We start from the raw sequence: 144,179 nt of genomic DNA on the forward strand, positions 1-144,179 counted from the left end.
TATTTTGTATGCGATTTCACTGAACAACAAGTGATACTGCATTTATTAATCTATTTCATACACATACACATCCTGTGATTTTTACTATTTTTATAACAAAATTGTCACTAAAAATGTTGAAAAATGCAAACAAATATAAATGCATCCACCCACAAGAAAAACGAACACGTCCGAAAGCACTGCGTGTACTACGCGGAGTGCGCGCCCGTGCAATTATACAATATTTATGCAGGGCTAGTAATTTAGCAATTCTCCGATTGGTTCTCGCTATCAAAGAGTGTATAAAATATTTTGAATGTTTGCCGGCAAATAAAATGCAATTTCAGCGCCTAGACCGCTAAATAGGTCGGATACATTAATTTTATACCACAAATACTTACAGGATCAGTTTCTCCCATCATTTGTCTGGCGGTCTTGACTACACCAAGTCCTTCCCATACCTACATGTAGAACAACACACAACAAAATAAAGCAATAGTAATCGGATACTTGCACAGGCTTTCACAAGTTGGGGTAACCCAAGGTTACAATTCCCCCAACCAATATACATGTAAGTAGGTAGAAAATGACATATATATTGAACCAGTTAATCTTAACCAACTTTCTCAACTTGTAAAACAAACAATTTTCAGCCGAGTTTTGCAACATCACACCTTGTAAGAGCGAGCTCAAGCCAGTGACGTACAAAAACTTGTTGGAAAACTTTGTATAAAGGTCCATAAAATATAAATACTTCATGCAATAAACTTCCACATTTTTTTAGCCCACGCTTCAGAGACTTTTTTTGTACGTACATGTACAAGCTCAATTTCTTACTGTAAAACCTTTTCTTGCTGGGCACCTCTCAGGTACATGTTTTCAGACCCATCTTCAGTTCTAATGCCCGACCCCTTGTATACAGAGTGTCATATCAGGCAAATTTGGCGTGAATTAGAGAATTGATTCTCGCAAAGACTCTCAGGTTTGCGGGAATAAAAATTGATTCTCCTAAAGTCATTATATTCCACTCACAGTCACAGCAAGTTATTTGTAACGCAAAGTTCAACGAAAAGTTTGCACCCCTAATTACTTTCCAATAACAATAAAATGACCATAAGACTAATGAAAGTCGATCTTATGTTCATTGTAACATTTGTTTTTAAACCATAATGAGTCAACTATAGGCCAATGGAACTCGATTATTAGTTTCCGATTGGATGTTTGAAAAAAGGACGAGGTTGCTATTTCATTATTCATTATTCGGTCTCTTTTCATTATCCATTATGTCAACAAAATCAATGATTTTATGAACAGCTTTCTCCAAATTTAGGTTCCTCACCAGTACCAAAGTATATATTGTTGATGAAAGACCATCTCAAAATCAGTATTAATGCTTAAATCATCTTTACAGACATTTTGCAACAGATTGAGAAAAGATTTGAATTTGTTTTCATAAAAAATGAAAAGAAATTTGCAATTTTGTAATCACTAGAAACATGATGAGGTAATCCTTAAATTTCCATTATTTACTACATCCTCTACCCCTACAACTAAGAAAAACTGCTGATTATGATCAGCAGGGGATGTCAGACATTTTGAGAGTTTCAATTTTGATTATTTCCATTTCAATTTTCAGATAATTGACTTTTTTATGAAAATAATGAAAGTTTTGGTCAAATTCAAAAAGTATGCGGGCGGTCAATAGGAAACTAACAATCGAATTCCATTAGCCATATTATTATTCATTATTTTCCAGCATTATTTACAAAATAGCTGCCATTTCATCAACACTTGCCGCACTATAATATTCTCTCCAAAATTCTGTTTATACCAACCCTAATCAACGTAAAAGAGAGTCCTGCCCAAATTTTTCACCATCCAGTTGTTTAGGCCTAAACCAGCTCTCTCAGTTAGTAAAAGGTCATAAATAGTTAAATGACTGACTACATCATTGGTCCCAAAGCAACCCTCCTTGGAGTTATGGCAAATTACACGTATAGCCCAACTTGATGCCATGACAGAATCTTGTTTTAGTTCCATTTTATTTTGGAATACATGATTTATCATTGGCATGTACTCTTGTGTGTCCACCGGAATTTAATTTTGTACAAAATAAAAAAATAATGAATTGTTTTGGAATTTTGGCATCACAAACGATGCCGAAAAATCCAAGCGCAGGTGGGTTATGATAAACATAACATTGACTTTTATTAGCCTAAAACCTCCCTCCTATTAGTGAATGGACATTCTAAATTAAAATATACGCACAAGCAGTCACACCATGGTTACTCACAGGGATGTCCACTTTTGACAAAAAGCCTGATGCCCTTACTAATCTCTCACTTTCTTCTGGAGTCTTTATCTTTAATACATGTAGGAAACTTCAAGCAAAACAGATGGGAAAGTACACTGATAGATCTGCTTACCATGGCCAAGACTGGGCCTGAAGACATGAATGCACATAACCCAGGATAAAATGGTTTGTCAGCTAGCTCAGCATAGTGCTCCTTTAGCAGATCTTCTGTCGCCTGAAAAAACAAGGAGATGGAGGTTAAATAAGAATTCATGCTTATCAGTGCTCATATTTGCTGGTTGTTATTCACGGCAAAATCAAATTACCAAACTCACAATTTTATATCTTGAGAATCAATTTGTTATGTGACAAAACCTGGTCCCAGCCCACCATTTGTTCCAGCAAAAACTGAACAGTATAAAAAAACATTGATAAAGCTTCTGTTCATAAATACATGCTAATACCGCCCTACAAAACAATGTTGATGCCTGTCTGCTGAAATATTTTCATAGTTTGAACTTTGAATTGGCCCGAGCTTTTGATGCAAGCAGAATCTTTAAATCAGCGTAGAGAAAGGAGGCACAAAGACGGATTTTTTTGTGTATATATTTTCCTACATTGTAACTGCTCATGCCCAGCAGCAAAATAAGTTCAAAATCAAAACTTTTAAACCCATGCAGACAGGGAACGCAACATGATGATGATTCATGTAATTTTCGGTTACTTTTAGCCTAGATTAATAATAGCAAAACCTTTGAACTTGACCTTATGAACTTTGAAGTGGTTCTAACTTGATCTAATTCATTAAAAAAATTATCAAAAACATCGCCGTAAAATTTACTGGAAAGGAAATGAACTTCTAAAATGGCGGACAGTGCGCATGTTCGCAATGTTATTTTTGGCTGACGAATATGCAAACTCAATTAATAATGATCACATACCCAGAGGCTAGAGAAACTCAGCTATTTTATTATTTTTTTCAGAATTCCTTTTACAAATTAAGGTTAAGCGTATTATTGCGTATTTAATACTGGCACTGCTAGCCGTCGTAAAAAAAGCAAGGTCCTATGCACACACGCTTGACGTCCCGCACATACGTGATATGTGATGGTTAACACATCTGATATGGATACTTGCAACAGATAATAAGGCCGAATAAAAAATAAAACATGTTTCTCGTCCCCTCCCGCTTCCTTTTTAGAGGCTGCTTCAAATTTCTTCAAAAATCTTGGAAGTTGAGATGTTTTCTATAGCCTTGCTATATATGCAAGAAACACTTCTGTATGGTTCTGACACTGTGATCCCTAGAGGGGGCATACCTACCAGAACAATAAAATAAAGAGGGCCTCCTCCTTTTTCAGGCATTATTCTATGGGTGTTTATATTTACTGACACTAGCGAGTCCAGCAAAAACGAGATTTTCCCATTTGTATCTGATCGCATGTAAAAATTCTGGAGGGGCGAAATACTATGCACTATATTCTAACAAAACACCATGTGACATCAATGATCATTAATTTTAAAAATGAATGTTCATATAATTTAAGACGTCAAGAAATGACCTTTAACCTCATACCAAATCCATGCCGATTTACCATTCCAGTGAAGGTAGGGAAAGGGTGAAAGTTGGACCAAAAAACAAAGGAAATTTCAATGATTTTCACATTAAAAATGACATCTAAGGGATTAATGAAACCCATATGAAACTGGTACCGTATTCAGGGGGTACTACACCCCTGCCCAATTTTGTGCCTATTTTTGCATTTGTAACAAGTAAAATATGTACCGTATATTATAGGGGCAAGGACTAACAACTACTGCACTGGGAATTTTATTTTAGCACAGACAACAGTTGTGGAGTTACAGTCAAAAATGAGGGAAACCAATATTTGATCAATTTAAAAAAATAAAATAAAAAAGCCCTCTTCTTCCTTTTTTTTAAAAACCCGGACGAGAAACATGTTTTTATTTTTACTCGGCCTATGATGAATGATCATTGCCATACGCACATGACCCGTGGCGTGCGACTGTGCGTACGACATATCGACAGTGTGTTGCGAGTAGGACATGGATCATTATTTGATCGAAAAATCTATCTTTTATGCACGACGACACGAGAGTTATGTGTGCATAAGATAGAACTTACGGCTATTTGAAAACGCGTCTGCATAGCGTTGATACTTTTTATAACGTAAGTAAAAAACATTCTTCCAATGTCACTTTTGGCTACAATTTTCCTGGACTAACATAATGTATCTTCGGATTCAAGGTTGCTTACTTTTAGAGAAAAAATACATCTTTGAAGTACATTCTGGAGATGTTTTAGGTCACAGCAGTGCGATGCTCCGAGCAATGATCATGCCCGATTTACTGTCACCGATGTACACGCTAGAGACGACCTTTTTCAATTGGGTACATCCGGGTCATAATCAGTCACAGTCACTGATCAGTGGTCACAGTACATGCGCAGTGTAGACGGCTGGTGGAATAAGCACGTGCGGAGTTCAGGATTGGCAAAGCAGCGACTTAGTAGCCCAAAAGGATGACTTTTGAAGATTTTCCACACTACAGTTTCCTGTCCAATAGACACCAATTGATGGTTAAGAAAGTAATTGAGCAACTTTTCAAATCTGGCGTAGGCAATTTATGGTATTTTGCTATCCCATAGATACCAATGTATGAATTTTAAAAACAATCGATCGACTTTTAATTTATTTGACTCGCGATTTGGGCTAACATTTTTGGCAACACTGCTGGAGGTCAGTGGGTGCATATACAGCAGAAACACGGCGTTGATCGAAGCCGTTCGGAGAACGAATATTGACGTTTTTAAATAAGTACATGTATGAAAATTTAAGAAAATATTATAGTACAGTGTGTCGGTAATATGTCACGAACTATTTCATGATATTTTGGAGACAACAACTAACTTGAGGAAGAAGTTTTTATTCATAATCATATGCATGAAATTGTACTCTGTATGGCAACTGCGTACATGTATCACACGTACATGTAAACAAGTACGTTACATACGATAACATCCTTGCAAGTTCTAACTTTCGTATCACAAGCTATCGGTTGTTCATACGAAAGTTAGAACATTTCGAACAAATCATTATGTACAGTATGTATGTATGTGATAAGCTTACCTGCTGAAACTTGCATGCCACAAGTTTAAATCCTTTCTGCTCAAATCGTTTCATAATATCACCTATGAGTCCTCGTTGTACACCATCAGGTTTCACCATCAGGAAAGTACGCTCGGTGATATTCAGTTTCTTCGCCATGACTTTAGATACTGCAGCAAACAGTGAAAGTATTGAGCACAAAACCATGTGGGCGACACGCCAGAATCGTGGAAAGGAAAGAGAGAAAGAAATGACCTTGAGTTAAATACGTCACCAATAAATTATGCAAATTTTTACAGTATGATATTTAATTGACATATTTACGAAATGATAACATTTATTCAGACGTGGAAAATATTTCTGAGTCAGTACAAGAATTTACCAAAATACTACAATATATATGTCTGTGCTGGTTTGTGAATTCTGTAACTTTTCATGATTTTGCCAGCCAACTCATGGCCAACTACACGTAAGCCACGTGGGGGCCTCTGACACATGGCTTCATGGCGTACACTCTTCAAGCGTTACTTACATCATCAGCGATAATGAAAAGTATGTAGAAGAGACGATCAGTGTTTTTAATATAGAAAAGATTTTACACGGCTAGTTTCTTGCAATGGTTAGCTAGTGTGGCCCGGATGCAGCGCGGCGAGACCCGTGGGTGACCGTGAGACCCACTAGACATATCGGACTTGCCCACCCTGGGAAAATTCGAGGGGGGAATATTGCACGGGAACCACGTCAGTATTTTTGGTGACTGGAGCAGTAGCGTAGCCAGCGGGGGGCAGGAGGGGGGGCAGAGTGCCCCCCTAACAAAGAATGAAAGAAAAAAGTGCCCCTCTGACAAAATAAAAGGGAAAATCAGGAGGGCAAAGGAAAAGAAAAGGGGCAAGGAGCCCTTTTCTACCGAAATTCAGCCCGAAAATACACAATTTTTCCGCGCTACGCGCGCATATTGCAAAGATTAAGCCCTTTCCATCCTGATAATGGGCAAAAATAGTGTAAAATACTAATTTTTTGCGCGCTACGCGCGCACATCGTCCCAATAAAGCCTTTTGTCTCTATGTATTGTATGATTCGTCTGTCCCCCAAAAATTTTATTTGCCCCCCCCCCCCCGACCAATAAATCTGGCTACGCCCCTGGACTGGAGTAACTTGTCACTTATGAAATCTTCATAATTATGAATACTTTGAACTTCAAGTTATGCAGGCGTAGTACACGGGGTGGTGAATAGGGGGGCTGATTCAAAGGGGGTCCTTAAAAGATTTGACCCTCCTGATGGGAGCAGGCCTGAAAAAATTGACCACAAATTAACCCGGAAAAATTGAGTTCATTTGCTTTTCTATGGGGTTGACCCATAATTTTCATCAAGAAAGGGGTCAGGGGCCCTGAAAATTTGAGATCTGTAAAAGGCCCCGAAAAATGTTCGCTATGAAATATTTTTGCATCAGCCCCCCCCCCCTAACAAGTGTTTGTGAACGGTCCCTAGTGCCGACTAAGTTTTTTGGAAAGTCAACGGGACTGGGACTGAGCATTGAAAGGGGGTCAACTTATGTTTTGGGCACGATATAAATCATGGCCTAAAAAAGGTGCGTAGGAAAACGTTAGGAACACATTTATATAGGCCTAAGCAAAATATTTTCCTGCTCGCTGCGCTCACATTATATAACAATTTAAGGTTTTAAATTTGGGTGCATGTGTAAAGGGGGAGGGGCAAAGATTTTTTGGCATGTCAAAAGGGGGGAGCAAAGGTTTTTGGCACTGCATGCCCAAAGGGGCGGGGGGAGCCATTTTTGGCAGACCAGTTTGAGAATCGTCATCCCCCGGGATAGTACACATAATTATTGCACCACCCATATCTTCGTAAGATGAATAGTTTATCAACTATAAATGAGTATAGAGTCAATGCTAGAGATAGATTAAAGTTTATCAATGCTGCTATCTTCTCACGATAAATATTTTATCTATGCTGTTATCTTCGTAAGATGAGTAGTTTATCAATGTTGCTATCTTCGTTACAATTTATCAATACTGCTATCTTCATAAGATTATATAGTTTATCAATGCTATTTTATTTTTATTATATGATGAGTATAAAATCAGAGTATATAAGTTATCAATGCACGCTGTTAATCTTCATATGAATAGTTTATCAGTGCTCTTATTTTCATATAAGATAAGTAGTATATCAATAATTATTATAGGCCTAACTGTTATCTTCATAAGACGAGTAATAGTTTATCAATGCGGTTATCTTCATAAGATGAGTAGTTTATCAATGCTGTTCTTCACTACATACATACGAGTAGTTTATTATGAGTACGGTTTATCAATTATCAATGCTGTTATCTTCATAAGATGAGCAGTTTATCAATGATAATATCTTCATAAGATGAGTAGTTTATTAATGTTATTATCTTTGTTAGACGATATACGGTATACGAGTATATCAATGCTGTTCATTTTCATAAAATGAGTAATTTATCAATGCTGTTAATGTTATGACCTTATCTTCATTAAATGGGTGCAGTATAATTAATCTCAATACTATTAATATCTTCATAAGATGAGTAGTTTATCAATAATGTTATCTTCATAAGATGAGTAGTTTATCAATGCTGCTATCTTCATAAGATGAGTAGTTTATCAATGCTGCTATCTTCATAAGATGAGTAGTTTATCAATGCTATTATCTTCATAAGATGAGTAGTTTATCAATGCTGTTTTCTTCATAAGATGAGTAGTTTATCAATGCTATTATCTTCATAAGATGTTGAGTTTATCAATGCTGTTATCTTCATAAGATGAGTAGTTTATCAATGCTATTATCTTCATAAGATGAGTAGTTTATCAATGCTGCTGCTATCTTCATAAGACGAGTAGTTTATCAATACTGTTATCTTCATAAGATGAGTAGTTTATCAATGGTGTTATCTTCATAAGATGAGTAGTTTATCAATGCTGCTATCTTCATAAGATGAGTAGTTTATCAATACTGTACTGTTATCTTCACAAGTTAGTCGTTTCCCTCTTGGATGTTGAGACCTTGTGGCTGGATGGTACGAAGGCGCTTCATCCAGAATTTCTCCCTGCTGGCACGGACGGTGTCAGGGCGGTTACCTAAAGACTCAATGCCCTGTAGGATCATGTCGGAGATGGAGTGGTTGGGGAGGTTAAAGTGATTACCAACAGGGGTGTCAAGCTTCTTGGTTTTGACAGTGGACCTGTGTCCATAAAACCGCTTTTTAAGTGCAGTCTTAGTTTCTCCCACATACTGTATACCACAAACTCTGCAAGAAATGAGATATAAGATGAGTAGTTTATCAATGCTGTTATCTTCATAAGATGAGTAGTTTATCAATGCTGTTATCTTCATAAGATGAGTAGTTTATCAATGCTGCTATCTTCATAAGATGAGTAGTTTATCAATGCTGTTATCTTCATAAGATGAGTAGTTTATCAATGCTGCTATCTTCATAAGATGAGTAGTTTATCAATGCTGCTATCTTCATAAGATGAGTAGTTTATCAATGCTGTTATCTTCATAAGATGAGTTTAATACTGCTATCTTCATAATGAGTAGTTTAACAAAACTATTATCTTCATAAGATGAGTAGTTTATCAATGCTGTTATCTTCATAAAAGATGAGTAGTTTATCAATGCTGTTATCTTCATAAGATGAGTAGTTTATCAATACTGTTATCTTCATAAGATGAGTAGTTTATCAATGGTGTTATCTTCATAAGATGAGTAGTTTATCAATGCTGCTATCTTCATAAGATGAGTAGTTTATCAATACTGTTATCTTCATAAGATGAGTAGTTTATCAATGATGTTATCTTCATAAGATGAGTAGTTTATCAATGATGTTATCTTCATAAGATGAGTAGTTCATCAATGCTGTTATCTTCATAAGATGAGTAGTTTATCAGTGCTGTTATCTTCATAAGATGAGTAGTTTATCAATGGTGTTATCTTCATAAGATGAGTAGTTTATCAATGCTGCTATCTTCATAAGATGAGTAGTTTATCAATACTGTTATCTTCATAAGATGAGTAATTTATCAATGATGTTATCTTCATAAGATGAGTAGTTCATCAATGCTGTTATCTTCATAAGATGAGTAATTTACTGTCAATGCTGTTATCTTCATAAGATGAGTAGTTTATCAATGGTGTTATCTTCATAAGATGAGTAGTTTATCAATGCTGTTATCTTCATAAGATGAGTTTAATACTGCTATCTTCATAATGAGTAGCACGGACGGTGTCGGGGCGGTTACCTAAAGACTCAATGCCCTGTAGGATCATGTCGGAGATGGAGTGGTTGGGGAGGTTAAAGTGATTACCAACAGGGGTGTCAAGCTTCTTGGTTTTGACAGTGGACCTGTGTCCATAAAACCGCTTTTTAAGTGCAGTCTTAGTTTCTCCCACATACTGTATACCACAAACTCTGCAAGAAATGAGATATAAGATGAGTAGTTTATCAATGCTGTTATCTTCATAAGATGAGTAGTTTATCAATGCTGTTATCTTCATAAGATGAGTAGTTTATCAATGCTGCTATCTTCATAAGATGAGTAGTTTATCAATGCTGTTATCTTCATAAGATGAGTAGTTTATCAATGCTGCTATCTTCATAAGATGAGTAGTTTATCAATGCTGCTATCTTCATAAGATGAGTAGTTTATCAATGCTGTTATCTTCATAAGATGAGTTTAATACTGCTATCTTCATAATGAGTAGTTTAACAAAACTATTATCTTCATAAGATGAGTAGTTTATCAATGCTGTTATCTTCATAAAAGATGAGTAGTTTATCAATGCTGTTATCTTCATAAGATGAGTAGTTTATCAATACTGTTATCTTCATAAGATGAGTAGTTTATCAATGGTGTTATCTTCATAAGATGAGTAGTTTATCAATGCTGCTATCTTCATAAGATGAGTAGTTTATCAATACTGTTATCTTCATAAGATGAGTAGTTTATCAATGATGTTATCTTCATAAGATGAGTAGTTTATCAATGATGTTATCTTCATAAGATGAGTAGTTCATCAATGCTGTTATCTTCATAAGATGAGTAGTTTATCAGTGCTGTTATCTTCATAAGATGAGTAGTTTATCAATGGTGTTATCTTCATAAGATGAGTAGTTTATCAATGCTGCTATCTTCATAAGATGAGTAGTTTATCAATACTGTTATCTTCATAAGATGAGTAATTTATCAATGATGTTATCTTCATAAGATGAGTAGTTCATCAATGCTGTTATCTTCATAAGATGAGTAATTTACTGTCAATGCTGTTATCTTCATAAGATGAGTAGTTTATCAATGGTGTTATCTTCATAAGATGAGTAGTTTATCAATGCTGTTATCTTCATAAGATGAGTTTAATACTGCTATCTTCATAATGAGTAGTTTAACAAAACTATTATCTTCATAAGATGAGTAGTTTATCAATGCTGTTATCTTCATAAGATGAGTAGTTTATCAATGCTGTTATCTTCATAAGATGTGTAGTTTATCAATGCTGTTATCTTCATAAGATGAGTAGTTTATCAATGCTGTTATCTTCATAAGATGAGTAGTTTATCAATGCTGCTATCTTCATAAGATGAGTAGTTTATCAATGCTGTTATCTTCATAAGATGAGTAGTTTATCAATGATGTTATCTTCATAAGATGAGTAGTTCATCAATGCTGTTATCTTCATAAGATGAGTAATTTATCAATGCTGTTATCTTCATAAGATGAGTAGTTTATCAATGGTGTTATCTTCATAAGATGAGTAGTTTATCAATGCTGTTATCTTCATAAGATGAGTTTAATACTGCTATCTTCATAATGATGAGTAGTTTAACAAAACTATTATCTTCATAAGATGAGTAGTTTATCAATGCTGTTATCTTCATAAGATGAGTAGTTTATCAATGCTGTTATCTTCATAAGATGTGTAGTTTATCAATGCTGTTATCTTCATAAGATGAGTAGTTTATCAATACTGTTATCTTCATAAGATGAGTAGTTTATCAATGGTGTTATCTTCATAAGATGAGCATAGTTTATCAATGCTGCTATCTTCATAAGATGAGTAGTTTATCAATGCTGTTATCTTCATAAGATGAGTAGTTTATCAATACCGTTATCTTCATAAGATGAGTAGTTTATCAATGATGTTATCTTCATAGTGAGTAGTTCATCAATGCTGTTATCTTCATAAGATGAATAGTTTATCAATGCTGTTATCTTCATATGATGAGTAGTTTATCAATGCTATTATCTTCATAAGATGAGTAGTTTATCAATGGTGTTATCTTCATAAGATGAGTAGTTTATCAATGATGTTATCTTCATAGTGAGTAGTTCATCAATGCTGTTATCTTCATAAGATGAATAGTTTATCAATGCTGTTATCTTCATAAGATGAGTAGTTTATCAATACTGTTATCTTCATAAGATGAGTAGTTTATCAATGGTGTTATCTTCATAAGATGAGCATAGTTTATCAATGCTGCTATCTTCATAAGACGAGTTCAATACTGCTATCTTCATAAGATGAGTAGTTTATCAATGCTGCTATCTTCATAAAGATGAGTAACTTACCAATGCTGTTATCTTCAGAAGATAAATAGCATTATGATAAGTAGTAGGCCCCTATATCAATGTTATTATAGATCTAGATGAGCACGATGAGTAGCTTATCAATGCTGCTATGCTACATATTAGTATAGTTTAACAGGATTTTATACACTGAGGCATCGGATGGTAATGCATGATGATCCGTAAGAGGAATTTTGTATGAAAAATGAAACTCTTAAGATCAAACCGTTTTACCCACTAGGTCCCTACTTCAAATGTATAACTGACTCACCTGACATGACACTGTATGACCTGAAATTGAATATAAAGCTAGGCCCTATAATCATGATAATAGTGGCGGCACCGGGATCAGGCTTTCTGGTTCTGGCCGTGTAGGGTATGGAAGTGGGGGAACGAGGACCAAGTGTTTAAGGGGTTGGGGATACTAAGCTATACTATGTGCATGCTATAGGCCTATATCACCCCTGACTCCTGAGCTGATTGTAAATACCCTACTGCGGCTATGTACTACGGCTTAAACCGGCATGACCGGGTTTATTTATACTATAGAAGCCAAACTTGAAACTTGAACTTTGTATAGTGGCATGGCACTAACCTGAGAATCCTCGACCATAATGGCCTTTGACATTATTGATGCACAGACGTCGTAAGAGTATGCAGGAACTTGCAATCACTCCCCTACCGAATACCATTCCGCCGAGGGCACGTCAACTGGCACTGACTGTGAGTTCCTATTTACAATAATGCACTGTACTGTGTAAGCTTCTATCGGGGCTTCTATACAAACTGCATTAATATCGCTGGCTCATCGTCGCGTTTATTTTCATTTCCTCATAGGTTCTTCAATATTATTATTTTCATGTATAATTGCTATGACGGTTCACGTAACACACGTATAATTTCAGCGTCTGCACATGTTCAATGCCCTTCCACCGTGACGTTGGTTCAGAGGCATAGTAACATTCATACAACAGTGAGCATGGCTACGTGTAGCACAAGCTATTCATGTTATTTGTACCGGCATAGTGTTGACATTCCCCGTTGACGTTTACGCAAGATTGAGTTATCGTCAACACGTAGTGCTCTTTGAACACAATATAGTCTGGGAGCAATGTCTTCCGAGGCTCATAAATTCCGGGTAGAAATTATGATGATTATATCATCGCCCTTTTCAAACGGGCACGCGCCCCGGGTATTAAAAAAAAAAGAAGAGAAGAACAATTGGAGAAACTACCGGTATAGCCTGAGAAACGCCCGGAGTTGAAATGTGTGGCATGTGATTTTAACGACATTAATCTCATATTTGATTATTTCATCTTTGAAAAAGGCAAAAAATTAGGCGCACTTCGCGTCAAATTTAGGCCTACACGTTTCATGATCCTCGGGTTATTTAATATTATTGCTGAAGTTCTAAGCGTGACGCGCCTGCTGATCCCATGTTATCGTAGTCGGCTTAAAGTGGACAAAAACCTTTCCTGACAGTTATTATATATTATTTTGTAAATTAAATCTAATACTGGAACTAAAATTTGCCACTCATTTTGCTACGTTGCGTCCGAAAACTTCGGAAGTCCAAAAAGCCGGGCCAAACTGAGTAGCAAAGTGAGTTGCTAATTTTAGTTCTAGTATTAGATTTAATTTACAAAATAATATTTTGAACTACTGAATGAATAATCTACACCAAGATACTTATATTATTTTAGCATTTTGAGTAGGCCTATGACTATAAACAAAATTGAATTTTATGGTATCGTGCATGCAGTTGGCTGGCTTATAGCTCACAGAGCACTGTTTGTTGACGATAACTCGATTAAACATACAAGGTTAATGCCGATGTCAAAGAAAATAGAGGGGTCGACCTGGTGGTGCCGTTGACCGGTATCGTGTGTCCAACTCCTCTTACGAAGAAAGTTTCATAAATATGTTAATAAATATCACTACGTCATACATCATGTAGCCTATCAGCGCTATTGTTCCGTGAACAAATGTCAATGTTTCTGACTTGCCTGAAGGAAATTGAAAAAAAATTCTTTGGACTGCGCTCTTCACCCGACCCGGGCACTTCAAAGGGTCAGTCCTTCATTATAAAGGAACATGTGAGTTAGTCCTTTATTATGAAGGAACATTAGGCAATCATATGCAAATATGTTAGTTGTTAGGGTTTAATCTAGGGTTAGGGGTCAGATATTATATTTGCATTATCTTCCTTCATAATGAAGGATACCCTACAAAGTTCTGATAATTTTAGTTAGGGTCAATGGTCAAACAGGGGTCTAACGACACATATTCCAATCCTATTGTTGTACAATTATTTGTCTGGTCATATTAAAGCCATAATGTACGATCTTATATTATGAAATTGGTTAATTTTTGTCAAACCTTATTTTTTGGCATAGCCTATTTTGTAACACATGTCCCAACTTGCACCTATTGGAATTGTAGGTCAACAGAGCAAAGTTCGACATAATGTCATAGATTCAAAAATTATGACATTATGTCCTCCTATAGAACTCAGAACTGCGTGTTGAACGGCCAAAATAACGGTGACATCCCGCTATCTCTAAGGTCCGCTATCTCTAAGGTTCGCTATCTCTAAGGTTCGCTATCACTAACGTGTAAAGTCTATGGAGATCAGAATCCCGCTATCTCTAATAGAGAAAAGGGTTCGCTATACCTAAAAAAAAGGTCCGCTACTTCTAAGGTTCGATATCACTAATTTAGAATAAGGTTCGCTAGTTCTAAGGTTCGATATCACTAATTATAAATAAGGTTCGCTATCACTAATTTAAAATAAGGTTCGCTATCACTAATTTTGAATAAGGTCCGCTATCACTAATTTATTGAAGGTTCGCTATCTCTAAGGTTCGTTATCACTAATTCAATAAAGGTCCGCTATACCTAAGGTTCGCTATCACTAATTTTGTTTCAGGTTCGCTATCCCTAATTAATTAAGGTTCGCTATCTCTAAGGTTCGTTATCACTAATTTCGATTAAGGTTCGCTATACCTAAGGTTCGTTATCACTAATCTTAAATAAGGTCCACTATCTCTAATTTTAAATAAGATCCGCTATCTCTAATTTCAAATAAGGTCCGCTATCTCTAATTTTAAATAAGGACCGCTATAGCGAACCTCATTTGAAATTAGAGATAGCGAACCTTATTTAAAATTAGAGATAGCGAACCTTATTTAAAATTAGAGATAGCGAACCTTATTTGAAATTAGTGATAGCGAACCTTAGAGATAGCGAACCTTAGAGATAGCGAACCTTATAGATAGCGGACCTTATTTAAAATTAGAGATAGCGAACCTTAGGGATACCGGGATTGTTAAAATTAGAGATAGCGGACCTTATTTTAAATTAGTGATAGCGAACCTTAGAGATAGCGAACCTTCAATAAATTAGTGATAGCGGACCTTATTTAAAATTAGAGATAGCGAACCTTATTTAAAATTAGTGATATCGAACCTTAGAAATACCGAACCTTTTTCAAAATTAGTGATATCGAACCTTAGGTATAGCGAACCTTTTTCGTAATTAGTGATAACGAACCTTAGAGATAGCGAACCTTAGAGATAGCGAACCTTAGAGATAGCGAACCGTAACCAAAATACCTAGCATGGTTTCTTTCACTTTACCGTGTTATTTCAGCTCAAAATGGACAGAAACTCTTCCCGATAATTATTACTAGCATTATTTCAGCATTTTGAGTAGGCCTATATAATAAAAAATTTAAAATTTGAAGGAAATCGTAGGCCTACACTAAGGCTTTAAGGAATCTAAAATGTATATAGTTTAACATGTATTAAGGGGCTGTGCAATAATTTTGAGCCCTGGGGAAGGGTTAAAATGGGGGGGGTGGGGGAGGCAAGAACATTTTGGCGAGCCGAACTGAGGGGGGAGCAATTTTTGGCAAGCCGAGTGGGGGAAAGCGATTTTTGGCGCACATTCATGGGGTGCCTTTTAAATATAACGCTCTTTTGTGTAAAAATGCGCAGAAATAAATTTGGCTTCCAACGCATTTTACCGTTCACAATAGCCCGTTTTTGAATAATGGCCATTATTTAAGGTATTTAGGGGGGGGGGTAATTTTTTGGTGAGAAGTTCATAATAGGCTATAGACTATAATGTATCGATATTATAGCCTCAGCCCAGAAGGCGTTGCAACAAGCATATGGGACATAAAACAATAAAACATGCCCAAATATAACCAGGGGCTATTTTAGAAGAAAAAAGTAGCAAACGTAAAATCTAAAAGATCAGCTAGCGCTGACAAGCTTGAGGAGGGGAAGGGGTTGCTGGCAGAGGGGTTGTCTCCCATAGAGTTCTGTTCTGTACTTTTACAAATCACGCGTTAAAATCACGCGTTTTACTGACTTATTTTGACGTTAAAGGAGGATTTCGTGATCCTTGCATCCTCTTTTTATGACATTTTTAGTAGATATCCACGAAAAAGCTTATTTCCAAAATTTCAGTTGATTCCGATTTTGCGTTTGCGAGTTATGCATGATTATGTGTATTACACTGCTCCGTAGACAATTTCGTTCTGGTGCACCAGAACGAAATTCAAATTTGGCGATATTTTTGCTAAACGAATTAATCTGCAAGAAATATTTAGTACATAAACATTATGTAGCCAGAGGTATCCAGTGGTGTAAAAATCTCAACTTTTTGTGGGAAAAGTGGGGGGATGAGGCTATGGATCACGAAATGCCCCTTTAAGGGCTGAGAGCTGAGAGCACATCACCCAGACATACCAAATTGCATTCTGAATACGAGGAATAGCCTAACTGATATCAAATAAATTAATTTTTGAAACTAGCGATATAATACACATTTTATGACAAATTATTAAAAAATGAAATTTTTGACATTGAACAGTCCTCGAAGTTAAGTTTATCAATCTAATGATATGCACATAAAGTTGAAAATTGATACATGTCTGGTTCATTAATGTATTTCACTAATTCATTTAATTATCTTGTCATTATATTCAATTACCTACAGCTCCATGAAAGTACACACTGTCATTAAGTTTATGGTATTGATGGTATTGATATACAAAAACGAACACAAATCTGCAAAAATGCATAAAATGCACACAGGTGCCTACAATTGCACGAAATTAATATCTGTAAAATGTAATAATAATAATAAAAAAATCCTTTTGATTTACTTAGAAGGGCAGGTTTCATTTAAAATGTCATTCCATTTAATTGAATTATCATTTTTGATAACTCATAAGAGTACACAGGACCTCTTTATTAAATGTTGAATGAAATGCACACATGCTCCTACCATGCAGCTCTTAACCTGTCGCACAGTAGTGTAATTTAGTTCTCAAAATGGTAGGAGACCACGATTTGCGATCGTTCCGACATAATCATAATCTATGGAATACCAAAGGTTGTGGTTAATACCAAAGGTTGTGGTTAATGCCATCCAGGTGCTCTACAAGGATTCCAATAGTGCCATTATGGTAGATGGAAGTATCTCAGAGCCTTTCCAAGTAACAACTGGAGTGCTTCAGGGTGATGTGTTGGCACCATTCCTGTTCATTATCCTGGTAGACTACCTCCTGAAGAAATCAACTTCTGGAATTGATGCTGGAATTGTTACCTACCCACGTCGCGTCGGTCAAGCAGGTATCCTGCTAGGATGCTGAATAACCTGGATTTTGCTGATGATATTGCCCTGTTGGAATCTTCTATAGCCCGGGCCCAGTCACAACTTACTAGGACTGCAACAGCAGCAGCAGATCTAGGCCTTGTCATCAGCGCACCTAAGACAGAATGACTGCAAACTGTAACACTCAGCCAGCACTTGAAGTCTATGGTAGTACCATCAACCATGTCACAGACTTCAAGTACTTGGGTTCCAAGATGGGCTCTAGTGTTGGAGATCTAAAAAGAAGAAAAGCACTAGCCTGGGCCGCTTTCTGGAAACTGGACCTGGGCCGCTTTCTGGAAACTGGAACGCCTTTGGGGAAACCCATCCCTGCCAATCGGAACAAAAATCAAGTTGTTTGAGACAACTTGTGTCACTATCCTCCTGTACGGGTGCGACGCACCCACACTCCGCACACACGCCGCACACACTCCGTGTCTGAGCCTTCATCAATGAAGTTGACACTATTTCGGAAGAAGAAGAAGGGGGAGTCCTGGGTAATCACCAAGGACATGGAAAACAAGATCAATGCCTTTCCAACATCTTGCTACAGAGTCATGTTAAACATCAAGCGTGTGGATCGGATCCCAAATGAAACCATCTACAATCTGACCAACACCACTCCACTGGTTGCCAGAGTCAAGATTCATCAACTCAAATTTCTCGGCCATACACTGCGTCTTGAAGATGACGAGCCTGTGAAAGAATATGCCCTTTATACGGTATTCTACCACATCTGCACATGGGAAGAGGAAACCGGGACGGCCGCGGACACTGCACTTAGTTACAGTATGTACAGCACCTCCTGGGAGATACTGAAGGGATGCTGCAGCCAAATAAAATTGTTTCGCTTGCCCAAGATCGCAACAGTTGGAGAAAGCTTGTAGTCGCCTGCTCCGCAGCCGACTGATGATGATGAATCATAATCTAAAAAATTATGATAATATGTCGGACCAACAGAAAATCATCTCGTTTGACTACAAATAGGGCGAATTTGCCAGTTTGCTCATAGATTTAAAGGGGCATTTCGTGATCCACAGCCTCATCCCCCCACTTTTCTCAAAAAAAGTTGAGATTTTTATATCACTGGAAACCTCTGGCTACATAATGTGTATGTACAAAATATTTCTTGCAGATTAATTCGTTTTGCAAAGATATCATGAAATTTGAATTTCGTTCTGGTGCACCAGAACGAAATTACAACGCATTGTCTATGGAGCAGTGTAATACACATAATCATGCATAACTCGCAAACGCAAAATCGGAATCAACTGAAATTTTGGGAATAGGCTTTTTTCGTGGATATGTACTGAAAAATGTCATAAAAAGAGGATGCTAGGATCACGAAATACTCCTTTAAGTTCGAACATGTGTAAGTATTACAAATATGCCAAAAATCGGTTTTGAAAAAAATAATGGTATATTCTGAAAAAAGATCGTCATCGCAAAGGTGCATAAGTTGTCGGCAAATTGATGTGGGACAGGACTTCTTTTGCTATACTTGCAATTACTTATGTTTTTCTCGGTTACTTTATGCCTTTTTGTTTTACTATGTTTCTTACTTTATTGTTTCTTGCTTTCGTTTTATTGACAACATAAGTCATTTCTCTTTTTAGAATAAAAGGTAGCCTTGAAAAGGGCTGTTTAGTTTGTCTTTGGTTCTTTTGAAGTGAGTTTACTGTGCTGCTCTGCCCTCTACCTGGTTGCCTCCTTGACAAATACAGGTTTCAGCCCTAGTCCTCATTACAACAAGTCATACATAGAATAGGCCTATTTTCTCAATTTGAAAATAAAAAAAATCACCGTATAGATCCCTGTACTAGTCCTCATTGCATCAATTGCGTTGCGTACCAACCTTGTGCGCCGGATACTTGCGAATATAGCAGTAATACGTTTGCAAAAATCTTTGGATTTTGCCACAAATGAAGAAATCAAGTGGTGTGAGGTCTGGTGATCTTGCAGGCCACTCCACAGCATGACCCATTGCCCAACCACTGTTTGCTATCCGTGGACAGAGTGAAAAACGGGTAGGCCTACTTGTCTTTAAAAGCGGCTATCTTCAAAGGTTGTGAGTCGATTGAAATAAATTTGGTTTATTAAAGCTAACAAACGATTAAAGGTTTCTTTACATAAATATCGAAAAAGAGGGCGCAATATGAGGGGCCTCTTTTTTTTGGGACACCCTGTATAAATGTACTACAGAGATTTTCTTCCCGGCCTGATATTTTCTTTTTAAAAAAAACGTGCGGTCCGGATTTCCGGAAAACTGGCGTCCCTGATGTAGGCCTAACAGGGGCGTAGCCAGCGTTCTTGGTCAGGGGGGGCAAAATAAAATTTTGGGGGCACAGACGAAAAAAATTGCAGTTGCATCATACAATACATAGAGACTGTATGTCTTCGAGCTTCCCGAAAAGGGCCTTACTGGGATGATGTGCGCGCGTAGCGCGAAAAAAATGGTGTTTTACACTATTTTCGCCCATTATCCGGCTAAAAAGGGCTTTATTGTGACAATGTGCGCGCGTAGCGCGGATAAATTTTGTATTTTACACTATTTTGGCCCTGAATTTTGCTAGAAAAGGGGCTCCTTGCCCTTTTTCTTTTCCTTTGCCCTCCTGATTTTCTCTTTCATTTTTTGTCAGAGGGGCACTTTTTCTTTCATTTTTTGTCAGGGGGGGCACTCTGCCCCCCTGCCCCCTTCGCTAACTACGCTACTGAGGCCTAACAAAGCCGACAACGAGCTCTTGATATACTGTTTTCCTTTGGTTGTTGGTTATTGTTATGTTTGGCTTGCACAGCTTTGCACACGGTGTTGCTATAATATAATATAATATAATATAATATAATAATTTGTTTTAGTCCCTCTTTTAAAAAACGCTCTGTAGAGTTATTAACTTTTTAATAAAGTTTTATTTTGAGAATTCTTCTGTCCAAATTGAGACTTGGCATGTTGAATTTACAAATTAAAATTGAGGTGATAGTTCAAGGTACTAAGGTGTACCTCGTGAGAAAAGACTGATATGTTGTAGTGTTTGCAATTCGGTTTATACTTGAAGATGAGTTTCATGCAGAGAAGATGTAATCTTCTCTGGTTTCATTTTGTACTGGTATGTAACCTTTTTGTTACTTAGCGACAATGCTTCACAATACTTTCATCAATACCCAGCATTTTTATATTTTACACAATAATGCAAGCTACAAATAAGCATATTTTAAAAATAATCTGGGAAAATATATGTTACTCGCCTGCAAGAAAAGGGATAAATGTTTGAGGGAGTTGTAATATTCAAACTATTTCTGAAATTCCTGTTATTATAAACTTTTGGGTCTAGTGTGTGATACTTACAATACTGGACACTTCACCCCCACACATTTACACTCCCTGGACACTTCACCCCCGAGCATTTTCACTCCCTGGTGAATATAATACCATTATATCAACATCACATTCACATACTAGGGTTATTATTTGGAATACTGGACACTTCATTCCCGCACATTTACACCCCCTGGTCACTACACCCCGTGCATTTTCACCCCCTGGACACTTCACCTCCACACATTTTCACCCCCTGGATACTTCACCCATGCACATGAATGTGAAAGTAAATTAAGAACGCATACAAATATAATAATTGTTTAGGATCTAGAACTTAGAAGCAGGCCCGTAGCCAGGATATATTATGGGGGGTGCTGATTTTGAAAAAGTGGACTTCTTTTTTTCTCAAAATTTGGACCTTTTTGGACTGGGGGCAGATTTGGAAATTTTGGACCAAAAAGGCATAAAAACCCATTTTTTTGCTCGCTATGCTCGCAAATGAGACTTTTTGGGCCTTTGGCATTTTTTTGGGAGAAGGGTGCGTCGCACCCCCCTGCCTACGGGCCTAGAAGGAAATAATGTAGGCGCAAATTATCTTGGGAGGCTCAGACTAATGCCAATGTATTGTATTATGGTTAACATTATGCACTCTTACAATTTTCAATCAAACAAAATATGCAAGAAAAATTCCAACAAGAATTATTTTCCACATTTTGGCATTGTCAAATTTATTTAGTAAACAAACCATGCAAATGTACTGTTGCATCACCAACTGTATTTGGTATTACCAACTCTCAGCTATAAGTATTTATATTTGTAAGGTGCCCCTCAAAAAGTAATTTACCTTGTATACCCTGCATATTATAAGCCTTGTCTGGCAATTACCATTGTTAGGTTTGTACATACAAATTTGGTAAAGAGCCAGGGCAAGTAAATTATTAAGTCCGGTGGGTACAAATGTAAGAGGATGTGGTCATGCCAGGCGGAAATTTTACAATTATTTATGTGATTTTGTGCTACTGTAACCGGTCGTTAGCAGCAAGTCCATTTAGCCTGTTTGATTTTTTGAAGGGCAAAATGTAAGTTGTGATTAAAATCATTTTTTTTTACCAATTTTAGAGAATAAAATCTTGTTGTTTTGTAAGAAGAGGAATTGAAAGTGATGGTTATGAATTCAGTTAAAAATTTTGCACCAGTCATATGTCAGGCATTGTGAAAAATCTAAACATTTTGCTTTGGACCTCAAAATATTCCTCGGTTCCAAAGGCAAAATATTCCTTGGTTCCAAAGGCAAAATATTCCTTGGTTCCAAAGGCAAAACATTCCTTGGTTCCAAAGGCAAAAAGAGTATTCACAATGCCCTCCAAATAACTGATGTGCAGTTAAACCTCTAATTATGACAATCCTTTGTAGATTTAACAAATTAATTCCAGTTTTGTTTTGTTCAAGGTATGCAGCTTTCACCAAAACCACTGAGTTTACAGCATTGATGAAGGTAGCTTAACAGTGTCCTGATAAAAAGTCTGAATACTATTATCAACAACTTAATATCAAGTGTCAATGACAATGACGCTCCACATAATTTAAAATATGAAAAATAATACATCCCATCAAACACTAAATATAATTATTTAAAACACATTTTTCAAAAGTTATAAAATATCGTAATAATGTATTACAAGCACAATTGACATATGTCTTGGAACTGTTCCCCCTCTAGTACTGTTTTACAGAGTTGAGCTAGTAAGGCACATCAGTACATTATAACTTTTATGGGACTTTACATACAATACACGTATGGGTCGTCTTAGGAAAATAAAAATACTATTTGGTAAAATTAGATTTTACAAGATTAAATGTTTCTAAGACTACAATCTGTTATTACCTAATACATTAGCACCTTTTGAACAAATATGACAAAGTACGAGGGGGTATCCAAAAGTTTTTGATATCACCCAGAAGTGAAAGAGCTATATTGATGAAATTTTGTCAGTGTAATCACTGGTCCTTATGTACATTATGGTCCAAAAATGGTCTCATAAGTATGTTTACTTTCTTTACAGGTGGCGCTAGATGGGCAGTAGGCGCATAACCTGCAAGATAGTGAAAATTGAGGAACGTAGCGTGATTAAGGTTCCTGCATTTGAAGGGTTAGGCCAACAATGCTGAGAAAATCTATGATGAAATGAAAGCTATCTACAGTGATGATTGCCCATGGCACTGTTGCTTTTTGAAAAAGGAATTTCCAAACTGGCCACATGTCCCTCACAAATGAACCAAGAAGTGGACGTCCATCCCTTACAGATGATGCGGCCACAGTGAAGAAACTCAAGAAAGTGGAGGATCTTATCATGAAAAGGTTATGCGCCTACTTCCCATCTAGTGCCACCTGTGAAGAAAGTAAACATACTTATGAGACCATTTTTGGACCATAATGTACATAAGGACCAGTGATTACACTGACAAAATTTCATCGGTATAGCTCTTTCACTTCTGGGTGATATCAAAAACTTTTGGATACCCCCTCATACATATTTTAAAAAATCTAATTACATATACATGATCTTACATGATTATATTGGACTATTTTAGTTGAAACCCATACACCCCTATGGAAGACATGACTATAACCTTCCCCACAGTGAGTATGAATATCCAATAGGATTACCTACGGGTGACTCCATTTCAAATCTATACCCATCTGCAGAAAATGTAGGTCATATTTTCCATAGGGGGTGTATAGATTTCAACTGGACTAGCCCAATGGATTCTAGAATCTAATATGTAAGGTTATTAGAAATTTCAATAATTATTATTACTGATGAAGTACAAACATTACTTCTGAATTTCCCACCATGTGATACATACAAACAATAACACACACACACCCCTCTGTACATAACTGCAAACGGGGACCTCTTCTGCATGATTTAATCCTATCTACCAGAGGACACACACCCTATTTTATTGACACACCAAGGTCCTACCCCACACACACCACTACTTCCTATCCAACCCTGAACCCCTAATCATGGACCATTTTAAAATGCATTTTAATGTTATTTGCATTGTCCTGGTTACCGGGCCTGGTTATATCCAGCAACTGAGGACGTCCACAGTTGCAGGTGTGTCCTCGTTTACGATGTATCCATGAGTGTGTCCTTGTTTGCAGGTAATTACAAACACACAGGCACCCCCACCCCACACTCCCTTTAATCATGTACCCTATTTAAAATAGTTAAAGGAGGATTTCGTGATCCTAGCATCCTCTTTTTATGGCATTTTTCAGTAGATATCCACGAAAAAAGCTTATTCCCAAAATTTCAGTTGATTCCGATTTTGCGTTTGCGAGATATGCATGATTATATGTATTACACTGCTCCATAGGCTACTGTTGTAATTTCGTTCTGGTATACCAGTACGAAATTCAAATTTGACGATATTTTGCTAAACGAATTAATCTGCAAGAAATTTTTGGTACATAAACATTATGTAGCCAGAGGCTTTCAATGGTATAAAAGTCTCAACTTTTTTTGAGAAATGTGGGGGGATGAGGCTGTGGATCACGAAATGCTCTTTTAAAGTATTAGACTTATTTATTAGCATTTTTCAAAAGCTGAATAAAAATTGTAAATCAGCGTATATTTCATTTAAAAATGCTTAGGCAACAGAACACTTGGAAGTCCCATGACATCAAAAAAATACTTTTATCAGCACCATATGACATTAGAAAAGAAAGAATGAAAAACAGGATTGTCAGCCCGGGAGAGGCACTTAACACAGATGACTATATACAAGGTAAAGACCCTGTTTTAGGACCGTACAAAAGGCTCTAAATGACCCCTTAATTGCTCATTCACATAATCACATTTCTGTTTTTTCCAAGCGATTTTTAACCATAAAGGCAAGAAAGACCCTTGATTTTGACTGTTCACAATTCAGAAAGGCCCCCTTTTACGCCATCAGCTCCTAAAGACACACCAACTCAAAATGCGGGGGAACATACCATCCAAAAATTGATGATGTGCCCCCACTATGACAGATTGTTTCTGCTCCTCTAAGTATTTTGAGTAGTGTATTTCTGTGGATCTCAAAATATAAAAACAAATGTCCCCTGTCTGTTGTGTGTCATCATGCCCTACAAATTTGATAATATTGAAAAAAGTCCTTGGAAGCAACAAATATGATAATGCTGAATAAAGTCCTTGGAAGGTTACTGACATTTTGCCATAGAGATAACAGGTATGGGGACCCACCATTTCTGACCTGTAACCTGCTTATCTTTTGAGAAACCATGTTTTTGGCCCTTGAGCTCCTTGTTAAGTCAGTATGTTGTTATGTCTAAATCCTCAGAAGCAGTGTCTGAAATAAAAAAAAATATGGAGGTTGTCCCAAGGACAACTAAAGCATGAATTCTGCTTGTCCTCAAAACATTTTAGTTGTCCCCTAAATATATGTCATGTTTTTTAAGTGCAAAGGATCCAAATCTAGTGGATGTCCAGGGGATAAGTACCGTATGGCTCAATATGGTTGTCCCCAGTGATTTTTGGACAAGAGGACAAGAGGATAAGTGCTTATTTCGAACACTGTTCAGAAGTAATGCCAGGCAAAGACACATAATGGTCCACTGTTGCAGAGATGTCCACAGTGTCATGTGTGTGTCCTCCTTTGCCTGCAAACACCTAGGCACCCTCCCCCCCCACACATACACACATTATGCATATAAGGCTAATGCTGAGGCACAATTTCACTTTTACTTTGTTAGTCAAATTTCCACAGGTTGCATTGACAAATCAGTATATACTAACGTATAAGGATATTGGGTCATTCCAGTTACAATCTATATACACTCTATGGAAGACATGCCAGTGATTTTGGTACCAGGAGAAACTCATATTTTTCACAGAGGAATCAGGGAAATGTACTTCCCTGGTGAAATTTAAGTCTGAAATATGTTTTGTTCTTTGGTGGTATACCATTCCAGAAGTCATGTACTGTTCTATAGATGGGTCAATGTGCATGGTGTACATTAAGTTACTTCTAGAATCCACACCACTGGAGCAAGTTAACTTAAAATCTCCAATAAGAATGTTTGGGTCAAGAGTGTCAATGTTGAGGTAAAAAACATTATGTGTTACAATCGGGCAACCCACCATCAAGATCAAGTCGGGCAACCCACCATCAAGATCAAGTCGGGCAACCCACCATCAAGATCAAGTCGGGCAACCCACCATCAAGATCAAGTCGGGCAACCCACCATCAAGATCAAGTCGGGCAACCCACCATCAAGATCAAGTCGGGCAACCCACCATCAAGATCAAGTCGGGCAACCCACCATCAAGATCAAGTCGGGCAACCCACCATCAAGATCAAGTCAAGTCAAGATAAGAAAACAATAATTTTGTGTTTAGATTCCGTTGTCCTGGTTACCGGGCCTGGTTATATCCAGCAACCGAGGGCATCCACGGTTGCAGGTGTGTCCTCGTTTGTGAAGTATCCATGTGTGTGTTTCAACTTTACTCATTAATAGTAGGGATGACCAATGAACCATCAACTTGATTAGAACACTCCCATAGACATGCAGGGAGCTCAACTGTGCACTGCTTGCACATACATTTCTAAATTGATTTCATTCTTTTATTTTTCAATATTTTTCTGTAAAATTTGGGGAAGTTACTGCCAATTATATTTTGTAACTATCTTGCAAATTACAGCAACATAACTTATTTTGTTTTTCTGTAAGTGCGAGTCAAAATTGGTCCATCGCCACAGTGCGCTTAATTGCCAGTGGCTGAGTTTAGCACTGCTCAAGAATGGCACAAAATATTCAAATCAGTAAGATCAGGTGAAAAACGTGGCCTACTGAGCTGTAATTTGGCAGAGTTGCCAGTAATACCTCTATCATACCCTCTGTAAAAAGGTTAAAAAATTGAACAAGTAGATCTCGAGTTACAAATTAAATCACCAGCTTCCCTTTGGAATTTTTATATTCCTTTCAAATCATGTTAAGAAGACACCTTTCTGAACATAAATGTGAAGTTTCGTGCTCATTCGATGTATTGTTCACCTGATCTTAACCCTAAACGTTTTCTTATATTTAGGCCTATAACATCTACAACTTGCTGCTGGCTATACCTTGTTTAGGACTTTCAAAAGAAGTACCTGAATGTGCAACCATAACTGTTTCAAAATAGCCCGATAGTCATGCAGGTAACTCCGAGGTCAAGCATTGAATTGGTTTGAACAAAGATACTCATAATGTATTGACTGCTACTTTGGTTTGAATGAGGAATACTACAGGAATACACATGAGCATGATGAGGATAATCTCTATTGTTGTGAATGAGTCAATGACCTTCAAAACTTAAGATTTTGTTTACATACACCTACTAATTGGTCATATTAAACCCAATAACATTGAAATTCTTGGTTGTGAAAAAAAAGTTCACCTACTTAGTGCAATTTTGATTTTGTGCCATATCGGCTATCTTGGATGATTTTTGGCAAATGTCCTCTAAATGCATGATTTCAATGCCTTGGTTTGAAAAAATAAGTTATGCAAGTGACTAGTTAAGTGCCATTTCATAAGAAACCCCTTTGATACTTTCACAATATGCTTGTTTCATGTTTGCAAATATGTTAAAATAAAGAAATATATAAAGGTAAATATATGCTTATGCCAATTTTGCTCCCCAACTGCTATTTTTGGACCTTGTCATTTTATTTCGTTCCAATGACCGGTCAGAATGGGAAACTTTGATAATTCATAATTCGAAAAGTTTTTGACCGATTTTGACCATTTAACCACCAAAATACTTCTGTTGATTAGTTCTACTCAGAAAACAATCTTTTGTAGCAACAGGGTCAACATGAAATTTTGATGGTTATCCCTATTAATAGCACCAATTAAAGCCATATAATATATAATTTTGGTCATATTTTTATTTGGTTATTCTTTGCCAAATATTATGAAATATCATCAATTGTCAGGAATGTTTTCTGGTCATTAATAATGAGGTAAAATAAAAGAAACCCCACTTACTATATATCTTGGCTGCTGCTTAACTGTAGTGTTCTATGGGTTCTTTTTAAGACATCAAAATTCAAAATTGCTGTTTCCTACACAGATTGTACATTAAATACCCAATGAATTTGACTGAATCCAATTAGGTGTAAGTTAGGACATGTGCAACCATTACACAAATACCTAAAAATCAAGTTTGAATAAAAAAATGAACCAAATTCCTTTGAAAAGATCATACATTATACATATTTAAGTGAGATGCTTGACACTATCAAGAAAGGCACTTTCAGAACTCAGATATGTAGTAATGAATGCAGGGAACTCTCTTGTAATCACCACTATCTCAAAGATTTTTGATGCCTTCTCCAAACGTCTTCTCTCCTCATCAGATGTGAGATTGGAGGAATGTTGCTTTTGGAATTCTTTGACAAGCTCTTTCACCATGGTACAGGTTACAGTGTTTCCGTTGTCTTCAAGCTTGGCCCCATGCCTTATCCACTGCCAAACCTGAAATGAAAATCAATCAGAATATTTTACTTGCTTGCATGATATGCAATTCAGAAATGGGTCCTTGTCAGTATAAAAAAATAAACACAGGGATTTATAATGTGTGACTTATATTAGGGATGACCAATGAACCATCAACTTGATTAGAACACTCCCATAGACATGCAGGGAGCTCAACTGTGCACTGCTTGCACATACATTTCTAAATTGATCTCATTCTTTTATTTTTCAATATTTTTCTGTAAAATTTGGGGAAGTTACTGCCAATTATATTTTGTAACTATCTTGCAAATTACAGCAACATAACTTATTTTGTTTTTCTGTAAGTGCGAGTCAAAATTGGTCAATCGCCACAGTGCGCTTAATTGCCAGTGGCTGAGTTTAGCACTGCTCAAGAATGGCACAAAATATTCAAATCAGTAAGATCAGGTGAAAAACGTGGCCTACTGAGCTGTAATTTGGCAGAGTTGCCAGTAATACCTCTATCATACCCTCTGTAAAAGGTTAAAAAATTGAACAAGTAGATCTCGAGTTACAAATTAAATCACCAGCTTCCCTTTGGAATTTTTATATTCCTTTCAAATCATGTTAAGAAGACACCTTTCTGAACATAAATGTGAAGTTTCGTGCTCATTCGATGTATTGTTCACCTGATCTTAACCCTAAACGTTTTCTTATATTTAGGCCTATAATATCTACAACTTGCTGCTGGCTATACCTTGTTTAGGACTTTCAAAAGAAGTACCTGAATGTGCAACCATAACTGTTTCAAAATAGCCCGCGATAGTCATGCAGGTAACTCCGAGGTCAAGCATTGAATTGGTTTGAACAAAGATACTCATAATGTATTGAGTGCTACTTTGGTTTGAATGAGGAATACTACAGGAATACACATGAGCATGATGAGGATAATCTCTATTGTTGTGAATGAGTCAATGACCTTCAAAACTTAAGAGTTTGTTTACATACACCTACTAATTGGTCATATTAAACCCAATAACATTGGTTGTGAAAAAAAAGTTCACCTACTTAGTGCAATTTTGATTTTGTGCCATATCGGCTATCTTGGATAATTTTTGGCAAATGTCCTCTAAATGCATGATTTCAATGCCTTGGTTTGAAAAAATAAGTTATGCCAGTGACTAGTTAAGTGCCATTTCATAAGAAACCCTTTGATACTTTCACAATATGCTTGTTTCATGTTTGCAAATATGTTAAAATAAAGAAATATATAAAGGTAAATATATGCTTATGCCAATTTTGCTCCCAACTGCTATTTTTGGACCTTGTCATTTTATTTCGTTCCAATGACCGGTCAGAATGGGAAACTTTGATAATTCATAATTCGAAAAGTTTTTGACCGATTTTGACCATTTAACCACCAAAATACTTCTGTTGATTAGTTCTACTCAGAAAACAATCTTTTGTAGCAATAGGGTCAACATGAAATTTTGATGGTTATCCCTACTTATATCCACCAAGTAGATCTCAAGGCGCTTTTGTGAGGTGCAATTTAATATACATGTAGCAATAACATTAAAACATCAATTAGCACCTGTAAAAATCAGAGATAACCTTGTCACTGAATAATTTGATAACCAGGTTTGGTTCACCCCAGAAGAACTGCTCTAATGGGGCTTCCTCTTAAGAGGTGAGCTGGATAATATGGGACAGGAATATGGGAAGTCCAATTTTAGAATACAGGAGGAAAAGCGGAGTACCCGGGGAAACCTGTGAGGGCGGCGGAAAATCAAACCCAGGCTTCAGTGGTGAGAGACGATTGCTATCACTACACCAACTCGTCCTCCCAATAATATACACCAACATGCCCTCCATATGAAAAATATTCACCACCTGAAGCTTAAAGATGGGCGACCTGATCGATAGCCTCATCCCCCCCACTTTACAACTTACAGGATTCAGTTCAAAGAGTTCAAATATATAATTATAGTCTTAGAAGTTCAATTGATTTTCTCAATAGCTTTAATTATAATTTAGTATATATCTATATAATCAAAGGTTTTAACAGGACTCTGACAGTGAAACGCGAACCTGCCAAATTTGCACGCTACGGGATGCTATACAGAAGTTGCCGCGAATCACAAATTTGGTACCAGCATGGGCGCCACCATCTTGGGAAAAGGGGGTGCTGGCGACCATCGACTGGACGGTCGCCAGCACCCTCTTTACGCGCCCAGCACCATGACTACGCATTACAGTACCAGACATGCCAACTTTGAAATCCAGATTTCCGTACTCAGAAGAACAAAAATCCGTATTTTGCACCCTAAAACCGTATTTTTTAAATATGTACCTTTTGCATACCTGCCAACTCCAGAAACTCCAAAAGTAGAACACATAATTGAGAGGGAGCACTTGTGCGACCGAGCACATAACGGCCCGAGTCCAGGGCCCACTTTACAAATTTGCAATCAAATTTGGCAATACCAAAGAACCATTCCATCAAAGTAATAAATCAATACAGAAAGATGCTTCCTTTACGAGTTATCACTCATTGAAAGTGCTACTTTGCTATACTTTACATGGAATGCGGCCATCTTAAAGTCGTCATATTTCCTTAATTACATAACTGATCAAGCTGAATTACGGATATATGATGCACAGTTGAAAATTAATTTTTAAAAGATTTGGTGACCTCAGTCGACCTTTGACCTTGTATGTGACCTTTGACCTTACAAAATTGGATAAAGTATGTAGACCAAACAAATTGGGTTTTGTTACTTCTAATGTTGTTAGAAGCATGCTTTGTTAAAACTTTCAAGTTCAGAAAATCATTGATCATCATCATCTGAATCTGAATAAACAAAGTGGGAAAGCATCTTGTAGGCCTATACATATTTCTTTAATGTGCATGCATGGTGCGAAAGTCGGAAGTAAAAGGAGGTCCGAAACCTTCTTGTAGGTTTATTCTTTTCCACCAATAGAGCTAAATAGTTAACTAAATACCTTCAGAAGACATAGCATTAGGTGGTTAATAAAAAATATTAATGTGCAAGAAAAATCTGCAAGTCAGAAGAAAATTATTTCGGAAACCATCTTGTATATTAAATATTTCTTTAATGTGCATGCATGGTGCGAAAGTCGGAAGTCAAAGGAGGTTGGAAACCTTCTTTTATGCCTATTCTTTTGCACCAATAGAGCTAAATAGTTAACTAAATACCTTCAGAAGACATAGCATTAGGTGGTTAATAAAAAACATTAATGTGCATGAAAAATCTGCAAGTGGGAAGAAAATTATTTTTCGGAAAGCATCTTGTAGGCCTATTAAATATTTCTTTAATGTGCATGCATGGTGCGAAAGTCGGAAGTAAAAGGAGGTCGGAAACCTTCTTTTATGCTTATTCTTTTGCACCAAAAGAGCTAAATAGTTAACTAAATACCTTCAGAAGACCTAGCATTAGGTGGATAATAAAAAACATTAATGTGCATGAAAAATCTGCAAGTCGGAAGAAAATTATTTCGGAAAGCATCTTGTTGGCCTATTAAATAATAATTTTTTAATGTGCATGCATCACCGAAAGTCGAGAGAAAAACGATGTAGGCAACCACTTTAACAGACCAAGAAAGTGGTCAAATGATACCAGTAATTCAGTCGGTAGTCTAATCTTGCAGCTGTTTATCTTTTTAAGACACAACATTTTATTATTTTGGTCAAAATTCTGGAATACCGTATTATTTTGGGGGTGACCGTACTACCGTATTTATCACGTTTTACCGTACAAAATACGGTGAAACCGTACTAGTTGGCATGTCTGCAGTACACGTTCCCGACTGTCAATCATCGGGGGTCAATCACCTCGAGCTTGACAACGATATCTGAATAGGCTTTTGCCAAGTCTTACGTGTAGGGTGTGTAAATTTAGGATAATTCTCATGATTGAAAGAGTATTTTGTATTCTTGGCCGGGATCGCAAGATTGTTGGTCGATTTGATGTATTTAAAAAATAAAGGGCTAAAAATATCATTAAATTAGCTGTTCAACTTTTGTAAAAAATACTTAAAAGCTGGGCTTGAAAAAGTCTAAGTGTGGATGCAGTAAGAGACGATTTTATGAGAAATTTTCTTGCTTGAACGCGGAGCATGGACGCGATACAGCGGGTAGAAACCGTGGTAGTGTTCCAGGAGACGCAATGGCAGGGTAATGGCGGCTTACATACCTATGATAATTATTTCACTAGCAGTCATATCCAAATATACCTTATCCATGGCTTTAATTCTACCCATCCCATGAGCACACTCCCCTCGGGCTCATTCTCCGTCCAAAATGATGGGCATACAGGTGGCTAGCTAAGACACTACAGGGTACATAGGTGTTCCTAGAAATCTTTAATCCCAGGATGCTAGAAGAGCCCACCTGTATAGTCCAGTTGGCTTCCTCTAAAGATTGTTAGGCTTATAATAGGCGGAAATTATTTGTTTTTGTTACTGCGTGCTACAAAAATGTCCTAAAGTACACTCGTATAAAATCACATAAGCTTGTGCCAGTCATGCATTACGCAAAGTGCAACTAGCATAAGTGCTGCGCCAAACTGCATGCATGCCATTCTATATCAATACACAATGTTATGAGTCTCATCATTTTTTCGCCTATTATAAGCCAAACAAACTTTAGAGCCTAACATACAGCCTGGTTTACATGGTTCAATAGAGCAAGGTGAAACCACCTGTTCTGTCAGGGTATTGGTGGTTGGGTTCGGAAGCCATCCCTAACAGTTTAAAGGGACATTACCTGTGACCTTGAAATCTCAGCTGTTGCAGAATCTTCAACAGCTCCTTTGAAAGGAAAATGTCCCTTACCTGAAAGCAAACATTGAGAAATTACTAGTTACTGATATGGCCACATCAAATCAAAAATTTGTTTCACCTTGCCATGTTTTTGAAAAAGTGAGGAGGGAGGGAGGTGTTTTTTGGTGGCAAAATTGACATTGATACATCGTTTTCAAGTAAAATTGACATTGCTAGCAGTTTTTAGCATCTTAGTCAAGGTAAAAAGTGAGGCAATTTTCTTATTTTAAGAATATGAGGGTTAGACCCCTTTACTACAAAAACATCTGAAAGTGATTCATGCCGAGTAATAAATTTGTTTATCAGCATTAACAAATGTATGATCACATTGGATAATCGCTTCATGTGCATGTCTTATCCAGATTAAAGTATAATAGTTTTGAAACCCAGCTGTGTATATATCACCTGATATAACATGATAGATTCCATTATTCTAAATAGACCAACGAGGCCCAGTTGTTTCGTATGAATATAATGGTATCTACCATGTTATATCAAGCAATAGATACATGGCTGGGTTTCAAAACAATACTATTATTCTTATTCCTATAAACAGATCAACCCAAAATTATGTTTGGATGTAATTTAAATCAATTTTTGAGATCATTTCTACCAAAATACAGCGCCAGCGCATGATCACTGCTGCGTAACAAGTGTATTCTTGCCACATATTTATTGCGAGATATAACACATCTAAAATACAAGGATAAACCAATTAGATTGCCATGATTATTATAGCCGTTTAAGAATTAATGCTGCTAGAGATCTCATATATGTGACGTGTCATGTCAAAAGGAGACACTTTTGGGCAGGTTATCAATTTGGAGGTTTTTACATATCTTAAATATAGAGGTAGTTTGCCCCACAACGCCGTTTTCCCCATTGAAATCGGTCATTCCTAGGTGAAGATAATGAGTTGTTAATTTATGGTATTATAAAACTGGAAATTGAGATATCGGCCTTTAAAAATATTATTGACAATGTTGAGAGTAGGAATTACAATGAAAAATGTCTCAAAAAATACAAGATGCCAGTTATATTCCGGTCTGACACTATCAGACAATATTTTAAACATTAATAACATCACAAATTCGCAACAAACCCAAATTGTGAAAAAATCACCCCCGGCCAGATTTTTGGTTATTTCTCCTTTTATGATCCTGCCCAAAAGTGTCTCCTTTTGACATGACACGTCACATATGTCCTGACAGTGGTTGATGTCAGGTGTGCCGTCCACATTCGGTGTAAAACACATGTAGGTGTGTGTGTGGAGTGGAGGTATGTGCAAACCCATGTGACATTAGTGTTTTATATTTCTGTCTATGCATGAGTCTTCTGTGTCTATTATACTTGCCTCTCAGCCAAGCTTCAATGAATAGAACACCAACAGCAATGTTGTGTTTCAGTCCTTCCAAAGTTACTCCACCCTAGAAACACCCAAAGGTAAAAGAAAGAGTAACAATATTGCCAGCACATGATTGAACAGATTCATCAGGATCGGTATAGTAAACTGGTTAACAAAATTCTTTGTATCCGATCCAGAATGTTCACTTACTTGTGTACGTTTCAACAACAGCTGTTGTCTTTATCAACACTTGATGGGTAGTGACTGCTATTGGAAACTGACGCTAGAAGTAGTTCCAGCGTTGATCTTGGAGTTGCCAGTCTGTTCTCCAGAAAGGGATTTTCTTGATCCCTGAGTTAGGAACTCATCAAAAATGTGAGAATATGTGAGAAATAAGAAAGAGGAGGGGCACCACCATGAACAGAGATGAAGGACAGTACCAACTCTCTCACATTTTTGATGAGTTCCTGACTCAGGGATCAAGAAAATCCCTTGAAGGAAAACAGACTGGCAACTCCAAGATCAACGGTGGAACTACTTCTAGCATCGGTTGCCAATAGCAGTCACTACCCATCAAGCTGTTGTTGAAACGTACACAAGTAAGTGAACATTCTGGATCAGATACAAAGAACTTTGTTAACAAATTGCCAGAACATGTTCAAAATTTATTACATCAGACAAACTCTGATAGTGGCCAGTGGCAGCATTTTCCTGGGGCCCAACGGGGAGCCAATTGAAGAGGATAAAGTTTTTACTCAGGGGGGTTGGGGGACAACAATATGAAAACATGTCAAATAGTTGTGAATGGGGAGGCATTTGGGGAAAATAGTAAAATGTGCTGCCAGACATTCTACTTTCAAAGTGGGATGAAAATTGTGATACTTCATTCTTTAAAATCATTATTCTGTTCTGTGGCTTAGGAGGATTTTTAATATGGGGGGGGGGGGTCTGACCAAACTCAATTTTTACCCATTATTTACCCATTTACCCAGTATGCCCTCTCAAAGTCAGAATCTTTTGGGAAAAAAGGGTAAAAAGCACCCATTTTTACGGTGTTTGATAACATTTTTAGCAGCAAAGCCAGCTGAGTACCTGTGTCCTATAGTTTGTTTGTTAGTAACAAATGCTTGGCAAAATGCTGTACAAATTTTGAGATGTGTAGTGTGTGACATGTATGCAGTGAGGACATTTTACGTCACAGGTGAATTGAAGATTTGCTGCTAAGGAATGCAGATGGGTTGGATTATTGTGTTTGATTTGTGCAGGCTTTACCCGTGCAATGGCTGTGTACAAATCGGTTTGCTTACATATTTACATGATGGATGTGATCGCATTGCTTGCATCAGTAAGTCTGTATGTGTCCTATAGTAAAATTTGACTCGAGTACAAAAAGCTGATAGAACGTAAACACAGGAATAAATTGCATGGAAGAGAGAAAGAAAAGGAGAAAAAACAGAGAGATATAAACAAGAACAAATGATGGAGGAAGAAAGAAAGAGAGAGATAGGGAGCATGAACAAATTGACTCTGGTCACATCAGACATATTCCACAAAGAAAATGAAAGCGATCGTCCAGAAACCAGCTGTGATGGAGATCAAGTCAACAGTACAAAGAAGTGACAGCAGGATGGTCCAAATTTGGGGTGCTGTTTTAGTTGTCGTTCAACTATAGTTTGATCAGCTTATAATCAGCGGGCCTTATAACCTCGCGGATAAATATCAATATATTTTATTTAAAAAATTGTCTTGTGACATCTTGCAAGAAGTATCACGAATGATCAATTCAGGCCCTATACTTTGTCTACTTTATTTGACAAACACAATATAGACCAGACTGGTCATCCGATATCACTCTTAACGTGGGTCTACTTTTCAGCGTAGTGGTAAAAGCCTAACAATTCCCGCCTATTACAAGCTGATCAAACTATAGTGATTAAAATGCCACAGAATGAATACTTACAGATGGTACAAGAAGAAGATCCTTGGCAGTCACACTGACCTCTGACCTTTTAACGCTGTACTGATTATCCGAAGGTGCATGTTTCTGCCAGAGCTGAAATCGAAGAGTTGCACAACACTTATATTAACATACCATACAGTTCTTTAATTAGTAGCAAAAATGGATGCAATTTAATCAAATAAAATGATTTGTTTGCTAATCATATGGGATTCTATATTTCCACAAAAAAGGCCCAAAAAAAGGTTTGTCTCCCGACCTTTTGGCTAAAAAGCTATGTGCTATGCTTTAAAAAATAAATTCCAATATTTACTCTGCATGACATGAAAATTAGTTAAATGATGATTTGTTCTCTGCTACATGTATATCAATAAGAAATCGAGCAGTAAAATTTTGTACACATGAGGAATTCCCAGTGACGGTGTTCTATACAAGGCAGAGATCTATATTGTCCCGCTATTTCGTTCACAGAGCCGTTACTTGCATGATGTTTCAACAGATTGGTATCCAGAGCGAACGATGTGATACAGTTCTTGAAGTATTAATTTTTGACATTTTGTGTGAAATGATTGTAAATTGTTTTGTGCCCAAAATGTAATTTTTCTTGGAAACTATGATGATTTTATCAATAAAAAAAAAACCACTGGCACGTTGGGCTACATTTCACTTATCCAGCTATGCGCACAGGGTCTTGAGACAAACTAGTCCCAAACAGAAATGTTTGGTAGACTCATAACCGGTGCGATCTTACCTTTCCGATGTTGATTAAGATACTTCTTGCATCGATCCCGAGATGCGGAAAAACCAATAGTCATTTTGTCCCACATAAATGAATAAATAACAAAACCCCGATCCCCGGTGGACTCACCCAAAAGGTGACGTCACACCATATGATCGTCCCTTATCCGACTTGGGATCCCCTACTCGGACCAAACTTGTAGGGGTGGCTGGGTCGGGATAATCAACATCGGAAAGGTAAGATCGCACCGGTTATGAGTCTACCAAACATTTCTGTTTGGGACTAGACTCAGTACACCGGTCGATCTTACCGTTCCGATGTTGATTAAGATACTTCTTGCATCAACATCTGAAAGATCGATCTAGCAAGTAACCGACGGATGGAGGTACAAGATTGGTCAGCATCTGATCAGGGATCGGGAGCGGATAACGCTGGTTTTCGCGAGGTCAGAAAATATTTTCCCCAACGGTCGGGAAACAAAAAAGACCACGCGATCACAGACATAAACCTCCTTACTTAATAAGTTTGGTGGTTAAGAATAGCGACACTGGTTCTTACCATGCTGAGTATTCTGTATAGTCTGAAAACCTGGTACCCGTACACCACCGTATTATGATCGCCCGAACAATGTCCCGGTAAACCTCCCGCCCCGTCTCTGATTACTAACGTAACGGAAGTATCGTAGAGAAGGGCGAAGGTGGCTTCCGGGACACCGCCTGCTAGATCTCCTCAAGGGACAACCGAACGGTATACCCAAGATGATGAGATAGCTCGTGTCGAGTGGGTCGTGGGACGCGAAACCTTCGCGATCCCCGGACCCCACCAACACCTGGACCAGCCATTGCGACAGCGGCTGGACCGAAAACTCTGTAAGGGTGATGAATGCGGTCGTGAGTCCTCGCAAGGCTTGTGTTCGGAAGAAATAGTGCTGCAGCGCCTTATCGGACACCCCAGCCTATCTTTGGCTTCAGCCGAACCTTGCCCAACCCTGGGGATTGGAGAGGGACGAATGTCGGTATGCACCGCGCCCGTTCGTAGTCACGAGAACAGAGCGCCGAACAGTGTCGCTCCAGTGTTTGTGAACACGGAAGCTAACCTCGAGACCGTGTGCAACTCAGCACCGCCGTCCCGAAGCCAACGCCAAACCGGAAAGCCATCTTGAGAGGTACGTATTTAAGCGTCGCTTTTGACGGAAGGTCAAAAGGGTGACCCTTAAAGTAATCTAAGACTGTGTTGGGATCCCTTAGGAGGATCACTTTCCTTTTGGTAGACACTCGCTGAACATACCGTCGAGGCGTAGACTAATAAGGTAACCATCGGCTATGATAGTCGACCCGTCTCGACACCTCGGTGAATGGAGAGGACAGCTGACTTATAGCTGGCCCCAGTGGCCCGCTGAAGTCTTGCTTGGAACTTTTCTGTCAGAAACTCCGGAACTAGCAGCACAGAGGCTCTAGCGGGAGAGCTATTTGTCTCATTGCACCAAGCGTAGTATGGAGCCAGATTCTGGCTATACGCACGGAGGGTAGACTTCCGTCTAGCCCGGCGATGAGAAAAACAGCTTCTGATGAAAAGTATCCTCCGCTGCGTGTTCCTGGTAAGGGCCATGCAGCTAACTGCAGGTGCTCTAGTGATAGACTGGTACCTCCGCTCCGGGCATCCGGAGTAGATCTGGTACTGGGGGAGTGCCAGCGGCCTTGCCGCTAGCAGAATGACAATGCAGTCTTCCCACCCGATCTTGGCCACCACCCTCATGAGTAGTGAGATCGGAGGGACTGCATAAGCTGTCGCCCCTCCCCAGTCTATGGACAGGGCGTCCACGGTGAATGCTGGGGGGTCCGCGACCCTTGAGCAGTACACCGGCAGTGGTGCGATGAGATGCGAACAGATCTTTCGAGGGGTGGTACATCCCTTGAAGATCGTCTGAGCGACTTCTGCGGAGCAAGGGACCATTCTGCTGGTCCCGACACCCTTCCTCGTGACAGATTGTGCGCGAGGATGCTGGTGACGCCCGCGATGTGTATCGCTCTCATCGTAATCTGCCTGAACTTGCACCACCCTATCAGGTGTCGTGCATGCAGGCTCAATCGTGGTGGCCCGGAGTCCCCTTGTCTGTTGGGGTAGGCTACCACGGTTGTGTTATCCGTCAGGACAACGGTATGTGATTCCACGATCACCTCCTCGTAAGCGAGGGAGGTTGATGTGAAACTCTGTCTCTATGGCCCCCATAGGCCAGAGACGGAGTCTCCGTGGATGTGGACCCCCCAGCCCCGTTTTGACGCTATGGTCGTCACTACGTGACATACCGGGGGTGCAGGAAACCTGACACCCTGGGTCAAATTGGGCTGATGGGTCCACCACCAGAGTTCCTCTCGCGCGATCTCCGACAACGGAACCGCGAGGGATATTGAGATGACGACTGGGCCTGCAAGCAGGCTAGAAGGTGTAGTTGGGTAAGCCCTAACGTAGAAACGGCAGTACAGTACGAGGTCTACCATACTGGCCATTAGGCCTACCACCTTCATCCATGCCACAGCGGGTTTTGCCCGAGACTCGCCAAGAGTCAGGCACACCGCACCATGTTCGTCACCCGCTCGGGTGAGAGCACCGCCGAACCCCTCCGTGAGGGTGATCTGGGCCCCTACAAATAGTGGTGTCTGCGTCGGGACCACGCTGGACTTTTTGAGCTGATCAAAAATCCAGGGTCCCGCACCCTACGGACTATCAACCCCATGAGACCCGTAGTCTTCAGTGGAGTGCGTCCGTATATGAGCCAAACGTCCAGGTAGCAACTGATGTTGACACCCCTGTGCTTCAGGTACGCTGCCACCGCTCTGACCAAGAGTGTTAAACACCCTGGGAGAGATGGACAGGCCGGACGGCCGGTATCAAAACTGGTAATTTTGATCCTGTACCTAGAAGCGCAGATGCCTCCGATCTTGAGAGGCGATTGGCATATGCAGATAGGCGTCCGAGAGATCTAGCGATGCTGTTCCCATGCCCCTGATGGGGCAGGCTAGCACCGAGGCGAGAGTCCCCATTCTGAACCTCTTGGGCCTGAAGAACGTGTTCAACAGCCTGCGGTTCCGGATGGGGCTCCCGTCGCCGGTCTTCCTTGGAGCCAATGGCTCCAGATCACCCGTAGAACGGGGGTAGACCGGGACAATCGCCCGCTTCGTGAGAAGCTGTGTGATCCCTGTCAGTACTGCCCGACGCTGGGGGCCGTCTGACGGCACTACTGTGGACCTCTGAAATGTGCAGACGAATGTGGGGAGACTGGGTTGCCAGTCTGTAACCCCCACTCACCACTGACCATACCCAGGCGCTCAAAGAGATGGTTTCCCACCTCTGGGTGAAAGCCATAAGCGGTCGTCCACTGGGAGATCCCCCTGTGGAAAAACCGCTGAGCCCCCCAGGAATGCTCTGCCTAGCTTCCCTTGGAAGAGCGCTTGCTCTTCTTCGGGCTTGCCAGCTGTTCCTGTGCTACCCTTGCGCCTCCCAGAAATGGTCGCTGCAGAGGTAGTGGGCTCGGGTACTGTTGGTGGTGCACGCCCTGCTGAAGTCGGCGCTCCTACCCATGGTAAGGGCAGTTTCCGACCTCTTCAGAGTGCTCCGTTGGTAGCTTCTTTGCACGGTCCTCCACCGTGGCGCAGAAGCATCCAAAGAGAAAAAGGACCCTGCCTTTCCATCGCGTTGAGCGATTGGAGTGGCAGGCCCCTCCCCGGCGCTGAGTGGACACCCTATGGGCTAGGCCCATGGAGCTCTCGTTGAGGCTAGCTGTTAGCACCGCTAATAGGCTCACCTCGCTGAAGAGCTCAGATGTTGTCTGAGCGTGATACGCTTGACGACATCTGGGTCCCTCTCGGATCCCCTCAGGTAGGTCCCGTGGTCCTCCCGCGTTACACGCAGAGGAAGCGTGCAAGCACGCGGCGTCATAGCTCTACTGAGCTCGACAGCCCCACGATATCTACCCGTGAGGTTTGCCGGGAATGAGAGTGCAGGCGTCCCTGTGAGGAAGCAGCAGCTGAGCATCCTACTGAAAGGATCCCTGGTCCTCCTCCATGGACTCCCCTTAGGGGGTGTCCGGAGGAAGATCAGTGCTGTTGCTCCCCTCGCGGGGCAGCGGGGAAGGAGATTGTAGTGATGTCACTACCGGACTCAGCTTCCGACTCCTTTCCTCGCCCACAGTATCCGTATCATGCTCCGATGATGACGGTAACTGAGGACGGGCATCTGAAAGCGGTAAGAAGGCATAACCACTGTGTGGCTCGCCGACTACCTGCCAGCAGAAGAGGGAGTACTCCGCAAGACCCTGAGGTATCCGCCATGGCACCACTGGGTCCGCATGCTCTCGCAGCCGTCGTCCTAGCGCTAGCAGCACGGTGCCTACCTTTATCAAGATCTGGGTTAGCCCCATGCCGGCTGGCCTGGTCAACAGCTGATGTTGGTACTGCGTGGCCATCGCTAGGCGACACTTGCCACGGTGCTAGACCGTGGAAGAAACACCCTGCGGCGGGTACCACGGGCATACCCAGCCGGCAGCTGACCCTGAAAGGATCCGCCACCAGGGTAACCCCATGGTACTGCAGTACCAGCACGCCTCCCCTTGTTGCCACAGAGACTGTGGCGACTAAGGCGGTGTGCTGCGGTACCGGTGCGGTATCAGCGCGGGTACCCGTGAGGGTTCCCAACTGTGGACCGCTGTCCCCTCGCCACACTGCGTTCCCTGTTTGGGGATCAAGCTGTGTGCTGGCGTGGTACCGGCGCTGTACTAGCATGGGTACACGTGAGGGGTCCCGCCTGTGTACCGCTGTATGCGTGGTTCCAGCGTAGGTGCCCGTGAGGGCTCCCGGCTGTGTACCACTGTACCCATGCCTCACTGCGTTCCCCGCAAGGGGATCAAGCCGTGTGTATGGGTACCCCGCTATACCGGCTGTCCCTTGGCTAGAGGGAGCTTGCCTAGTACCACGGGTAGCTGAGCGCAGCATACCCCGATCAATCACCTCGCCACCTGAATAGGCAGCGCCAATCAATGGAGCTATGCCCTGTTGATTTGACAGTGATCGATCAAGAGAGGGTAAGTGACCCATTGACGGTAATGGATCACCCACGCTCCGCTGGCTCTCGAGGACATAAGTGGGTTGTTGATCAGCTAGGCTGTTCAAGCTACTTACTGTACCCTCTAGAGCTTCGCCCAAGGTCGCTGTGTGTGGCGGACCACTCACGGCAGCTATGGGCGGGTGCATAGCGGCTACCACTGAAGTCAAGCCGTAGGCTCGCCTTTGTAGCTGCCACCGAATGCACCTGGGTCGCTGTCCCGTGAGAGACTGCGAGCCCAACCCCTGAATAATCGCCAGCCAGTCCCTGTGGACAGCCAGCAGCTATTCTAGGGCCCAGGGTATCACTCGGCGGTCCCGCCATGGAACGCTGCCGTGTGACAACCCCAGTTGGTTCTGCTAAGACTACACCCACAGCGTTAGCAGCGGTATCGTCTCTGCTGAACCCATGCATGCTAGGGTTCAACCCAGGCAAGCCCGGGTACCCTTGCATGCTGCCCGTCGCTGGCTACTACTGTGGCTGTTTGAGCCCGTGAGATATGCCTGCAACAGACGGGTGTCCTCCTGCTAAAAACCCGTGAGGATTTTCGCTGAGGACTGGTATCCTCCTGCTACAAAACCCGCTAGGGTTTTCGCTGGTGGTTACCGCTCTGCTGCCTGCTACTTTGCTCCGACGTATAGTCAGTGCTTTCGCTGGCTGCTGAGCCTTTGGACGCCGCTTAGCAGTCCCGAAGGAACCGCCTGCTTGTCCGGGACCGGAGCCCCTTAAGCAGACCTGCCATGACCCATAGGGGCTGTCACAGCAGAATCTACCGTGTCGACTGGTATCCTCCTGCTGCAAAACCCGCTAGGGTTTTCGCTGGTGGTTACCGCTCTGCTGCCTGCTACTTTGCTCCGACGTATAGTCAGTGCTTTCGCTGGCTGCTGAGCCTTTGGACGCGCTTAGCAGTCCCGAAGGAACCGCCTGCTTGTCCGGGGACCGGAGCCCCCTTAAGCAGACCTGCCATGACCCATAGGGGCTGTCACAGCAGAATTCACCGTATCGACCTTACCAGTGCCCTTGGTAGATTTCTTCTTCGTCTTATGGCGATGACGGAGCCTATCCCAATCGTCAAGCTGGAACTCGGAGAGTCCTAAGCAAAAGAAAGACATCTAGAAGATCGTGAGCACTCCCTGTGGGTGAAAACAGAGCGGGTGTGGGTCCCGCTCCGTCACCAGGGAAGGGCAAGCCCGACAGGGCCGAGGCGGCGAGGAGAAAAGGGAGGGGCACTACCCCCCCAACACGCCACTCAAGCCCAGTAAGCAAACCTGAGCACGGAGGCTGGTCGCTAACGTTAGTGGTAAAGTAAGGACTGGCTAACTTTATTACTAAAATGTCAGACGGGTCCCTACCAATCCCCACCGTATGAATATCTGATTAACTCGTCTTTATTGGACGGTAATGAAGACATAACGATAGAGTAATCACCCTAACATAGCAACAATAACCTACCGTACATGAAATACAATGTGTATGTACAAACATCTATTGTAACTTACAGGCTGCAATGGTTGTTTTACGTGGAAAACAAAATGAATGGCGTCAACGCGCGGCCATTTTGAATTGCACGTGTGTCCCGTATAGCAACGGAGGCACGATATGTAGCTAAGTTTTGGATCGTTTTTGTCACTTTTTCGCCAGAAAATGCCGTCAAAAACTATCCTCAGCCGAACAATACCGGTTTGGTTTTACCTAAGGTGTGAAACTACAACCGTATATCTCGCCTTTGGTCGAGAAATTGATACACAGTGCTATGAACAATCGATAGGCACGTCTGTGTCAGTCGGAGACCAAGGAGGATAAGGACGATCATATGGTGTGACGTCACCTTTTGGGTGAGTCCACCGGGGATCGGGGTTTTTGTTATTTATTCATTTATGTGGGACAAAATGACTATTGGTTTTTCCGCATCTCGGATCGATGCAAGAAGTATCTTAATCAACATCGGAACGGTAAGATCGACCGGTGTACTGAGTCTTTTATTTTGCCTAAACAGAACTTATTGATATCTACTATGATAACTTTGACAATGTAACACTAACAAGATCTGATTAGCTAAATCAATAGGCCTATATGCACCCTAAGCTGGTAAAGGTCTAGGTGGGGAAAGTTCATGGCTTGATTTACTAAGAATATCCACATCAGCCTCTATCACTTACCTTATGCATAGGTTCTATAAGACCAATATCATACACTAGGAAGCCATCCACACCAGCCTCTATTTCAGTCTTCTTGGATCTGTAAGCAGCAAATCATGACATTTCTTGATATAAGGGGAGAATACAAGGCATTAGAGGGGCATGGGAGGATTTACTTCTCCCATCTTGGGTTTGCCTTTCTCCCCTTGCCCCCCCCCCCTTCCCATCAAAATGACAACACAATCAAGGAGGTTGCAAAGGAATCCCAGGAGAGAACATAGGTTAGAGGTGGTATTTGAAAATTTGGAATTTTACTATCTGCAGTAGATAGTAGGTTAGCCACATATACCTTCCCAGCACAGGCTACTGAGTACCTGGGTGGAGAGACAATACATAAACAAATGGTTTTGCCTAGGTGAAGAACGTGATGGCAATCACCACAGAGATTCAAACCCACAACCTCACTATCATGACTGAGATAAAGCGTGCATCACGGCACCATTGTGCCCTATGGGAAGTAATTGGAGGAAGTACTTGGGTGTTACAATACAACCCTCTTGCAACATGTTAGTAAACTCAAATTCACACAATGCATTCAACAGTTTGATGCAGCTCAGTCCAACAATGATAAGGTTTAGGTAAGAGGTTAATGTGGAGTGCTGTTGGGTTGATGTTAGGGGTGGAAGGGTATATGCCCAATTTGTGCAGAAATTTGATTTTACGAAATCCAGAAATTCACTACTTCTTGTGTATAGTTTGCCAAGTAAAATTAAAGAAGCTAAACTGGTAAATGAATTCAAAAATAGTATGTTAAGGTATCTAAAAGATAACAAATACTGCCTCTCATAATTCATATTGTACTGTCTATATTATTAATTATACTACTTGACACTATACTACTGCTAAAATATTTGTTTGCTTAAAATTGTATTATGGTAAATTAAGATGGGTTCTTATAATTCATATTGTGCTGACTCTATGTTATTCACTATACTACTTGAAGTTGATACTATACTACTGCTAAAATATTTGTATGCTTAAAATTGTATTATGGTAAATTAAGATGGGTTCTTTGTAAATGTGTTTTTTATTTTATTTTTTATGTTTATGTGTATATTCGTTGATTTGATTAAATTATAATTATTTGTTAGTTAAAAGGAGTTACATCGTTATCAGGCCTCGGCTTTGTGATGTACCTACCTTCATCAAATCTTGTTAATTCACAATACTTGTATATAATAATGTTATAATGTTTGTATGAGATTGATGAAAATAAAGATTGATAGATTGATTGATTGTGTGACAATACTGTAAAAGTGGTAATTTTTCCGAGTGTAATTTTTCATACTTTGTCCACAATTTTGAAGGTTTTTTGAGCTGTGTTGAACCCCAAAAGTGCAATTTTTTTAAATGTTAATGAAAAGTTTTAACTTTTACAGTACCTTTCAGTACAGTGAATGCAAGATGGTTGAAATTTTATCAATTTGCAAATATTTATCGAATTAGAACTTGTAATATAAAAAATATTAACTCCATGCAAATTAAAGATGCTTCACACTCTGTCATGGTCAAAATTAGCAGAATGCCGATGACTTTTTAAGCAACTCAAGTGCCAAATCTGCCTAGTCTTTAAAACTCATCACATATCATAATTTTACTATAACCTTATTACCTGCAAGTCTTCTCTATGATTGCATTCCTCTGTGTACTGTCAACTGTTGGCAGCAAGATGGCGCTCATTCCCCCCGTTGCATGGCAACCACGACTGTGACACGTTTTGATGGTCAGATCCATGTAACTCTTCAGGAAATGTCTCTCCATATTGACATATTTACTTCTATCAGGCAGTATAAAATCAGTTCTATGTCCTGCAACATGCAACAAACAAAGACAGCTGTGACCATTTGTGTTTCGCTGATTTTGAACTACCATGGCGACGTGGGTATATAAGCCTACAACAACATAAATGGGGATGATTCCACTCAAAAATGGGGTGGGCTTATACCCAGGGATTCTTTTTCTATTTTGACCAACTACACACAAAATATTTGAAATTTTGGTGAAAATCAGGCTTATTTATGATTTTTTTTTTAATTAAGCATTTTTGTCCATTTTTGGTGCAAATTTCTCAAAGTTGGTCAAAATTCAAAAAAATAAAAACTGTTCCTTTATATTTTTATCTAGTTTTTAAAAATTAATAAAATTTTGGCCCAAGAATTTTTTTGTTATGTTGACCGAAAAAATATGGACCAAAACAACAGTTTCTTTTTTTATTTTCTCCAAAAATAAGAATTTTGTCCCAAATTTGATCTCACAGATGAATTTATCAAGTCTTTGCCATTCTAAATATGTATACTGTTATATACTTTAGACAAACAATTTAGCAGTTATGACGCCCGAAATTTTCCACAATTCCAGGATTAAGACCACCCTTAAACTACCTGGAGCGTGGTCTAATAGGATCAATCTGGTTTAACCACACCTGTAGCAAGGTCTAGAGAGATCACTAAACCGGATAAAGATGGCATCTTCAAGCGAGCTGAAACCAGTTACGTCAATTTCAGGAAATTTATGGTTTTGTGAGTAACTTACCAAAGTTGATAATAAATGAAGCTGAGTAATCCCAGACACCACAGTTCAATCCTGCTGAATGCTGCCTTAACTCATACAAGATCTCATGCATCTCAAATGAAGCCAATATATTCTCTATCAGCACAACGGCTCTCACTGATCCTAATGGAAGCCCAAGCTGTATGGTAAATATATGTCATAAAACAGAGGCCTTTAGCACATTTTTATTGGGAGTAAAATAAGATGGTATATATGCATGGGATAGATGATTGCTAACAGATTATAAAAGATCTCATGTACAGATGAGATAAACCTCTGGCATATTTTTTCTTTTCCCACCTTTCTCTGGCATTTATAATCAAAAAAAGTATGATGATGCAAGTGGGAAGAGCCATTTACGTCAAAAGAAACTAGCATCTTGAAGGTTCTGCAACAATGTGTGTGCCAGTGAATGCAAAATGCATGACCAGAGATCATGTTAGAGATTTTGCAAATCAGGTCAACAGTTTCATATTTCTCTAATATTTTATCACAGTAGAAAACACCTTCAGTGGCTATCTTTCCAGTGCTTTTTTATAGTTGACCAGCAAAAATACACTGATTAGAGTAATTGTGCAATTGATTTTACAGGAAGGATGCTTCGACTTAATAGTGGCTGTACTTGTATAACAACCAGGATATACCACAAGGAGTTTGTAGGCACACACCTATGCCTTAGAGGGAAAAAATGAACAGAATTCACACTACTTTGTACACATTTACTTCTATACTTATGTCTACATGTAGTGCAACAAAATTTGGGTTTAATTCTGTTTGCACAGATATTTTATAGGATCTATATTTTGTGAGCCAATGCTCCCACTTCTAAAATCTCCTGTGGCTATGAAAATGATCATCAGGTGCCAAAGAATATGATGACAAAAACGTCATTAGATTAGGACCGTTGGTTCTACCACCATAACATACGTCTAATTACTTCTCAAATGAGGAGAACATTTTTTTCAAAATGGTGCATCGTGATAATTTACATACCTTTTCTTCTGCCCAATCAAATATCTGGTTCCATAGCCTTGCCTCTTTATAACCTTCAAGTTTAGGTAAATAGAAGAATGGTCCACTCTCCTGCTCCAGTAAGATCTTGGCATTATGAAACATGAATAAACCAAAATCAAACAATGGACCTGGTATTTGTCTTCCATTCACCTGTAAAGTGAAATGACACAACAAAAATTAGGTATGCGACCTGATCTGATCCATTCATTCCAAAGTCGGAAATTTTGAAAAATTCAGTTATAACCAACTAACTTATGTCACAGACTGCACAGTTGATGGTAGTTTGACTCCCAGCCCAAATCTAAAATCTAAAACACAGGGCTATATTCAACAAGTGTCTTTGTTATGTTCAGCCTGCACCAGATCTCCATTCAAAATCACATAAGTGCACACACCCTGCACATACCACAATAAGTCGTTGTAACCAGGATCGGCACCATGAGCTTCCTATTGGTACAACAAGTCAATTATCAGCAAGTTCTTTGTCCAGAAGAATTTCCAGCTACTTCCAAAGTTTACTCTAAAGAGTCCAGACAGTAGTGCTCTTGTAGCTATGATTTTCTCATGATTTAGAGGTTGGAATAATTACATATTCCAATGTTGACATGATCAATTCATGGGCTGGAGTCCTTCTAACTGGTTCATAAGGCTGCGATCATGTAGAAGTATACTGTATACGGTGTATGGTATTATATGGCTATATGATATCGCTCATTCGATCAGGCTGAGTTCACATAGTATACTCCTATGTGAACTCAGCCTGATCGAATGAGCGTATACCGTATAGCGAATACTGTATACAGTATACTTCTATGTGATCGAAGTCTAATACTCACAAATTTGTCATAATTTGAATACCTTGTGTTATACTTTGCATACATTATCTACATGTATTCCATGCAAGCAATACTATCCTACTCGTTCAAACAACATTTAGCAGTAAATTTTCAAATACTGTGTAGCACTGCAGCCTGAGGGTTTTTTTTTTGTATAATTTCCTAGTTATAAACCACACTTTTTTTTGTCACATCTCCAAATTTATTTCAACATCAGAATCTTTGTTGTCTACATGATGTCGACATAATGTATTTTGACAGCGTAACTACCGGGCAAACAAACATGGTGGATGGAATCCACATTCTCCTTTCTAACCTCTTTGACAATTACACAAAATAATTTACTTTCCACAATCCAAGTGTGATGTGATCCCAATGTCACTAACAGACAGCCAAACATGGTGGATTCCACATTCTCCTGTCTACAAAATAATGAAGAACTTATTTCCAAACCGTGTTAAGTCCACAGACGCATGTTTCTGATTTACCTGTGTGATATTGCAATGTGTTGTGATGCTATAGGTATTATGATTTCAGTTGGCTGCACCATTACAATGCAAACAGTCGATGGATGCACAGTAACAATACTGTGTGAGGTCTTTGTGTCCCAAATGAGAACAATAGTCTGCATATTGTTATGCAGCATTGTTGTGGTAAATAATGGCTTGTTGATGGTACAACTCATTGTTGCTAATGTCAAACTTGTCAAAGTAATTGTGATTGTATCACACAAGTAAATGAGAAACATGTGGTTGTGGACTTAACACGGTTTGGAAATAACCTCTTCAAATACACAAAATAATTTACATTCCATAATTAAACTGATGATAACTTGTGAAAGCGTCAATGACTTCACCTTACTTCTCAGAGCTGAAATGACTCCAACCTACCAGCATATTCTGCTCAATCATATTCCATGCTCTTGGTCTGAACATAATCACAGGAGCTGATGCTATTGGTGGAACTCCTTCCAAAGTACCATGTATGGCTTTGTACACATTATGTAATCCCTTGAGCTGATTGGGCCATGAGGGGCAATGTCCGTCATCTAAATCAACCTGTAATAACAGAAAAATAACATGAGTAAATAAACTTTGCAGTGTCTATTCATCTATTGTATCCGATTTGAGCACTGACATATTGGAAAATGTTGCAAAGCAATATATATTCATAAGATTGTACAATCAGCATCCAGTTTCACAAATTAGGCAGGTGTGAAATATACCTGACAAAAAACATTTTGTATACTATATTCCATTAGGTGGCGAAGTGATGTAATAATCGGATTAACTACCATAGCAATAGGGTAAAACAATTTTTGAATATACTGCACTTCACTAGTACGTTCACGCGGAACCTCTGCATTGAACCATATCATGCCGATCACTCGCACCTGTAGGATTAGTATATTTGAAAAGAACGGTATTGTATTCAATCTATGATAGCAGACATGCACAGGTGATGAGTGCAACCTGCGTGATATATTCAAAAATTGTTTTACCCTATTGCTATGGTAGTTAATCCGATAATTACATCACTTCACCAGCGAATAATACATTGGAACATTGGGAAAAGGTTTAAGGCGATATAATACCCCGATTTTCATCAGTACCCCTCTTCTTTTTTTTCTTGCAAATTTATTAAGTACATATATATGTTTATCACCTCATGTCCTGAACTTATAAAATATATCTACATATAAAGTGAATTTCACCAATTTTAGTAAGTCATTTTAGCCCTATATATTTTTTTGTTTACTGTAACCTAGTAACTCAGATCTGTGTTTCATAACAAACCATAATTTATTCTTTTTGAAAATGTTCAAGTAGGGTACATGAATAGAATACATTAAATCCTTTGTTATACTCTCTATAGAAAATCTATAGTGGTGCATGCAAAATACCTACCATGATATAACACTGAATAAATTAGATAAACACGTATACAATGGATGCATAGTCATTAGTTGTTAGGAGAAGAAAAGGCTATTAGGTCACCGTATGTCAGGTTATAGGTCAATTGGTTCAGGTCAAATTTAAGCATCAATTTTGAATACACATGTGAGAGTCTGTGATATCATATGAGGCATAATTTTGATATTCTGTCTTTAACTGGATATATATCGAGAAGTGCATGGTGGATATACTAATATACCTTGGGATGTAAATGGTGAGTACAATTTAGAATGCCTAGTTGAGACGGATTTCACAAATAAATATAAAATAGTTACCAAAATCACAAAACTTAAGCTTACGGAAAACTACCCAATATGGTTGTATAGGTGACAAGAAATACAATTTTTTCATCATTGCTGTAGTATGGTTGTTGTAACCTGTTACCTATGGCTTAATTAAGTTTCAGTGCAATAATGTCGCAAGTTAAAAATACAAAATATAGCTCAACATTGAAAATAGAAGCATTTTAACCAGTTCCTTTTTGATAGTTGTGGAGCACCAAGTTCATGAAGTCATAAAAGAAATCAGGAACCACTTATTCCCATTTTACATATCAACTTTATTTCCCTAATGTGTTAGCAACACATATCCAAAATTTTAACGAAATCCGTTGATAGTAAGCTTTCCTAAATGAAGTGAATTTAAATCATCAGTGATGTACCTCCTTTTGGCTTCTATCTGTAAAAGCATGTAAGCTACATTGATACCGATACCACCAATAAAACGAGAAGATTGCCCCTTCATTTTGCATACCACTTTGTCCAATTTTTTTTAATTTCTTCACAAAATGCAAAAAAAATGCAAAAAAAAAAATCAATGGGTGTAGTACCCCCTTAAGGGCATTCGACCTCGGCCATTGTCAGAACTAGGTAAAGGATTTAAGTATAATTTATTGATCTCTTTCTAATGCGTAGTGTGGAGTCAGTAAGCCCGTCAATTGATAATAATAACTGAACAAAAATAAAGGTTACTCCAAACATTTGTGGAACGTTTAATAGTATTTTTTGAGGTTTAGAAACATTTTATGCTCCTTTTATAACCCATCTAAATGTCACTTTTATAAACATGTATATATAGTTGAGTTTAGTTAAACTAGGGAAAGCAGAATTGGTAATAATGTTTCACTTTATTCACTGAATAGATGCATCAGGTTTGTAGATATACAGTAAGAAAACTTTCATTAGAACAAAACCAAATATTTTTACTCACTGTTGACGGTTTCGCCTATCCTCGCAGTACAACAAAACCATGTCATCAATTGGGACAATGCTAAAGTTCTTGGCAAGAAGTGTAATTGTAATGCAAGACATGTCAAAGAATCTATATGGATCAGGAGAAGAGGAACCAGCATCATGAACAGAGACGAGGGGGCCCACTACCTAAGTCACATGTATGGTCCTCTACAGTCGGGATACATCCACCCGGAAGTAAGGATCATCCATCATCATTCTGATGATGCCTATCGATCAGGAGAGGTGAACCGTCAATAGTGAGTAAAAATATTTGGTTTTGTTCTAATGAAAGTTTTCTTAAAGGAAGTGTCCGGCAATCACAACATTATGTCTTATATGTTAGAAATATAATTATCAAGCACGAAGCACATAGTTTTATTTAAAACAAACTCATATTAACCATAAAAGCGAATAAAACAGCAATCTCTCAACACGCGATATTCAAAATTCCCGTGCGAAATTTTCTAGAGCAGTGACGTCATGGTTATTTGTGCTCAAATGTCGTCCGGCGGCATTGAATTATCAGAACGTCATTGCTCTAGACAATTTCGGCGCGGGAATTTTGAATATCGCGTGTTGAGAGATAGCTGTTTTTATTCGTTTTTATAGTTAATATGACTTTGTTTTAAATAAAACCATGTGATTCGTGCTTGATAATTATTTTTCTAACATATAAGACATAATGTTGTGATTGCCGGTCATTTCCTTTAATGTTTCACTTATGTATGATTTAGTACCTGGATACCCTGAGCAGAAGAGTTCAAGGCTGCAACAAAATGCTGTGTATTAGCTGGTGACACATCTCCTAAATCAACATGCCTATTGGCTAGTCTACGAGGTACTGGAGAAACCTGCCAATCCCCATCATCCCTGATATGCTTGGTGTCTGATGAGAAGTCAGGAAGGCTACCTGATTGGTCCAACTTAGCTTTCCGAAGTTTTCTGTCCAAGAATATCTGTAATGGGTAATGCCATCAAGAAAATGTGATTTATTTCTATATCAAAAATCTTGCTTTAACCTATGGATTTATATTATTGCTTTATTATGACACAGGTGCTTATTATGATTATTCATGCAAAATCTACGTATATCCACAAAATCTCGTATATATCCACAACACATTCAACATCATGACTGTATATTTATGATATATCAAAGTGTATAAGTTATATAATTTAGTATGCTATATGGTATGGTATTTATTATATCAGACAAAAATTAGTAAAACAATGAACAATAAATGAGCTTAACTTTATTTTAGAATCTTTGAAAGCATAAATAAGTTTCTCCATATAGCTATAACTATTCAGCCCTTTTATACTTTTTGCAAATGGGGGGGGCAGGCATGGCTATTGGCTACTCAATCACCAATACATTTGGGAACAAACCAAAAGATTGAAATTGAATATGTCCTTTATCCTATAAATGAAAGTGCTGTTTATGAGGCCTTCCATTCCTGGTTATTCCACATTATTGGTTCTTATCCAAAGTGAATAGAATACTAGCATCAAACTTCACAGGATGGGGGACTTGGGGTCAAGGTCATAAACTATAATTATGTTCATGTCATAAAATTTGTCTGTTCTACTTCAAAATACTGATGATAATTAAAATACTGATGATAATTCTTGATTTGCTTGGTGACCAATCATAATCCAGCAATGGCAAACTAATAACTAATAAAGCAATTCTTGTCGTGGTAACTTCCGGGGTAACTTGACCAAGATTCCGCTTTCTGCGGCATACATGTACCAGTCAATAGGCCCCTGTTTTGGATCAGCGTCATACCAAATGACCCTCCCCCTCCTGTTTTAGGGCCTTATCACCAAAATGACTATATGTGACCATCCAGCACAACTGAAGTCGCCAATCATCATTTTTGAGATATTCAACAAAAATATTCTGCTTGAAATTAGCTTTAAAATGATGTAAATCATGTCTATAGTACTTGACATTTAAGTAGTGAAAAATCAATAAAACAGTCAATAAATCCTTTGTTTCCTATTGTTTACTGTTAAGTTCAATGGAGCATATCTCAATAGTGGCACTGGCGACATCCGGGCTCAGTTGTGGTGGATGGTCACATATACTCTTTTTAAGAAAAAAAAGCACATTTAATCCTTGCTTTTAACTATCTGACCACTTGCTCCGACCACTCCCTAAAATACTTTGATTGATCAATAGAACATTCTGAAAGCCAAGATCCTGGCAGCCCGGATGACTATGAGTGCCCCTGTGCTGCAGCCCTCCTCACCGTGGCGTTATAATTGATGACCTCACATTACTCACCTGATCCACCCGGGATTCAAATGTTGTAACTAACTCTGACACAAACTGGACAGCAGCTGGTGTGAGGAGTGCCGATTCCTCTTGAGGTGGAGCACCAAGTAACTCCACATTAGGCACGCTAGTCATCTCTGTGGAACACAATCACAATTTAGCTTTATTTATAGTTTGAAGTTGTACTACTTTAGGCGGGACTTTAGGTTTGCCCACCGTTGGAATAAATACTATAAATTTTTCAAGTATCCACAGCCTGGGGGTACCCATTTTTATTTGTAAATTTGAAGGGAAAATTTGTCTATCCGATGACCCTTTTTTCACTTTAGGCCGTATAAAATTAATGTTTAGATTCTCGTCCCCTAGCCCCTCCCTCCTCTAATTTCTGGGATTTGTCAGATTTTTTTTTCTTTTTTTAGATTTTTCAATTATTTTAGACTTTGGAATGATTTATGAATTTTTCATACATAAATAAGTTTATTAGAGAACAAGGACCACTTCCATGTCTTTTTGTGGTACTCTAGGGGGTTTATACCTCGAGCACTGTTGGAAAAGACCGAAAACTACAGACAATGCTGATTTTACACTGAAAAAAAAACAAAAAAACCAAACACCTCCCTCCCTCATCAATTCATGAAAATCCTCTGGACGAGAACCAAAATATTAATTTTATACGGCCTTAGACTATTCTATACAAAGATCTTTCACACTGGCCGACCGATCGCGTAAATAAAACCAGAACTATGTCATGCCTGCATGTTCATGTGTTTAGCTTTAAAATGATGTATATCATGTCTATAGTACGCTACTTGACATTTAAGTAGTGAAAAATCAATAAAACAGTCAATAAATCCTTTGTTTCCTATTGTTTATTGTTAAGTTCAATGGAGCATATCTCAATAGTGGCACTTGCGACATCCGGGCTCAGTTGTGGAGGACGGGGTTGCCAAACCCGCGATTTGGGCGCCCAATTGGGCGATTTTCAACTTCCGTCCCGACAAAGAAAGTGCTCCATGATTTCGCGACATTTGGGCTACTTTGAAAATCTCACCCGCTGAAATGTATTAAATGTTGGGCGATTTGTGACAAAGCCGACTTCAAAACTTATTTTTGATCATGATTGACAATTCTTTCAATGGTCATTTAACAAAAGCACCAAACAAGTAATTCAATAAGCAACTAGTTACAAAACACTCTGTGGTCAGTGTGCTTCCCATATAAACAATGGCACGCACAGGGAGGGGGCTGGTTAATCGCATCACATGTTGTTGCTAAAGACCACTTGAGCTGGAGGATTATCCTTAGAATATTCCCATCTAAATTCTCACAAGTGGTTTAAGACGACTTAAGTTGCTTCTTAGTGTCAGCGGGGTGCCAAGTTTGAAGTTTCTACTTCAACATGAGGGTTTTTTTTCCCGTTGGCGGTTCTTTTGAAATAAAAATGTGTAAACACCTAGTACCGATACCGCACATTTTCTTTTGAAACGGCATGATGATCAAAAGTAGGCCTACCAGCCGTTTTGAATTTGATTAAAATAGTACATGCACACGTTGTTATCACTCAGCTGAAGGGAAATTTTGTAGGCTTACCCCCTATATTGCAATCAATGGCATGTCTATTAATAAATGTGTTCGCTTTTCCTGGTATTTTTTAAAATAATTTTTGTTCGTTTGTTTATAATTTGTTTCAGCATTTTCCCAAAATTAAAAATATAGTGCAGTACCCGTCAAAAGTCAACATTTTATTTTCCTTGCAGTTTATTTTTTTCTTAAATTTTTGAAAATGTTTGTTAATTTTTCATTATTTCAATTTGCAGTTTAAACATTTTTTTTTCAATTTTGTTAGTTTTTTGTAATTAATTTCAATAATTATTTCCAAAAAAATTCACAAATAAATTTTCCTTACAGTAGGCTTAAGCCTATAACAAAAAAAAATCAGTTTTTGTTAGTTTTTATAATTTATTTCAGCATTAAAAAAATAGAAAGAAAGGGTGTAGAACCCCCGCTCTTTTAATTTTTCTTTTTAAAAACTTTTTTCATTTTTGTTAGTTTTTTATAATTTATTTCAGCTTTCCCAAAACTTCCAAAATAAAGGGGGAGTGTAGAACCCCCTCAAATCGACTTTAAATTTTTCTTCAGCTTTTTTTTAAATTTATTTATTTTTCAATTTTTTCAGTTTTTGTTGTTTTTTTAGAATTTATTTCAGCATTTTCCAAAAATTTCAAAATAAAACGGGGGTGTAGAACCCCCCTAGAAATCGACTTTAAAATTTTGGGCGATTTTTTGGCTATTTGGGCGACATTTCACGGCTAATACCCGCGACTTGGGCTGAAAAGTTTTGGCAACCCTGGTGGAGGATGGTCACATATATATGACTTCGTCTGATTGCGTAATCAAGTCCCGTGGAATGCATGCACGCAGAGTGGTTTTAATAGTGAGCTTTTAATAGTGAGTCCTAGTTGGGTTAGGGTTAATGTTGAAATGTAGAATATTGCAGATATTCCTGCTGGATGAAGTTTGATCAAGGGATTTGATATTATTTTCATTTTATTTTATTCAAATTAATATTTAAAAAAAAATCTAAACAGCGCTGCGCGCCACTTGGGAAGCCACGGCGCGCCACAAGTGGTGCGCGCGCCGCTATTTGCGGAGTGCTGGTCTAAGCCTTCTTAATTTAAAACTTTTAACTAGAGCTATAACCGGGGCTATAAACTATATAGCTTTAAGTTATTTTTAAGCTTACTGATTCAATGACATTTATTGACATGACAAAGCTTTTTGTCATTTTCGACATGTCATGACTTTCAACTTCAAGTTTCACAATGTGATTGTCATGGAGTGCAATATTTCCTTGTCGCGTGATGAGCTATTTATTTATGAGCACATTTTCCTTACCGAAACAAAAAACGGATGAAGGTCAAAGTCACTTTTTCTGAAAACACAGCTCCATCAACCCATGCACAGCTGACATGCTGAGATGATAAACACAACATGACCTCATTTGACCCCAATTAGCGAATTTCCCCAATTAGCATGGAGCGATGGTACATTTCCCTAAAGTGGTAAATATAAATAATTTTTGAGTATTTAGGCAAGTTAAGCATTTAAATATCTACTATATTGTTAGTATTTACCCATAAGATATAAATCGTAACATTCAGTTTTTAATGAGTAAGCTCTTTTATTCAGAAAAGCAATCTAAATTGGGGGAATCATATGTAAACACGAGAGTGTTTTTAGATCATTTTCATTAAATCCAGGCTCATGATTAGGAGCGGATTTGTTGACATATTTTGCACTGTCATTTACTGTTTTTCCTAAAAATCTTTAAATCTATTGGTGAATTTCATCAGATTTCTAAGGATTCTACATTTCTGCCGCTCTTCTGTTATCTGGAAGTAGCTGTCATTTGCAGAAACAATGAGTAACTCCTCGACAGAAAATACGGAGAATGGCCACGGCCCAGAAAACGGAGATGCAACAATTGATGGATTGGATGAAGAGAGTTTTGAGCAGATAGAAAAACAGCGACGGATATTTAAGATCATCGTGATAGGCGATTCTAATGTTGGCAAGACGTGCATTACCTACAGGTTTTGTGGAGGGAAGTTTCCGGAGAAGACAGAAGCTACCATTGGGGTAGATTTCCGCGAGAAGGATGTGACAGTTGAAGATGAAACAATTAAGGTGGGTAACTAGTAGTAATGGCACTTCAAAGTTCAAGACTTGCCTTGTTATTGTTAGTGTTACTTTTTTTTTTTTGAGAGAGAAAACTTGTGTGACTTGTCAGTAATTTGATAATATGTTTTAATTTATGAAATATTAAAAATATTACCCCCAAAAAATTACATTTTTACTTTTCGGACATCCATTGATGTTGATAATTAGTTCCGAACATGCGAATAATAATCAGTCCCAGCCCAGTTGTAGTAACTACAAATTTCGAACGTTTGAGGACTTGTTCTCAAGTTGTAGAAGGTGCCATAGGGTGGCTGGAGTGTTAATTATTTTCATTATAAATGTCGCAAAATATTAATATTGACAATAATTAATAACCTGTTTCACCTCTCCATATATTCATACATGTCATTGCTCACCTGTGTTTTCATATCATATTTTGTGGTGAAAAATGATTACAAATGTGTAATTTGCAATCATTTTTGGAGCAACGATTTCTTCGAACCGACGGCTAAGTGTGTATGTGAATGCACATTAAACACATACAAACACATACATGTACACAGCACCTGTTGGAATTCCCGGTCGGAGCCGGGAGTTTCGATTATTGGAACTGGTCCCAGCCAGAACAAAATATAAACTGACATGACATGCATGATGATGTTCCAGGTCTGAACTATTTCATTCAAAATCTTGATGGCAGATTGGACAATAGAAGCGCATCTAACGTAGCCCCTGAAAGGTAACTATTTTGAAGCTTGGGTCTCACAATAATTGGGAATAATGCCGTATTTAAGCCCCCCCCCCAATCCTAAAAGTAGCCCCCTAAAATTAAATTTGCACAATGCGGAGGTGATTTTTTTTCAAGAGTAGGTCTGACAAAGGGATTTATAGCTTGCTGCTATACCATGAAAAGATGCGCCGCATATTAGTGCTGATTATGTCGCACTAGAGGTATACCCGTATGGCCGTATGCTACAGAGCCTTTTACCCTTCAAAACCCACAGTGGAAGACATTGGGTTAATATAGATTTTACCAAGTTCAAGTACATGAATCAGAATGCATCAGAGCTATTTATAGAACACAGGCAGCAAGTGCAATTGTTTATACCATGGTCACTGACTTTTGAAAATGCACATTTTTGCGAATTTTGAGCCCAATCTTTACCGATCGCAACCAAATGTGATCCCCGCATTCGAATCGAAAGTAGCTTAGGACACTCCCCATATTTTCCTTGATCTCTCGTATAAATTACAGCCCAATCGGACCAAGTTTAAAAATTGACCTTTGACCTTCGACCTCCGATTTCGACCGAAGGTAGCTTAGGTCACTACCCGTATTTTCCTTGATCTCCCGTGATGAATTACAGCCCAATCGGACCAAGTTTAAAATTTGACCTTTGACCTTCGACCTCCGATTTCGACCGAAGGTAGCTTAGGACACTCCCGTATTTTCCTTGATCTCCGTAAGAATTACAGCCCAATTGGACCAAGTTTAAAATTTGACCTTTGACCTTCCACCTCCGATTTCGACCGAAGGTAGCTTACGTCACTCCCCGTATTTTCCTTGATCTCCCGTATGAATTACAGCCCAATCGGACCAAGTTTAAAATTTGACATTTGACCTTTGACCTCCGACCTCCGATTTCGACCGAAGGTAGCTTACGACACTCCCCGTATTTTCCTTGATCTCCTGTATGAATTACAGCCCAATCGGACCAAGTTTAAAATTTGACCTTTGACCTTCGACCTCCGATTTCGACCGAAGGTAGCTTACGACATTCCCCGTATTTTTCTTGATCTCCTGTATGAATTACAGCCCAATCGGACCAAGTTTAAAATTTGACCTTTGACCTTCGACCTCCGATTTCGACCGAAGGTAGCTTACGACACTCCCGTATTTTTCTTGATCTCCTGTATGAATTACAGCCCAATCGGACCAAGTTTAAATTTGACCTTTGACCTTCGACCTCCGATTTCGACCGAAGGTAGCTTACGACACTCCCGTATTTTTCTGCATCCCCGTGCGAATTTGGCGAGGCTGGGATCAAAACTGACGGAGCCTTTTACACACATACATACATACATACACGCAACATAAGGCAAATTATAGTAAGAAGAGGTATACCCGTATGGCAGTATGCTACGGAGCCTTTTACCCTTCAAAACCCACAGTGGAAGACATTGGCTTAATATAGATTTTACCAAGTTCAAGTACATGAATCAGAATGCATCAGAGCTATTTATAGAACACAGGCAGCAAGTGCAATTGTTTATACCATGGTCACTGACTTTTGAAAATGCACATTTTCGCGGATTTTGAGCCCAATCCTTTACCGATCGCAACCAATGTGATCCCGCGTTCGAATCGAAAGTAGCTTAGGACACTCCCCATATTTTCCTTGATCTCTCGTATAAATTACAGCCCAATCGGACCAAGTTTAAAAATTGACCTTTGACCTTCGACCTCCGATTTCGACCGAAGGTACATGTAGTGTAGGACACTCCCCATATTTTCCTTGATCTCCCATATGAATTACAGCCCAATCGGACCAAGTTTAAAATTTGACCTTTGACCTCCGATTTGACCAAGGTAGGGTAGGACACTCCCCATATTTTCCTTGATCTCCCGTATGAATTACAGCCCAATCGGACCAAGTTTAAATTTGACCTTTGACCTTCGACCTCGATTTGAGCGAAGGTAGCTTAGGTCACTCCCGTATTTTCCTTGATCTCCCGTATAAATTACAGCCCAATCGGACCAAGTTTAAAATTTGACCTTTGACCTTCGACCTCCGATTTCGACCGAAGGTAGCTTAGGACACTCCCGTATTTTCCTTGATCTCCTGTATGAATTACAGCCCAATCGGACCAAGTTTAAAATTTGACCTTTGACCTTGAGCTCCGATTTTGACCGAAGGTAGCTTACGACATTCCCCGTATTTTTCTGCATCCCCTGTGCGAATTTGGCGAGGCTCGGATCAAAACTGACAGAGCCTTTAACACACACACATACATACACGCATACAACATTAGGCAAATTATAGTAAGATGACAAGAGATGTACAATAACAATGTATCACTTGGGAGTATCAATTTTTTCAGCTCGCTGTGTGACACAAGCCTTGAAATAAGCAGACTGGAACCAGGAGCAATTTGTTTTTGAACATTGCTCCTGGTTCACTGTGATTTTACAAGAACCAGGAGCAATTTCTGAAGAAATAGGAGCAATTTTCAAATAGTAATCCTTTTCTGCATACAATACCAGCACTACTGCATAAGTGCAAAACTGGAACCAGGAGCAATTTGTTTTTAAAATTGCTCCTGGTTCATGTGAATTTTACAAGGACCAGGAGCAATTGATGGCTTTACGAGAGCAAATTTGCTCCCCGCGCCCGCTTATTTTAATTAAGGCTTGGTGTGACATCATTTTGCCAACGATACATGTAGGTCAGCTTTGACACTCTCTGAAAAAATGGAAGCCTGTACAATGTATAAATGAATGGTAAATTGTATGAATATTGTGTTCGAATTCACTGTGAAAAAAAGATGGTACCTCGACCCTCGTATTGGACAAACCACCACGCTATTAATTCCCTGTACAATGCGGAATTATCTTTTGTATCTCCATTGTATTGGTTTGGTACCGTAACACAATCTACTTCAAAACGAGCAGGAATTCAAGACCAGCTCTTTGTATGGAGCATTAATTGTCTTGTTTATTGATGTTTGAAGGGGTCGAGAGATCATGTTGTCGAGCCATCGGCCGATCTGTGTGGGTTCGAGCCTTGGGCTTGCCTTCGATGAGAATTCATTTGTAGGGGCCTACCCCAAAATGTTCATATTTAAGTCAGGAATCCTGCAAACTTATTAAAAAGTTGCACTTTTAATTCTAGAACAAGTTGAAGAACTTGAATTTGCTTGTGAGTTGTGTCCCTCATCAGATTTCTAAAATACAATTTACAAAGGGAGTGAGGGAGTGAGTGACAGCCTACATTGTAAACAGGGAAGAAACACTTTGCAGAAAATGTAAACTTCCAGCATTTCATTCTTTACATATTGTAAAATATATTACCCTACCCACTCAGGTATAAGCCCCCGATGGCAGATTTCACTTCAAAAATGGGGGTGGGCTTATAACCGGAGAAGGGCTAGTACTTGAATTTAAAAATAAGAACAATCATCCCCATTTGTATGCCCAATGTACCAGTAATTTTGATCAACTATGTCAATTTCTTAAAATTGTAAGTGTGGAATGTTAATTATCAACTGATATTTTTTTGTTCTTAAATATGAGAGCAAAGCATTGAATTGATTTAAGAACTTGGCCAAAATTTAATACCAGGCTTATGCCTGAGTGCACCCTTGTTCCCAGAATGTTTTGAAAATTAGGGGGTGGGCTTATAGCCGAAGGTGGGCTTAAATACCCGGGTGGTTACAGTATATTAGATGTGAGTAGTACCTCCCCGTATACAACTAAATTGATGGCTGTTGCAGACACTTTATTATTATTTATTGTAACGGTATATGACCTTTCCTTAACCCTAACCCTACCCGTGGTTTTTCTGCTATCGGAAGGGAAAGAAGAAACAAAAAAGGAGAGAAGATGAGGAGAAAAGTCACTTGGCACCCCCGGGATTCGAGCCTGGGACCCCTAGCATGCCACGCAGAAGATCCCCAGCATGGAGCCACACAGGTGATGTTGGCCCGGCCAACGATTCCCTGGGTATATATGACTTGGGCTGATTGCGTCATCAAGTCACGTGGAATGCATGCACGTAGAGTGGTTTTAATAGTGAGCTTTAGTGAGACCTAGTTGGGTTAGGGTTAAGGAGGCATAAGTCTAGGAAAAATATGCATATTAACCATAACCCTACCCATGGTTTTTTAGGTATCGGAAAGGAAAGAAGAAACGAAAGAGGAGAGAAGATGAGGAGAAAAGTCACTTGGCCCCCCCGGCCCTCGAGCCTGGGACCCCTCGCATGCCACGCAGAAGATCCCCAGCATGTAGCCACACAGGTGACGTTGGCCCGGCCAACGATTCCCTGGGTATATATGACTATATGATATGGCTGATTGCGTCATCAAGTCCCATGGAATGCATGCACACATATTGGTTTTAATAGTGAGCTTTAGTGAGACCTATTTGGGTTAGGGTTAAGCAGCTTTTTGCTGCTGCCAAGATTTGACTGATCTTGCAGCAGCAAATCTTTGCCTAGATTTGTCCTTGTGAAACTATAATAGTATTGTACAATTTGTAGTGTTGAATGTAACCAATCAAGCATATAACCCATGCAAATTGATAAAATGGTACATATATGCATTAATCTACTTTAATAGCAATAGCATTTGAGTTTATGCTAGGTCACATCACTCACATGGTATGGTATGTATGTAGCATTATGAAATACATGGTTGCATAATGTCTGACCTGAAATTTAATTTAAAGCCATAAATAATATAATCTGTTTACCAGTGTTACTGAAGTTTATTCAACTTAAAATTTGTCAAAATGGCCTTTTGTTGGGATGAGAGGGTGTACAAAATGTATGGGAATTTTGGTGGCGCCCAAAAACTGAGTCACAATGTTGCAAATATTCTGTTTAAAAAAAAGCAAGCAAGAAAAACTTGGTGATTTTTAGTGTGAACCTGACATTTTCACTGCAGCCATGAACTCTACTCTACATAATGACAAGTTAATTCACATAATGTAGTTAGTGTGTAAACAAGTAAATCCACAGATCTGTGTGTAATGTCTGACTCCACCTTTATTCAACTATTGACTTTGTATAGTGGTCTATCAAACAGCAACCAAACATTAAACATCCAGAGGAATGACAAAGTGATCCAAATTAATTGAACAAACAGAGCAAATACAATAAGAGCAATAAGGCCAAAAAAAAAAAAAAGTGTTTGTTTGCCCAGACATGGGGTAGAAAGGAGTGGGTCGGTAGGTCGATTTCCTTTTTTTTTTTTTTTTTTTTTTTAGATGTGTACATGTGTTCCAGCAAGTGGTGTAAGAGCAAATATACGACATTCAGCCTTACATTTTGTACTTGTGTCAAACTTTAATTATAGGTTAATGAACGTGTATTACTTGTTGGGAGAGAAATTAGACAAAAATACTGCATGCGCGCTGATGTTGATGCGTAGCGCAAGTGCATTATTTAGTCTAATTTCTCGAGCAACAAGTATTAAAAACGCGTTCATTAACCTATTGAATAGTATTTCCTACACAAGAAGAAAAAAACAATGTGATTTTTGATGTTTTTATAACAAAACTATCACTAAAAATTTTGGAAAATAGGACCAAATAAAAATGCATCAACACGCCCAAAAAGCGTCTGAAAGCACTGCGCGTTGTACGCGGATTGCACATTATATACAACCAATGTACTCCACATACTTTTCTAACCGCTTTTCTGATTGGCTGCTTTGATCTATGAATGTATTTCAACCTTACCATATAAAGTTTAACCTCTTTGGTAACAAAATCGGGCTAGAGTACAAAATCCCAGACCATACCTGTACATGGTAAAATATTGTTGGCATGGTTGGGGAGGGCTAAATGGGAAAAATGAATGCTGTGATTGCCAGGAATATTAACTTTCAAGTGTCATTTGGCATTTTTATGGGGAAAAACATCATTTTCTTTATTTTTATATCATTGTAAAAAAAAAAAAAAAAAAAAAAATGTATGATGTTTTTTTTATTTTTGGGTCGGTCGTGTCTGGGCAAACAAACACTTTTTTTTTTTGGCCTAATACAGATTGAATACTTGCCAATTGATACCAACTTGAATTGAATTTCCTTAGGAAGTACTTCAGGAAAACATGTACATGTAGCACATAAAAATATATAGTATCGGTATTGTAGGATAAGCTGAATTCTGGAATTAACTTTTACGTGTAGGCCCTACTTGACATGAATACATGATTCTGGATTCTGTCGTTCCGTATGGAGACACATTTGAGTCCTGGTGGGAATGTATACATGTACATGTAGCAGCTCTTTTGGCAAAAATTGTCCCTCAGTAATCAGTATATATACATACTATTACTATTGTACAATGTACAACAATTCACCAGGACTCAATACACAGCTCTAGCTGTTTGGGCTTAGGAAGTGATGATTTGCTCTCAAGTTTGATATAACTTGTTTCAATGACACAAAGTATGTCAATTTGGCTACTGGTACTTGTTGTAAAGAGTCATACTCAAAATCGCAAAGAGTATTGGCTATTTTTTTGTAATGTAGGCATTATATAACGTTTTATTGGTGCAGATAATAAACATGTTAATGGTACATGGCAACAAACACTTTTTTTTAATGTTGTGTGTTATAAATTTGGTTTGGTTTTGGTCAAAATGTTTTGGTTTTTGGTTTTGGTCAAAATGTTTTAATAAATTTAAATGTCGGTCCGGGGTTATACACAATGTGTCCACATGTAGGTCATAAAAACACATTTAAAAAGAGAATAGAAGTAACACCGGAAACCACTCAAACTTGTTTGCCCGGAAAGTGAGGACGAAATATTACTTGCGTAAAATATTCACTTGGTTTTGTCAAACAAAAATCCAAAATGTTTATTTTAAAAACGTTTACATACGGTACTATAACAGCATGTTGTCAAAATATGTTATTGAAAATCATTTTTTCACAAACAATTTTGCAAAGCATTTTTTCAATTTATGTTAGGATGTTTTGCATCAAGTTTTCACAAATGTTGGTTGAATGTTATTAAAATGTTATATAACCTTTAACCCGACATTTAAACGTTTTCTGTAATTAAAACGTTTTGTATTTGCTGGCTAATTAATCTTGTAATTTTAATGCCGATTAGCATTTTATTATGAACATAAGGCTAGCTTCAGACTCCATATTGTACGTACAATATTGTATGTACAATACTTTTCGTGACGTCAAAAATTATTGCACGTGCAATAAATATACGTGCCACGACTAGTTGAATCAGATTAAATAACGCGCTATAACCCTGACGGTTCATTGTTTGCTAAATCCAAGCGAGGACACCAGAAAATCTATGCAAGATAAATTTCTACTGCTGCTGATGAAAAATCCTAGAGTGCGTTTGGAGGTTTTTTTTCTGCACTTTACCAGTAGGCCTAATAAATTCATAAAAAATAAAAATCAAATAAAGATTTAGGGTGAATGTTTTAATCACTGCTCATCTGATCCACTTTCCCAGGAAACTAAATACCGATACTCCTTAGTTTTTCCCTGACTTTCCAGACATAATTATGAGTAAACATCAAATTTAATGTTTACAAAACAATAAAATATATATACATTCGTTTGCATTTTGTACATAAATATTAATATTAATAATGTACAAACATTAAAAAAGGGGGCCTAAGAGTATGTCTATTTTTAATCATATAATAATTCCGCCATGCCCAAACATATTTTATATAATATGAAATCGTGTAATGGCACCCAAATTCCAATCAAAAATAAAAACAAATTTGTTATCAAATACACTAGGCCTATGTTGTATTACAGGAATTTAATAGATGGTGCATTTTAATAAATCAATAGATTAACACGGGTAATGGACGATAAATATTTGGCAATACCGGATTTACCACAGAGCCAGTGGATAAAGAAATTAATTACAATTAAAACAAATTAAATGAGAAAATGAAAGCAAGGACATTTTGGTGTTCAAAGTTCCGGTTCAAAGTATTGTTTTAGAATGCGAAGGAGTCCTAAATGTTATCCTGGCCCAGGACACTGATTAATGTAAATTCGACCCATAGTTATTTTATCTACTTTTGCCACCATTCAACCTGTTCAATGTGATTTGTGCCTATTTTTAATACAATTCCGAAATCTGACGTATCGGTCCACAAACTATGATGATCCGAGACTATTTCATTTGACACGGTTGTATGGATTTCAAAAGATCGGTCCTATAATAGATATCGATTAGAGAATTACAGCATGAGGCTTTGAGGATACCGTAATCCTCTTAACAATCAACCAATCAGAGAGACATATTTCAGAAATATGTTCGTATAGGGCCGTGTGTCCTGAACTCGCCACCCTTAGCGTTACATGACAAATATTATGAATTTTTACACCAACCGGGTTTCTAATTAGATTATCTCAACAATCATCAACCCTAAACTAGCAAAAGTATACATTTTTGGAAAGCTGAAGGCATAAGCAATTCAAATATTTACATTTTAACTCATTATACAGGGCGACCTGCAAGTTATACAGGGTGGAATAAAAACGATTTTGATAAAAAATGGGTCACTCAATGCATTGCTTATTACCAACTTAAAGTAATAAACTGGAAGTAAACAACATTCATTTGGTTAGAGGATATGGAGAGCCAACTGACTTTGAGAGAAACCAAAATCACAGCTGTTTGGTAATCTCGGAATATAGGGTGTCCCAAAGTATGTTAGATTTTTTTTACAATTCAACATATTTTGAACATAAACATTTCCCCCTAACCCATACAGAAAAAATATGTCCATATTTAGATTCCTCGTCAAATTTCCCTTCAGAAAATCTATACTTTGACTATGATAGGATAAGTAATTAAAATTTTACAGTAACTTTTAGATTTTGAAGACATCTGCATTACTTACTACAGTGTTTAATATGACAACGGGTAGTTTTGTATGGAAAAGTTTGTATTTTCTAGACTAAACCAATCATAAGGGATTAAAAACAATTAGTACAATTGTTTAGCTGTAAGGCCATGAGTCTTTTAGGTGCTAAATAGAGTCCAAATCCAATTTACAGCCTTTACAGAAGCAGATTACGCACTAAAATACCAATCCCATAGAGTTTGTGTGTACCACATCCCCCACCACCATATCCCCCACCACCGCCACCCTGCCCATTCTGAATTCTATGACGCACAGTGTTAGTATTAAAAAAGTTCAAGTATTTCTTTTTGCAGGGTTGAAAGTGCATTTTATTTAGCAATAAAATGATACCACAAGCATGACAATAACTTCTTGCTTGACAGAGATATCATCATTTGTTTTGAGTCGACTTTGGCAAAATGTAACGTCGCCACCTTTTTTTGGTGGCGAGCTCAAGACACACGACCATAGATGAAACTCTTTCAACTCTGAAATATATATTTCAAGTAATCTCGTTTCACATTAACACGTTTATGGATGTATTGGGATGATCATAAGTAGGTCTATAACATACACCATCATAACATGCCTCAACGATATCAACATGTAAAAAGCTGTTGTAAATTCATAACACAACGTGTTATAATGTATAATGTTATATGCCAAAACTTTAAAAAACAATAAAAATATCGGTATCAATCAAATCAAAACCAGAATAAATACATAGGCCTACAAATAATGCTTAAGAAACTGACTAAATCAATATATGACTAAATGTCGGTATAAAGGAATCGCTAAACCAATTAATCAATCAGTAATCAATCAATCAATCAACCAATCAATCAACCATTAAATAAGTAAATAAATAAATAAATAAATAAATAAATAAATAAATAAATAAATAAATAAATAAATAAATAAATAGGCCTACATAAATAAATCTATAAATAAATAAATAAAAACTGAATGTGCCATTTATATTATTATTACAATTTTAATATTATTAATATTATTAGTATTAATAGGCCTTTTAATATTAAGTACAGTTGAATACAAGAAGACATAAAAAGATGTTCATCATTCCGTTACGAACACTCACTAAATTTACCACTCTTAGAAATTTGGCAACTCCGTATCAATTAAGCAACCAATGATTGTAGCAAAATATATATTTTCCGGTACATACTATTTATTGCACGTGTAATACTTTTTGACGTCATTTAAAAGTATTGTACATACAATATTGTACGTATAATACGGAGTCTGAAGCGCTTAAATTCATGGTTAGAGTAGACTGTATCAAAGTTGAAATGTGACACATTTGACTTCAAAATAATATTCTTGGTCATGATAATGTTGAATTACAGGTAATATGAGATATGAAGGGTATATTTTGAACCAACAATAGGAAAAGAATGCAAAGCAAACAACTTGTCCATTGCTATTGGGTAAAGTTTACATTATGACCAAATTACAGGGCATTGCATGGTTGCACATCAAAACAGACCATATTATTAAAGTCAGTATTATTAAAAGTCAGACAAAGAAACAATTTCATACCTACTGGACCCTGAAGTTTTTATTTTTCACATGATTTTATGAGCAATGATAAAATGGCTCATGGGCCACTGCATTGTCCATACAGGCCTTCAACATTGTTGAAGGTCTGTATGTGATTTGTCATGCTTACTGTAATATGATAGGAAATGAGGTACATCCAAGCGGTACCTCATTTCTTATCATAAATAACGAACCGCTTGTCTTGGGTCACTGAAATTCCAGTGTAGTAATTGGATTCCTTGCCCCTATAATATACATAACTTTTGTTACCACTGTGTTATTAGTTTTTGAGAAAAATGCAAAAATAGACACAAATTTAACGAGGGGTGTACATGTAGTACAGAATGTACCCCCTTAAACAATGAACATACATATATCAGTCCTTAGGGATGCTACATTTTTAGTGGATGTATAATATTCGATGTAACATACATGTATCTACATTTTTTATTCCCATTCTATTTCCAGTAATGGTTAAGGGGGTACTACACCCCTCGATAAATTTGTGTCTATTTTTGCATTTTTCACAAAAACTAATAACACCGTGGTAACGAAAGTTATGTATATTATAGGGGCAAGGAATCCAATTACTACACTGGAATTTCAGTGACCCAAGACAAGCGGTTTGTTATTTATGATAAGAAAAGAGGTACCGCTAGAATGTACCTCATTTCCTATCATATCTACTGAACCGCTTGTCTTGAGTCACTGAAATTTCAGTGTAGTAATTGGATTCCTTGCCCCAATAATATACATAACTTTTGTTACCAGTGTGTTATTATTTTTGAGAAAAATGCAAAAATAGTCACGAATTACCACAGGGGTGTACATTGTAGTACCCCCTTAAGTTCTAGCAAATGTTTGATGATGTGAAATCGATAATATACTTCTACCAGATATTCTATGGAACTTATTATCAATTTTACGTCATCAAACATACTTTAGAACGTAATTACTGGAAATAGAATGGGAATAGATATATTACATCAAATATTCAAAATCTGTACCAGCCTTTGGTGTCAGCATATGGTGAGACACACACACACACATCATTGTACATGTAGGCTACCCATTTAGTATTGTCTTTTTCCATAACAGGTTCTACACCATCAGTCCCTGGCTCCCCCACCCCCACCCCACCCCACCCACCCCCATTCTAGCATATCTTGTGGGACTCATAGTCTCATGTATGAGTTGATGCAGTTCATGATATTTTGTAGTTTGTACTGTCAACTGTAAGTCCCGGGGGGGCCACTGGTCATTGACAAGGGGGTATCATGCGTGGCCAAAAAATCACGTAAAAAGGGTCTTTTTTCACGATCAGGCACTGTACGTGCGTGATCGTGAATAGGGTGTCAAAAACATGGAAATTAGAGAAAAGGGTATCTTTTTCACAACAGATTTACGTATTTAGGGTCCGTCCCAGACACCAGTCCTTCATAAGTTTCATGTCCTTCATGTTTATCCCTAGACTTGACTGTGTAGTTATCTGTTTAGTCCATAAAGTTTGCCGACTTCGCCCAGCTGGCCTGTTAATATTTTTCCATTAACCCATTCAATGCTACATGCACAACCCTACAACATTCAATGGTGATGTACACATGCAGTACATTGTACATGCACAGCACGTGTATACTCTGATTTTAAGAGTTTCAATTCTCCTTTATAAAGTCCAAAGTTTCTCATTTAATTTAAAAATATTTTTACTATTATTTGAATTTTCTATCTTGTATTATGGATAAAAATAAAGATTTTCAAGCTAATTTTCATGTTGTATACAATTATTTAACCACAAATATCTACGGTACAGTGACTGTAGAGGATTGATTGAGTTGACCTGTGACCTATCCACAAAATAAATAAATAAAAACATGCATGTTATTATCGTCAAAAGCATCATATTTTTGTCAGAATTTTGTCATGTAGTGATCTTGATTTTATTTAAAAAACAAATTTTAAACTTTTGAATAAATTGTGAAAACATCAAATGAATATTAAAAGGTAAGATGGATATGGTGCAGAATTAAAATACGCTTTTGGATTGGTATCAAATTCTGCAGTCATACACTAATCCTGCAAGTCTTGGCTGAACTGATTGAGCACCATGCATCTCAGTCGCTATTTACCGACTTATTTTCATCCTAATACTTTATTCAACTTATGAAATAATACCACTATTATTCATCCGATTCCTTCCAGAAGTAGGCCTTAATTGTTGTCATTTTAAGCTTTTAAAATAAATTATTAATATTATGCACTTTTCATCTTTTCGCAATAAAAAGGCCTAGGTCATAAAAAAAAATCTGACCACTATTTTATGATTTTTGTCTCACTTTGAAACATGATTTGTAGGTCTATAATAATATTTGGAGGATGGAGAATAAATTGTCGAAACTTTAATAGGGCCTACAAAAAAATGATATAATTTCACATTTCTTGACTTCTTTTTCTCTATTTTCTTTTCTTCGTGTTGTTTTTTCTTAGTTAGAGTTTTGTAAATTTTCTTTTCATTTAATTCCCTCTATAGGCTCTATGATACTATAAATCAGCTTAAAATAATGTAACGTTTATTTTGTAATAGCTCATATTCTGCCCTGGTAGCAGAGCCATTCTGAGTTAGGCCTACTATTAAAGAAATCAATGAAAATGGAGCTTCAAGTAGTAGGCCTATTATTGGTTAGGGTGTCGAAAATATATGTTTTACTTGCTAAGGGGTAAAAAAAACGCCAATACTTGTTTAGGGTAGGATATTACACTTGTTATACTTATTTAGGGGTGTATTTTCAGTCGTTGCACATACTTGTTTAGGGTGCTTTTTGAAACTCCATGGCCACGCATGATACCCCCTTGTCAATGACCAGTGGCCCCCCCGGGCTGTAAGTGCTACATGTACATGTATGCAGTCCTTTACCCTTTTGAAGTATTCAAAATTTGGCCAAATGTCAAGACATGAAGAAGGCAATTGTGATACTGATACGCCTATTTAGTAAGTCGGTTCAATTTAAAGCAGGGTGGTGTTGACAGGGACACCTATAATGTAGTTCTGCTTTTTCAAACACCTTTCTATGGCTTCTTCTGGAATGTTTCACTGGAATATTTATACAAGAAGGAGGTGCTCCAATTTTTTAGGTTGAGTCTGTAATATGTACCAGGTAACAGATATGGAATGAAGTGGTTGTCTTTATTATGTCTGTACTGGGAAGGGGTACAGATTTCTGAAAGTAGAGATTTGTTAGGTCTTTTTGTAACTGAAAATGCTGTTAAATTCATGGAATAGTAGGCCTATATAATGAACTTTACATACTCAATTTCTGTTATGACAGTGCACCCACCAGACATGTTTAACATCTTATGCGTACTGAACACACTTTTGGATGCAGTTACTCCTGGGGCGGGGGGCACTAAAATATAAAATGGATATAGGTGTAGGGGTTACACGTTCACAATAAAGGGCATTCGTGAGAGCAAAATATAAAAAAATATGGGGTCATTGGGTGAGAGCATGATTTTTGGCATTCGGTGTGAGCAAAATGTACAAAATATGGGGTCATTGGGTGCGAGATGGACCATTTGAACCAAAAGTAGGGGGCATAGGGTGAGAATATGGCCTTTTTTAAATTATGGGATCTGGTCCTAAGGCTTTGGATGAGAGCCAAAAGAAGCCTCAAACATTGAATTTTTAGTTCTAAATGGTTTTAGATGGCTTTGTTATTTCAAAATAAGTAACAAAATCAGTGATAAAATGAAAGTTGCTGTTCTAATTAAAAAAATAAAGATCTTTGCTTGTCAGGTGAAACTGAAAAAGGGGACTTTGGGTGACAGAGCATGTGTTAAAAAAGATTTTGGTCTTTGGGTGACAGCGCCATGCTGAAAAGGGGGTCTTTAGACAGCGTTCAAGATTTTACTTACGTTTGGCGGACACACGTGTGAAAAAAGTATTTAGGGGTAAAAAGAACCAAATTTCTTGAATGTTTATATGTTTTCAAAGGTAAAATGTCATCTAGTTTCAGATTTTGGCACTTAAAACTCCCTATTTTTTTATAGATTTTGAGAAAAAAAATCATTTTTTTGTCCGATTTTGGCCGAAAATGGGGTGACAAAAATTTTGACTTGCAGATTTCCTGTGAATATATGAACATGAAAACTATCAAATAGTGCCTAATTTTCTATTCTAATTGTGTAACAAGGGTACAATTGTGATATTAAAAGGGATTGAATGGGATCCATATATTTCTTTATTTTTGTAGCAGAGGTAGAAACTTGAGGGTTCGGGTGACAATTGATTTAGAAAAAAATACAATATTCTCGTCATTTTCAATTTGAAAATGCCATATCTCCACAATGGTATGAGCTATAGGGATGCTTTAAGTGTTTTTTGCTCAGTATTTCATTAGCTAAATGGTGATATAACAAACAAGTAAGCTAGATCTACAGAAAATAAAATAACTTGCAAAATGCTACCCCCACCCCTAAGGATTTTGAGGGCGTGAAAAAAGTCATGGATTTTGCAAAAAAAATAAGTCCTTCAGAATTGGAAGGTTTGAGGCTAAAAGTCAAAGCTTTAATGCTGTCCTAAATGGCCCTATGTGTCACCTCCAAAGTTGGAGTGCCCCCCCCCCCCGAATTATTGACAAGTTTAAATTGGCACTATTGTGTATTGAAACTTACTGTAGGGGGGCTCAAACTTCTCATTGTGGTGTTGGGAATATAGCCAATTTGTAGTCTACATTATTTGGGCTCTTTGGGTGCAACAAGTATAGGGAGTAAAAGCTGATTTTCAGATGCTGACTAGATACAAAATCTACCAAAAACGCTGCCTGAAAAGGCACCTACAGACCGTGGAATATCCCTATTTACCAGGGAGAACCCCAGGTCTTATGTTATGTCGATTCCTGAAATGGTTAGAGAATTAAATGGAATTGTTACTAAAAATAAACTGAAAGTGAAAACTGAAAGTATAAACTGAACATGTGTCCTAGGGAGGATATCAAAATGAAGCAATTCCCCTTATTGCAACATCTTCCTGCCATAAGTTAAAGACCCAATAACCATGATAATTGGTCTTTTAGTTGGCTAGTTAGTTTTAGTTAGACATTTGATACCGGTATATGTATGCATGCTGTTTATCGTAGAGTGAAAGACACAATATTGTTCATTTTAAAAGCGTTGTATCTGGATATTTCTATTTTTGATGCAACTTTGACCTGCAATGCAATTACTGTGCATTTACCCCATGGTTACAAGGCATTCAATTAGGACTTGATGAAGTATTCTGCCCATAGCTAACTCCATGCAGCAAAAGTAATATCCAGTTATTCTATTGCACTTTTGTACATGCATGAGAGAGAGTGAGAGAGAGACAGACAGGGCGAGGGAAAGAGAGAGACAGGGTGAAAGAGAGAGAGAGAAAGGGAGAGAAAATGGATAGGGACATCAAGATATCTTCAGATGTTAAAACCGATATGAAATTGGAATTGGAATGTTCTTCATAAACCTACCAAATATAAAATTTATGTGGTATACGTACAGCATTATGAATTTAGAGAAAGAAATAGCTGCAGAAAATCAATGACACGGTAGGTACCATGTTGTGAGCGCGTAGCGTCAATTTGATAGCATTTGATTTGATAAAGTTAACGTCGAGGATGACATTTGGGTTACAGAATTAGGCTAGCCTCTTTGGCTGTGCTGTTGTATTGATTTGCTGGAGTTCAATCATACAAGTGGAAATGAGAAGATGTTCATTTTGTATAGTTAAGGTTGCCAAAACTGTTATTTGGTAGCCCAATTGGGTGACTTTTCAAGTTTTACGCATGACCTTTGCTCATTTTGTGGCCCATAGAAACCAAATGGTTAAAACAAAATTAGGCGACTTTTCAACATTGGCTCCCACGACTTCCAGTAGTTTCCTGACCCATAGAAACCAATGGTTGTAAGAGTAAAATTGGGTGACTTTTCAGTTATTTGACCTGTGATTTGGGCTGTAAATGTTTTGGCAACCATGTAAAGTCTGCCATATCCATCCAACATGAACTATATTTCCAACCCTAATCTTAGACTAACTCAAATTATTATCATAGGTGAAAACTTCTTTGCACTTTAGTTTAACTTGATGTTTGATTGGTAATAAAACAGTGTTTGGATATTATATATAAAATCAAATCAATCAATTTATTTATGGATACAAAGTCAAATCTATAGTTTCTATCAATGAGACATAAACACTTCTCTCAACCATATCAATTTTTAGAATAAATGGCTCGGATTGATTCAAACCTCCATCCAAGACCACCACTGATTCCACCCCCCCTAGACCATGACTGGCAGAGGACTGGCTCTTGTCAACATGTATGTTGTATGTTGTACAAGGTAGAAATGTAGCTCATTCATGTAGACATCACTTAGTAGCCTTCTGTGGATCTGGATTTTACAGCTACAACACCAACTGAACCCTGACTGCATCTATGTTTTATGTATGACAAATGGTTTGGTTGCAAAATTAAATCTGACTGGGTAGTCATAATGTACCTTTAAGCACTGTTAAACATTGACAAGCTTCTTGCACACACATGGCAAAATAAGTGAGCTTGACAGCCGTGCAACTGTACATACATCTATGTGTACACATGACGTAGATGCACAGTTGCTATCTTCAGTAGATAGGAACATCTTTTAATGCTCTCAGTGCAGTCTATGTGATATGCAATTTAAAAAATGCAGAATATATCTCTATTTTCCTCCTCATTCTCAATTCGGTTATTATGCAAACTTGGGCCTATCAGTAATGTGTGTATATCTTATAAGGCCAAATAAAAATAAAACATGTTTCACGTCCCTCCCGCTTCCTTTTTGAGGTTTCTTCAATTTTATTTTTATTTTTTGAAATTCAGTTATAACTTTTCAAAAAATATGTCTAGGAAGTAGAGATGCTTTCTATAGCCTTGCTAATATACAAGAAACACTTTTATAAGGTTTTATGATAGTTAGAGGGGGCCTACCTCTCAGAACAACAAATAAAAAGAGGCCTCCTCCTTTTTCCAGGCATTATTGTATACGCTAAAACAGCTCTAATTATTTACACAGATTTTGCGATAAAAAATAAAAAGCCCCCTCTTCCTCCTTTTTTTCAAAAACCCGGACGTGAAACATGTTTTTTATTTTACTTGGCCTAAATCCATTCAAACAAAATTTAATATGTAAAGTAATGCTGGAAAAGATGGAACATTTACTATTATGTCAAGAAGTCTGATTTTAGAAAAATGGTATGTATTATACCTAGGGGAAAAGCTATAAAAAGCATGTTTAGTAAAATTTTGCAGTATCAAGTTTTAAGATGTGACATTTAGAAACCTCTTAGGCATTTTAACTACAAATTGTGCACATAGAGTGGAGTGGAATCTTGATAACACAAAATTGGGGCCTTGGATCATAGTTTGTGTTTAACCCTATTCTATTACCCCCCATCAATTTCGTGCCATATGGCACGAAATGGCTTAATAATAATATGCATGTAAAAAAATATTTACACAAATAAGGTCTTATCTTTTGAATAGTTTTGATAATTTATCACTTCTCTATCAACAAAAAACCTTTTTTCCTAATATAACTATCATTTACACATCATAAAATGGTTCAAAATGTTTGAAACTTGCATATTTTGACCATTTTTAGGCCAAATTTTGCCCTAAAAATCGCCCAAAAATGTCCATAAACTTTTTAAATATAGTCCAAATTAACTCGGATTTCTTTTAATTATATGTAGAAACACAGCAGTGTATTTAAAACTGCATGAAAACGCCACATTGATGTACTCATGCACTTCAAAAATGTAAATCAAACTATTATTTTCTTCATATCTGGCTATGAGCTCATTAATTATTCATGAGCTTATTTGCATAAAATTTACATAATTAATTATTAAACTTGTTTTTCTAAAAGCTTAAAGTCCAAGCTTGCCAATGGTATGCCACTTATTGGTTTTTACCCAACCGATAACACTGCACCGCAGTAGTTAATATGATGCCTCCCCACCCCTCAAATATACCACTTTTGTGGGGGTTCTAGAATAGGGTTAAAGATACGAATTTGTGCAGGTCATTGAAATATATAAATGTATATATGCTACTAGGGACTATAAAAACATTTTGTGTAAAACAGATCATGTGTTAATGAGGTTCCACTGTAGCCTATAGGCCTATATCAAAACATGCAGAGCAAGCAGCTTCAAAAGTCTTCAAGTAATTAAAAGTCTTCAACTCTGACCAGTGTAAGAGGTCCCAGGCTCAATCCTCTGTGAGAGAAAAATCACTAGTTAACAATGACAAATTCTCTCCATTTCTTCATTGGACTTTTAGGGTACATACAGTGAATATGACAAACATCTTGGGGTCAGTTCCAAACATAGTAAAACTGGTTGTGATGTGATTCATTCAGGTCAATCAGGTTTAAGTAAAATGTTCAATATCCAAAGAGAAAAACTTGAACTCTTATATATCATATCAAGATGACCAAAAATTTATTTTGGTAAGATATCCGGGGAAAATGTTTGTGATGAGCCAAGTACATAAATGGGTGACCTGATCGATAGCCTCATGATTATCCCCCCACTTTTTCCTATCAAAATGGAGATTTTGGCATCAGAAGAAAGCTCATATTTTTCTCATACGGCCCTTCACAATTGATTCCGAGTTTACTGTTCAAGATTTTAAAAATAGGACGAGGTGACTTTTAATTATTAATTATCTATTATTTTCTTTATTTAGTATTAGTTATCACAACCAATTATCAACCCGTTTTGACTGGAGCCGGCATTTAATTATTTCATTACTATGCTTACTTTTACACATAGTATAAGGTGCAGTTATGCTGTTTATTTATTCATCATTATTGTTGACATGATTCATGTTAGAAAGTAGCAAGTAAAAGTCATTAAAAGCAATTTTAAAGGACAAAATGCAAAATATAAATAAAATAATTAAATATTTTGCAATTTTCAATTTTGGATGCGGGTGAAAGTTTAGGCCTAAGATATATTTTAAAAAACTCTGACCACCCACCTTTAAACTAGGAATTTGTTATTTCAATGGGTCTCTAATTATAACCAGTGGATCTAAAATTATTATCAATTGGCAAGGAAGAAACATGATTCTGCAAAGACCGATGAGGAAAGCTGTAATATAACCCTCCCTGGTTTGGAGTTTGACTTTGGCAAACAGGTTACCTTACCATATGGTGATTGGCTTCATAGAATCAATTTCATCAGAAGTATTTTAATTTAACTGCATATGGCCATTCATTTTGGCCATAAGGTGTCGGGTAAAAAAAAAATGCAGATTTTGACTAGCCATGTTAGATTCGGTCAGTTTACATCACGGTCATGTTGGTTCAATTACATTCGTTTTGGTTTTTGGCAATTTTGTTTTAGTTTGGAATAGGTCTTTGGATTGGTTATTCAGCCTACTACCAAATTGAAATTTCCCATATTGTGGATTGTATGCGATGGGGGTATCAGTTCATTTGAATGTGCGCTTATAATTAGCACAATTAAAAAAGCACCATGGAGTGTATTATATTATACTCTCACTACTAAATCTTAACTACTTGAGAACATGTAATTGTTAAGAGTATCATAAATAAAAATTGGGATCAGCCATTTTCTCTGCATGGTTATTTTCTCAAAACCATGACATCAAAAACGGCTAGTTATATCTGATATTGTTATACTCAGAACAGAGGTGGGTGGACGGTACAGGAAGATATCTAAATAAAAATAAATCAAGAAGTAAAAAAAAGAGGGGAAAAAAGTTGGAACTATCCCAGAGCCCTGACCGGGCTCTGACACCTCAAACGGGCTAACTACACACACTTAAAATCTGGGATTTGCATCTACACATATGGGTTTGGATAGGAATTCTGGAGGATATTGCGCTTAGTGCAATGAGTGAAGATGGCAACATTCAAAGGGTTTAGAGCTTGCTTTGTAATTCAAAAAACTTATTAAAATTTTGTTACATTAGCACAGACTATACATTTAACTCATGGGGGATTTTTCTGCCTATTCATATTGAGAATTTTTGCCCCATCTACATTTGAGATCACCTGTCCAAAAGATGAGTAGATCATCTTTTGGACAGGTCACTGGCTATACCTTGGACTAGTATGGTCTGCAAACAGCCCAGGCCTATTAAATTTTCTCAGACTCTGCATCAAATTTGGGGATGCGAGTACTGATAACCCTACAACGATCTTCATGTTTATCATTCAAACTACCAGCATAGAATCATGAGTAAATTTGATACATTCATGTGGTTTGTTATTCCTAACGATTATCTAAAGGTTTTGACCCACATTAGCTGTGTCGTAATAAATTAGCATATCGTGCTTAGAAAGCTTTCAATTATTCATAGGATTAGAGTTTGTTTTTGTTGCAGTCAGTCGTGTTATTTGATTGAGCAAAGATATGCGCTCCTTGCAAATGTGAGATAGCAATGTAGTGTGCTACAAATTTCAGTGGAACAATCTGCATTTTACGCATGATTTCTGGTTGATACAAGGCACTGTGTAGCAATCTTACATAGAAGGTATTGTTGTTGTTCAACATCGGGTAAATTGTATCAATGCATAAAATGGTTCTGTGTCACAATATCTGATACCTCTGTAGATATTATTTCACACAGTATTGTTCCCCACATTGTGTTCATTCATTCAATGATCATAGGGCTATATCAGACAAACAATTGCTCCAAAGGTCAGCAGTGTTTTTTGCCACTTCATGTTCCAAGCCTGTTTTCTTATTGTTATCAGCAATATGCCTTTTGGTTTGTTTGTTGCTGTTGTTGTTTTTTTGGGGGGGGAGGAGGAAGGAGAAGGCACTTCAAACTTTGATATGAATTTGATACCGGTGTAAGGCTTCCAGCTCATAGAACAAATACAAGTCATTTGGATTACAAAGCATGGTTTTATCAAAAAGTGTGGGGTCTTTGGATGACAGTGATGATATGCTCAGTGGCGTAGTGTCATAGGCACCGGGGGTGGGGGTGGCACATCCCCATCGATCTGAATTTGTAAATATCCCATAGGAAAATTGCCGAAAAACGGCTTGTGCCCCCCAATCAGACCCGGTGTCAATCATGGTCGGTGCCCCCCCCTCAATGTGATGACCCATGCTACGCCACTGGATATGCTGAATACAAGGAGGGGAAATATAAGAAGAGGATACTTTATCAAATTTGGAAGTGCATATTGGCAATATCTAATACTGTAGGACGGACGTCATCCATAGGGATCATGGATGCAATGTCCAACCACCATCACCATCTACCATTAAAGAAATATACGGGAATACCCATCAGTTACACCACCTGTACAGATGCTATGCAATTACTAATGATATCAGCACAGAGAACAACCAGTGTCTTCAAGGCTGATTAATTCAAGCCTCATGACTTACAGATTGTGCATGCCGCTTATATTAAACTTAAAACCCGAATCTGTGTAACACTAAGTACTTGAGAAAAGGTCACCTATGGCTGCAAGGCAATCGTATGCATTTAAAAATGTATCCACGTTGATATGTTGTTATTACTTAAGCTAGATAATATATGCAATAACTGTTCCAGGGTACTTACAATTACAAAGAGTCAGTTTTCGTTTCTTTTCATTAAGGGACCGGCTAAACTTTACTATACCCTACCACATTTGGCCGTCGCCGAAGCTACCCTAGTTTTAGCCCTGCTACACCGACGGCGCGAAACTCGATGATAGGATTACATTAAATGATGTATGGATTAACTCAGTGCAATAAATAAATCACTTAATTCAGCAAATTAAATAAACGAACGAGAGAGATTCAAAACAACATTGTAGTAATTTAATTAATAATGCCACTATACAATGAAGAAGAGGAACATTAGTAAATTTTAAATTTAATTAATTGCTTTGCTTCCCATAATCAGCCAGGAATCATAAATCTGCATAATAATCGGTTTCCATTCATTAATGATCTTATTTAAAGAAGAGATAAATAATTATTAATTAACTTAAGAGCATTAAATAAAAACATTAACTTTAAACAATGCTCTGTCATTAATTACCGTATAATATGTAAATTATGATGCACACAAGGAAGGTTACCGTTGTTGCAGGGCTACAGCGACTTCGCCGTTTGATAATTAATCAATTAATTAACGTTCTTAAACAATTAACTTTTATCAATATTCAGTCATTAATGTTATCATGGTTATGCCCATGAGGAAGGTTATCGTTGTTGCAGGGCTACAGCGACATCGCCGTTTGATAATTAATGAATTAATTAACAAACAAAAAAACCAACAAACTAACTAACTAACTTTATAAATATTCACCCATTAATGCAATGCCTATGAAGAAGGTTATCGTTGTTGCAGGGCTACAGCGACATCGCCGTGTGAACTTTGAACGACAATTTCTCAACAACCCTACTACCGATTTCCATGATTTTTGTACCAAATTTCTTCATTTTAAAAGACCTTGCTAAGTATAGGCCTAAATGATAAAAATTATCATGATTTTACGTTGTTCATAAAACGCCCCTACCACTCACAAGCTTTACTTTACATTGACCGCATTCTTACGCTCAATACAAATCTGAATAAAGATGGACGATAACAGTTCTGTTTCATTCACAATGTTTTGTTGAACTTGTAAAAGAAATGTCTTATGATGCTTATTTTTCACCTAATTAGTCGGGACTGTATGACCATTTTCTTCTTAATTAACTTTTCAGTGGTCACGGTCCTGTTTTTATTTATAACAACTGCAAAGTATGAAATCACATAAACCAGTGTATACGCTGTTCATAAAAGGCCCCAACCAGTGATAACCAGGTGCAAAAGTTCTGTTTCTTCTTAATTAACTTTTCAGTGGTCACGGTCCTGTTTTTATTTATAATATCTGGAAATTATGAAATCACATAAACCAGTGTATACGTCGTTCATTAAATGCCCCAACCAGTGACAACCAGGTACTAGGTGCAAACTAAGTTATGTGCATTATGCGCTTACCAATGACAACTTAACTTAATATTTCCTCTTGTCAACAAACAAGCAACTCCCCATTTCACATATGCCCATCATATCATTCACGGCATCGCTGTAGCACGGCAACAGCGGTACCTTCACCTATTATATGGCAAGGTATAGGTTAGTGGCGTTACATTTAGTTGATCAAGTCATTACAAAATACGCAAAAAGTCTAGCTTTGCGCCGTCGCTGTAGCACAGCAACAACGATAGCTTCGCGCCGTCGGTGTAGCCCAGTAAAAAGGTATAGCTTTGCGCCGTCGCTGTAGCACAGCAACAGTGATACCTTCGCGCCGTCGGTGTAGCCCAGTAAAAAGGTATAGCTTCGCGCCGTCGCTGTAGCATGGCAACAGCGATACCTACCTCCCCTACATTCATTTGGTGACATGACCAAAAAAGGTATACCTCAGTGCCTTCGGTGTTACCATACGGAAATAGGTATACTTCGCGCCGTCGGTTTAGCCCCTCACAAATGTCTAGCCGGCGCCGTCGCTGTAGCATGGCAACAACGACACCTTCGCCCATCGGTGAAGCCCAGTAAAAGATATAGCCGCGCCGTCGCTGTAGCACGGCAACAGCGATACCTTCCCGCCGTCGGTGTAGCCCAGTAAAAAGGTATAGCTTCGCGCCGTCGCTGTAGCACGGCAACAGCGATACCTTCGCGCCGTCTGTGTAGCCCGTAAAGGTATAGCCCGGCGCCCGTCGCTGTAGCACGGCAACAGCGATACCTACCTCCCTACATTCATTTGGTGACATGACCAACTAATGTACACCTCAGTGCCCCCGGTGTTAGCATACGAAAATAGGTATACCTTCGCGCCCCGATTTATCCCCTCGAAAAGTCTAGCTTTGCGCCGTGGCTGTAGCACAGCAACAACGACACCTTCGCGCCGTCCGGTGTAGCCCATTGAGTAGCCGGCGCCGTTGCTGTAGCACGGCAACAGCGATACTGCCTTCGCGCCGTCGATGTAGTCCTGTAAAAGGTCTAGCTTTGCGCTGTCCGCTGTAGCACGGCAACAACGATACCTTCCTCCACCACACTCATTTGCTAATATGACAACTTTAACAATTAGGCCTACATAAGGTGCACCTTTGCACCGTCGGTGTTGCTTCACGGAAATAGGTCTACCTTACACGCCGTCGGTGTAGGCCCCTCATAAAAGGACTAGCTTACGCCGTCGCTGTAGCACGGCAACAGCGATACCTTTTTGCGGCGTCGCTGTAGCACAGCAACAACGATACCTTCATTCACCATCACATCATTATTCAATATATGATACTTAACGTATTTACTCCATGAAATAAATGCTACTCATTCTTAATCAAACCACTCATTAACAATTTACATTCCTCTTATCAATATAACTTTAATCACTATTAACAATCATTGTTAATTACTTACAACAACCCTCTTATCCCTCACACTCATTATTATGTCATAATTATTAATTAACTACCATTGCCCTCTAATCCATCATAATAATTAGAATTATATAATCATTCATAACCAATTACAATCGGCCTCTTATACGTCACACTAATTATAATTATATCATGCTTATTAACATCATCTTTTGATGCGGTCATCATTTTTACTTGAGTACATTAAAATATATTACGCATAATTAATACTTCTAAGCCATTATATAATGCAATATAGTTATTTCATTATGCTTAAATTAAATTCAAATGACATTACTACTATCTAGAAGTAACCACAATAATTTAATCGTACTATCACTTATTACCTTGATGAATGCAAACTTAAGTCAAACCTGACTCATATAATACCTCTAACTTAATTTAAATCTAATAGTACCTCTAACTTAATTTAAATCTATCCCATTAATAAGTAATTCGCGCCGACGTCGGTGTAGTTTTACAAAAAAAGTGCAGCTTGATACCGGTGTAAGGCTTCCAGCTCATAGAACAAATACAAGTCATTTGGATTACAAAGCATGGTTTTATCAAAAAGTGTGGGGTCTTTGGATGACAGTGATGATATGCTCAGTGGCGTAGTGTCATAGGCACCGGGGTGGGGGGTGGGGGTGGCACATCCCCATCGATCTGAATTTGTAAATATCCCATAGGAAAATTGCCGAAAAACGGCTTGTGCCCCCCAATCAGACCCGGTGTCAATCATGGTCGGTGCCCCCCCCTCAATGTGATGACCCATGCTACGCCACTGGATATGCTGAATACAAGGAGGGGGAAATATAAGAAGAGGATACTTTATCAAATTTGGAAGTGCATATTGGCAATATCTAATACTGTAGGACGGACGTCATCCATAGGGATCATGGATGCAATGTCCAACCACCATCACCATCTACCATTAAAGAAATATACGGGAATACCCATCAGTTACACCACCTGTACAGATGCTATGCAATTACTAATGATATCAGCACAGAGAACAACCAGTGTCTTCAAGGCTGATTAATTCAAGCCTCACGACTTACAGATTGTGCATGCCGCTTATATTAAACTTAAAACCCGAATCTGTGTAACACTAAGTACTTGAGAAAAGGTCACCTATGGCTGCAAGGCAATCGTATGCATTTAAAAATGTATCCACGTTGATATGTTGTTATTACTTAAGCTAGATAATATATGCAATAACTGTTCCAGGGTACTTACAATTACAAAGAGTCAGTTTTCGCTTCTTTTCATTAAGGGACCGCTAAACTTTACTATACCCTACCACATTTGGCCGTCACCGAAGCTACCCTAGTTTTAGCCCTGCTACACCGACGGCGCTGAAACTCGATGATAGGATTACATTAAATGATGTATGGATTAACTCAGTGCAATAAATAAATCACTTAATTCAGCAAATTAAATAAACGAACGAGAGAGATTCAAAACAACATTGTAGTAATTTAATTAATAATGCCACTATACAATGAAGAAGAGGAACATTAGTAAATTTTAAATTTAATTAATTGCTTTGCTTCCCATAATCAGCCAGGAATCATAAATCTGCATAATAATCGGTTTCCATTCATTAATGATCTTATTTAAAGAAGAGATAAATAATTATTAATTAACTTAAGAGCATTAAATAAAAACATTAACTTTAAACAATGCTCTGTCATTAATTACCGTATAATATGTAAATTATGATGCACACAAGGAAGGTTACCGTTGTTGCAGGGCTACAGCGACTTCGCCGTTTGATAATTAATCAATTAATTAACGTTCTTAAACAATTAACTTTTATCAATATTCAGTCATTAATGTTATCATGGTTATGCCCATGAGGAAGGTTATCGTTGTTGCAGGGCTACAGCGACATCGCCGCTTGATAATTAATGAATTAATTAACAAACAAAAAAAAAACCAACAAACTAACTAACTAACTTTATAAATATTCACCCATTAATGCAATGCCTATGAAGAAGGTTATCGTTGTTGCAGGGCTACAGCGACATCGCCGTGTGAACTTTGAACGACAATTTCTCAACAACCCTACTACCGATTTCCATGATTTTTGTACCAAATTTCTTCATTTTAAAAGACCTTGCTAAGTATAGGCCTAAATGATAAAAATTATCATGATTTTACGTTGTTCATAAAACGCCCCTACCACTCACAAGCTTTACTTTACATTGACCGCATTCTTACGTTCAATACAAATCTGAATAAAGATGGACGATAACAGTTCTGTTTCATTCACAATGTTTTGTTGAACTTGTAAAAGAAATGTCTTATGATGCTTATTTTTCACCTAATTAGTCGGGACTGTATGACCATTTTCTTCTTAATTAACTTTTCAGTGGTCACGGTCCTGTTTTTATTTATAACAACTGCAAAGTATGAAATCACATAAACCAGTGTATACGTGCTCATAAAAGGCCCCAACCAGTGATAACCAGGTGCGAAAGTTCTGTTTCTTCTTAATTAACTTTTCAGTGGTCACGGTCCTGTTTTTATTTATAATATCTGGAAATTATGAAATCACATAAACCAGTGTATACGCTGCGTTCATTAAATGCCCCAACCAGTGACAACCAGGTACTAGGTGCAAACTAAGTTATGTGCATTATGCGCTTACCAATGACAACTTAACTTAATATTTCCTCTTGTCAACAAACAAGCAACTCCCCATTTCACATATGCCCATCATATCATTCACGGCATCGCTGTAGCACGGCAACAGCGGTACCTTCACCTATTATATGGCAAGGTATAGGTTAGTGGCGTTACATTTAGTTGATCAAGTCATTACAAAATACGCAAAAAGTCTAGCTTTGCGCCGTCGCTGTAGCACAGCAACAACGATAGCTTCGCGCCGTCGGTGTAGCCCAGTAAAAAGGTATAGCTTTGCGCCGCTGTAGCACAGCAACAGTGATACCTTCGCGCGCCGGTGTAGCCCAGTAAAAGGTATAGCCCGGCGCCCGTCGCTGTAGCATGGCAACAGCGATACCTACCTCCCCTACATTCATTTGGTGACATGACCATATAAGGTATACCTCAGTGCCTTCGGTGTTACCATACGGAAATAGGTATACTTTCGCGCCGTCGGTTTAGCCCCTCACAAATGTCTAGCTTCGCGCCGTCGCTGTAGCATGGCAACAACGACACCTTCGCGCCATCGGTGAAGCCCAGTGAAAAGATATAGCTTCGCGCCCTCGCTGTAGCACGGCAACAGCGATACCTTCCCGCCGTCGGTGTAGCCCAGTAAAAGGTATAGCTCACGCCGTCGCTGTAGCACGGCAACAGCGATACCTTCGCGCCGCCTGTGTAGCCCCGTAAAAAGTCATAGCTCGCGCCGTCGCTGTAGCACGGCAACAGCGATACCTACCTCCCCTACATTCATTTGGTGACATGACCAAACAAGGTATACCTCAGTGCCGCCGGTGTTAGCATACGAAAATAGGTATACCTTCGCTACCTCGATTTATCCCCTCGAAAAGTCTAGCTTTGCGCCGTGGCTGTAGCACAGCAACAACGACACCTTCGCGCCGTCGGTGTAGCCCATTGAGTAGCTTCGCGCCGTTGCTGTAGCACGGCAACAGCGATACCTTCGCGCCGTCGATGTAGTCCTGTAAAAAGGTCTAGCTTGGCGCCGTCGCTGTAGCACGGCAACAACGATACCTTCCTCCACCACACTCATTTGCTAATATGACAACTTTAACAATTAGGCCTACATAAGGTGCACCTTTGCACCGTCGGTGTTGCCTTACGGAAATAGGTCTACCTTACCGCCGTCGGTGTAGGCCCCTCATAAAAGGACTAGCTTCGCGACGTCGCTGTAGCACGGCAACAGCGATACCATTGCGGCGTCGCTGTAGCACAGCAACAACGATACCTTCATTCACCATCACATCATTATTCAATATATGATACTTAACGTATTTACTCCATGAAATAAATGCTACTCATTCTTAATCAAACCACTCATTAACAATTTACATTCCTCTTATCAATATAACTTTAATCACTATTAACAATCATTGTTAATTACTTACAACAACCCTCTTATCCCTCACACTCATTATTATGTCATAATTATTAATTAACTACCATCGCCTCTAATCCATCATAATAATTAGAATTATATAATCATTCATAACCAATTACAATCGGCCTCTTATACGTCACACTAATTATAATTATATCATGCTTATTAACATCATCTTTTGATGCGGTCATCAGTTTTACTTGAGTACATTAAAATATATTACGCATAATTAATACTTCTAAGCCATTATATAATGCAATATAGTTATTTCATTATGCTTAAATTAAATTCAAATGACATTACTACTATCTAGAAGTAACCACAATAATTTAATCGTACTATCACTTATTACCTTGATGAATGCAAACTTAAGTCAAACCTGACTCATATAATACCTCTAACTTAATTTAAATCTAATAGTACCTCTAACTTAATTTAAATCTATCCCATTAATAAGTAATTCACACCCGACGCCGGTGTAGTTTTACAAAAAAGTGCAGCTTCATGGCGCCGTCGATGTGGTAGGGTATTCTAAAGGTACTCCAAGGGACCATTCACAAACACTTGTTAGGGGGGCCTGATGCAAAAAAATTTCATCATGAAAAATTTTCAGGCCCCCCCCTTTTCAGACCTCAAAAATGTCAGGGCCTCCCATTTTGACATAGAAAAGCATATACACTCAATTTTCCCAGGAAAATTTGTGGTCATTTTTTTCAGGCCCCCCCCCTTAGGAGGGTCACAAAAAATTTAATGGCCCCCCTTTTTTGCATCAGGCCCCCTAACAAGTGTTTGTGAACGGTCCCTAATTCAACAGCTGATTTTGCAGTAAACAGACCTGAAACTTTTCCACTTTTTAGCTGATTTCCTCTTTTTTTATTCCTGACATTTTAATGCATTAATTGCTATTTTCAGCCTTTTTAGCTTGATTTTGCGCTATTTTCCTCTTTTTTAAAGCATTTTCCTTTTTTTTCACAAAGAGTCAGTTTTCTTCTTCTTTTTATTAAGAGACCATTCACAAACACTTGTTGGGGGGGCTGATGCAAAATCATTTCATCGCAAAAATATTTCAGGCCCCCCCCCCTTTTTCAGACCTCAAAAATTTCAGGGCCTCCCATTTTGACATAGTATACACTCAATTTTCCCAGGAAAATTTGTGGTCATTTTTTCAGGCCCCCCTTTTTTTTTTAAAGCATTTTCTTTTTTTCACAAATGGTCAGTTTCAGGTCTGAGTAAAGATGTAGGGTAAAATATGCAATTATTATAAAAGGTGTTGATAATGTCAAATTAATTTAGTGAAGCATGTAATGGGTAGTTTAATCCACTATGAAAGCGCTTGGCAATTGGCATGGTTGGTAAAGTGATGGCACAATATAATTAGTGTTCTAGAATTTGACAGCCATGGAATGTATGCATGTGGACAGTTGATTAATCAGTCTTTTGTATGGTAAATTGTTTTGCAATCAATGAAATACATTTTATATTTTATGAGGGATGTGAAAATGATAATCATGTCATATGTAACATTGATTTGTCAAAATTAAAATAGTACATGTACCTTGAAATTAAGACGAAAATGTGTAAACCGCCATATGATCGATATCATCACCAATGACTTCCATCATTGACTTTTTTCGTGTAGTTATTATTATCATCATAATCCTTGTCATGTTGATAGTTTATACTATCATGTCCATCATTGTCATCAGCAGCAGCAGCATCGGCACTATTAGCATTTTGGATCAAAGGTGATAAAACGAACAAAAATGAATTGTAAGATATTGGTGTCTTGAATCATTCGTATTAATTTGTGTTCACTTTTGATGAAAAAGGATGAGAATAGTGCTGCTGCAGCTGATAATCATGATGATGATGGAATAGTATCTCCTTTAAAGTTCAAAATTGTTGCATATAAATTGATGACCCTTTATTAAAAACTTCACCACAAATACAGCAATTCTAAATCTGCCAGCATCATAAGATGTTCATCTACATGCAAAGGATCAATGTTATTATAAGACCACATCGCCATGTCATCTTTACAAATATTTTGAAGTATGCATTAGCTTACTGAAATTTCAAGACCTCATCCCATGAGTAAATATTAGGCTATTCCGATTGAAATCCATACACCCCTATGGAAGACATGACCTTAATCTCCCACACAGGGGGTAAAAATGTAGATTTCAAATGGAGTCACCCATTCAGGTAAGCTCGATTTGAAATTCACACTCCATGTATGGGAGATTAATTAAGGACATGTCTTCCATTTGGGGAGTATGGGTTTCAAGTAGAATAGCCATGATACATATCCTACCTACAACAGGTCTTTGCCGCATGTCACATGTTGATATACGAGTTATATGAAATGGATGATATTGGCAGATCTATCAAAGTCGTCAGGTATTGATGGGTTCACACAGAAAATTGAATCAGATGCCACTGATCAAATTAGTTTGGGTTTAAGGTGATGATACGTATAAATTTTATTTTGTTTTAAGGTGAAACTGTACATTCACTTACAAATTTATCTTTTCCTGCATAAGTCTAGACATTATCAAGGTTTAATTTCTAAGAATTTCTGAATTTACATTCTTGATCATTCTTGTGGTGCTAACCAAATAAGTGTTTTTCAATGTCATGGGACTTCAAGTTCAGTAATAGGCAATTCAAGCCAGGGGGCCACATCAAACAATTTTGGTGGGTATGTTCCCCTGGAATTTTGAGGTGATGGGTCTTTGGGAGCTGACAGTGTACCAGTAAAAGGGGATCTTTCGGAGCTGCGAACAAGTAAAAATAAGGACTTTTGGAGCTGCGAACAGTCTAAATCAAGGGTCTTTCGTGGCTTACTGGTTAAAAATCGCTTTAAAAAAACCAGAAATATGAGGAATGAGCAGACTCAGTACACCGATCGATCTTACCGCTTCGATGTTGATTAAGATACTTCTTGCATCGATCCCGAGATGCGGAAAAACCAATAGTCATTTTGTCCCACATAAATGAATAAATAACAAAAACCCGATCCCCGGTGGACTCACCCAAAAGGTGACGCCACACCATCTGATCGCCCTTATCCTCCTTGGTCTCCGACTGACACAGACGTGCCTATCGATTGTTCATAGCACTGTGTATCATTTTCTCGACCAAGGCGAGATATACGGTTGTAGTTTCACACCTTAGGTAAAACCAAACCGGTATTGTTCGGCTGAGGATAGTTTTGACGGCATTTTCTAGCGAAAAAGTGACAAAAAACAATCCAAAACTTAGCTACATATCGTGCCTCCGTTTGTATACGGGACACACGAGCAATTCAAAATGGCCGCTCGTTGACGCCATTCATTTTGTTTCCCACGTAAAACAACCATTGCAGCCTGTAAGTTACAATAGATGTTTGTACATACACATTGTATTTCATGTACGGTAGGTTATTGTTGCTTTGTTAGGGTGATTACTCTATCGTTATGTCTTCATTACCGTCCGATAAGACGAGTTAATCAGATATTCATACGGTGGGGATTGGTAGGGACCCGTCTGACATTTTAGTAATAAAGTTAGCCAGTCCTTACTTTACCACTAACGTTAGCGACCAGCCTCCGTGCTCAGGTTTGCTTACTGGGCTTGAGTCGCGTGTTGGGGGGGGGGGGTAGTGCCCCCCCTCCCTTTTCTCCTCGCTTCGCCTCGGCCCTGTCGGGCTTGCCCTTCCCTGGTGACGGAGTGGGGCCCACACCCGCTCTGTTTCACCCACAGAGAGTGCTCACGATCTTCTAGATGTCTTTCTTTTGCTTAGGACTCTCCGAGTTCCAGCTTGACGATTGGGATAGCTCCGTCATCGCCATAAGACGAAGAAGAAATCTACCAAGGGCACTGGTAAGGTCGACACGGTGGATTCTGCTGTGACAGCCCCTATGGGTCATGGCAGGTCTGCTTAAGGGGGCTCCGGTCCCCGGACAAGCAGGCGGTTCCTTCGGGGACTGCTAGTGCGTCCAAAGGCTCAGCAGCCAGCGAAAGCACTGACTATACGTCGGAGCAAAGTAGCAGGCAGCAGAGCGGTAACCACCAGCGAAAACCCTAGCGGGTTTTGCAGCAGGAGGATACCAGTCGATCACGGTAGATTCTGCTGTGACAGCCCCTATGGGTCATGGCAGGTCTGCTTAAGGGGCTCCGGTCCCCGGACAAGCAGGCGGTTCCTTCGGGGACTGCTAAGCGGCTCAAAGGCTCAGCAGCCAGCGAAAGCACTGACTATACGTCAGAGCAAAGTAGCAGGCAGCAGAGCGGTAACCACCAGCGAAAACCCTAGCGGGTTTTGTAGCAGGAGGATACCAGTCCTCTAGCGAAAATCCTCACGGGTTTTTAGCAGGAGGACACCCGTCTGTTGCAGGCATATCTACGGGCTTAAACAGCCACAGTAGTAGCCAGCGACGGGCAGCATGCAAGGGTACCCGGGCTTGCCTGGGTTGAACCCTAGCATGCATGGGTTCAGCAGAGACGATACCGCGGCTAACGCTGTGGGTGTAGTCTTAGCAGAACCAACTGGGGTTGTCACACGGCAGCGTTCCATGGCGGGACCGCCGAGTGATACCCTGGGCCCTAGAATAGCTGCTGGCTGTCCACAGGGACTGGCTGGCGATTATTCAGGGGTTGGGCTCGCAGTCTCTCACGGGACAGCGACCCAGGTGCATTCGGTGGCAGCTACAAAGACGAGCTACGGCTTGACTTCAGTGGTAGCCGCTATGCACCCGCCCATAGCTGCCGTGAGTGGTCCGCCACACACAGCGACCTTAGGCGAAGCTCTAGAGGGTAGAGTAAGTAGCTTGAACAGCCTAGCTGATCAACAACCCACTTATGTCCTCGAGAGCCAGCGGAGCGTGGGTGATCCATTATCGCAATGGGTCAATTACCCTCTCTTGATCGATCACTGTCAAATCAACAGAGCATAGCTCCATTGATTGACACTGCCTATTCAGGTGGCGAGGTGATTGATCGGGGGTATGCACGCTCAGCTACCCGTGGTACTAGGCAAGCTCCCTCTAGCCAAGGGACAGCCGGTATAGCGGGTACCCATACACGGCTTGATCCCCTTGCGGGGAACGCAGTGAGGCATGGGTACAGTGGTACACAGCCGGGAGCCCTCACGGGCACCTACGCTGGAACCACGCATACAGCGGTACACAGCCGGAACCCTCACGGGTACCCATGCTAGTACCGCGCCGGTACCACGCCAGCACACAGCTTGATCCCCAAACAGGGAACGCAGTGTGGCGAGGGTACAGCGGTCCACAGTTGGGAACCTCACGGTACCCACGCTGATACCGCGCACCGGTACCGCAGCACCGCTTTAGTCGCCACAGTCTCTGTGGCAACAAGGGGGGGGGGAGGCGGTGCTGGTACTGCAGTACCATGGGGTTACCCTGGTGGCGGATCCTCTCAGGGTCAGCTGCCGGCTGGGTATGCTCCGTGGTACCCGCCGCAGGGTGTTTCTTCCACGGCCTAGCACCGTGGCAAGTGTCGCCTAGCGATGGCCACGCAGTACCAACATCAGCTGTTGACCAGGCCAGCCGGCATGGGGCTAACCCAGATCTTGATCAGGGTAGGCCCCGTGCTGCTAGCGCTAGGACGACGGCTGCGGGAGCATGCGGACCCAGTGGTGCCATGGCGGATACCTCAGGGTCTTGCGGGAGTACTCCCTCTTCTGCTGGCAGGTAGTCGGCGAGCCACACAGTGGTTATGCCTTCTTACCCGCTTTCAGATGCCCGTCCTCAGTTACCGTCATCATCGGAGCATGATACGGATACTGTGGGCGAGGGAAAGGAGTCGGAAGCTGAGTCCGGTAGTGACATCACTACAATCTCCTTCCCCGCTGCCCCGCGAGGGGAGCAACAGCACTGATCTTCCTCCGGACACCCCCTAAGGGAGAGTCCATGGAGGAGGACCAGGGGATCCTTTCAGTAGGATGCTCAGCTGCTGCTTCCTCACAGGGGACGCCTGCACTCTCATTCCCGGCAAACCTCACGGGTAGATATCGTGGGGCTGTCAAGCTCAGTAGAGCTATGGCGCCGCGTGCTTGCACGCTTCCGCTGCGTGTAACGCGGGAGGACCACGGGACCTACCTGAGGGGATCCGAGAGGGACCCAGATGTCGCAAGCGTATCACGCTCAGACAACATCTGAGCTCTTCCGAGGTGAGCCTATTAGCGGTGCTAACAGCTGGCCTCAACGAGAGCTCCATGGGCCTAGCCCATAGGGTGTCCACTCAGCGCCGGGGGGGGGGGCCTGCCACTCCAATCGCTCAACGCGATGGAAAGGCAGAGTCCTTTTTCTTTGGATGCTTCTGCGCTACGGTGGAGGACCGTGCAAAGAAGCTACCAACGGAGCACTCTGAAGAAGTCGGAAACTGCCCTTACCATGGGTAGGAGCTCCGACTTCAGCAGGCCGTGCACCACCAACAGTACCCGAGCCCACTACCTCTGCAGCACCCATTTCTGGGAGGCGCAAGGGTAGCACAGGAACAGCTGGCAAGCCCCGAAGAAGAGCAAACGCTCTTCCAAGGGAAGCTAGGCAGAGCATTCCTGGGGGCTCAGCGGTTTTTCCACAGGGGATCTCCCAGTGGACTGAACGCTTATGGCTTTCGCCCAGAGGTGGGAAACCATCTCTTTGAGCGCCTGGGTATGGTCAGTGGTGAGTGGGGGTTACAGACTGGCAACCCAGTCTCCCCACATTCGCCTGCACATTCCAGAGGTCTCACAGTAGTGCCGTCAGACGGCCCCCAGCGTCGGGCACTACTGACAGGGATCACACAGCTTCTCACGAAGCGGGCGATTGTCCCGGTCTACGCCCCGTTCTACGGGTGATCTTGGAGCCATTGGCTCCAAGGAAGACCAGCGACAGGAGCCCCATCCGAACCGCAGGCTGTTGAACAAGTTCTTCAGGCCCAAGAGGTTCAGAATGGGGACTCTCGCCTCGGTGCTAGCCTGCCCCATCAGGGGTATGGGAACAGCATCGCTAGATCTCTCGGACGCCTATCTGCATATGCCAATCGCCTCTCAAGATCGGAGGCATCTGCGCTTCTAGGTACAGGATCAAAATTACCAGTTTTGATACCGCCATCCGCCTGTCCATCTCTCCCAGGGTGTTTACACTCTTGGTCAGAGCGGTGGCAGCGTACCTGAAGCACAGGGGTGTCAACATCAGTTGCTACCTGGACGTTTGGCTCATATCCGGACGCACTCCACTGAAGACTACGGGTCTCATGGGGTTGATAGTCCGTGGGTGCGGGACCCTGGATTTTTGATCAGCTCAAAAAAGTCCAGCGTGGTCCCGACGCGAACACCACTATTTGTAGGGGCTCAGATCACCCTCACGGAGGGGTTCATGGTGCTCTCACCCGGCGGGTGACGAACATGGTGCGGTGTGCCTGACTCTTGGCGAGTCTCGGCAAAACCGCTGTGGCATGGATGAAGGTGGTAGGCCTAATGGCCAGTATGGTAGACCTCGTACTGTACTGCCGCTTCTCGTTAGGCTTACCCAACTACACCTTCTAGCCTGCTTGCAGGCCCAGTCGTCACCAATATCCCTCGCGGTTCCGTTGTCGGAGATCGCGCGAGAGGAACTCTGGTGGTGGACCCATCAGCCCAATTTGACCCAGGGTGTCAGGTTTTCCTGCACCCCCGGTATGTCACGTAGTGACGACCATAGCGTCAAAACGGGGCTGGGGGTCCACATCCACGGAGACTCCGTCTCGGGCCTATGGGGGCCATAGAGACAGAGTTTCACATCAACCTCCCTCGCTTACGAGGAGGTGATCGTGGAATCACTTACCGTTGTCCTGACGGATAACACAACCGTGGTAGCCTACCCCAACAGACAAGGGGACTCCGGGCCACCACGATTGAGCCTGCATGCACGACACCTGATAGGGTGGTGCAAGTTCAGGCAGATTACGATGAGAGCGATACACATCGCGGGCGTCACCAGCATCCTCGCGCACAATCTGTCACGAGGAAGGGTGTCGGGACCAGCAGAATGGTCCCTTGCTCAGCAGGTCGCTCAGACGATCTTCAAGGGGATGTTCCACCCCTCGAAAAGATCTGTTCGCATCTCATCGCAATCATCCACTGCCGGTGTACTGCTCAAGGGTCGCGGACCCCAAGCATTCACCGTGGGCGCTCTGTCCATAGACTGGGGAGGATGACAGCTTATGCAGTCCCTCCGATCTCACTACTCATGAGGGTGGTGGCCAAGATCGGGTGGGAAGACTGCATTGTCATTCTGCTAGCGGCAAGGCCGCTGGCACTCCCCGAGGTACCAGATCTACTCCGGATGCCCGGAGCAGGTACCCAGTCTATCACTAGAGCACCTGCAGTTAGCTGCATGGCCCTTACCAGGGAACGCGCAGCGGAGGGATACTTTTCATCAGAAGCTGTTTTTCTCATCGCCGGGGCTGGGCGGAAGTCTACCCTCCGTGCGTATAGCCAGAGTCTGGCTCCATACTACGCTTGGTGCAATGAGACAAATAGCTCTCCGCTAGAAACCTCTGTGCTGCTAGTTCCGGAGTTTCTGACAGAAAAGTTCCAAGCAAGACTTCAGCGGGCCACTGGGGCCAGCTATAAGTCAGCTGTCCTCTCCATTCACCGAGGTTTCGAGGCGGGTTAGACTATCATAGCCGATGGTTACCTTATTAGTCTACGCCTCGACGGTATGTTCAACGAGAGACCACCAAAAAGGAAAGTGATCCTCATAGGGATCCCAACACAGTCTTAGATTACTTTAAGGGTCACCCTTTTGACCTTCCGTCCAAAGCGGCGCTTAAATACGTAACTCTCAAGATGGCTTTCCGGTTTGGCGTTGGCTTCGGGACGGCGGTGCTGAGTTGCACACGGTCTCGAGGTTAGCTTCCGTGTTCACAAACACTGGAGCGACACTGTTTCGGCGCTCTGTTCTCGTGGCGACGAACGGGCGCGGTGCATACCGACATTCGTCCCTCTCCAATCCCCAGGGTTGGGCAAGGTTCGGCTGAAGCCAAAGATAGGCTGGGGTGTCCGATAAGGCGCTGCAGCACTATTTCTTCCGAACACAAGCCTTGCGAGGGACTCACGACCGCATTCATCACCCTTACAGAGCCTTTCGGTCCAGCCGCTGTCGCAATGGCTGGTCCAGGTGTTGGTGGAGTCCCACGACCCACTCGACACGAGCTATCTCATCATCTTGGGTATACCGTTCGGTTGTCCCTTGAGGAGATCTAGCAGGCGGTGTCCCGAAGCCACCTTCGCCTTCTCTTCGATACTTCCGCCACGTTAGTAATCAGAGACGGGCGGGAGGTTTACCGGGACATTGTTCGGCGATCATAATACGGTGGTGTACGGGTACCAGGTTTTCAGACTATACAGAATACTCAGCATGGTAAGAACCAGTGTCGCTATTCTTAACCACCAAACTTATTAAGTAAGGAGGTTTATGTCTGTGATCGCGTGGTCTTTTTTGTTTTCCCGACCGTTGGGGGAAAATATTTTCTGACCTCGCGAAAACCATCGTTACCGCTCCCGATCCCTGATCAGATGCTGACCAATCTTGTACCTCCATCCGTCGGTTACTTGCTAGATCGATCTTTCAGATGTTGATGCAAGAAGTATCTTAATCAACATCGGAACGGTAAGATCGACCGGTGTACTGAGTCTAGTGCCAAACAGAAATGTTTGGTAGACTCATAACCGTGCGATCTTACCTTTCCGATGTTGATTATCCCAGACCCCGCCACCCCCTACAAGTTTGGTCCGGTAGGGATCCCAAGTCGGATAAGGGACGATCAGATGGTGTGGCGTCACCTTTTGGGTGAGTCCACCGGGGATCGGGGTTTTTGTTATTTATTCATTTATGTGGGACAAAATGACTATTGGTTTTTCCGCATCTCGGGATCGATGCAAGAAGTATCTTAATCAACATCGGAAAGGTAAGATCGCACCGGTTATGAGTCTACCAAACATTTCTGTTTGGGACTAATTTTGGGGTCTTTTAGAGCTGAAATTGTCAAAATCAAGGGTCTTTCGGAGCTCTACTTTGGTCAAATATAGAGGGTCTTTTACAGCTGCGAAATCAAAAAAGGGGGGTCTTTCCAGGGGAACATACCCATATGGTCATTTGTGTTAAGTGCCCTCCCCCGGGATTCAAGCATTCATTTACGTAAGCATTACTGAATGAAATAAATTATTAATACTGTTTTTGAAAAAAGTGTTGACAAGTTTGATCATGTAATAATAATAATAATAATAAGACATTTATTAAGAGCGCACTATTGCACACGAAGCGGCCTCTAGGCGCCGAAATACATAATACAGCATTTATAAAAACTTATCAATATACAAAATATGAATTTAACTAATCATTTTGAGTAGTGTAGTTCTGTGATTTTAGTACCATTTTCATAGTCATGCATGCCAGGTCATGTGTTTCTGAATAATGGACCACTGTGAAATGCTGAAACTAACTGTTTTCAGCGCATCTGACATATTGGCTGTCATCACAGAACTCAGGCTGTCATGATGTGAACAATGTCCAATGAAGTTAAAGCCGTACAACAATATACAATATTTATCCAGGCAATTGAATTTGATATAGATTTTATTTACAGTACTGTAAAATAATCAAGAAGTAAGCTGAATGTTCCGCGATAATTTAAGTGTTTTTTTAAACCTGATTTGTTTGGCATCATGTTTGCAATGTCCCAACGTTCACTAAGTTGCCATCTTTTCAAAGCTGGCCAATGTTTACAAATTACATGCAGCACTAGAGATGCATGAATAAATTTGAAATCTTTTGAATAAACCATTCAAACGCTGCAACTGAATTCATGAAAACCAATTGAGTGGAGTTGTGTGGCATTACTCTAACTTGATTAATAGTTTCAATTTTTCATTATAATTATGATCAGCATATGTTTGGATCAACATATGTTTGGATCATCTGGTGCTCATTGAACAAAAATATGAATATGCTGTGAATATTTATATATATTTGCACATATGTTGACAATTCTGAAGCTTTTTTTTTAAATTTATAATATCACACAAATCTGTTGTATGTGATCAAGTCACAGTGAATTAGTCCATGTGTAATGTGTACATGTAGAGTGGACATATCTTTTGATTTTATACATAAGTCGAGGGTTGACAAACAGAAGGTCGTAACTCACTTTTGGCCATTTTGAGATTTTGGTACCAAAATAATCTGTAATACCCACAGATTCTTAAAACCATAAAGCCTTTCGCAATCAACTTCCTATTGCATCTATAGCACAATAATACTTGGTCACATTTCAATGCAAAATATTATTTTACTCATTTTTCTCAAAAAGGCACTTTTTGAGTTAAGGCCTTCTGTTTGTCAACCCTCGAAGTAATGGTGCAGTTATGTTCTTTGTTCATTAATCATTATAGTTGATATGATCAAAGTCAGAAAGTAGCAAATTGAAATCTTTAACAGTTATTTTAAAAGAGAAAAACCAAAATAAAAATAAATAATTAAATATTTTGCAATTCTCTACTTTGGACGCGGGCGGGAAACAGGAAACTAAGAATTAATTGTAAAGGGCCTTAAGGGAAAAAAGTTTGCCTCTCAAACCCCATTGATCAGATCAGCACTTTCCGCTTAGTTCAGTTTATTTTATTTTACCATTAAACAAACAACAAATCAATCAGAATTTGTAGGAAGATCAAAAGAGGGCAAGGTTTTTTTCTTCTTTGCTAACTATCATGGTGATGGTAGATACAGTAAATTTTTGTTGAATTACATGACTGGTGACTACCTGCAACAGTAAAACCATTAATCTTTCAAAATGAATAAAATCCACAGCCAAACCTGTACTCTATGCCCTTCTTATTAGAGAGTATAAATTTCACATCTGAAATGTTTGTAATTTAAATTTATTTCACATCTTTTTAAATAAAACCATTTCCATGTTTTTTCTATCTACTGTAGATGGCATTTCTCCTGTATTGTAAATAAATTTTGTTTCAGTTGTTTGCTGTCTACAGTAGATAGCATTCATTGCTTGTATTGCTTGTATTTATGGTACAAGCAATACTTGTTTTGCAGCTATCTGCATTAGATATACCGTATTCGTCCGAGTATAGTCCCATGTTCGAGTATAGTCCCACCCCCATTTTTCCAGAAATTGTTTAAAAAAAAAAAAAAATTTAAAGTTTTTTTTTGGTTTTGAGTGCCCTGGACCTAGACCTAGATGCTAGGATCATTCATGAGTCGACCTAAAAAAAAAAAAAAATTCAAGATGTTTTGTGTTTTTAATATGAAAATTGATAATTTGTATTCATGTCATACTCTATTAATGATTTCAAAATGCATTCAAATTCAATTTTCATATTAAACACAAAACATTTTTTTTTAGGTCAACCATGAATGATCCTAGCATCTAGGTCTAGGTCCAGGGATTACTCAAAACCAAAAAAAAAACACACTTTTTTTTAATTGAGTATAATCCCACCCCCAATTGTGAAAATTTTTCACCTAAAAAGCGGGTGGGACTATACTCGAACCAATCTGATAATATATTCTGACTTGTATAATTTGCAACTGTGTCAACCAGACTCAATGGTTTGCTGTCTTCAGTAGATAGCATTCATCTTAAATAAAAAGACTGTGATAAAGCAGCATCCAGTGGTTTCTTATCTGGTATAGATAGCATAATTATAACCCTAATACCCTCAGGGTGGTTCGGTCAGAGGCCTTACATGTTGCCCGCTCCCACCCCCACCTTGCCTGGCTGAAAGGGAGGCACCCAGGCAGTAGTATTTTGTAGTAAAAGGTTTGGCTTACACCCAATGTACTTTTGCTGTCTACTGTAGATAGCTTTTCATGAGCATACTACATGTACACTGATATACATGTGTTGTTTATAGTTCAGCAACATCTGGTGCATAGCTTTATAAAATATTCATTGCTTTAAATCACTCTCCCCATACATAACTATTTGCAGTATATAGACTACATGGAATACAGTCAGTGCTATCACAGTAAAATAGTTCAGTATGGGTAGTGCTTTTCAAAAATAATGATATGTGTCCAAATTTAGCTTCATATTGAAATGCCAACATTTTTATATGAAGAGCTTGCAATAAAATTTACAGGCCTGGATATTTCACTAATTGATTTGCATAATTAATTGAACAATGATCAATTTTGGTTTGATTTTTTTTTATTCATATATAGAAACCTATGCAGGTATGCAATGTTGTTCTGAAAACTTGTAATTTGTAATTTGACAAGTAATTTGTTCAATGAATATTTGTAGTCATGAACTATGTTGATTTTAGGAAAACAAATTAATGGATACTGACCCCGGATACTGACAAGAGATTGTATCCATAGAGACTTTAAATGTAAATCCTATCTTTACTTCCCAGCAGAGTAATCGTGAATGTTTGGAGACGCTTGTCATGGCATATATATCCATAGACTCAATGTACACTGGTTACTATAGCGACAACTTTGAAAGTGCTTTCACCCCGGTCCACATGACATATCAGGCCTACTACATGTAGGTGAAGTTTCTGATGGAGGGAAGATATAGAAGCAGTTTTAGTAGTAGGGCATAATAGCAGTCATGTAAAATGTAGAAGCAGCAACAGAACTCAAAATCTTGAGGTTTTAGATTCAGATAAACATGAATGGAAAGCCTTTGCAGGTGCACATTTTGTAGAACAAAATACAACATTGATTTATTTTAGTCTAAATCAGTGTGTATATCAAAGTCAGTTCCATTTGGAACTGTTGATCAGCAGTGATTTACAGTATATATGCAGCTGTTTCAAGTGAACAAAACAGATGAAAGATCCAAGTCTAGCAAACTCAAAAATGCCTTATAAAACTGTTTTTAAATAAAAATCCCTTTAAAAGGGAGTACCCAGGCCGTACGGAGGTCACATGACTGCACAACACCCCCCGCCACCCGCCACCCCGGACTGCCCCACCTTGGCTCCACATAGCTGCAAAGAGGTAGGCAGTGTATGCAGTAAGCCTATATAAAACACAGGTCTTCTGATCAGTCAAGAACTTAGAAGGTGGTGATTCAACCAAAGAACTAGTACTCCACAACTGAGCTATGATTGCTGAATAAGTATATGAACTACCTGTACGCTACTACTAGCCATACTGGTACTACATGTAGCCCTCTGACTGCAGTCAGAGAACATCAATCCCCATTATGCCAGACTCAGTACACCGGTCGATCTTACCGTTTCGATGTTGATTAAGATACTTCTTGCATCGATCCCGAGATGCGGAAAAACCAATAGTCATTTTGTCCCACATAAATGAATAAATAACAAAAACCCCGATCCCCGGTGGACTCACCCAAAAGGTGACGTCACACCATATAATCGCCCTTATCCTCCTTGGTCTCCGACTGACACAGAGCGTGCCTATCGATTGTTCATAGCACTGTGTATCAATTTCTCGACCAAAGGCGAGATATACGGTTGTAGTTTCACACCTTAGGTAAAACCAAACCGGTATTGTTCGGCTGAGGATAGTTTTGACGGCATTTTCTAGCGAAAAAGTGACAAAAAACAATCCAAAACTTAGCTACATATCGTGCCTCCGTTTGTATACGGGACACACGAGCAATTCAAAATGGCCGCGTTGGCGCCATTCTTTTTTTGTTTCCCACGTAAAACAACCATTGCAGCCTGTAAGTTACAATAGATGTTTGTACATACACATTGTATTTCATGTACGGTAGGTTATTGTTGCTATGTTAGGGTGATTACTCTATCGTTATGTCTTCATTACCGTCCGATAAGACGAGTTAATCAGATATTCATACGGTGGGGATTGGTAGGGACCCGTCTGACATTTTAGTAATAAAGTTAGCCAGTCCTTACTTTACCACTAACGTTAGCGACCAGCCTCCGTGCTCAGGTTTGCTTACTGGGCTTGAGTCGCGTGTTGGGGGGGTAGTGCCCCCTCCCTTTCTCCTCGCTCGCCTCGGCCCTGTCGGGCTTGCCCTTCCCTGGTGACGGAGTGGGACCCACACCGCTCTGTTTCACCCACAGGAGTGCTCACGATCTTCTAGATGTCTTTCTTTTGCTTAGGACTCTCCGAGTTCCAGCTTGAGCGATTGGGATAGCTCCGTCATCGCCATAAGACGAAGAAGAAATCTACCAAGGGCACTGGTAAGGTCGATCACGGTGGATTCTGCTGTGACAGCCCCTATGGGTCATGGCAGGTCTGCTTAAGGGGCTCCGGTCCCCGGACAAGCAGGTGGTTCCTTCGGGGACTGCTAAGCGCGTCCAAAGGCTCAGCAGCCAGCGAAAGCACTGACTATACGTCGGAGCAAAGTAGCAGGCAGCAGAGCGGTAACCACCAGCGAAAACCCTAGCGGGTTTTGCAGCAGGAGGATACCAGTCGACACGGTAGATTCTGCTGTGACAGCCCCTATGGGTCATGGCAGGTCTGCTTAAGGGGCTCCGGTCCCCGGACAAGCAGGCGGTTCCTTCGGGGACTGCTAAGCGCGTCCAAAGGCTCAGCAGCCAGCGAAAGCACTGACTATACGTCCGGAGCAAAGTAGCAGGCAGCAGAGCGGTAACCACCAGCGAAAACCCTAGCGGGTTTTGTAGCAGGAGGATACCAGTCCTCTAGCGAAAATCCTCACGGGTTTTAGCAGGAGGACACCCGTCTGTTGCAGGCATATCTACGGGCTCAAACAGCCACAGTAGTAGCCAGCGACGGGCAGCATGCATGGGTTCAGCAGAGACGATACCGCGGCTAACGCTGTGGGTGTAGTCTTAGCAGAACCAACTGGGGTTGTCACACGGCAGCGTTCCATGGCGGGACCGCCGAGTGATACCCTGGGCCCTAGAATAGCTGCTGGCTGTCCACAGGGACTGGCTGGCGATTATTCAGGGGTTGGGCTCAGTCTCTCACGGGACAGCGACCCAGGTGCATTCGGTGGCAGCTACAAAGACGAGCTACGGCTTGACTTCAGTGGTAGCCGCTATGCACCCGCCCATAGCTGCCGTGAGTGGTCCGCCACACACAGCGACCTTGGGCGAAGCTCTAGAGGGTAGAGTAAGTAGCTTGAACAGCCTAGCTGATCAACAACCCACTTATGTCCTCGAGAGCCAGCGGAGCGTGGGTGATCCATTATCGTCAATGGGTCAATTACCCTCTCTTGATCGATCACTGTCAAATCAACAGAGCATAGCTCCATTGATTGACACTGCCTATTCAGGTGGCGAGGTGATTGATCGGGGGTATGCACGCTCCGCTACCCGTGGTACTAGGCAAGCTCCCTCTAGCCAAGGGACAGCCGGTATCGCGGGGTACCCATGCACACGGCTTGATCCTTGCGGGGAACGGTGAGGCATGGGTACAGTGGTACACAGCCGGGAGCCCTCACGGGCACCTACGCTGGAACCACGCATACAGCGGTACACAGCCGGGAACCCTTACGGGTACCCATGCTAGTACCGCGCCGGTACCACGCCAGCACACAGCTTGATCCCCCAAACAGGGAACGCAGTGTGGCGAGGGTACAGCGGTCCACAGTTGGCAACCCTCACGGGTACCCACGCTGATACCGCACCGGTACCGCAGCACCCGCCTTAGTCGCCACAGTCTCTGTGGCAACAAGGGGGGGAGGCGGTGCTGGTACTGCAGTACCATGGGGTTACCCTGGTGGCGGATCCTTTCAGGGTCAGCTGCCGGCTGGGTATGCCCGTGGTACCCGCCGCAGGGTGTTTCTTCCACGGCCTAGCACCGTGGCAAGTGTCGCCTAGCGATGGCCACGCAGTACCAACATCAGCTGTTGACCAGGCCAGCCGGCATGGGGCTAACCCAGATCTTGATCAGGGTAGGCCCGTGCTGCTAAGCGCTAGGACGACGGCTGCGAGAGCATGCGGACCCAGTGGTGCCATGGCGGATACCTCAGGGTCTAGCGGGAGTCCTCCCTCTTCTGCTGGCAGGTAGTCGGCGAGCCACACAGTGGTTATGCCTTCTTACCCGTTTTCAGATGCCCGTCCTCAGTTACCGTCATCATCGGAGCATGATCACGGATACTGTGGGCGAGGAAAGGAGTCGGAAGCTGAGGTAGTGACATCACTACAATCTCCTGCCCGCGAGGACCCGGCGAGGGGAGCAACAGCACTGACCTTCCTCCGGACACCCCCTAAGGGGGAGTCCATGGAGGAGGACCAGGGGATCCTTTCAGTAGGATGCTCAGCTGCTGCTTCCTCACAGGGGCGCCTGCACTCTCATTCCCGGCAAACCTCACGGGTAGATATCGTGGGGCTGTCGAGCTCAGTAGAGCTATGGCGCCGCGTGCTTGCACGCTTCTCTGCGTGTAACGCGGAGGACCACGGGACCTACCTGAGGGGATCCGAGAGGGACCCAGATGTCGTCAAGCGTATCACGCTCAGACAACATCTGAGCTCTTCCTTGAGGTGAGCCTATTAGCGGTGCTAACAGCTAGCCTCAACGAGAGCTCCATGGGCCTAGCCCATAGGGTGTCCACTCAGCGCCGGGGGTGGGGCCTGCCACTCCAATCGCTCAGCGATGGAAAGGCAGGGTCCTTTTTCTCTTTGGATGCTTTTGCGCTCGGTGGAGGACCGTGCAAAGAAGCTACCAACGGAGCACTCTGAAGAAGTCGGAAACTGCCCTTACCATGGGTAGGAGCTCCGACTTCAGCAGGCCGATGCACCACCAACAGTACCCGAGCCCACTACCTCTGCAGCACCCATTTCTGGGAGGCGCAAGGGTAGCACAGGAACAGCTGGCAAGCCCGAAGAAGAGCAAACGCTCTTCCAAGGGAAGCTAGGCAGAGCATTCCTGGGGGCTCAGCGGTTTTTCCACAGGGGATCTCCCAGTGGGCGACCGCTTATGGCTTTCGCCCAGAGGTGGGAAACCATCTCTTTGAGCGCCTGGGTATGGTCAGTGGTGAGTGGGGGTTACAGACTGGCAACCCAGTCTCCCCACATTCGCCTGCACATTTCAGAGGTCCACAGTAGTGCCGTCAGACGGCCCCCCGCGTCGGGCACTACTGACAGGGATCACACAGCTTCTCCGAAGCGGGCGATTGTCCCGTCTACCCCCGTTCTCTACGGGTGATCTTGGAGCCATTGGCTCCAAGGAAGACCGGCGACAGAGCCCCATCCGGAACCGCAGGCTGTTGAACAAGTTCTTCAGGCCCAAGAGGTTCAGAATGGGGACTCTCGCCTCGGTGCTAGCCTGCCCCATCAGGGGTATGGGAACAACATCGCGAGATCTCTCGGGCGCCTATCTGCATATGCCAATCGCCTCTCAAGATCGGAGGCATCTGCGCTTCTAGGTACAGGATCAAAATTACCAGTTTGATACCGGCCGTCCGGCCTGTCCCTCTCTACCAGGGTGTTTACACTCCTGGTCAGAGCGATGGCAGCGTACCTGAAGCACAGGGGTGTCAACATCAGTTGCTACCTGGACGTTTGGCTCATATACGGACACACTCCACTGAAGACTACGGGTCTCATGGGGTTGATAGTCCGTAGAGTGCGGGACCCTGGATTTCTTGAGCAGCTCAAAAAAGTCCAGCGTGGTCCCGACGCAGACACCACTATTTGTAGGGGCTCAGATCACCCTCACGGAGGGGTTCATGGTGCTCTCACCCGGCGGGTGATTTAAACATGGTGCGGTGTGCCTGACTCTTGGCGAGTCTCGGGCAAAACCCGCTGTGGCATGGATGAAGGTGGTAGGCCTAATGGCCAGTATGGTAGACCTCGTACTGTACTGCCGTTTCTCGTTAGGCTTACCCAACTACACCTTCTAGCCTGCTTGCAGGCCCAGTCGTCACCCCATATCCCCCGCGGTTCCGTTGTCGGAGACCGCGCGAGAGGAACTCTGGTGGTGGACCCATCAGCCCAATTTGACCCAGGGTCTCAGGTTTCCTGCAGCCCCGGTGCGCCCCGTAGCGACGACCACAGCGTCAAACCGGGGCGGAGGGGTCCACATCCACGGAGACTCCGTCTCGGGCCTATGGGGGCCATAGAGACAGAGTTTCACATCAACCTCCCTCGCTATACGAGGAGGTGATCGTGGAATCACATACCGTTGTCCTGACGGATAACACAACCGTGGTAGCCTACCCCAACAGACAAGGGGACTCCGGGCCACCACGATTGAGCCTGCATGCACGACACCTGATAGGGTGGTGCAAGTTCAGGCAGATTACGATGAGAGCGATACACATCGCGGGCGTCACCAGCATCCTCGCGCACAATCTGTCACGAGGAAGGGTGTCGGGACCAGCAGAATGGTCCCTTGCTCCGCAGGTCGCTCAGAGCGATCTTCAAGGGATGTACCACCCCTCGAAAGATCTGTTCGCATCTCATGGCAATCATCAACTGCCGGTGTACTGCTCAAGGGTCGCGGACCCCCAATCAGTCACCGTGGACGCTCTGTCCATAAACTGGGGAGGGATGACAGCTTATGCAGTCCCTCCGATCTCACTACTCGTGAGGGTGGTGGCCAAGATCGGGTGGGAAGACTGCATTGTCATTCTGCTAGCGGCAAGGCCGCTGGCACTCCCAGTACCAGATCTACTCCGGATGCCCGGAGCGGAGGTACCAGTCTATCACTAGAGCACCTGCAGTTAGCTGCATGGCCCTTACCAGGAGCGCGCAGCGGAGGGATACTTTTCATCAGAAGCTGTTTTTCTCATCGCCGGGGTAGACGGAAGTCTACCTCCGTCACGTATAGCCAGAGTCTGGCTCCATACTACGCTTGGTGCAATGAGACAAATAGCTCTCCCTTAGAGCCTCTGTGCTGCTAGTTCGGAGTTTCTGACAGAAAAGTTCCAAGCAAGACTTCAGCGGGCCACTGGGGCCAGCTATAAGTCAGCTGTCCTCTCCATTCACCGAGGTTTGAGGCGGTCGACTATCATAGCCGATGGTTACCTTATTAGTCTACGCCTCGGCGGTATGTTCAGCAGTGTCCACCAAAAGGAAAGTGGTCCTCCTAAGGGATCCCAACACAGTCTTAGATTACTTTAAGGGTCACCCTTTTGACCTTCCGTCAAAAGCGGCTTAAATCGTAACTCTCAAGATGGCTTTCCGGTTTGGCGTTGGCTTCGGGACGGCGGTGCTGAGTTGCACACGGTCTCGAGGTTAGCTTCCGTGTTCACAAACACTGGAGCGACACTGTTTCGGCGCTCTGTTCTCGTGGCTACGAACGGGCGCGGTGCATACCGACATTCGTCCCTCTCCAATCCCCAGGGTTGGGCAAGGTTCGGCTGAAGCCAAAGATAGGCTGGGGTGTCCGATAAGGCGCTGCAGCACTATTTCTTCCGAACACAAGCCTTGCGAGGGACTCACGACCGCATTCATCACCCTTACAGAGCCTTTCGGTCCAGCCGCTGTCGCTATGGCTGGTCCAGGTGTTGGTGGAGTCCGGGGGATCGCGACGGTTTCGCGTCCCACGACCCACTCGACTGAGCTATCTCATCATCTTGGGTATACCGTTCGGTTGTCCCTTGAGGAGATCTAGCAGGCGGTGTCCCGGAAGCCACCTTCGCCCTTCTCTCGATACTTCCGTTTACGTTAGTAATCAGAGACGGGCGGAGGTTTACCGGGACATTGTTCGGCGATCATAATCACGGTGGTGTACGGGTACCAGGTTTTCAGACTATACAGAATACTCAGCATGGTAAGAACCGGTGTCACTATTCTTAACCACCAAACTTATTAAGTAAGGAGGTTTATGTCTGTGATCGCGTGGTCTTTTTGTTTTCCCGACCGTTGGGGAAAATATTTTCTGACCTCGCGAAAACCATCGTTACCCGCTCCCGATCCCTGATCAGATGCCGACCAATCTTGTACCTCCATCCTTCGGTTACTTGCTAGATCGACCTTGCAGATGTTTATGCAAGAAGTATCTTAATCAACATCGAAGCGGTAAGATCGACCGGTGTACTGAGTCTAGTCCCAAACAGAAATGTTTGGTAGACTCATAACCGTGCGATCTTACCTTTCCGATGTTGATTATCCCGACCCCGCCACCCCTACAAGTTTGGTCCGAGTAGGGGATCCCAAGTCGGATAAGGGGCGATCATATGGTGTGGCGTCACCTTTTGGGTGAGTCCACCGGGGATCGGGGTTTTGTTATTTATTCATTTATGTGGGACAAAATGACTATTGGTTTTCCGCATCTCGGGATCGATGCAAGAAGTATCTTAATCAACATCGGAAAGGTAAGATCGCACCGGTTATGAGTCTACCAAACATTTCTGTTTGGGACTAATATGTTTGTATATAAATGTATATGAATGCATGTGGTGTTACTATGCTATAGAACATTTGGCTCAGAGGTCACAGCTAGGATATCAATTTAAAGTAAATGATTTGGTACATGAAGATCAATCAAAACTAATTATGAACTTGAGGCGGCCAGATTTAGTGACCTTCTCTGTCAAACATTGCACAGATTCTCATGTTGAGTATCTGTGATTTTTGTGAGTGAGAATGTTTCACTGGCAAATGCTTAATCAATGCTTAATTATTTTGATAAAAGTAGGCCTATATCAAACAGTCTAAGTGGAATAACTTGTATGATGGGAGCAGGAGGATTTTTTACAATTAATTTAGTGTCCGATTATAATAGCAGACTTTAATAGTAGTAGTTTAATGGTTCCTTCTAATTCAGTCTGTGATGAGAACAACAATGCAATTCAAATCATAGATGTTTAAGAAGTGTGACCTCAGACCAGCCAGCCAGCTAGCCAAGTTCATGAATTAGTGGCCATGGCCATTCACCGGTCAACTTTCATATTGCAACATCATCCCTATATGTCAAAAAATAACTTCATAGGCTACAGAACAGCTGTACGAATAATTGTCATGGGGACTTGAATGAGGTTAATATTCCATCCATTCCCTGGGTAAAGTCAAGCACTACTGAATATAGTTTTATGAATTTTGTCATGGGGAGTGAGGTTAGTTTTTTAGTAGCCGGCAGATCCATTAGATACTCTGCATTATCCTGTAAAATAATTTTAATGAGGACCAAGCAAATGCATTTGGCTACTTCGTTTCAAAGTAGCCAATTTGGGTTCAAAGGACAAGGTCTAAACTGAATGTAATATCACCAGGCTTGGGTGAATATCCTGTAAAATAATTTTAATGAGGACGAAGCAAATGCATTTGGCTACTTCGTTTCAAAGTAGCCAATTTGGGTTCAAAGGACAAGGTCTAAACTGAATGTAATATCACCAGGCTGAAGCCTGGGTGAAAAAATATGGTTATAAAATGTAACTAGTAGCAAATGGTGGTCATAGACCACAAACCTAACTGAGGCATGTTGGTGTTTTGGAGGTATCTAACCCCTGAAAGATGTTCCAAATATGTTCCCCTGGTCATGAGGTTTGTTGTCACCGAGTTTGAGGGTGCAGCATGAATGTGAATATATGGGTTTAATTGTCTATAGTATCAGACAGACAAATAGAAAGTCTGAACAGGGAAGTGCTGGGGGTAACACTAGGCTAGCGGCATTTCCCTGTTCTGAAGATTGAAGGGAGCACTCGTTCGAAATATGAAGTCAGGAAAATTGGATGTGTTTATTTATTTGTTTTAAATAATTTCATGTACCATGAAAGTGTTATAGTTTTTAAGTTTCAAGTTTTTATTTGGAAATTGCTTTTACATCAGTGATGGTCAGTGTTCGAATTTAGGAAAAATAAATGGTTGTCCCACGGACAACCAGATTACAATTTCTGGTTGTCCGTCTAAGTTTTTTGGTTGTCCGTAAGCCTACAAATGTGACTTTTGGCTAGATTTATGGTTGTCCTACGGACAACCGAATCAGTATTTTTGGTTGTCCGGCGACTTTTTTAGTTGTCCCGGGCAACCGGACAACCAAAATTTCGAACACTGGTGATGGTGCATCTATATGATGGTGCATCCAAGACATTAAATATACAAACAAAACTGTATTAACCCTAACACCCAACCCTGCTTTTTGATATGGGAAGTTAAAGAAGATACGATAAAGGAGAAAAGATGAACAAAGAAGTCACTTGGCACCCCCGGATTCGAACCAGTATACCCCCCCCCCACCATGCCAAGTACACGATCACGGACCGGTAGCTACACAGGTAACGCTGCCCCGGGCAGCAATTCTTTGAGCATTTAACGCTTAGGGTGACAAGCAAAATGTACAAATAAATAATCGAAAGTGAGAAAGATATAACAACCACATACCCTTAAAAATGTTGTTTATCTATTAACAAGTCCCAGAGAAAAGCTTATCACCCAGCACTTATTATGGTGTAAGCATCAAATATCACAGGGCTCACTGTAAAAGCTGATCAGAAAAGGTAGTCAGAAAAGGTGGTCAGAAAAGGTGGTCAGGTTATGGAAATTCCCATAAAATATGAAGGTTTACAATTACAGCTTGTTTCTACATCACGACCTATCTCTTCCCATTTCCATGGGTCATCCCTTCAATCATTCCTCTCATATAATTCCAGTAACGATATTCAATGTGTAAAATTTGACATTTTCATGCTCTATTGATATTGATTTTTGTGCTTTTCACCTTTTTAAAAAAGGACAAAAGTCTGAAGTTTTTTTTTCTAAATTAGCAAATAAAATAAAAACAAACATGTTTGAAATTGTACAAAAATTAATCATGCAACAATAACATTTTCTGTAATCTTCATAAAATTTTTGGAGCAGATCAAATCAGATGTATCCAATATGTTGACATTACAAGTATCATAATTTTATATCAGCCTAGAATTTTATGTATGATGTGAATGATTCCAGGTGACTGTGACATTTACATTAATATTGAATCCAAATGTGTTTAATAGACAAAACCTTGTGGAAAAGCCACCAAAGATGTCATAAATTGATATAAGTCGTGTTCACATTGTCGGACGTACGCCCGGTGGAACTTGATCGGCGTAAGTTGCTAGGAGTAGCGGTAAACGCTGCTAGGAGTAGGTGCAGTGTGAACGATGGTCAGCGTAAGTTCCGCCAGGCGTAGGTCTGACGATTTACTCCTGACAAAAATCAGGAGTAGCGAGCTGGGTGTAACCTCCGCCAGGCGTAAGTTGCAATATGAACGCTGCTACTCCTGGCACCCGGTGTAAGTATGACCTTTTGTTGGTCGGAACTAAGAAATTACATATTGCGTGGTTGATAAAGGTCACAGAAACACCGGAAGTGGTAGCCAATTTTAAGCCGACCAGAAGTGAATGCTTGCAATTGGTGGAACTTATTGGCGTAGTGCTAGGAGTAGGCTAGGTGTGGACACGCGGTAGGAGTTGGGAAAATATTTGTGGAATTTTGATCAATGTTAGCGTAAGTTTACGCCGGGTGTAACTCAAAATGTGAACACGACTATAGATGGAGAGCATCCTCTCTTGAAAATGTGCATGTATATCTAATAAAGTGCGCAGAAATGTCACAAAGGCGTAAACAGAATTTTATGATTGGCCGGCATAACATTAACTTATCAGGAAAAATTGTATCCTCAACCTGACTGTATTTTTTTTTAACGTAGCAGGAATAAAATATTTGGTATTATTTAGAAAACCAAGACATTGTTGTATGCATAGTGTGTGTATGTTTGTACAACTACATTACCGTAAAAGTTCGCCTAATGGCGCACCTGGGCTCCTTTTTGTCTAGGGGTATATTTCATGTACAAATATAGATCTCCCTCGATCCTTTAAAAATCCCAACAAGAATTAAGGGTTGGTGCCCTTATTTACTGGTGGTATTTTTATGGGAGGACACTTTTAGTTTGTGTCTAAAATTGCAGTTATGTCTAGGGAAACCATAGACTTCTCCGTAGTCCACTTGCCAATTGTGCACTACTCTGGCTATTACATTAAGCTTAAAACTCTGATTTAATTAATGAGTGCACAATTGATAGATTTTCACAACTGATCTTTTCAGTCACCGTCGCCCTCTGTTTGTTAGCTTCCCAAGTGGACTACTGACTTTGCCTTTTGAGAGTTAGGCCAATTTCTGGCCTAACTAAAATTGGTGATGATGTAATGCATCTTTAAAATGAATCTGGCTTGTGATTGGTCGCCCGATCTCAAGTATTGTTTAAATCCTCCAGACGCGTACTGGTACCATTATAACTATACATGGTACACAACTATCTAGGGAATGCGGCGCTTTTGTGCTGGTGGATGAACGTATGCATCTAGCGCGTATTGTACCACCATGCTTAGTCTTGTGGTTAGATTTTATTGATAAACAAGTATGATTGACAGTGTGTGAGTCCCGGGGTAAGTTCTGCTTAAAAGTGAAAGTCCATAGTCGGTTTTTCGGATAATAAACTGGCAGATTCTAAAATTAGAATTGTTCAGTATTGAAGTGTCATTATAATTATGCCATTATGATATGTTGCATTCAATAATATAAGCCTACGTAGGGCCTATACTTTACTTTTACTGTCACAAATATAAGTATATAGCCTAAACTTTTTCATAACCATTTTATACTAGTATTTTGATGTAGGCCTACTAAATATCAGTATAATTTCGAGTTCAACTGAATGCGTTCATCATGATTAATAACATTTTTATTTATCAAAAATCGACTATGGCATAGTCTAGGGAAACCATAGCGCCATTAGGCAAACGTTTACGGTATATTGTATGTGTTTTGTCACAGTAGCCACTATCTCACCTTTGGCACTCTACTTGCAGCTTCACCGCTCATCACTCTTGTTTTCGATTCACTGTTTGGCAACTCAATGTCGAGAAAAAGCCCCCCGGATCACAAGTATCACAACTGGCTTGGGCACAATCGTTATATAGAATGCAAGGGATCAGGAAGTAGGTTACAGGTATCAACCCCTAGTTGGGTTTTTTGCTCTTTTTATGATGAAAAGCATATTTGTTGTTAAAAAAAATTGTACTGGCCAGCGCCAACCCTGGTGTGTGTCACTGTACTAATTTTAGCTTGTTCGAGGAGCAAACTGCCCATCCCAAATGACAGGTGGACAGGCAGGGACTGTCTTTTGGAATTTGCAGGAGAGCATTAAATAGCTCTTCTGGAGCCTTCAAGGAGAGCTGTTTAGAGCATTTACAATAGAATGTAAGGAGAGAATGGTCAACAAAGGAGAGCTAAAAATCACTCTTCTGTAGCCCCGGGAGGAGAGCAGTAGAGAGCGATTGCTCTCGCTCTCTTCAATAGGCAGTCCCTGGACAGGTGGCTAGGGACTGTTACATGTATTAAGACCCTCAATCCCGCGCGAAAAGCTTGGGACAGTTTGTTGATTTTACGCATCCCCACTCCCCTTATTCAATGTTGAAGTACAACATTAGTATCATAAATATGACCATATCTCCTAAACGCGTTGTTCGATTTTGATCATTCTTTCAGCTATGAATAGATTAATAAATTTGCCATCTTTTTATATACACGGTTTTATAAACTTGTCAATCCTTTTATTTTTAATATAAAGATATATGCAAATTCACGTTATCAATATTAGGACAGTTTGTTTATTTCACGCATCCCCGCTCCCCTTATTCAATGCATCCCCGCTCCCCTTATTCAATGTTGAATGGTGAAAAATAGTGGAAAGTGGTTGAGCTCAATCTGTGCTCCAACATTGTTTCGGGGGGCGAGGGGGAGAGGAGTAAACAAATACATAACATGACCTATGAAACCTATCATGTATTTTCAGCGTCATGTTCAATTCACAGGAATTTGATCTTTCAAACATCATCTGTCCCAACGATTTTCGCACAGGATTGCTGATAATCCAGTCTTGACTTTGTTTAAACTTGTATATGATGTTCTCATGGTTATGAATTCGATAGCCTTGCACAAAAACAAAAGTGTGTGCTTTTACCCTACCTTCATTTTTACCATCTGCATGGTTTATTATTAGTCAGCTTAATTGCCTAAATCTGATTTTTTTTTAATGCATTTTATAGCGCCTTTGTTTAGAAAATTACTGATTGTCCTTTTCAAGGGTTTTCTAAAATTACGGAAAGAAATTAGAGACAATTTTGTTTTCTTTTTACTGGCAATGGTAAAGAAACATATAGGATACAAATGTTATTTTTCAGGAAAGCAAGTTCTGTCTACATAATGACTCTAGATGTTGGATTCATCCACTGGCAGCTCATGAATAATGCCTATGATTAGATACAAAACCACATTGTATATATACAAGCATATGGCACCATTTTCCTTGAGCAGGAAACTCTTATAAAGTGAAACCTTGGGAAAAGATGTCATCTTTATTCATGTAAAAAGATTAACAACATTGAGAATTGTATACATGCATCCTATTATGAATCAGATCCACACACAAACATGTGCATCGATGTTTACAAATGTATAAGAGAGTTATATGGTTGAATTTAGAATTTAATGGCAAAATGGTTTTATTGCGACAGACACACAAAAATCCTGCTGGTTAAAGCAATTTAATGCTATACCCTGCTATAACAATTACTTTTATTAAAAGGCATAATGTGTGATTTGTGTTATTTTTTCAAACCAGATATTTTGGCATATTTTGCAATGTTTACACGTGTCCATCTTACATAATCAGAATCATACAAATTTGTTGTGCTTAATTGTTGCAGGACAACAGAGCAATTTTAACACAAAGAAGGGGGAATTGGCTGGGTGTGCCCCTGTCTCGGTCTGCCATTGCTAAAGGTCTATTTTTGGCCAGAATGAAGATTCCTCTTGAAAAGGTCTGCACCCCCACAAAAAAATGTAATTCTTGCTACAGGCCCGAGCATGGTATGAAAAAAGGAGAACAAACAAATAATCATGTTGCTTGTTGTCTTAGTGTCTTTATGCATTCCTACATTTCTAGAAACAAAGTTTTCCATAATTTGGACCAAATGCGAATTTGTGTTAATTTGTGTGCTTGTTGTGCGCAGGTGATGGTGCTTTCAAATTGTCAACTTCTATCTTGCTGAGAACAGGTGTTAATATAATGTTCGTCTTAAAATAGCTAGAAACAGCCTGCAAATAATTTACACTTTAGCTCTCTCGCAAACAGCCTGAATGGACGTCACTAAACAATAGCAACATGCTGGGCAGCGTTTTTTAATATCCGAAACTTGAATCCAGCTAGCTCTATGACTGAACTGCTCATGTCGGCTCATTTTACACCCATCTATATTGTTATACCATAAGAATATGAATTTTATCAATGATATACTAAGTATTTGATGCGGGATTGTAATAAGAGAGGTGTTAATTTGGTGTTTATTTCTGAAGAAAAAAAATCAGTCAATGGTTATTTTTAGAATAAAGTATTTCATGATGAGGAGGAAGTAATGGTTACAGACAAGTAAAGACAATCTGTAAGGTTACTGGCAGAGAAGATATCTGACACTTCCCACAATGCATTTCTATTTCAATTTGTTGTACTGATTTGCTATCTTTTGCAACATGGGTCGATAGTAATGAAATGTATACCTTTCATTCAGAATGAGATCTTGCAAAATATATTTATCTATTGACTATCAACCCATGATTACCCCCGGGTGATTACCCCCGGGTGATTACCCAGTCTATTCTTAGCATGAAAACAAAGGGAACCTGTACAAAGTAATGGGTGTGTCATTTTATTTAAGGAGGTGATGCATCATGTTGCAAAGGATTCTGGGAAGGGTAAGAGATCTTCTCTGGATAAATGTCACCTTGATGAGAACAACCTGTTTATTAGAACCCAATGGTAATTTTGCTTCCTTATAGTATACTTACACTTTTAGAGGGTGATACAAAAATAAAGAAGCAAAATTTCAGTGTCACCTGGTTGTGTGTGGAGTGATTTTCCCTGAGTGATTTTCATTCTCCTCTATGATATGTTCTTTTTTAAAAAACAAATTAGTTTCAATGTAGTGAATTACCCATGTTGGTATTTCATAGTTCAAATGACTGTAATTTTCATTTTATTGATATAAAGCTTACATTTCTAATTGCATTTTCCTTCATTTGTATTTTTCAGTTGCAATTATGGGACACAGCTGGTCAAGAACGATTCAGGAAGAGTATGGTCCAACACTATTATCGCAATGTCCACGCCGTTGTATTTGTGTACGACGTGACAAAAATGAGTACTTTTGAAAGTCTACCCATGTGGATAGACGAATGCGACAGGCATTCTCTCTCACCGGACATACCACGTGTGTTAGTCGGTAACAAATGCGACATGGTTGACAGGGTCTGCATAGCGAGCAGCATCGCGCAGAAGTTTGGGGATGCCAACAGCATGTCTCTGTTTGAAGTGTCAGCAAAATCGGACGATGACGCCGAGAGAATTAGTGAAATTTTCATGTCGTTAGCGAAGAAGTTGAAAAGTTATAAACCGTTTTTATCGTCGTCAGTTTACAGTTCACAACATAAGCAGAGGGCAATGAAAATGCAGCAGAAGGGACTTGAGGCAATTGATGGAGGGGCAAAAGTAAAAAGACAGTTGTGCGTGCTAAGGATGCTCTGTACTCAATGTAGGCCAGTATATTGTGTGAAACTAAAGCTTAGCAGTAGCTATATAGCCTTATAGAAAGGGGGTTCTCAATTTAAACTGCTGGCAGACCTTAGAAAAACAAACAAGATTTATAATACAGACTATTGTGTAGGAAAGAGCCAAACATGAGCACAGCCATCGGGTTCTTTTTCAATTGGTTAAAGCGGGGGCTGTACATTTGTGTGTTACCACATGACGTATACCATACGAATTTGTAGTTGCTATGGTGTAGTGTACCTCAAAATAATTTGTCAGTAGGCCTCATGACAAATGGATCTGGATCTGGATCTGGATTGGTTACTCCGTATAAGCAGGTACCTGCATCTCAAATGAGGCCTGAAAATAATTTGTCATGAGGTATATTGCATGTGTTAGCACATGACATACTTAATACACTTTTGTGGTTGCTATGGTGTACCTCAAAACAATTTGTCAGTAGGCCTTGTGACAAATGAGGCCTGAAAATAATTTGTCATGAGGTATATTGCATGTGTTAGCACATGACATACACAATACACATTTGTGGTTGCTATGGTGTACTTCAAAAACAATGTGTCAGTAGGCCTCATGACAAATGAGGCCTGAAAATAATTTGTCATGAGGTATATTGCTAATCAGCAAATGTAAACTTGCGCTAAGCATGATGGGATACAAAGGGAGTAAGCATTGACTATGAATAAGTACATGTATAACAGGTCAACCCCATTGGTGTAATGTCTATTTATAAATTAGTCAATGCTTGCCCCCTTTAGTATCCCAGTATGCCATACAAGAATTGACATTTGCATATAGATCTATTATCTGTGTATATCACGTACCTCAATATGTGATAATGAAACTAAACAAAAACACACACAAGGTTCTTGCCTATTTACTAATGGATTGTTCCAAATGTATTTCTTCAAATTCCACCCTACAATTAGGGTTGAAGGAGACCTCATGGTGCAGCTCAGCTATAAAGAGGTACCACTTGAAGGAGGACTTTGGCTCTGCATGTTTTGTAACTCTGTCTGTTCAATAATGAATGATATTTGTGGATGTGATTTGGCACACAGTTTGCTTGTGTTATTGATTGAGAACCCCACTGCACCAATCCCTGAAATTGGCTTTTGTCAAATGCTTGATCATTATGTGGACAGTGCCTTCAAAATTGAAGCAGAAAGAGCCATGAAAAAACAAAATCACTGGTCATCATATATATATATATTAGTCAATAGCACCAAGATCTATTGTGCTATTGACTGGTTAAAATATGTGAAAGATTAGGATGACAAATTATAGGACCAGTGGTTTTGGGGGTTTTTTTTCACAGGTGTCTCTGCTTCAATTTTTTACGTACAGATCAGTCATGTTGTTGATATGATGTATATTTTATCAGAAATGGATTTGTGTATATAGTTTTACAAGAAGAGCAGAGGAGTTGTTATGTTTGGCGAGTAGTCCAAAGAATCAGGTTGAAAGTACAGGACCACATACAACTGAGCACTGAATGTAATTATTTGTGCAAATTTGTTCAATTATTTTGCCCTTTGGACTAAAACCCACTGCCTTAATAAATGTTAACAGGGTATGAAATGAACATTTTAGTCCTCTCCCATTATTTATTCACCCCCTTTTTTGCTTTATTAATAACAGTGCAGTAGTAGAGTAGAAAAGCCTTGATCTCCCCTTTAAAATGGTCTCACGCAACACCAATATTTACTTGGTTAGTGTGGGACATGTTTTCAATACATTTTGTATAGGTATATGTGCGCCACATTTCAAATATAATTTCCATGACAAGAGTCTGATAAATATCTCCTTCATTATTTGGTCGTCTCTACTTTACTGCACTAAAATTGCTACCAAAAGATTCCCTGTGCTTTTAGATACATTCTTTGTATTTTGTTATAAAAACTCATATCAGTTGAATTAATATTGAGGGAGTTTATTCTTCCCAAAAATTAACTTAAAGACTATGGTCCGTATGCACAAAACAAGTTAGACAGGTCTAACATTGAACCTGGTATAACCATAGAGGTTAGAATTAGGGAGGGATCTTTTTACTCTTTTCTTTTCCTCCTTTACTCCTAGCTAAGTCCAAAAGTTGAACTGTAGCCATATTAAGCTACATGTATTTGCCCTTAACAAGATCTACAATAATATGGAATAAGGTATGTAAATACCAAAAAGTTTCTTCTCCGTAAAACTAATCTCCATGGTTAGACCAGGTCTAAAGTTAGACCTGGTCTAACTTGTTTTGTGCATACGGACCTATGTATTAGTGATGTTGGTTCTCTTTAGACCAGGTTGTGTTGGATAATCAACTCCTTCTGGCTATCATACATTGTATCAATGAGGGCTAGAAATCAATATGGTTCAAGTTTCAATATACTATTGCAGCACATATTATGTTTCCATTGTATGCCTACATGTATTTTGGATAAGAATTGGATATTGCTATACCAGTACAATGGCAGTGTTGAAGGAGTGACGTCAGAATACAGGTGGTGGCTAAGGCTATTCTGCAGGTTTCAGTGCAGTATGTCTGACTCTTTTAACATTAACAGGTACATACATGTATGTAATTTAACATGGTCAGAGTCTGTGTACACAGCGATATTAATTGCTGCACATTTTCTGTTGATCTTATTGGGACCCAATCTGATCCAATGGGCTATTCCATTTAAAATTCACACTAACCCTGTGGAAGATTTTGAAAATATCTGCCACAGAGGGAGTATCAATTTCAAGTGGAATGAGCGCATTAGGCAGCTCCATGTGAATTTCATACATCCTCTGAGAAAGATTCAACCTGAATCTTACCCTGAGGGAGAATTAGTTCCAAATGGAGTTTCTAATGTGTTAATTCCATTTGAAATACATACGCCCTCTGTGAAAGATATTTCCAAGATCTTCCACAGGGGGAGGATTTCAAGTGGAATAGCCCAATTAGACCTAAGTCAGCAATAACAAAAATGGAGAATAACAGTAACAAAACATAAAATGGACAAGTGAAATGTTCACAATTTTGCACCCAAGTATGACAAGGACTTGTGAATTTTAACAACAGTATTATAAGTACTGTGCAAGTCAGTAACATTTTAGTAATAACTCAATTTTCAAAATTTCTGACTTCGGTCTGAGTGGATCTGATCGTGTCATATACATACATCGTGAAAATTATTCTTAAATACACTATCAGTGATAAATTCAGATATATTGGAATAACTAAAGAGAAAGATAAGTCAATAAATTTGTCATTCAGTATATTTTTTTATACAAAAAGTTGGCAGAAATGAAGAAATGAAGAAAAATGAATAGAAAGTTCCATTCAGTTACATGTACAATGTAGACATGTTTCCGTTTGTACAAACTCCTTTTAAAGCATCAATCAATATGTGACATTTTAGCCTAAATTAGGCTGTTTCTGACCAATCACTTGTAATAGCACACCCATTCTCTTTACAAAGATGACAAAAAATCTTGATTTTTGATATTTTTCTCGATTTAGCGAATCAGTGATAGTGTCTATAAGTGGTTGATTTTTTTTCTTGTCTGTCTGGTAAGAACCCATTAATTGGACAGATTTATTTTGACACGAGAACTTGCAAAGTTTGTGTTTCATATTTATAAAAAAAGCTGGAAAGTTACAGGTATAGAAATCTTAGAAAGCATTTTACGTATAGTAACTGGGATTGTGTGCCTGTTGAGAATTTCAACAGTAAAATAAGCCAAACTTGACAGCGAATAGTTGATTGGAAAAATCAACTAAATCCCATATACCTTTGCAAGTAGACCTGTGATGTTGTCACACCGTTGCGCAATATCATTACTGCGCACATCACGGCTTTGAAATGTAGCGATGTTCACTAAACGATGTGCGCATCTGCATGACGTCAAATAACGATATCTCGGGTCTACTTGCAAAGGCTTATGGGATTTACCGAAAAGGTCAATCACCTTGTTTGTGGTGAAGATACTGGCTGTTTAGTAACAACTGATCAATTGCAATTCTTAAGTAAAATAAGGTGGTTGAACTGAGTGGTGAAGCTTTAGAAAAGTAATCTGGCTCTGGTTCTTCTGAACATGGAGACGCAACAGTTAATATTTTGTTGTACCCACCATATCATTGTCATTGAAAACAATTCTACATAATCTTGCCATTTAGTATGACCAGTGTTAGCCTGACAAAAGGTTTATATTGAGTACAGAGTGCCTTCCTTTAGATGTACATGTATATTGGTAAATATATATATTCTAGATATTTAAAGAATTGACAAAAACCTGTATGTGTATATATTTACATGTCTGTATGTACATGTCTGTATGTAATTTTGTTGTTATTGTACAAAATGTACATAATATGTAACCGTAATTGGCCATTCTAGCGCATTCAACATGTATCAGATCGTAAGTGGCTTTATTCAAGCAGAGAAAATCAAAAGTGGATCAGGTCCAATTTGTCGGAATGGACAGCAAAGCGGATCAATTTGAAGTGGACCATCAGTGAGTGAATATCATCGGGATGAACGCGTAACTCAACTGTCGTCTCACTCTTCAGAAATATGTTATCATTGTTACGGCACAAAGCGAACTAGCGTTACACAATACATGTACATTGTAGAAAAACACTAACAAGTGTATACGACCCTTCACGGACACTGGTGAAATTGCACTACATTGTTGTATGTGCAGTGCCTGTGTAATAATAGGTGCTGCATGACACCCTCTATGTATTGCAGTGCCGTATTGTCATTGTGTGGAATATACTGTATACTCATGATCCAATCTATGCGGCATGATAATTGATATGCGAATACTTAGGTCCTGCAGATTTAAGTGCATCATGACCCGGCATCATGACAGTGTATTGTTAAACCACATCTCTTGTTGGCTGTGGCCATAGCCTGTTTACACAATGACACAGCAGCCACATGGAGGATGATAGAGCCCATCTATAATATACTGTCATGGGAATTTGGCTTCTGGTTTACTTCTGGACCAGTGGAGTGTGACAACCAAACTGGGCTATTCCAGTTGAAATCCACACTACCCCTGTGGAAGATTTTGGAAGTATCTTCCACAGGGGGAGTATGTTTTTCAAATGTAATTAGTCAGGGTTAATCATTTTGAAACCCATACTCCCCTTGTATTATGGCTAACTATATAAATACAATTGGAGTGAGTATTTCAAATGGAAGTTACCGAATTTGTCTATTCTAATCACATAATCCCTCTGTGGAAGACTTCAGCTAAATCTTCTACAGGGGTAGTGTGGATTTTAAATGGAATAGCCCATTAATTACCTATTGATATAGTTTGTAAATGAAGCCCAGCGAGGTTAGTTAGAAATTAGGCAAGCTAGAGAAAGGTCAACTCTATATATTTTATTCATAATTTCAAACTTGTCTGCACATGCATGAGTACTCTGGAAGATAGTATATCACATTGGAAGCTATATGGAAAAAAAGAAATGAGCGTTAAAGATGAAACCGGTGTCTGTAGAAATAATATTGATAAAATAATCAAAAATTGATTGTTTTTGTCAATTGTATGGTCCAGATTGGAGTATATGGAATGAAGCATTGCCAAGCTAGATTTAAGCGGGCTTCAGACTCCAGTTGTATGCATACAATATTGTATGTACAATATGTCCGTTATTCAATCTATTGCCAGTCTATTTCCAGTAATGTTTAAGTTCTAACGAATGTTTGATGACGAAAAATCGATAATATGTTACATACAATATCTAGCAGAAATATATTATCGATTTTACGTCATCAAACATTCGTTAAAACTTAAACAGTACTGGAAATAGAATGGCAATAGATTAAATAACGTACATATTGTACATACAATATTGTACGTACAATAAAAAGTCTGTATACTGCTTAAAGCTGCAAGACCTATATGTGATGCGATCAAGCAAAACCAGTCGGAACTCGGAAATATTGATTTTGAGATTTAGCTATACAAAGGAAATATTTCCTTTTGTTTCCTGTTGTTTTGGAAACTCTTTAATTGCTCATATCTTTGGAACTGGTTGATCATTATTTCAGTGGGTTTTTCTGCAAAATCCAAATTTGTAAATGTGTTTTACTATCCTATTCGAAACTGAAAATTTCAGAGTTCTGACTGATTTTGCTTGATCGCATCACATATTTCAAATGACAGAAATGGATCCTGAGGGTCCGAATGTATGTAACAAAGTTACACACTTGAAATTTCTTGAAAAAGACAACAATATCTCACATTCTCTTGTATTTATGAGAAAAATCATAGATCTGGCACTTACTCTGAAGTGCCAATTTAAATCAAATTAAAAAAGTTTTATAGCATTGAAGGATGTATTGATATTACTATTCAAGTATTCAAGTCCTCTTCACAGCAGTTATGAGATTTATGAAATGCTGTCGTCTGCAATCAGTTACGAGGTACTTCAAGCTTCAGTCATTTGAATCTATCATGTTTTTAAAATGGGCTATTCCATTTGAAATCTGACCTCCTATGGAAGAAGAACATGTTATCTTAATCCACACAGGGGGTGTAGATTTCAAATGGAATCACCCATTCAGGTAACCCCATTTGAAATTTACACTCCCTCTGTGGAAGATTAAAGTCATGTCTTCCATTGGGGTGTATGGATTTCAAGTGGAACAGCCCAATGTATTCAGTCGGTCATCCATTTGAGGCTTGATAACGATTTCATAAAGGTATTAGCATATGATATATGCTGTGACAGAACAAAACAATTTATATCAAAATATGGATTTGGTATTAGGTGAAAGCACTTTTCTCATAATCCCAGTGAAAATTTTGGCCTGAAACTGGAGAAATTTAACTCAAAATTTGGAATAAAAATGTTTGGGTGATGGGCCTCAATCTGAGGTAGGAAACATGTGTTACAGTCAGGCCGCCCACATTTGAGAATATCGTCATGGATACGGACCATGCCTTAAAAAAAATGTGGCATCCACGAAACTCCTTCCAGGGATATTTTGCTTCCCCAAATACAGAAAAATATAAGAAATTGTGGGAAATATTGCTACTTTTGTGGGAAATCTGGTTTATTTTCTCATGAAATTTGGCTTTATATTTCCCAAGAAATGTGGTTTATTTTCCCACAAAATTGGGCTTATTTTTACAGGAAAATTGACTCTGTCTCCCAGGAAATTTCACCTATTTTTCAGGACATTAAATATCCTTTCTAGACCTGATACCAAAAAACAGGACTTCAAAATTTGATTGTGTTGCCTCTATCATGCTTTTAAACCTCTACTCAACAACATCACAGAATCATATAATATAGACGAATCCAATTTCACACATTCCTACACCTCAATGGCAGCCATAGCTGGGTCCCCCCTTAGGTCTATTCCACCTCAAATGTGAAATGATGTGGCCTTGGTGGGGATATTAAGCTGCATTCCATCACCCTGTGTTACACGTAGACAAAAGAATGATGAAAGTTTACAACACAATACAATTCAACATCAGTTTTTAAGCGGATTTAATACACCCAATTGAGCAGTAACAACACCAGTTTTGTGCAGACGGGACCCAGTAATGGCCGACTGTATTCTGACCATCACTTGGCTCGTTGGATTCGTCTATACCAATGAATATAGCTGCTACCGTATGAATGTTTGAGAACAAACAGGAAATTTTCAGTTATAGGAGGTTTTGCTTTAAACATGTTCAGGGGCCAATGACACATAGGAGGTTTTCCTGGCCAACAACAATACATTATTTGAACACTTCTTTTTTTTCCAATTTAATGTCAACCACAAAATTTGATTAATGTGAAAAAAAATAGTCATAATATATTTGCAAATATGATAAGGGGAAATTTCAATATTTGATACGAAAGGTTCTATATCTGTTTATAAGAATCAACAACTCAAATTTTGTTGGGAAAAAAATTATCATATTTGCAGGATTTAAACTTTTTTAAATCTTTCTGCATGCACATTATAAATAAGAAAATGTCAATTCAATTGTGGTAAATATTTGACACCTTTAGATTTCTCATTTATACCACACAGTGTGTATCAAACATAGCATGTGATTGGTATTTTTGATTATATGCAACATTATTTTCCCTCTTTCTGTAATCCCTATGGAACCTGAAAGAAATGGAACCATGAAGTATGTGAGTGCCACATGCACAGTGTTTTTAAAATTCTCAATTGATCAAGGTACATGTATTAGCAGAAGGAATTTGCAGTTCCCTATGTTGGTGTTCAAATAATAATGGATGATTTATGAGCAAATGTATGTTCATGTCAGCCTGCTTGTTGGTCATATAGTCAGTCAGACTGTTTATGAGATTATGAGTGATTTGTCAAACCAGTGAGAAGAAACCGCGGGACAGAAAATTCAAGATATTTGTTGCAATTTTGGAACACATAATGTAGATGCCATGATGCATTGAAGTAGAAAAAATGGTAATATGAAAGCAAATTGGGCTATTGAAATATATGCACCCTAGATGGAAATTAGATGTCAAATGGAGTCACCCATTCAGGTAATCCCATTTAATATTCACCCTCCCTGGTGGTGTATGAATTTCTACTGGAATAGCCCAATGGAATACAGACTACATACATCTGACATTAGCATAAAGGTTGGGTAATGGGGTTACTTGAATTGGTGACTCCATTTAAAATCTACACCCCCTGTGTGGGACATTAATGTCATGTCTTCCATAGGGGTGTATGGATTTCAAATGGAATAGCCCTTGAAACTACCCTGTCAGAATATTAATCAAGAATGCATTTGATAGAATTGTTTGAAATGGATTGTTATTAAATACATGCATGTGAAAATTCTGGTATGTTGTTCTTTTTAATAAACAAACCATTGTTTCAATAATGATTTGAGATTTGAGCCTTAGGTGATGTAAAAAAACCATGTTCTACGGGCCTGACTGATAGATGTATAACCGTCATGTTAATATTTCTGGTATTCAAGTGCGCACTGAAATGATATTATATTCTCAATTGATCAAGGTACAGTATTAGCCTATATTTCATTTATTATATTACAGACCAATTTAAGCAGACATGCAGGTGAAACTGTACATGGTTTGCATAAATTTGATGCAGGACAATTTTATGTATATTGCAAAAATGCTGGTATTTTGGCCCCTGTAGCCTGAAAAATATATTCGTACAACAACTGCATACTGGTGATAACATTAATTGTAGGGCTCAAATGTTGTTGGGGATTCTGTAATTTATAGTCTTGTGAAGGATTGGTTATGGGCTGGTTGTTGACGATTATTAGTATACACCTCATGCTTATTTTTATGTCATCTGATTGGTTACAAGGGGGGGGGTCACATGACATTTGTTATTTTTACCATTTCCTGCTTTTAAGCAAAAACAAACAAAAATTAATTATCTCAGGGTGATAGTACCCCTCCCAAATCTACTATCATCCTGCGATAGTTCATGGGATACTCATATAATTATACAGTCTAATAATTTTGATGTGTAACATAACTTAAAATTGGTGCTATAATTTGATTCACCTCAAGTTTGGTAGTGACGTCAACGTTTTTGCGTGGTAGCACCGCAAGAGTGCCGACAAGTCACACCTGAACGCGGGCGTGTACACTCAGTGCGTTTAAGTTCACATGCGTGATTTAATACTGCGGTGAGCAAAATATGCACGTACGTCACTACTGAACTTGAGGTGAACCAAATTTTAAGTGCAAGTCAAAATCTTCAAGTGCCATTGGGGCCCTTGGGTTTGAAATCTACGGGAATCAATTTTCACATGGCCCATCTGAAATTGTAAAATTTTATTGTTAAACTGGGCTACATTTGTGACACTTAATAAGACTTACAAATCAATAGAAGATAATGCTATGGATTGGTGTTGAAGTCAGCAATGAGCTGACTTAGCTAATAACATTTTATAGGTCCTACAGCCTACAGGCTTGCAGGGATTTACACTACCTTTTGGCCAGAGGGCCAACCTTATTTCAAGCACAGTAAAATCAAACCTCCATCCTGTAATGCTAGTTGAACATTTATACAAAATATTGATCAGTGGGGAATGTGCTAAAATCACATGCATGGTTGAGTACAATTATTTTGTAATCAAGTTGAAACATCGGAACTGACCTAGATTTAAGATAGACCTATGTTATGCATGAAAATTGATTGAACAAAGAGTGCGAACCATAACATTGATGTTCACAGTATATGGGCAGTAAAATACCATAATATAATGGGTGGAATATTTCTGTTAAATTAGATCATCCATTTATTAGACTAGTACATTACTTTTCATCAGAAGAACTTTTTCTGCAGGTCGAAATATGAAAATATCAGTTAATGCTTGCAATGAACAATTGTTTAAAAAAATGCAGCTCAATATATAAATGGATTGATTATTATAAAACATGTTCATGTGCACCTATTACATAAAGTCCTACATAATCATACTCATAGTCATGTGCAGGAGAATTGGTTAACCTATGACCCCAGGCACATACTTTCTCCCTCGTGACTATTTCCATTATGCTTACTCAAGTTCATGAATGGCCAACTATGTACAAATGTATAGTAAATATAATATTGTTTTTATGTTGACAGTAATATGTCTACAAAATATGTAAAACAGAGCTTGTACATAAATATAATATAGAAATATTTTTCTTTTGGACTCCACAGAGTAATGTTAATTTCATAATTTATTTATTAATATAGCAATTGTGTTTCCAACCAAAAAGTTCATTAACCTTATAGCTTTAATATAGATTTGAAATAGTACTATTTTGTTTACTTTGAAATAGCACTATTTTTGTTTACTTTATGTGCCTAGTTTTGTTAACTCCATGGACACTGCTGTCTTTCTTACAGTATCCCTGATTGATTAATTACATGATATAATAATTTGAGTAACCAATCAAAATTGATCTCTTTAGAAGGTTTTAGCAATTTTATGCTTAAACACCTTCAATCTTGCTAAGTATTCTTACCTTACCTCTGATTGGCTCAATAAGTAATATAGCCCTCTTTATAACCAATCAAAATAGTTCTTAGAGGCCAGTAGTGCCCATGGAGTTAAAATCATGTTTGTCAGAGGTTGTGAAACAGTAACAGTACATACATGGTATAAGGGTTTTTAATGAGTTTACATCATTTTAGTTGCTTTATGAATTGTACATTTTCATTTTGTAATTATTTTTGTTATGTTTATTATCTCCAACATGATATTGATTTCATTGATATATTGTAATTTATTGATTTTATAAATGTGTATGTTTACCTCATGCTTAAATGTTGATGTAGACTATAAACAAAATGTTTCTTTTGTTTTGGGTTTTTTTGTCAAGATGAAATGATTTATTATTCAATTATACAAACCTATTGGACCTCTTCAAGAAAAATGCTTGCTCAACTAAATTTATAATGTATTTGGCAGTGTATAGATATATGTGGGAAACGATCTAGAATTAAATGTATAATTTCTTTAAATGAATTTTTTTTTTCAAACCTGAGTTTTTGGCATATATGTATTGTTGGCACAAATTTCCCAACTTTCACTAAATTGAATCAGTCACATTTGTTGTGTATGTAGCAAAACAGAGCAAATTTGAATGAATGTTGTAATTACATTATCCCTCCATAGAGTGCCACAGTGAAGCAGCCAAGATCAAGGTGGGTTCTCTTTCATTTTACCTCATTATTTTGACTTAAAATGGACAAAAACACTTTGTGACAGTTGTTACTAAAGTATTATTTCAAAAATTGACCGAAATCGTACAATAGGGTGATGTATTCATACGTATTGGTAAAGCAACTTAAACTTCCACACTACTCAAATTTGGTACACTCACTAGAGCGCTTTCACTAGGTCAACCGGCGTCTTCAGCGGATGTTATTGCTCTGAAGATTTGTTGTCACTAGTGATGTCAAGATACCTCCAATGACGTCACAACAAGATGTTGCGGCACCCCTTGAATGTAAGGGGTCAAGAGGTTGTCCCAGACAGGGGCATGATCTAATCCTTTGTCACATTGCAATAACACCTGCTGAAGATGCTGGTTGAGCAGTTGAAAGCTCTCAGGTGAATGTACCAAATTTTAGTAGTGTAGAACATTATAATTGAAAACCGAATTAAAAAGACTAGTTTGAGTATGGCGTCCTGTCAACCAGACCAAAAATGCCGTACTGCGCTGGTCAATAACCAATCACGTCGCGCCTTTGCCCTGACGTCAGACGCCCTGACGTCTTTTCAATTCGGTCTTCAATTATAATTTGCTTTCTATTTATAATGAGGCTTTTTAAAAGCTTTTAATAATATAGCAGTCCAAAATTAAATTTTTATATGGGCTGATGTTGGGACAGTGTACGTATAAAATACATACATGCTTCCTTCATTGTACATTCAGGCCACTGAGGCCAGTAGAATATAATTTGCTTTTTACATGCAACAGTTGCAAATACAACAAGCAAACTGTTGATCTGTATACTAGCCCTAAGCAGTGGTGTTACTGGGGAGGAGTAAATGGGATCCCCTACCTTCTGGGGACATCCATAACAAAAGTGACATAATGATTTAAAAACAAAAACATACAATATCTGATTTTACATAAAACAGGCATGATAATGGACTTTCATGGAAAAACCTGAAAAAAGGCACTTGAAGTGAAGTAAAAACACTCCTAAACAGGCTGAAAAGAATTACAAATTTGAATATTTTGGTAACAAGAAAAAAATTCTGAATTCAGGTGAAAAGTCTCATGCTTAATATCAGAGGTGTGCCCATATAAAACCTGTGAGGCTGAGCAGCCCAAATAGGCTGAATTTTCATGTTTTGGGCATAAACCCCACAGGCACTGGCACACACCTGCACTTTCATAATATACTTTTAGGAAGTAGGAAATTCAGATACTAAGTTTATACTCTGATCAGCTCTTAATAGGCGGGGACTCATAACATTGTGTATTGATACAGAATGGCGTACACACAGCTAAGCGCAGCACCTACGCGAACTGCGCTTTGCGTTTTGCGTGAATGATGCATGCTTTTGTGAATTTACGCATGCGTAAGTTGGAACTTTATTGACTCGCGCAGTAACAAAAACCGAATAATTCCCGCCTATTAAGAGTTGATCATAGTATAGTACATGTATGTGGGCAGATTGCAAGATCATCGTAAGTGCAGTGGAACATAATAGCTGCCTTTTGCAACATTTTAGCTACCAGGAAAGTAATACAGAACATCAACAATTTTCAATGAGAGGATTGTGCTGCAAGCTATGAGTATTTTGGATAAGGCAGCTATTACATTCTACTGCAATAACGATGGTCTTCACTCGCCCATGACTGTAAAACCTACACATCAGTCTAAAATAACACAAAGGTCAGTTCACAGCAACTCCTAGAATTTCAATGCAGCCTAAAATAACTCTTGATTTAATTAATATCTGAAATATAAGTGTTGTACTTGTACCAGCAGAAAAAAAATAGAATGGACTATTCCAGTTGAAATCCATACACACCAAGGGGGTGTGTGGATTTCAACTGGAAGAGCCATACGTTCAGTGTTTATGCACACGTTAGTGTATGAAGTATAAATGTATTTTTTATTTAAAACTCCTATTCCTAGCAGTGTTGAAAGCATATTATAATAAAAGTTATATTTTGTATACGGTAAACAAACAACTAATATAATGTTAACAGATGTTGATGTGAAGTGGCAGTAATTGCTAGTTTAAAAAAAGAGTTACTTGTAGATTTGTTACTTTACATGGCATCTGTGAAAGAATTGTACTGACAGAAACATTTATAAAGTAGTTGATGTTCTTGAGGAATCAAATGGCCATCCGTTCTTGAATTGTAACAATTTGATAATCGCTACTCTATTTTAATCCATACCGATAAGTCAAATATGAACTAAACACCTCAAAAGAAATAAGTCCCCCTCTGAACATGTCGTCATAACATCGTACGGTTTCGTTTTGTACCAACAAAACTAACTTTGAAATAATTATATGACTGTTTACTAAGTGCTGTGTGAAAATGAGAGATTTCCATGACTTCAGGGCTGAATGAGCCTAAATTGAAGGCAAAAACTGCCCTTTTCAAAAGTCACAAAGTAGGCCTATGCTTGTCACAAAAGTTGATTCGTGGCTTGTTACTAATGGAAAACCCCATGTGTTTGAGTGCAGTTTAAAATCCTCACCAAGTGAACATTTACTGTAATGTGTATCGATTCTTGATCATTCAGCCATGCAAATCCCCTTGGTGCAGAGTTCAGCACAGTGAGTTGTAAGATGACCAGTTCCATTACTTGTCCCAATACGCCTTGCAGTTAACAAGCATAGGCCTACTTTGTGACTTTTGGAAAGGGCAGTTTTTGTCTTCAATTTAGGCTCATTCAGCCCTGAAGTCATGGAAATCTCTCATTTTCACACAGCACTTAGTAAACAGTCATATAATTATTTCAAAGTTAGTTTTGTTAGTACAAAACGAAACCTTACGATGTTATGACGACATGTTCAGAGGGGGACTTATTTCTTTTGAGGTGTTTATTATATTGAACAATCATACCTCATGCTCTGTATTTGATAATACAGATCATTGATTGATATTTGAATCTGTGGAAGGGATTGAAATTTGAAAATATATTATTTTCGTAAAATCCTTATATTTCAAGAAGCATTCGGCCAATTTTCAAAATTCAACAAGTATTTGCAAGCTATTCTGCTGTTCAAAATTTATGCATAAAGTATTTGGTCAAGTTGGATTTGAGCGTTAGAATACCCCAAGTTTCCGACAGTACAGATCTTTCAGGGACACCTTGTATATTGTGGTTATGGTTTTTGCATTTTTGAAAATTTAGTAATGGTTGTAAAGGAATGTCACTTTTTTTTCACTCAATATATTTTCCTTGCATGATACAGTGACTTAGAGTATGCAATTTATTTTGTACCCATTTGTGACATATTGCTACAGAATAATATGTACATTGTAAATGTTCAGAACAAAAGGGGATTTCTTTTTAAGGCAAATCTACAGACCACAAAAGAATTAAGGTACCATTTACATTTACCCCTATATATTCTAAACAAAGACAAATAATGTCAAAATTAAATTGGTTGATAATTAAAGAATTGGTGATCAAAAACCCAAGGACGAAAAATCCAAAGACGAGTCATTCATGTGCATGTTAAAGTGTCAGAGCTATTTGAAAAGTGAAGGGGGGACAATCCTGGTTCTGATGTGTGTAGGTTCAAGCATAGACAGTAGAGAGAAGAGGACATGCAGGGTGCATTACAAATGTACAAGTTGTCTAGCCAGAAATCCAGTAAAACTAGAATTAGCAGAAACCAAATCAAAAGTTGCACTTTAATGTTTTAATCAATGGAAAGCACAGCGCTAGTTCTCTTGTTCAAGAAAGCTTTGTGTACAAATCACTAGGGCATCCAATGGAGCAGTCTGCGGTAACTTTTGAATTTACATCTTCCTTGCCATTGTGGATCACTGTGTCTTTATTTCTTGACTGATTTCAACGAATGATGTCTTAAATCCGAGCTAAAAGATGCAGCTATTGGCTGTTTTAATTATGACATATCTGTCTTTGATTAGGATTTAACGGCGTGAAAATAACTTAGCCCTTAATTCTTTTGTGGTCTGTAGTTCTTTAAATTCATATATATAATTAACAAGGTAATTTAGTTCTATAAATTCAGTGGTGGTGCAATCTTGTATTAAATAATATACTGATGTAAATATTGTTATAATGTGTCAGATTGGACATGGAAAAGAAAGCTTAACTCCATGAGAACTACCTGCCGATTGGCCAAAAAGAAGTTTTCATTATCAATTGGACCAATCAGCAACATTGTTAGAATAATTTCACCACACAAAAAATTGGGGTGAATTATTTGCAAAGCTCCATTCTGATTGGTGATTAAAATGAAGATATCGTGTAATTGACCAATCAGAGGCAATGTTAGATTGGCAGGTATTGCTCAGGGGTTTAACAATATCAGATAGAGTGTTTATATGAAGTCGTTATGATGGTATTATTACTGAACTTGATCCCTGAACTTGTCCACAGTTCTCTACAGCACTGAACTTCCCAACCATTGAATGGTTCAAAACCTCATTTGGGGCTGCAATCACTTATTATGGGGTTGAAGATTGGTTACAGGTCATTGGAACTTAGTTATAATCACTTTGCCCTAACCTATAACTTAAGCCCTAATCCTAACCATAGCCCCCAAACCTAACCATACACTAATCTCATCCCTAACCCTAATCCTAACATAAAATGCCCCAAATCCTAACTTGATCCCTTTCAGACTAATGCGCTTTTCCTGAAAGACTGCAGAGGAGGGCAATGTCATCTTTCACTACCCGGGACATACAAGCATGACAAGTCACATAGTGTACACCGCATAGCAACAGTTGCTTTATTTCTTCACCTAGGGAGTCAAGAGTAAATGGGTGGTATTAGATGAATTGTCCCTAGGAGCAATTTGACACATGGAACACGGCTTCAGTGATGGAGGTACCAGTGTTTTATGACTTGATCAGTGTACTGGAACTCTAATTCTCTATTCACACAGAACGTGAAAGAGGATACACTAGTGTAACATACCATTTCGTGGTATTGTAAAAATGAAACATGATACTGCTTGTAATATATGTTTAAAATGTTTGCCTTCAACAACATGCAGGCATGTTACTCCTCAACAGTGTACTTCCTGTCATAGAAGATATCTTACACTTCCCACAATGCATTTTATTTCCTGTACTGACTTGTGTGCAATGTGGGTCGATAGTGACAAAAAAAAACCCTTGATTAAGAGCTCAATCCAGATCTTGCCATTTCAGGTATTTTTTGTCACTATCGAAACATGTTGCACTGAATTTGCTACTTGCATGGTTCCGCCATTATGCACTACATGCGGAGAGAGCCTCAAATTGGCAGTATACATGAAAGGAAGAATTACGTAACCTTACACAGAATGTTATATGACTGGTTCAATTCCCAGTCATGCATGCTGCCAGTTTGAGGCTCTCTGCACATAGTGCATAATGGCGGAACCATGCAAGTAGCGAATAGCAAATCATGATGGAAGAAATGCATTATGGGAATTGTAAGATGTCTCCTCTGACTTCATGTTCAGGCATGAGAATGTTTTGTTTTTTTAAACTGCCTGAAAAAGCACATTAATTTGGCCTTAAAATCCCAAAACAGGCTGAAAAAATTCATCAAAAATGCATACATTTGGACAACAAAACTGCCCGAATTCAGGCAAAAGCCTGAAAATTCTCATGCCTGCAAGTTAGCCAATTAGATGGAAATAGAATGTATGCTTATCATACATAGATATTGTCGTCTTATCATTTGTGGATTGTGAGTGAGAATAAAAATGGGTACAGATTTATGCCAACTTTAAAGAAAATTGTCTCATTTGTCTTCATTTGATTGTTTAATTCATGCTACAAAAATGGGTTTGTCATTTGCAAGGCATTCCAGCAAACATAAACTATTATATACCTCATATATAGATTCCTCTCATCTGATTGGTTAAAAGTGGAGTCATTAAAATAGCTGTGCCCCCCATCAAGATGACGTCATAAGCAACAACTGTGCCCGGGCATAGAATCAACTGTGCCGGAAAATAATTGGATATTCGCAACCCGAATACACAGATCGCTCAGTATACATTGCGCACCCACTACGGCCGGTGTTGATTACAGTGTTGTAAAAGAGACTATCGCGGTCACAGTTCGCAATGAATTTGACCTCTCCTTGACGACGATCTTTCACCGGCCGCCGTGAGTGCAGTGATTGTTTACAATCTGTTACATGTCAAGGATTTTACCTGCCAAATGTCACTTTTTAGACAAATTACTACGACCTGGAGACTCGGCAGTGTGTGATGTTAGCACAGAAACGGTAGGGTTGTTTTAGATATGAAATCGGTAGATATCGGTCCAAATACTGCACCCTTGCTCTTGCATGCACTGTGTGCATTTAGGCCTATGGCATGCAGTTAAAAACTTGTAGGCCTTGTCAGTCAGGAAATCTTTTAACCAATCAAATGAGAAGAATCTATATTATTCGGTATATAAAACAAATATTGACTGCTTAATATTCGGGGCACAGTTTAAAATTATAGGCCCTCGGTGATGTCAAAACCATGACTATGCCCTCATAGCAGTCAATATTTGTATACTGTTAAATTGTTTTAAATAATTTCCATAAAGTTATAAAACATTTAAATATAAGTTTGTGGGGTTATGAAAAGATATCATGTAAAAAAATGTTCTATATCCGAAATAAAATATGGTATTTGAATGTTGTCACAATGTTTTTTCAAACAATTTTACAAAAATATTTTATCAATTGCAATTTAAAAATATTTTTCAAGTGTTATGAAAATGTTTTTTAACCTTTATTTAAACCAACATTTAAATATTTTTGTAACAATCTTTGTACACCCATTTGAAAGTGCTATGAAAATGTTTTTTTTGCACAGGTATACCTTTCTACTTCCATTATAGAGAGTTATGGATAATTTCAAATCTGTGATGACCAGAAATTCCATCATAAACTACATCAGTTACTATTTGTGACATGATCAAGGGGAATGAGTCAAATGTCAGCAATTTTCAATTAGAAGTTTTTTACATTATTATCTAGCAATTTGCGAATGCTACATTTTGATGCAAACACTATAAAAATCGGACATCTGGAGTTATGAGCAATTTATCAATAGCAGAAGACAATATAAAACAATTGGCAATATCTCAAACACAATATTAGCGAGATCAGTATACTTGCCAACATTGGAAAATCAAAAACAGGGACAATCTTATGCGAAGCAAAGCTCTCACTTGTCACGGCCAAGAGTATGCAGGGGCGTCGCTAGACCAATATGATTCGGGGGGTGTACAGTATGGTTTGCTGACATAAATTTTTTGTAATTTGTTGACCCAAATTTTTTTTAGCCAGGACGGCACTCACAAATCTAAAAAGTGGGGGGGGGAAGGAGTCAAAAATTTTACAAAATATATTTTTTTAACTAGTAACTAATATACCATTCACAGTAGGTCTATTACGTTACATCTGTTATTTCACATACCTTTGACTACATTTGCCGACAGTCACATCGTTTTGCCGACAGCAGTCTAATTTTGCCGACAAAATTGTGTATTGGGGGGTGTCACACCCCCATACCCCCCTCTAGCGGCGGCCCTGAGAGTATGACATGAACACAAATTATCACTTTGCATATTAAAACATTCACTTTTTTTTTGTAGGTCAACCATGAATGATCCTAGCATTTAGGTCCAGGGACACTCTAAACCCATAAAAATAGATAACCCAACCTTTTTTTTACTATTATTATTTTCCTGAAAAGTGGAAAACTGGACAATCCAGGGTAAAACTGGACAGTTGGCAAGTATGCATCCGACTCATTTCCCTTGATCATGTTACATTTAGCTATTTGCTTCAAACATTACAAGCTAACTGGCAAATGAACAAGATGTAACATTGTTTTGTTTCACACAAATTACAATGAACAAGATATTTTGCAATGAACAACAAAAATAGTTATAGAATACTGATATAAAGCAAAACATTCACACCTGTAATCCAGAGTGGTGTCAGTTTTGATATACAATGGGCCATTCTATTTGAAATCCATACACCCTCAATGAAAGACATGACCTTAATCTCTCACACGGGGAGTGTAGATTTCAAATGGAATCACCCATTCAAGTAACCTCATGTACACCTGTAATCTAGAGTGGCATCAATTTTGATATACAATGGGCTGTTCTATTTGAAATTCATACACCCCCAATGGAAGACATGACCTTAAGTCTCCCATACAGGGGTTGTGTAGATTTCAAATAAAATCACCCATTCAGGTAACCACATGTACACCTGTAATCTAGAGTGGCATCAATTTCAATATACAATTAGCTGTTCTATTTGAAATCCATACACCCCCTATGGAAGACATGACATTAAGGGGGTACTACACCCCTGGCCAATTTTGTGCCTATTATAGCACATTGGTGACAAGTAAGATATGTATATTATAGGGGCAAGGACTACAACTACTGTACTGAAAATTCAGCAACTCAAGGCAAGTAGTTATTGATTTATTGATCAAATATTGGTTTTCCCTCATTTTGACTATTACTCCACAACTGTTGTCTGCGCTGAAATAAAATGTCCAGTGCAATAGTTGTAGTCCTTGCCCCTAAAATAAACATATGTTACTTGTCCCCAATGCGCTATAATTTTTGAGAAAAATGCAAAAATAGGCACAAAATTGGACAGGGGTGTAGTACCCCCTTAATCTCACACACAGGGAGTGTAGATTTCAAATGGAATCACCCATTCAAGTAGCCTCATTTGAAATTCATGGGTGTATGGATTTCAACTGGAATACTCTTATTGAGAGATGTTGTAACAAATTGACACAACATGAAAGTGACATAACAAAACGGCCAATAATACAACAATATAACTGTTCTTGTTATATTGCAAATGCTTGTCCACAGGATTCAATTTCTCAGGGTCATTTCGAAGCAATCCAGAGTTGTCTACAACATTGATACATATATTGTGTATAGCAGACCTACTTCCCTGTGCAACATTCTTCACATGGCCATAATATGAAAGCACTTGTTAATTGGAGAATTGTACATATCAATGTAAAACCACAAAACAGCAGAAGCATACAATATTTGTAATGTAAACTGACACATCTTGATGATGGAAAGGCATCCCTTTCATTTGAATAACTCATGTTATCATCTCATGAGCACTGAGGTTTTCATCTGTAATCTGTCCAGGCACGGGTGACTCTGTGTTGTCTATATCATCCAAGGTATTCATCAATATAGGAGGAAATGTAGATTTGGATAATACCGTTTCACGATATGGAGACTGAGGCTTCAAATATTCCCTGTATTTGGCAAGTTTCTGGAAAGCAAAGAAAATATTTGTTAATACATTGTTGTGATTTTGCAGAATGCCAAATAACTATTTGTCTGATGGATGCATTAATTAGAGGGCAACCTATTCATTATTTAATAGTGAAATCTGTGAACAAAAATTCATGAATTTTCCAAAAGCAAACCATTGTTTGTACCTAACGTGAATACTCAATTCTCGCTATTCGCAATAAGGGCGCCGCCAGCGGTTTGCGATGTAATCGTGATGTATCATGGGAAAATCGTGATGTATCATGGGAAAAGTATCATGTTTGTCAATATAACCATTACATTACAAATCGAATAGAGGAAAATTAATTATTACATTTCAAATCACATTATTAAGTATTATTGAGTATCGATTAGCGCAGTAACACCTTTATTTTGACAAACTAAAAAATATTGTCACGTTTCCTATGTAATAGCATGGTAATATTCGTATTGTAACACCTTTGATGTCGACAAACTTTTCCCATGATACATCACGATTACATACATCGCAAACCGCTGGCGGCGCCTCTTATTGCTAATAGCGAGAATTGGTCCTATAAAAATTATCAGAATAAACATATGTGAACTTCCAGAAACTTTCAGACCCAAGTTGAGTGTTTTTCTAGTTGTATTATATACAAAGTATTACTGGAAATTGAATACCTGAGTGGAAGAAGGGCCCAACTCCAATTTTTTACAAAAATGAGTTAGACCCAGCATTTTATTGCCAGCAGATTGTTCTTCCTTGTGTGTGAAAGATGAGCCAAAATCCACTCTCTAAATAGTCTTCCACGTACACTTAATCATGGTTTTCATGGAAGAAAGGCCCAACTCCATGGAGTTGGGCCCTTCTTCCACAAATATTGGGTTAAAGAGGAATTTTGCTCATCCATGAAATCTGCTTTTCACTACAATAAACTTTCTTGTTAACATATTACATGCTTCAATTTGTGTAATTAATGGATAATTACCAAATTTCCGTAGCTATTTATAACACATCTGCTTACGAAACCAGTACTTGCAGTATATTAGTGGAAGAAGGGCCCACCTCCAGCTCGTATTCAGACCTGTACCGTTGCCATGGAAACATCTTTTATAATTTCAATGTATGTAATATTGTATGTTCATGTATTAAAGGTCCCTGAAGATGAAAACATTCTGCCTATAAAACTTTTCCAAATATTAAGTTTTTTCTTAATATCTCGAAAACAGTTTTGATGGAGTTGGGCCCTTCTTCCACTCAGGTATTCAATTGATACTTTATTTGTTTTGGGAATAAGTTACGGGTATATAAATGACACTATAGCCAAAATAACAAATTCTCGATCATGAGAGGATGTACCTTCTGCGTCAGCGTACTTTTCATAGAATAACACGATCGCGCGACCTGCATGACCGAACCTTGACCTTGCCTAGCAACGACCATGTGATTGTTCAATTCTCAAAAGCTGTGTTTGCGCCCGTAAGCACCGGTCTTTGCGTGAGTACGCTCGGCGCAAATAACTGTGCGTGCCCAAGTTGGCTCTCATGATCGAGAATTTAATATTTTGGCTATAGCCATACTTCTTCAGGGTGCATTTTCCCAGATACCCAGGATGATACCCTTGTCAATGTCGAGCTCCCCCTGTGCCATGGAGATAACTGCATGAAGATGCACACAACTAAACACTATCCCAAAGCCATAGGTGTGACAAAATGCCAATCCAAATCAAAAGAGCCATTTTTGAAAATCTGCCCTTTGTTGAAAGAAAAATTTACAAAGGTCCACTTTTTTTGGTAAAAACATTGAAATTTGTCCTTTTTTGAAGGAAAAATTCACCATAGATCAAATTTTGATCTCGCCTCACCCCTCAAAAAACCTGGCTAGGAGCCTGCACGAACTACAAGTGACAATCCTGTATAAGGAAACAAATGTTGTCAAACCTACTTTTTTGGCAGATTTTCTTCTCTTGTCCACTATCACAGTGCATTCTTCGTCTTGTTGACTATAATCAGATACTGATGTGAGATCCAGAATGTCTTGCAGCATAATGTCACGCACACGTTGTAATTCATTCTTGGCTAATTCTTCCTCCTTTATTTCTTGTTGTCTCTATAAGGAGTACAAGGGAAATGTTAGCAATATTTAGGAACATAGGGTCAATTGCAAATTTTGGGGTATTTGGGTAGCCGAACCTATAAAGAAAAGGGGGTCATCAGCAGGTAGGACTTTAAAAGGGTCATCACTCATCAGGTATAGTCAACTTCAAACAAGGGGGTCTATTAGCAGGTACATACCTGTCACTTCTAAAGTTGAGTGCCCCACCCATCTAAAGGATTAGGATTGAACCATCTTATCTGGCAAAATCATTTTTTAAATAAAACAATTCAATGCTGTATAATTAATCAGTTCAGAAGTGCAAAAAAAGCAATAAATTAATAAACAAGTAAAACACAAAAATGCTTCTCCTAGCAAAGTGGGGAATTGGAGATACAATTCTCTTTGAGGTGTATTCCGTTAGGGTGTCACAGTGGTCCATAATTAGTGACACTGCTTCCCCTGATCATGTTGATCTTCAAATCTGTTTCTGTTTTCTCTCCATAGGGCCAGCATGCTCTCAAGTAGACTTTTTAGCCTGGCTTGAGAATTTTATGTGAGTCTGGTCCTATCAGGACTAAAGCATGTCGGGGTTATCCCCAGTCAAATTTGAACAATTTCAACTTTTAGGCCAAAAATGTCAAATTTAGAACTGATACATGGCAATCTTTTAAATTGAACTTTTAAAATTCAGTTTAGGCCACTGGCTTATTTCTAGCTGGTTAGGCCAAATAAAAAAAAGGTTTGTCTCAAAGCTCCCGCGCTCATTAGTTTATTCACCCGCATTAGTAAAAAAAAAATATTCTTTTTATTTTTCAGAAAAAGTGTAAAATATACGATCGAAATGCCGTTTTTACAATTTTAGACCCCTGCTCTTATATTACGTCACTTCAATACAATAGCATCATCACTTTATTGTTCAATACAACACTTCATACAGTAGAATAGGACTTTGAGGTTTTTTAACATTTGAAGAAAATCTTTGGTAAAATTTTTTTTTTTAAATATAAAGGCATTTCACATTAGTTTTTCAGAGTTGGAGGGCTTTGAGACGAACCTTTTTTAATTTGGCCTTACAGACAGATACGTAATTATGCATTATTACCTCGTACTCTCTTTGCAGCTCTTTTTCAAGTTGTTCCAAATATTGTTTATCGCAAAGTTTTGTGTAGTTACTCTCTGTTTCAACCAAATACTTGAGTTGCCTGCGTCGATGTGATTTACCCTTAGCAGACATCCTGAAAGAAGAAAAAAATATTCCTGGTAAATCACTGTCAATTATTCAACATTTGCCATCTTCCTGAAATTTAAAATCTGCATGATGTGACAACATCGGATCCAAATTCAATTAATAAATATCAATTAATTTGTCTTTAGATGTGCTATTGCTAAATTCATTTCATTTTTGTTGCAAAGTTATGAGCTTTTAAATGCAAGTTCTCTTTCAACAATTTCCATCTTCCTAAACTTTCAAATTTGCATGATATGTGAAATCTGATCCAAAGCCAATTTATAAATTTCAATTAATTTATCCAGTAACTAAATGTACTATTGCTAAAATCTTTTCATTTTTGTTGCAAAGTTACAAGCTTTTAAATGCAAGTTCTCTTATGTATTTAAATTTTATTACTTTTTGGCACTCCATATTTGCCTGAATTTCAATTTCACAAATGCTAATCAGATCAAGTCACATTATGAGCTCATATATATTTCGTACCCGATTTCGTAAAGTCTTGTCGTTCTTTATTTTTCCAGTATCACAAGAAATTAAAGCTATGGAATACTAAAACTATTTAAAAAAAATAATGCAGAAATCCTGCATGTTGTAGAATTTACAGCAACATTATGTTATTCCTGCATGTAATTTTACACAAAATTAGTGTTAGGGTTAGTTTAGGGTTAGGATTAGCTTACACGAAATACTTACTTACATGAAGGATTGACCACACCGTAGCATTTGAAAACACATCAAGCAATACATCTCAGTAAGTTACACTTACATACATACCTGAAGTATCACATTAAACACACAATCCTGGTCTGACTGAGCAACTTAAAGATGAACAGCAGAGAATGTTGATTATACCGGCAACTTGTAGATTTGCAAATCACTCAATTCAAACTTATCATCTTCTCTGTCCACTTCTAAATGTTCTACTTGGATTTAGAAGCATCTTGCCCAGCATCATTCTAAATAATGCCTGTGATTTTCTGCTAACAGCCAGGGTTGCCAAAAACTTTGTGGGTCAACCAAAATCGTGGGTCAAATAATCGAAAAGTCACCCAATTTTTCTCTTAACCATCGGTTTTTATTGCACAGGAAACAACCAAAGTTCATGGGAGCCAATGTTGGAAAGTTGCCCCCCTTTTTCTAAACCATTGGTTTCTAAGGAACAGGATAATTGTTAATGGTCGCAGGCATGGGGAATCTTCAAAAGTTGTGGGGGAAATCTTCAAAAGTCACCCAATTGGGCTACTTAATCATTCATTTAGCAACTCTTCTAATAGCTCAAGATTCAAATAAAGCTGCAGTATCACTTACCTTATATATGATAATTAAAGCAAAAGATATTTGCATAACAAAACATGACATGTTTGCTACCTGTTAGTTGATATTTGAAACTTTGCAAGTTCTACAATAGCATCTAACAGTGTTGCCACAGCAGCTATGGTAATTCAAATGTGTTCATGTTCATCACCCCCGGTCAACAGCGCAGGTACCACAGTAATGATTCTTTACCAATGTGTTCCTTGATCAAAGCAATTAAACCATATCAATTAATTATCTATTGGCTTGATATGTTGATAGTGTGGGCATCAATCCTGGTGGTGGGGGGTTGCAGGGGGACGTGACCCCCACATTTCAGCAAAATAGCCCATTTTTTGTTCTTTTCAGCCACTTTTTGACAATTCAGGTCGATTGTCCCCTCTCATTTCAAGCCAGATTGATGCTAATAATTAAAGCAATGATGCCTTGACACAGAGAAAACAAACACTTATTGAAACCTGAGACGAATATTGATCAGCAAAAAACTGTAATGTAAAAAAATGTAATGTAATGTAATGTAATTTAAAAAAATGTAATCAGAAATGTATTAAAATACATTTCTGTATGTAAACTAAACTACGCAAAAAAAGTTTCTTTATGGTTAGGAAATTTACCCACTATTAAATTCTAACGACCAATTTTGTACGTTTGCTAAATAATTGCATGCGGGAGATTGTTCTGCGCATTTTGACACCTCAATCACTACCCTATGACACTCCTGAGAAAAGATATGAATGTTTAAGTAACACGAGGTCGAAAAATGAAAATTGCAAAGAAGCCTATTCAATGGTTTTAGAGCTGATTCACTGATCCAAGACGGTTTCATTATTCCCGCCTTTTCAATGTTAATTTAAAGCATTTTAATTGATGCATGTTGGATAATCCTTTGCGTATTGTGCAGATGAATGATCAAAGACAGAGGTGAGTGGGTACTAAGACATTTACGTTTTGAGAGATGGATTTGGAAAGCAGATTCAAAACAGGTCATGATTACAGCTGCATTTCTGGAAGCAGAAGGAATTGAGACACTTGAGTGGCCCTCCAGAAGCCCTGATCTTAACCCCTTGAAGAACCATTGGGATCAGCACAAGAGACGAGTCAACAAGAAGATAAAGGCAGATACAACTCTGGTGGGATTGCGTCGCATCGTTATCAACGAGTGGAACGGG

At 39.2% G+C, this 144,179-nt stretch overlaps 3 protein-coding genes across 3 annotated transcripts in view; 1 reads left to right on the top strand and 2 right to left on the bottom strand.

Annotated features, from left to right (window-relative positions):
* The window catches only part of LOC140160658 (nucleoside diphosphate kinase A1-like), a 15,474-nt gene extending 2,605 nt beyond the window's left edge, over positions 1–12,869 (bottom strand). Inside the window, exons 1-4 of the mRNA XM_072183931.1 lie at positions 12,603–12,869; positions 5,422–5,570; positions 2,406–2,507; positions 381–440 (exon numbers count right to left, since the gene is read on the bottom strand). Coding sequence (XP_072040032.1) covers positions 381–440; positions 2,406–2,507; positions 5,422–5,570; positions 12,603–12,699 — 408 coding nt within the window. The 5' untranslated portion in view covers positions 12,700–12,869. The remainder of the gene's footprint in view (positions 1–380; positions 441–2,405; positions 2,508–5,421; positions 5,571–12,602) is intronic.
* A 15,019-nt stretch (positions 12,870–27,888) lies between these two features.
* Positions 27,889–57,522, bottom strand: LOC140160659 (malate synthase-like). The gene is made up of 12 exons (XM_072183932.1): positions 57,427–57,522; positions 54,541–54,668; positions 52,988–53,206; positions 49,954–50,121; positions 48,207–48,377; positions 47,196–47,352; positions 46,276–46,471; positions 44,625–44,703; positions 36,633–36,725; positions 34,682–34,754; positions 33,272–33,339; positions 27,889–28,521 (listed from the first exon to the last, which is right to left on the bottom strand). The coding sequence occupies exons 2-12, from the start codon at positions 54,664–54,666 to the stop codon at positions 28,264–28,266; spliced, it is 1,608 nt and encodes a 535-aa protein (XP_072040033.1). The 5' UTR covers positions 54,667–54,668; positions 57,427–57,522; the 3' UTR covers positions 27,889–28,263.
* A 277-nt stretch (positions 57,523–57,799) lies between these two features.
* LOC140160660 (putative Ras-related protein Rab-33) lies at positions 57,800–117,684 on the top strand. The gene is made up of 2 exons (XM_072183933.1): positions 57,800–58,218; positions 116,899–117,684. The coding sequence occupies exons 1-2, from the start codon at positions 57,952–57,954 to the stop codon at positions 117,451–117,453; spliced, it is 822 nt and encodes a 273-aa protein (XP_072040034.1). The 5' UTR covers positions 57,800–57,951; the 3' UTR covers positions 117,454–117,684.
* The last annotated feature ends 26,495 nt before the right edge of the window (positions 117,685–144,179 follow it).

This window comes from Amphiura filiformis, chromosome 9 (genome assembly GCF_039555335.1).
Source record: "Amphiura filiformis chromosome 9, Afil_fr2py, whole genome shotgun sequence".
Lineage (NCBI taxonomy): Eukaryota > Metazoa > Echinodermata > Ophiuroidea > Amphilepidida > Amphiuridae > Amphiura > Amphiura filiformis.

Bases quoted from the DNA above. Each gene is read 5' to 3' on its own strand.
- LOC140160659 (XM_072183932.1), bottom strand. From the start codon at position 54,666: ATGACTAGCGTGCCTAATGTGGAGTTACTTGGTGCTCCACCTCAAGAG. The intron at 48,378-49,953 runs GTAGGTTGGAGT...TTCACTTTACAG, and splicing joins TGATTGAGCAGAATATGCTG to GTGAATGGAAGACAAATACC. The intron at 44,704-46,275 runs GTAATAAGGTTA...TGCTGCTTACAG, and splicing joins ATCATAGAGAAGACTTGCAG to ATCCAAGAAGACTGAAATAG.
- LOC140160660 (XM_072183933.1), top strand. From the start codon at position 57,952: ATGAGTAACTCCTCGACAGAAAATACGGAGAATGGCCACGGCCCAGAA. The intron at 58,219-116,898 runs GTGGGTAACTAG...TGTATTTTTCAG, and splicing joins TTGAAGATGAAACAATTAAG to TTGCAATTATGGGACACAGC.